This window comes from Zea mays, chromosome 1, assembly GCF_902167145.1.
Source record: "Zea mays cultivar B73 chromosome 1, Zm-B73-REFERENCE-NAM-5.0, whole genome shotgun sequence".
Lineage (NCBI taxonomy): Eukaryota > Viridiplantae > Streptophyta > Magnoliopsida > Poales > Poaceae > Zea > Zea mays.
Genome location: NC_050096.1, coordinates 184,119,952 through 184,264,130, shown reverse-complemented (window position 1 = coordinate 184,264,130; position 144,179 = coordinate 184,119,952). Strand labels below are relative to the sequence as shown.

At 45.0% G+C, this 144,179-nt stretch overlaps 2 long non-coding RNA genes across 2 annotated transcripts; both read right to left on the bottom strand.

Annotated features, from left to right (window-relative positions):
- Positions 1-44,612: 44,612 nt before the first annotated feature.
- LOC103640969 (uncharacterized) lies at positions 44,613-45,212 on the bottom strand. Its single transcript, XR_559968.4, has 3 exons — positions 45,094-45,212; positions 44,949-44,988; positions 44,613-44,872 (listed from the first exon to the last, which is right to left on the bottom strand). It is a non-coding gene; the product is annotated as an uncharacterized lncRNA (long non-coding RNA).
- Positions 45,213-45,439: 227 nt separating this feature from the next.
- On the bottom strand, positions 45,440-45,640 carry LOC103640961 (uncharacterized). The gene is made up of 2 exons (XR_002266782.1): positions 45,558-45,640; positions 45,440-45,475 (listed from the first exon to the last, which is right to left on the bottom strand). It is a non-coding gene; the product is annotated as an uncharacterized lncRNA (long non-coding RNA).
- Positions 45,641-144,179: the final 98,539 nt, after the last annotated feature.

Here is a 144,179-nt window from a genome sequence, read left to right as displayed (position 1 = left end):
TTGCTAAGTAATTCCATACTCAGGGTTTATTCCCCCGTTGTTTTTAGGTGAGGAAGCAGCAAATTTTTGTTGCTTTTGTACCAAGGTGGTTCCACATGAAGAAAAACAAGAGTGAAGCTGTGGGAGGACATGGTCCTCCATAAAAACTTTTATGTAAGAACTTATCGGGAGGAGTTTCTGCCTCCCTTGGTATTGTAATAATACTACTCAGCACTCGTGTTATAGCTTTGGTCTGTAATAAGTAACTTGATCTTACTTTCTAAATAAATGTAAGTTTATGTAATCGCTTCCGCATTTCTATATCTCCGATGTTCTATAATGTCTGCAAGACGGGTGAAACGTTCCTGGAAAGGTAAGAAAGAAGATACCGAACTTATCAAGTGATTCAGGAACATCTACAGGGTTGTCTGATGTCTGTTGGACAAGGACAACTGTAGGTGGGCCTAATGACTTGGGAGGTTCCGTCACACGCGCAAGAGCCGAGGGGTTGTGTGGTTTTACAAAACTCACTCAACTAAATTGGGTTCACCTAGAGCAAGCGCTAAAGCGGTCTAACTAACCTAAGCACTTCGCAAAGCACCTACGCTAATCATCGAGTGATTCTATTAAGCACTTGGGTGTTTGAGCTCTTGGAAATGTGCACTATATGCCTTGGTATGTTGCTTGGGCTCCCACACCACCAAATGGCCGGTTGGGTGAAGTATGTATAGGCCTCAACTCAAATATAGCCGTTGGAAAGTAGTTCTGCAGCTTTCTGCAGCGCACCGGACAGGTGCACCGGACTGTCCGGTGGTGCACCGGACATGCCACGTGTACTAGCCGTTAAAAGTAGCTATTGGTGCTTCTGAAGATGGCGCACCGGACATGGCGCACTAGACGGTCCGGTGAGCATCAGACAACCCATGCCCGCTTGTCGTATTTTGACCATAACTTTTAGCTCCAAACTCCGATTTTGATGATCTTGTACTTTTTGGAAATCTTATGAAATTATCTACATCCTAGAGTTGAAGCCATATCAGTTTGAGAAAATTTGGCACACCGTACAGTCCGGTGTGCACTGGACATCCCATATATTGCTGCAGTTTTTTCAGCATTCTGACTTCGTATTGTGGGCATAACTTTTAGCTCCAAACTCCAATTTTGATGATCTTGGACTTTTTGGAAAGCTTATAAAATTGTCTACATCTCAGAGTTGAAGCTATGTCACTTTGAGTAGATTTGATTTTGTGAAACACTTCCAATTCAGTCATCCCTTCCTCTCAATTTTGTCAACTTCACTTTTGCTTTGTAGCTTTGTATCTCACTTCTACTTCTCGATGTGTTGGACTCTTCGCATGTACAAAGTGTCTTCAATATGACTTTGTAATGTCTTATATGGGTCTTATAATGTCTTCTTTGAGGTGTTGCATCCTCAGAGCCTCAGTCTAATCCACTTCGCATCCTGTAAACTACAACACACAAACACTTGGGAAATACATTAGTCCACAGGTTATGTTGATCATCAAACACCAAAACCTATTGAGCTAAATGGCACGAGGTCCATTTTCCTTACAATGAGCTTCGACGATATTATGTGTAATTGATGTAACCTTTTTAATTTTTCCTATGGCACCCTTTTCCTTTCAGGAGGGGAGAAAGGTTTTTAATGGGGCCATAGTTTGTAATTTTCATTCTTGTTTATCCCTATGCAATACAAGGGCCAAATTCCCCCAAAAATGTAACATGTAATATCAGAATCGGCACCATCGAGTGCAAAGAGAACAGAAAAAAGCTCAAAAGACGTCTCTAAGGGGATGCAGAGTTGTAATCATTCCGAAGGTGACGAAGCTACGAAAGTCGTTCCTAAGGAATCGTAGAGTAAGTTCCGAAGCTACAAAAGTCATTCCTAAGGGATCATAGAGTAAGTCCCGAATCTCAAAAGTCATTCCTATGGGAATGCAGAGCTAAATACTACCAAAATAGAAGGTGAAGAAGCTCCAAAGTCATTCCTAAGGGGATGCAGAGCTTAAATGCCACCGAAATAGAAGGTGAAGAAGCTCCAAAGTCGTTCCTAAGGGAATGCAGAGCTTAAATGCCACCGAAATAGAAGGTGAAGAGACTCCAAAGTCGTTCCTAAGGGGATGTAGAGTCTGGGTATGGCTTCGTGTGCGTTTGGGTCATACATTCGCATATTACATCACATCATTCTTTGCATCCATACAAACATTCATTAGACATTCATAGGATCATCATTATCATGACATGAAGCACGAACGATAATATGAACAGAAATGGTCTGGCTTCGGCGACAAAGTGCTTCGCTGAATATGAAGAAGCTTTGTTTCAAACATGAACACAGGCATTTTATGCAAGGAAATGCTTCGATGTGTACGAAAAGAAGGGAAGGTATTTTTTGCCTTCGGCTCAAAAGTTACACATGGGTTTCGTCCACAACAAAGCAATTCGCACATGGATGGAAAGGTAAAATTATATTACAAGGTATGGACCAATATATACAGTATTGAGTTCAACTCTCGATTACAATTTTTTGCAAAAATAACGCAAATAGATCCTAAGCTCTATACAGGAAGTCATAAAGGAAAGCTTCAGCCTAGCAACCTTCGGAATGCGCTTTGGATTACTTACCTTCGGCGCCACCATCCTGCAGACAAACAATGGTATAAGGTAAAAGCGAAGGTAATAAAGAAAGATCAAGGAAAACAGCAGGTACAAGTTTCATAGCGATTTAAGCAAATTCCGAGCTTCGTCTCCAGCCAACTCTTGTCCACCTTTAGCCCAAATTTGAGTAATAAATCTATTTCCGATACTTCGGGCCTCGCCAGGAATATTAACCAAGTCTGATGGCAACAGGCTGAAGTTTGGCTTGTTTACTGTTTTAGTATGCATGCATCCAGCCTTCAAAAATGCTGCAGCCATGCCACGAGAAGCTAACAGAGTACAGAAGTCACCGTGCCCAGTTATTACTTCGTCGAGTGCAGCAACTTCATTCTCGATATGCTCGAAGGTTTTTGGTATATCTTCAGCTGAAGGGACAATTTCTTCAGAGCTAGCCCCAACAGAGCTGAAGATTCCTTTTAACCGTTGCACACAACAAGTAGCAAACTCCGAACATTTGTTCCGAAGGTCCCTTAGCGATTCCTGCAGCTTCGTGTTCTTATCAGCTTCAGCTTTATATTTCGCTTGCAGTTCCTTTTTCTCTTGTTCGAAGCACTCTGATTTTTCCTTTAAGGTTGTTTGAGCTTTAAAAAGCTCCTCATTTAATCTAGCATTTTCAGCTTGAAATTCCGCTAGGGAACCTTCGGTTGCTTGAAGCAAGAAGTCTTTCTTTTCAAGAGAAGCTTCGCAATCTTTGATGTTACTTTCCAAGCCTTCAATTGTTATCTCATTTTTCTTATCTTCAAGATCTTGTTGCATTCTTAACGCTTTGCTTAGCAGCATGCTTTGCGAAGATAAGTTGAATTTAGAATATTTTAATCCATCACAAAGATAACAAGAATCTAGGCAAAAGATTTTACCTTGAAATTGGAGTAAAATAGACTGTCGACGATATGTTGCCATCGGTAACCACTAATATCGGACTCTAGCTTCGGGAAACCAACACTCTTTGACAGAGTGCCGATTATTTTTGCCCTGGCATGGTCGCGGATACATCCCAGGATTTCCTCATCAACTCCGCCGAAGAGCATGGATCCCGGCTGGTAGCCACATGATTTTCCATATTCTTCCAACTCCTCTTTTTCTGCCTCAGACAATTCTTGACCTCACAGGTGCTGAAGGTCGAATTCGTTTTCTTTTGATGAAGTATCAGCAACTTCTTTCCCCTTACCAGGCACCGCGGCCACATTTTCCTCTGCAGTCGCAATTGTCTCCTCTGCGACCATATCTAATATGAACTTGTCAATTTCTGACATTGTGCTCACAAGATTCACAGCATCGGCAGCAGCTACAGCTTCGATAGTACCTTCAGCTTTGGTAGCGGCTTCAGCCTCGACACTTGCAACAGGCACCATTCTGGACGCGGAGGCTGGAGGTGGTGTCCACTCAATAGCTTGCATAACATTGACAATTCTTCATCTCTTCTGCCCTTCAGTCTTCTCCTGTATGGCCGAAGGTTGATCTTTCTTCTATAAAAGTGTCATCAGTTCTGGTCCCAAAGGACTGAGCAACTTGAGGGGCAAGGATTCAGTCATTACCTTTAGAATTTCTGCTATTTCAGCAGCAGGGACATTGAAGGAGCTTCTTCTCGTGCCTCAGCTACCTTCGGCTCAGCTACTTCAGGCTTCCTCTTTTTGGAGACTGTTGCCTTCAGCTCAGGAGCAGTTTTTGCCTTCTTCGAAATCTCCTCATCCTCCTTTACCAGTCTGGCAGCCTGTCTATTTAAAATACTAACAATCCTTTTCCTTTTCAAACCTTCGGCACCCTTGTCAAATCTTTCATAGTCCGGATATTCAAAATTTAGCGCGTCCATCACACGATTCAACCTTCGTTTTGGCCGGGTGCCAAAGGTAGCAGTCATTAGCTGGTCCTCCTTCTTGGTGTAGTTGCCAAGGATTTCATTGCACATAGTTTCATTCATTTCCAGCCACTCTTGGCATGGCTTCTTGAACTCTTTCTCAAACTTGAACCGGTATGGGAGCCGAATAAGTTCGTGCTTTTTGCTCCCATCCTATTTCTTGGGCATTCCCCAGCCACCGGAGGTCGGAAATACCATATTTGCCAAGAATTCTTGCACTAGATCTCTAGTGCTGACTTAGGCCGCTACCACTCTAAACTCCACTTTGGCTAGTTGGCATGGGGAGCCAAGCTGCATATGGCACAAGGGCCTTGTCATTCTGAAGCTCAAAGTCAGTGGACTCATAACCATAGTCATTAGCTTCTCTCTCTTTTTCTCATCTGCTTTCATATAAAACCATTCACTCTTCCAACTAGTTGGCCACTTGGTACGGTAGCTAAGAACTAGTGCCTTCGTATCCTTTCGTACACAAAATTGTAGCAACCAAAATTCTCATGAAGGCCATCTACCCTGGCCTTCGTCTGGTAACGCAGCTCATGCACCCGGCAGAAAGCTTCGGCATTAGGACTCATTCCCTGGCTTTAAAGGGCCCAGATGTAGACACTATGTCTAATAATTTCATTGGGTGTCAATTGATGAATGTATATTTCAAAGTTCTTTAAAACCTCTCCTATTATATCATAAAGAGGGAATCGAAGCCCCGCTCTGAAGAAGCTTTTAAACACACAATTTCATCATCCTTCGGCTCAGGAACCACTTCCTCGCCAGCAAAACGAACAAGTTTACTCTCAGCTTCACCAAAGTAACCCAATTTTTCATTATAACCATATGATCTGCCATCACACTGGACCTACCAAAGTCAAGGTGGCTAGGTTTTTCTGGATTCAGGATGGTGTAATCCTCTTCATCTTCTTACCACTTCCCTCTCCAACTGTGACTTGCTTAGCTTTAGCAGTCAAAGTACCTTCGGCAACAGGCTTTTCTGGCACAACAAGACCCGATTGTCTCATCACCTCTGATATTGGTGTCGTCTCAGTTACTTCGGCCTCGTCTCCCTCACAAGACACTCTAGCAGTTGATCGCACTCTGGCCATTTCAATGTTTTCACTTTTTGACGAAGCTAATCTCAAGTGTTGAAGCGTTCGCTCGAAAGCGCAATGCAGAAAGCTTCGGCTATGATTAATTTTTTTAACAGCACAACAGTGCAATGGCAATGAATGTTGTGGTAACTCCTCACCATCCTGTCTATTTATATCGTGCTGCAGGGGGGAAGGCGAACCGCCAGGCCGCTCGCACTCGCTGAACGGTGGACCGTCCGACGCCTAGAATATTATAATCGTTTCTCGACAACGAGCTCAGGGAAGGTGTTTTTCGGACCTTTGGCATTCCAAAACCTTAGTGTTTTTTCGCGGATCGAGCTCGTTATAAAAAACGATCTAGCACCATGAAGGGGCTACTGTTGGGGGACTTCTTCTCCGCCGAAGGTCCTCTAAGCAAAAACACCTTCGGCAAGACAGCACAAAAGCAGTCGTGACATGAAGATATAAGCTGAAGCTATGTTTGATAGAGCTTCGGCTTGGTGTCATGCTAAAGACGAAGGACGACACCGATTTAACGAGGAGAAGACTGTAATGTCCCTAATAGTCTGTATTATGATTATAATTAGTTATCAGGGACACAGATGTAATTTTGTTCAGGCTATGTCCCGTGCCTATAAATAGATGAACAATACCCCTGTATTGTCCACGCTGAATTGTAATCGCTGTCGCGTCACTCTCGCTTTTCTACCTTCTATCAAGTCGAAGGTATAAATGTAATATAAATATCATCGATGTTTATTTATGTTTATAAAATAAGAATATAAATAATCTGATGATCTGTGATGATTGTTTATATTCTTTTGTGTTTCATATATCTCTATTTACATTTTATTCACTGAAATGATGAAGGTACGCCCTTCATGACCTTCGTCTAAAGATCATTATATCCCAGGGGAGACAATGCTTCGAAGGATGAAGGTCTTTAATTGTTAACAATTGTGTTGCTTTGTTCTTAATGTATAGCATCCAAAAACAAGGACCAACAAGTGTAGTCTTCAAAACCAAAAGGTTGCTTCATACAAATGCCTTCATCAAGAAATCCATGAAGAGAAGTATTTTGAATTTCAATCTATCAAAATGACCACCCCCGAGAAACTGCTAAGGATAATAAAAGGAAGATGTTGGTCGACTTCACAACTAGACTAAAGATGGCGTCATAATCAATCCCATATTGTTGCTTGAAACCTTTGGTGACAAAACAAGCCTTATAGCGATCTATGGATCCATCTAACTTGTATTTGAGTTTGAAAATTCACTTAGAGTCAATGATATTTAGATCGACATGAGGTGGGTCAATATGCCAACTCTTGTTTTAGTGAGGGCATCAAATTCTTCTTGCATTGCATGGTGCCACAATGGATGCTTTATAACAGTGACATGTGATGATGGCTCTTCAATGGAATTTTGAGTAATAGAATATATCATCGTACATTTGTTTCGGTTGATGAATATTATATTTTAGACGCCTATCATTTGGATGTCCTATGACATAAGTAGGACCAATGATTGGATTAGTGGGTCCATCAATATCAGGGAGTACTGTTGTGAATCATCTAGGCCCCTTAGTGATGTTTTGGTAATTAATGATAGCTATTTGTGGACTAACGGTTCTTGGAGAAATAAGAATGCAGGTTGGACCACATAGAACAGAAAATCTTGGAGACTTATAAGCATTGGTTGTGGATCAAGTGAAGGCAAAGGTATAACATAGGTTTTTGTTTTTGCTGGTCTGCAGGAGTTTAGAGAAGATATTTGACCGGATTAGTAGGCTAGATGGTTGTACTATTAAGAGGGGTCAATGACTTTGGTCTGTGTAAAACTTAGTGCCTCATAGAGCATCTAGTGGCTGCATTTCCATGAGGACTAACAGTGTTTCCAGTTTCGAGAGTTAAAAATCTTTTCAAAAGCGTGTTTGAAAAATTGCTAAGTCATGGGGTTGGCGGACCGTCCGGGCCAAGTGGGCGGACTATCTGCGATCCATCCAGTGGGGTCTGAAGAATGTTCACTTCGGACTGGTCCTGTACATTTGTACTGCGGACCGTCTGGGCCTTGGGGCCGAACCGTCCGCCGTCCTGACCAGAGAGGGTTGCTCTATGCACAGTCCCTGTATTATTGTGCGGATTGTCCGGCCAGGGTTGGCGGACCTGACAGCACCTAGAGGGGGGGTGAATAGGTGATCCTGTGAAACTTGAAACTTAAGCCACAAAAACTTGGTTAATCGTTAGTACAATAATGCCAAGTGGCTAGAGAGGAGTCTCAACAAAACACAATAACCACAAGAGATCAATCACAGAGATGGCACAGTGGTTTATCCCGTGGTTCGGCCAAGACCAACGCTTGCCTACTCCATGTTGTGGCGTCCCAACGGACGAGGGTTGCAATCAACCCCTCTCAAGCGGTCCAAAGACCAACTTGAATACCATGGTGTTTTGCCTTGCTTTTCTATATCTCGTTCGTGAGGAATCTCCACAACTTGGAGTCTCTCGCCCTTACACTTGAAGTTCACAAAGAAGCACGGAGTAAGGGAGGGATGAGCAACGCACACAAGACACAAAATCACAGTGACAACACGCACACAAGTCGCAACAAGAGCTCGCAACACAACCCGACGAGTTCACAACTCAAATAGAGCTCTAGATGCTATCACGAAGAAACAAATGCGTGGAATCGAAGTCTTGGTGCTTAGAAATGCTTTGAGTATGCTTGATGTACTCCTCCATGCGCCTAGGGGTCCCTTTTTATAGCCCCAAGGCAGCTAGGAGCTGTTGAGAGCATTCCAGGAAGGCTGATCTTGCCTTCTGTCGCCTGGCGCATCGGAAAGTCCGGTGCACCACCGGACACTGTCCGGTGCGGATTTCTTTCCTTCTATGGCGCAGTCGACCGTTGCTGATTGAGAGCCGTTGGCGCACCGGACACTGTCTGGTGCACACCGGACAGCCCGGTGCCGCAATGTGACCATTGGCTCTACCACGCGTCACGCGCGGAATCCTCGGCAGACCGTTGCCCTGACTGACCGTTGGCTCACCGGACAGTCCGGTGCACACCGGACAGTCTGGTGAATTTTAGCCGTACGCCGTTAATCATCTCCCGAGAGCGACGAGTTCGCCTGTGAACGGCTCACCGGACAGTCCGGTGCACCACCGGACAGTCCGGTGATTTATAGCCATACACCGCCGTCGAACTCCCGAGAGCAGCAAGTTCGCCAGAGCCAGTCTAGCGCACTGGACACTGTCCGGTGCTCCCAGACTGAGCAGACTTTGGCTGAACAAAGCCATCTCTTCTCTAACTTGATTTTTCCTGTTTCCAGCACTTAGACACAATACATTAGTCCATAAAACAATGTACTAAGTCTAGAAACATACCTTTTGACATGATTTGCACTTTGTCCACCACTTTGCATAGATTAATACAAAAGCACTTGTGTTGGCACTCAATCACCAAAATACTTAGAAATGGCCCAAGGGCACATTTCCCTTTCAATCTCCCCCTTTTTGGTGATTTATGCCAACACAACATAAAGCAACTAGAACAAGTGCAATATCAATGCAAATGAAAACTCAATATAGTTTTGATTCATATTTGGCATATATGGATCACTCTTTGCCACCACTTGGTTTGTTTTTGCAAATCAAACTCAATTTCCTATCTCTAAGTCAAATTCACTTGTAGAGACATAAAGAGAGGTATTCCAAAAGAAATTGATCAAGGATTTCAAAAACTCCCCCTTTTTCCCATAATCAACACTTCTCCCCACAAGAGGCCAACTTTTGATAAAAGAGACAATAAAAGAGTTTTGACAAACCAAAAGCTCTATTCTACTATTTTCAAAATTTCTCAAGTGGTAGCTGATCCATTTATTGCTTTGGCCTTTATTTTCTCCCCCTTTGGCATCAAGCACCAAAACGGGATCAATCTTGGCCCTTTAACCCCATTGCCTCACCAAAATCTTCAAATAAGAATACAAAGGCAATAGGAATACATGAGATGAACTTGGAATAAGTTACCCTCTCATCGGAGTGCAGTGGAAGTCTTTCATGGTCCAAGTCCACCTTTTCCCTTTCAACTTTCCTTTGAGACTAAATCAAGCAAACTCAAGCACACGGTTAGTCTCAAAGGGTCAAGTTGTAGCACATATCCCCCTAAATATGTGCATCACTCACACATGGACTTTTGAGGTCCGCGGAGTGCTTGTACAACTTGAGCACCACAAGTAAGCAACAAAATGCATAAGGAACATGATCAAGGCATAAACACATGTATGCTATAAATCAATCCAAGTTCCGCGAATCTAAGACATTTAGCTCACTACACAGCCTGTAAAAGGTCTTCTCATCTAAAGGCTTGGTGAAGATATCGGCTAGCTGGTTCTTGGTGCTAACATAAAACACTTCGATATCTCCCTTTTGCTGGTGGTCTCTCAAAAAGTGATGCCGGATGTCAATGTGCTTTGTGCGGCTGTGCTCAACAGGATTTTTCGCTATTCGGATAGCACTCTCATTGTCACATAGGAGTGGGACTTTGCTCAGATTGTAGCCAAAGTCCCGGAGGGTTTGCCTCATCCAAAGTAGTTGCGCGCAACACTGTCCTGCGGCAACGTACTCAGCCTCAGCGGTGGATAGGGCAACGAAAGTTTGTTTCTTAGAATTCCATGACACCAGGGACCTTCCTAAGAATTGGCACGTCCCTGATGTACTCTTCCTATCGACCTTACATCCAGCATAGTCGGAATCTAAATATCCAATCAAGTCAAAGTTAGACCCCTTTGGATATCAGATCCCGAAGCAAGGCGTAGCGACTAAGTATCTAAGAATTCACTTCACGGCCACCAAGTGACACTCCCTTGGATCGGATTGAAATCTAGCACACATGCATACGCTAAGCATAATATCCGGTCTACTAGCACATAAATAAAGCAAAGAACCTATCATTGACCGGTATGCCTTTTGATCAACGGACTTACCTCCTTTGTTGAGGTCGGTGTGTCCGGTAGTTCCCATCGGCGTCTTTGCGGGCTTGGCATCCTTCATCCCAAACCGCTTTAGCAAGTCTTGCATGTACTTCGTTTGGGAGATGAAGGTGCCATCCTTGAGTTGCTTCACTTGAAACCCAAGGAAGTAGTTCAACTCGCCCATCATCGACATCTCGAATTTCTGCGTCATCACCCTGCTAAACTCTTCACAAGACTTTTGATTAGTAGAACCAAATATTATGTCATCGACATAAATTTGGCACACAAAAAGATCACCATCGCAAGTCTTAGTGAAAAGAGTTGGATCGGCTTTCCCAACCTTGAAAGCATTAGCAATTAAAAAGTCTCTAAGGCATTCATACCATGCTCTTGGGGCTTGCTTAAGTCCATAGAGCGCCTTAGAGAGCTTACACACGTGGTCGGGGTACCGTTCATCCTCGAAGCCAGGGGGTTGCTCCACGTACACCTCCTCCTTGATTGGCTCGTTGAGGAAAGCGCTCTTCACATCCATTTGGAACAACCTAAAAGAATGGTGAGCGGCATATGCTAGCAATATACGAATAGATTCTAGCCTAGCCACAGGACCAAAAGTCTCCTCAAAGTCCAAACCTGCGACTTGGGCATAACCTTTTGCCACAAGTCGAGCCTTGTTCCTCGTCACCACCCCGTGCTCATCCTGTTTGTTGCGGAACACCCACTTGGTTCCCACAACATTTTGCTTGGGACGAGGCACCAGTGTCCAAACTTCATTACGCTTGAAGTTGTTGAGCTCCTCCTGCATGGCCAACACCCAGTCCGGATCTAGCAAGGCCTCTTCTACCCTGAAAGGCTCAATAGAAGAGACAAAGGAGTAATGCTCACAAAAATTAACTAATCTAGAACGAGTAGTTACTCCCTTGCTAATATCACCCAATATTTGGTCGACGGGATGATTCCTTTGAATCGTCGCTCGAACTTGGGTTGGAGGTGCCTGAGGTGCTTCTTCCTCTTCAACTTGAACATCCTGTGCTCCCTCTTGATCATGCGCCTCCACTTGAGGTACCTGTTCATCATCTTGGGTTGGGGGATACACCATTGTTGAGGAAGACGGTTGATCTTGCTCCAATTGTTCCTGAGGCCGCACATCTCCAATCGCCATGGTGCGTATCGCGACCGTTGGAACGTCTTCTTCATCTACATCATCAAGATCAACAACTTACTCTCTTGGAGAGCCATTAGTCTCATAAAATACAACGTCGCTAGAGACTTCAACCAAACCCGATGATTTGTTGAAGACCCTATACGCCTTTGTATTTGAATCATAACCTAATAAAAACCCTTCTACAGCTTTGGGAGCAAATTTTGAAGTTCTACCTTTCTTCACAAGAATATAACACTTGCTCCCAAATACACGAAAGTAAGATACATTGGGTTTGTTACCGGTTAGAAGCTCATACGAAGTCTTCTTGAGGAGGCGGTGAAGGTAGACCCGGTTGATGGCGTGGCAAGCCGTGTTCACGGCTTCCGACCAAAAGCGCTCGGGGGTCTTGAACTCTCCAAGCATAGTCCTTGCCATATCGATGAGCGTCCTGTTCTTCCTCTCTACCACACCATTTTGTTGTGGTGTGTAGGGAGCGGAGAACTCGTGCTTGATTCCTTCCTCCTCAAGATACTCCTCCACTTGAAGGTTCTTGAATTCGGACCCGTTGTCGCTCCTTATCTTCTTCACCTTGAGCTCAAACTCATTTTGAGCTCTCCTGAGGAAGCGCTTGAGGGTCCCTTGGGTTTCAGATTTATCCTGCAAAAAGAATACCCAAGTGAAGCGGGAAAAATCATCAACTATAACAAGACCATACTTACTTCCTCCTATGCTTAGATAGGCGACAGGTCCGAAGAGGTCCATATGAAGCATCTCCAAGGGTCTTGATGTGGTCATCACATTTTTGGTGTGATGAGAGCTTCCCACCTGTTTCCCTGCTTGACAAGCTGCACAAGGTCTATCTTTTTCGAAATGCACATTAGTTAGACCTACCACGTGTTCTCCCTTTAGAAGCTTGTGGAGGTTCTTCGTCCCCACATGTGCTAAGGGCGATGCCACAGCCAGCCCATGCAAGTCTTAACAATTAAGCATGCATCTAGACCGGCCTCTTCTTTTGCAAAACCAACCAAATAAAGTTTGTCGTCTAGTACACCCTTAAAAGCTAGTGAACCATCACACCTTCTAAAGACAGACACATCTACATTTGTGAATAGACAATTATATCCCATATTGCATAATTGACTAACAGATAACAAATTATATCCAAGAGACTCAACTAAAAACACATTAGATATAGAGTGCTCGGATGAAATAGCAATTTTACCTAACCCTTTTACCTTGCCTTGGTTCCCATCACTGAATATTATTGAATCTTGGGAATCCTTGTTCTTGACGTAGGAAGAGAACATCCTCTTCTCCCCCGTCATGTGGTTTGTGCATCCGCTGTCGATAATCCAGCTTGAGCCCCCAGATGCATAAACCTGCAAGGCAAATTTAGGCTTGGGTCTTAGGTACCCAACTCTTGTTGGGTCCTACAAGGTTAGTTACAATAGTCTTAGGGACCCAAATGCAAGTTTTGTCTCCCTTACATTTGGCCCCTAACTTCCTAGCAATAACCTTCTTATTCTTTCTACAAATGGCAAATGAAGCATTGCAAGCATGATATATTGTAGAAGGTTCATTAATTTTCCTAGGAACATTAACAACATTTCTCCTAGGCATATGATGAACAACATTTTTCCTAGCAACATTTCTATCTTGCACAACACGGGAACTAGAAGCAGTCATAGCATGAGAATCAAAAGCATCATAACTTCTAAAGGCATTCCTAGAATGTCTCCTATCATGATACATGAAAGCATGGTTCTTTTGCACACTACTAGCCATAGGGGCCTTCCCTTTCTCCTTGGCGGAGATGGAAGCCTTATGGCTTGTTAAGTTCTTGACTTCCCTCTTGAAGCCAAGACCATCCTTAATTGAGGGTTGTCTACCAATCGTGTAGGCATCCCATGCAAATTTTAGCTTGTCAAATTCACTCTTGCTAGTCTTAAGTTGGGCATTAAGACTAGCCACTTCATCATTTAATTTAGAAATGCAAGCTAGGTGTTCACTACAAGCATCAATGTCAAAATCTTTACACCTAGTGCAAATCATAACATGTTCTACACAAGTGTTAGATTTATTTGCTACTTCTAGTTTAGCATTTAAATCATTGTTAATTCTCTTTAAGCTAGAGATAGAGTCATGACATGTAGACAATTCACTAGAAAGCATTTCATTCCTTTTAACTTCTAGAGCAAGTGAATTTTGTGCACTAACAAATTTATCATGCTCTTCATATAAAAGGTCCTCTTGTTTCTCTAAAAGTTTATCCTTTTCATTCAAGGCATCAATCAATTCATTAATCTTATCTATTTTAGTTCTATCCAATCCCTTGAACAAACTAGAGTAATCTATTTCTTCATCACTAGACTCATCATCAGTAGAAGAATCATAAGTAGTACTGTCTCGAGTACATACCTTCTTCTCCTTCGCCATGAGGCATGTGTGACGCTCGTTGGGGAAGAGGGATGACTTGTTGAAGGCGGTGGCGGCGAGTCCTTCATTTTCGGAGTCGGATGACGAACAATCTGAGTCCCACTCCTTGCCAAGGTGTGCCTCGCCCTTAGCCTTCTTGTATGCCTTCTTCTTCTCCCTCTTGCTCCCTTGTTCCTGGTCACTTCCATTATTGGGACAGTTAGCGATAAAATGACCAATCTTACCACATTTGAAGCATGATCGCTTCCCCTTTGTCTTGGTCTTGCTTAGCTATCCCTTGCGACCCTTTAGCGCCATCTTGAAGCGCTTGATGATGAGGGCCATCTCTTCATCATTAAGCCCGGCCGCATCTACTTGCGCCACCTTGCTAGGTAGCGCCTCCTTGCTCCTCATTGCCTTGAGAGCAATGGGTTGAGGCTCATGTATTGGACCGTTCAATGCGTCGTCCACGTATCTCGCCTCTTTGATCATCATTCGCCCGCTTATGAACTTCCCAAGGACTTCTTCGGGCGACATCTTGGTGTACCAAGGATTTTCACGAATATTGTTCACCAAATGTGGATCAAGTACAGTAAAGGACCTTAGCATCAGGCGAACGACGTCGTGGTCCGTCCATCGCGTGCTTCCGTAGCTCCTTATTCTGTTGATAAGGGTCTTGAGCCGGTTGTATGTTTGGGTTGGCTCCTCGCCCCTTATCATCGTGAATCTTCCAAGCTCGCCCTCTACCAACTCCATCTTGGTGAGCAAGGTGACATCATTCCCCTCATGAGAGATCTTGAGGGTGTCCCAGATCTGCTTGGCATTGTCCAAGCCGCTCACCTTATGGTACTCGTCCCTGCACAAAGAGGCTAACAACACAGTAGTAGCTTGTGCATTTTTATGAATCTGTTCATTAATAAATATAGGACTATCCGAACTATCAAATTTCATTCCATTCTCAACAATCTCCCATATGCTTGGATGGAGAGAGAACAAGTGACTACGCATTTTGTGACTCCAAAATCCGTAGTCCTCCCCATCAAAGTGTGGAGGTTTGCGAAGAGGGATGGAAAGCAAATGTGCATTTGAACTCTGCGGAATACGAGAGTAATCGAAAGAAAAGTTCGAATTAACCGTCTTTCGTTTCTCGTAGTCGTAGTCGTCCTTTTGGGAAGAAGTAGACTCGTCGTTGTCGTCGTAGTAGACGATCTCCTTGATGCGCCTTGTCTTCTTCTTCTTCCCATCTTTCCGTTTATGGCCCGAGCCTGAGTCGGTAGGCTTGTCATCCTTCGGCTCATTGACGAAGGACTCCTTCTCCTTATCGTTGATCACGATTCCCTTCCCCTTAGGATCCATCTCTTCGGGCGATTAGTCCCTTTGTGAAGAGAACGACTCTGATACCAATTGACAGCACCTAGAGGGGGGGTGAATAGGTGATCCTGTGAAACTTGAAACTTAAGCCACAAAAACTTGGTTAATCGTTAGTACAATAATGCCAAGTGGCCAGAGAGGAGTCTCAACAAAATATAATAACCACAAGAGATCAATCACAGAGATGGCACTGTAACGCCCCGAATTTTGCAGTTGAATTTTTTCTTTTCTTTACTCGCCAAATTCGGGCGTTACCTTTTCTTTTTCTTTTTTCCCTCGCTAAACCTTGATCTTTTCCAAAGCTAGCGGGATTCGGTTTGGAATTCCCGTGTAAAGAAAAACTCTAAACTGTTTTATGTTGTTTGATGCACCATGCCGAACTATGCATTCTTTGATTGTTTGAAAGTGCAAATGCATTCATCTAGAAAGATCGAATTTCGAAAAGGAGATAACTTTTTTCTTTTTCTTTTTCTTTTTCTTTCTTTCTCTCTCCCTTTTCCCTTTCTCTCTCCCGCGCCGTGGGCCCCTGGCTGGCCCAGCCGCCCCCCCTTGCGCGCCCCCCCTCTTGGGCCTTGGTTGGCCCAACCGCCCCCCACCCCCTCCCCTTTTCCCTAATTCCCTCTCTCTCTCCCTCCCATTTTCCCTCTCTCCCATCCTCTCCCTAGCACCGCCCCCTGCCCTAGCGCCGCCCCCTGCCCTAGCGCCGCCCCCTGCTCGGCCGCCGCTCTCGCCGTCGGCCGCCCGCCCCGGTGAGCCCTCCCCCTTCCCCCTCCTCCCTCCCTCTCCCCTCCCCCCCTCCTCTCTCCTCGGCCACCGCCCTGGCCGCGCCCCCAGCCGGCCGCTGGCCGCGCCCAGCCGGCCCTGGCCACGCCCGGCCGCGCCCCCAGCTGGCCCCGGCCGCGCCTGGCTCGACCGCCCGCCTGGCCGCCCTGGCCGCTTGGCCGGCTCGGCCGCCCTGGCCAGCCCGACCCCCCCCCCCTCGCGCGCCCCCGGCTCAGCCGCCCTGGCCGCCGGTTCGGCCGCCCCGGCCGCCCAGCTCGGCCGCCCGCGCCCGCGCCCAGCCCAGCCGCCCTGGCTCCCGGCCGGTTCAACCGCCCTAGGGCCGGTTCAACCGCCCCCCCCTGTTTTTTTATTTTTTTTATTTTATTTTATTTACTTTCTATGATCATAGTTACTTTATTTTAGGTAGGCTAATCATTGTTCATGCCATTGAAATAGGAAGTTTAATTTAGAATTTCGTTGCGCTAGTTGATTCATTTAGTTAATTGTTTATCTCGTGCAATGTTGATCAACTTAAAATGAATAGGTTTCCATTAGTGCATATAACAGAATTCTTTTGTTAAGAACCAATTGTAATTGATCATTAGTGCATAAGCTTTAACCCCCTGCGAGACCCTTTCCCGTTTCTTTCTAACCATAGCAAATGCGACATCGAATGTCATACTTGATGCATACTCACTTTATTTGTTCCCTTGTATGGTGTGCTGTTCTTTTGTATTAAATATGTGGATGTATGTATGTTTGCGCTCGCATAGAGAACGATCCGGTCGAAGAGCCCGAGGAATTCGCAGGAGAAGCCCCTGAGCAGCAGTCGGTTGGTGGAGGCAAGTGTCCTTTGACCTATCTCTGTCCTATTCATTCTTTAATTCACCTCCCGCATTACACATTTATACTTAAGGATTGACTAGCTTTTGTTATCCATGTCCTTGTTTACCTATTTGGGTCGGATTATTACTGCTTAGTCTGATGCTATTACTCAACTCTAATCAATGAACATGATGTGGTTATCTGTGATACGCTGTTTTCCCTTCTTATTTATGATTATATTTGTGACCTTCAAGGGGACTCGAGCGGTTTCTCGAGTGCCTCTCCGTAAGGACCTGTTTAATGGATGACCGCCCGGGAAAACAGTGCAACCATGAGGGTGGAATGGGACGCCCTTAGCTGAATAATTGGAGGAACCGGGGTGTAGATCGCTTAGCCGTCGTGCCGTCAATGGGGCTCGGTGTATGCGGCTCGCTCTGCCAAGGTTGATTTGTCCCTTGGGGAGGAGTGCGATACATTTAGGAAACCTAACGGGTGGCTACAGCCCCGGGGAATCTTTGTAAAGGCTTCGTAGTGAATCCCTAGCCATTCACCTTGGGAGTGAATAAGGGTCTTGCAAGCCCGGGCTAGAGAGGGAATCACGGCTTATGGGTAAAGTGCACAACCTCTGCAGAGTGTTATGAAACTGATATATCAGTCGTGCTCGCGGTTATGAGCGGCCAAGGGAGCTCCAGAGATTAGTGATACTTGATCAGAGATACTTTGGTACAGGTGGCAATGAGATTGATGGTTCTGATTATGATTATGGTATTGGTAAGTGGTATTCTTTCCGTTTGGAAAGGATACATTGGGCTAATAACTTGGGTTAATGTTAAAACCTGGCTCTCTACTAGTAAGTAATAACCTGACCAACTAAAAGCAACTGCTTGACTTATCCCCACATAAAGCTAGTCCACTACAGCCAAACGGGATGCTTGCTGAGTACGTTGATGTGTACTCACCCTTGCTCTACACACCAAATCCCCCCCCAGGTTGTCAGCATTGCAACCACTGCTCAGGAGAAGATGAAGCTGTGGAAGGAGACTTCCAGGAGTTCCAAGACTACGACGAGTTCTAGGTGTGGGTTAGCGACAACCCCCAGTCGGCTGCCTGTGAAGGCCGCGTTATCTACGTTTCGTTTTCGCACTTTGATTTATTGTAAGAACTATATGGACGTCTCAGACGTATGATGTAATCGACTATTATTTCCCCTTTTAATACTATTTTGAGCACTGTGTGATGATGTCCATGTTATGTAACTGCTGTGTACGTGAATAACTGATCCTGGCACGTACATGCTGAAGATTGGCTGCGCACTGTGGAGCGGGAGTTGCATACCGCTCAGTGTGACGACAGGGAGAAAGTCTTGTATGGTCCCCGTCTGTTGAGAGGAGCAGCCCAATCCTGGTGGGAGTCTTACCTCGCCACCCATGCCGACCCCGACACCATCACTTGGGAAGAATTCAGAGGTAGCTTTCGTCAGTACCATGTGCCTGCAGGTCTGATGACAGTGAAGAAGGAGGAGTTCCTGGCCCTTAAGCAAGGGTCATCGTCTGTCAGTGAGTACCGGGACAGGTTTCTGCAGTTGTCTCGCTACGCTCCCGAAGATGTCAACACTGACGCCAAGCGACAGTACCGTTTTCTGAGAGGCTTGGTCGACCCTCTGCAGTACCAACTGATGAATCATACCTTCCCGACATTCCAGCACTTGATTGACAGAGCAATCATGACAGAAAGGAAGCGTAAGGAGATGGAGGATCGTAAGCGCAAGATCAGTGGACCCCAGCCTGGAAGCAGCAGCCGTCCCTGTTTTTCAGGCAATCAACCTCAGCAGTTCAGGCAGAACCAGCGTCCACCTCAGCAGCATCAGCAGCGTCAGCAGTATCAGCAGTTCCAAAGGCAGTATCCTCAGCATCAGTACCAGAATCGTCAGAGCAATCAGTCAGGAGGAGGTCAGTTTCAGAGGCAGAATCAGCAGGCACCTCGTCTTCCTGCCCCCGCAACTCAGTAGAACAGTCAGGCAGCACCAGCTCAGGTTGGAAACAGAGCATGTTTCCACTGTGGAGAGCAAGGCCACTGGGTGATGCAATGTCCGAAGAAGGCAGCCCAGCAGCAGTCAGGCCCCAGTGCCCCAGCAAAGCAGAATGTGTCCCAGTCTGGAGCAGGAAACCGCCCTCAGCAGCGCTATAATCATGGAAGACTGAACCACTTGGAGGCTGAAGCAGTTCAGGAGACCTCCGGCATGATAGTAGGTATGTTCCCAGTCGACTCCCATATTGCAGAAGTGTTATTTGATACTGGAGCAACGCATTCTTTCATTACTGCATCATGGATAGAAGCACATAATCTTCCAATTACTACCATGTCAACCCCCATTCAAATTGACTCAGCTGGTGGTAGAATTCGAGCCGATAGCATTTGTTTGAATATAAGTGTGGAAATAAGGGGGATAGCGTTTCCCGCCAACCTTATAGTAATGGGTACTCAGGGAATAGATGTCATCCTAGGGATTAATTGGCTAGATAAGTATCAGGCAGTTATCAGTTGTGATAAAAGGACAATCAAGTTGGTGTCCCCACTAGGAGAGGAAGTGGTGACCGAGTTAGTCCCGCCTGAGCCGAAGAGAGGAAGTTGTTATCAGATGGCTGTCGATAGCAGTGAAGCAGACCCAATTGAGAGTATCAAGGTTGTGTCTGAATTCCCAGATGTGTTTCCAAAGGATTTACCGGGTATGCCACCAGAGCGGAAAGTTGAGTTTGCCATAGAGCTTCTCCCTGGAACCGCCCCCATCTTTAAGAGAGCTTACAGAATATCCGGACCAGTGTTGGTTGAGCTTAAGAAGCAGATTGATGAGCTGTCAGAGAAAGGTTACATCCGGCCAAGCACCTCGCCTTGGGCCGCCCCTGTCTTGTTCGTGGAAAAGAAAGATGGCACCAAGAGGATGTGTATTGATTATCGAGCTTTAAATGAAGTCACGATCAAGAACAAGTATCCCTTGCCCAGAATAGAAGATCTGTTCGACCAGTTGAGAGGAGCCAGTGTGTTCTCCAAGATTGATCTGAGGTCGGGTTATCATCAGCTCAGGATCCGACCTTCGGACATTCCGAAGACGGCATTTATTACCAAGTATGGGTTATATGAGTTCACAGTGATGTCTTTTGGTTTGACAAATGCAGCAGCGTTCTTTATGAATCTGATGAACAGTGTATTCATGGATTATCTCGATAAGTTTGTGGTGGTATTCATTGATGACATTCTGATTTATTCCCAAAGCGAAGAAGAGCATGCAGATCATTTGAGGATGGTATTGCAGAGATTGCGAGAGCACCAGTTGTATGCAAAGTTGAGCAAGTGTGAGTTCTGGATCAGTGAAGTCCTGTTCTTGGGTCACATAATCAACAAGGAAGGATTGGCTGTGGATCCGAAGAAAGTGGCAGACATTCTGAACTGGAAAGCGCCAACAGATGCTCGAGGAATCAAGAGCTTCATTGGAATGGCCGGATATTATCGGCGATTCATTGAAGGGTTTTCGAAGATTGCAAAACCAATGACAGCGTTGCTAGGCAACAAAGTTGAGTTTAAGTGGACCCAGAAATGTCAAGAGGCCTTCGAAGCGCTGAAAGAGAAGTTGACAACAGCGCCTGTCCTAGTCTTGCCTGATGTGCACAAGCCCTTCTCGGTGTATTGTGATGCTTGTTACACGGGTTTGGGATGTGTGTTGATGCAAGAGGGAAGAGTTGTGGCTTACTCGTCCCGACAGTTAAAGGTTCATGAGAAGAATTACCCAATCCATGACCTAGAGTTGGTAGCAGTGGTTCACGCACTGAAGACATGGAGGCACTATCTGTATGGACAGAAATGCGATGTTTACACAGATCACAAGAGTCTGAAGTACATATTCACTCAGTCAGAATTGAATATGAGACAGCGAAGATGGTTAGAGTTGATTAAAGACTATGAGTTGGAGATTCATTACCATCCAGGCAAAGCGAACGTAGTGGCAGATGCTTTGAGCAGAAAGAGTCAAGTCAATCTGATGGTCGCTCGTCCGATGCCTTATGAGTTGGCCAAGGAGTTCGACAGGTTGAGTCTCGGATTTCTGAACAATTCGTGAGGAGTCACAGTTGAATTGGAACCTACCTTGGAGCGCGAAATCAAAGAAGCGCAGAAGAATGATGAAAAGATCAGTGAGATTCGGCGACTGATTTCGGAAGGCAAAGGCAAAGATTTTCGAGAAGATGCTGAAGGTGTGGTATGGTTCAAAGACCGCTTGTGTGTTCCCAATGTCCAGTCCATTCGGGAGTTGATTCTCAAGGAAGCTCATGAGACAGCTTATTCGATTCACCCTGGCAGTGAGAAGATGTATCAGGATCTGAATAAGAAATTCTGGTGGTATGGAATGAAGAGGGAAATCGCAGAGCATGTGGCTAAGTGCGATAGTTGTCGAAGAATTAAGGCAGAACACCAGAGACCAGCTGGATTGTTGCAACCGTTGCAGATTCCTCAGTGGAAATGGGATGAAATCGGTATGGATTTCATAGTCGGATTGCCTCGCACTCGAGCCGGCTACGATTCTATTTGGGTAGTAGTGGACTGTTTGACCAAGTCGGCCCACTTCATACCTGTCAAGACCAGCTACAACAGTGCAGTATTGGCAGAGTTGTACATGTCTCGGATCGTTTGTCTTCATGGTGTGCCAAAGAAGATAGTGTCAGACAGAGGAACGCAGTTCACCTCTCATTTCTGGCAGCAGTTGCATGAAGCCTTGGGCACACATCTGAATTTCAGTTCAGCTTATCATCCGCAGACAGATGGCCAGACTGAAAGAACCAATCAAATTCTTGAAGACATGTTGAGAGCCTGTGCGTTGCAAGATCAGTCCGGATGGGACAAGCGATTGCCTTATGCAGAGTTTTCCTATAACAACAGTTACCAGGCCAGTTTGAAGATGTCACCATTTCAAGCGCTCTATGGAAGGAGTTGCAGAACTCCGTTGCAATGGGATCAGCCTGGAGAGAAGCAAGTGTTTGGGCCAGATATTTTGCTTGAAGCCGAAGAGAACATCAAGATGGTCCGAGAGAATCTGAAGATAGCGCAATCGAGGCAGCGAAGCTATGCAGACACAAGAAGAAGAGAGCTGAGTTTTGAAGTCGAAGACTTTGTCTATCTGAAAGTGTCACCGATCAGAGGAGTCAGAAGGTTCGGAGTGAAAGGCAAGCTAGCACCCCGCTACATTGGTCCGTATCAAATTCTCTCAAAGCGTGGAGAAGTGGCTTATCAGCTCAGCCTGCCAGAGAATTTGTCTGCTGTGCATGATGTCTTTCATGTGTCTCAGTTGAAGAAGTGTTTGCGTGTGCCAGAAGAGCAGTTGCCAGTGGAAGGTCTGGAAGTCCAGGAGGACTTGACCTATGTTGAGAAGCCAGCTCAGATCCTTGAGGTCGCAGATAGAGTCACCCGAAGGAAGACCATCAGGATGTGCAAAGTCAGATGGAGTCACCACTCTGAGGAAGAAGCAACCTGGGAGCGTGAAGATGATCTAATGGCTAAGTACCCAGAGCTCTTTGCTAGCCAGCCCTGAATCTCGAGGGCGAGATTCTTTTAAGGGGGATAGGTTTGTAACGCCCCGAATTTTGCAGTTGAATTTTTTCTTTTCTTTACTCGCCAAATTCGGGCGTTACCTTTTCTTTTTCTTTTTTCCCTCGCTAAACCTTGATCTTTTCCAAAGCTAGCGGGATTCGGTTTGGAATTCCCGTGTAAAGAAAAACTCTAAACTGTTTTATGTTGTTTGATGCACCATGCCGAACTATGCATTCTTTGATTGTTTGAAAGTGCAAATGCATTCATCTAGAAAGATCGAATTTCGAAAAGGAGATAACTTTTTTCTTTTTCTTTTTCTTTTTCTTTTTCTTTTTCTTTCTTTCTCTCTCCCTTTTCCCTTTCTCTCTCCCGCGCCGTGGGCCCCTGGCTGGCCCAGCCGCCCCCCCCCTTGCGCCCCCCCCCTCTTGGGCCTTGGTTGGCCCAACCGCCCCCCACCCCCTCCCCTTTTCCCTAATTCCCTCTCTCTCTCCCTCCCATTTTCCCTCTCTCCCATCCTCTCCCTAGCGCCACCCCCTGCCCTAGCGCCGCCCCCTGCTCGGCCGCCGCTCTCGCCGTCGGCCGCCCGCCCCGGTGAGCCCTCCCCCTTCCCCCTCCTCCCTCCCTCTCCCCTCCCCCCCCTCCTCTCTCCTCGGCCACCGCCCTAGCCGCGCCCCCAGCCGGCCGCTGGCCGCGCCCAGCCGGCCCTGGCCACGCCCCATCCGGCCGTTGGCCGCGCCCGGCCGCGCCCCCAGCTGGCCCCGGCCGCTCGCCTGGCCGCCCTGGCCGCGCGCCCCCTGGCCGCTTGGCCGGCTCGGCCGCCCTGGCCAGCCCGACCCCCCCCCCCCCCCCCGCGCGCCCCCGGCTCAGCCGCCCTGGCCGCCGGTTCGGCCGCCCCGACCGCCCAACTCGGCCGCCCGCGCCCGCGCCCGCGCCCAGCCCAGCCGCCCTGGCTCCCGACCGGTTCAACCGCCCTAGGGCCGGTTCAACCGCCCCCCCTGTTTTTTTTATTTTTTTTATTTTATTTTATTTACTTTCTGTGATCATAGTTACTTTATTTTAGGTAGGCTAATCATTGTTCATGCCATTGAAATAGGAAGTTTAATTTAGAATTTCGTTGCGCTAGTTGATTCATTTAGTTAATTGTTTATCTCGTGCAATGTTGATCAACTTAAAATGAATAGGTTTCCATTAGTGCATATAACAGAATTCTTTTGTTAAGAACCAATTGTAATTGATCATTAGTGCATAAGCTTTAACCCCCTGCGAGACCCTTTCCCGTTTCTTTCTAACCATAGCAAATGCGACATCGAATGTCATACTTGATGCATACTCACTTTATTTGTTCCCTTTTATGGTGTGCTGTTCTTTTGTATTAAATATGTGGATGTATGTATGTTTGCGCTCGCATAGAGAACGATCCGGTCGAAGAGCCCGAGGAATTCGCAGGAGAAGCCCCTGAGCAGCAGTCGGTTGGTGGAGGCAAGTGTCCTTTGACCTATATCTGTCCTATTCATTCTTTAATTCACCTCCCGCATTACACATTTATACTTAAGGATTGACTAGCTTTTGTTATCCATGTCCTTGTTTACCTATTTGGGTCGGATTATTACTGCTTAGTCTGATGCTATTACTCAACTCTAATCAACGAACATGATGTGGTTATCTGTGATACGCTGTTTTCCCTTCTTATTTATGATTATATTTGTGACCTTCAAGGGGACTCGAGCGGTTTCTCGAGTGCCTCTCCGTAAGGACCTGTTCAATGGATGACCGCCCGGGAAAACAGTGCAACCATGAGGGTGGAATGGGACGCCCTTAGCTGAATAATTGGAGGAACCGGGGTGTAGATCGCTTAGCCATCGTGCCGTCAATGGGGCTCGGTGTATGCGGCTCGCTCTGCCAAGGTTGATTTGTCCCTTGGGGAGGAGTGCGGTACATTTAGGAAACCTAACGGGTGGCTACAGCCCCGGGGAATCTTTGTAAAGGCTTCGTAGTGAATCCCTAGCCATTCACCTTGGGAGTGAATAAGGGTCTTGCAAGCCCGGGCTAGAGAGGGAATCACGGCTTATGGGTAAAGTGCACAACCTCTGCAGAGTGTTATGAAACTGATATATCAGCCGTGCTCGTGGTTATGAGCGGCCAAGGGAGCTCCAGAGATTAGTGATACTTGATCAGAGATACTTTGGTATAGGTGGCAATGAGATTGATGGTTCTGATTATGATTATGGTATTGGTAAGTGGTATTCTTTCCGTTTGGAAAGGATACATTGGGCTAATAACTTGGGTTAATGTTAAAACCTGGCTCTCTACTAGTAAGTAATAACCTGACCAACTAAAAGCAACTGCTTGACTTATCCCCACATAAAGCTAGTCCACTACAGCCAAATGGGATGCTTGCTGAGTACGTTGATGTGTACTCACCCTTGCTCTACACACCAAATCCCCCCCAGGTTGTCAGCATTGCAACCACTGCTCAGGAGAAGATGAAGCTGTGGAAGGAGACTTCCAGGAGTTCCAAGACTACGACGAGTTCTAGGTGTGGGTTAGCGGCAACCCCCAGTCGGCTGCCTGTGAAGGCCGCGTTATCTACGTTTCGTTTTCGCACTTTGATTTATTGTAAGAACTATATGGACGTCTCAGACGTATGATGTAATCGACTACTATTTCCCCTTTTAATACTATTTTGAGCACTGTGTGATGATGTCCATGTTATGTAACTGCTGTGTACGTGAATAACTGATCCTGGCACGTACATGGTTCGCATTCGGTTTACCTTCTAAAAACCGGGTGTGACAGCACAGTGGTTTATCCCGTGGTTCGGCCAAGACCAACGCTTGCCTACTCCACATTGTGGCGTCCCAACGGACGAGGGTTGCAATCAACCCCTCTCAAGCGGTCCAAAGACCAACTTGAATACCACGGTGTTTTGCCTTGCTTTTCTATATCCCGTTCACGAGGAATCTCCACAACTTGGAGTCTCTCGCCCTTACACTTGAAGTTCACAAAGAAGCACGGAGTAAGAGAGGGATGAGCAACGCACACAAGACACAAAATCACAGTGACAACACGCACACAAGTCGCAACAAGAGCTCGCAACACAACCCGAGGAGTTCACAACTCAAATAGAGCTCTAGATGCTATCACGAAGAAACAAATGCGTGGAATCGAAGTCTTGGTGCTTAGGAATGCTTTGAGTATGCTTGATGTACTCCTCCATGCGCCTAGGGGTCCCTTTTTATAGCCCCAAGGCAGCTAGGAGCCATTGAGAGCATTCCAGGAAGGCTGATCTTGCCTTCTGTCGCCTGGCGCACCGGAAAGTCTGGTGCACCACCGGACACTGTCCGGTGTGAATTTCTTTCCTTCTATGGCGCAGTCGACCGTTGCTGATTGAGAGCCGTTGGCGCACCGGACACTGTCTGGTGCACACCGGATAGTCCGGTGCCCCAATGTGACCGTTGGCTCTGCCACGCGTCACGCGCGGAATCCTCGGCCGACCGTTGCCCCGGTTGACCGTTGGCTCACCAGACAGTCCGGTGCAAACCGGACAGTCCGGTGAATTTTAGTCGTACGCTGTTAATCATCTCCCAAGAGCGACGAGTTCGCCTGTGAACGGCTCACCGGACAGTCCGGTGCACCACCGGACAGTCCGGTGATTTATAGCCGTACACCACCGTCGAACTCCCGAGAGCAGCAAGTTCGCCAGAGCCAGTCTGGCGCACCGGATACTGTCCGGTGCACCACCAGACAGTCCGGTGCACCCAGACTGAGCAGACTTTGGCTGAACAAAGCCATCTCTTCTCTAACTTGATTTTTCCTGTTTCCAGCACTTAGACACAATACATTAGTCCATAAAACAATGTACTAAGTCTAGAAACATACCTTTTGACATGATTTGCACTTTGTCCACCACTTTGCATAGATTAATACAAAAGCACTTGTGTTGGCAGTCAATCACCAAAATACTTAGAAATGGCCCAAGGGCACATTTCCCTTTCAGGACCGTCTGCAGGTGCCAAATTGGTTTGGGCAGGGACTGTTGTTTTTGGGCACTTGTACTATAGACTGTCCGGGGCCTAAGCCTGGACAGTACTGACTCCTAGGTCGTGGACCGTCCGGCCTTGTAGGGCGGACAGTTCGCATGTGTTAACTCTTCATGGTCGGAGCTTTGGTGCTCCAAGTTGCCAGGTCTTAGACGGTCCGGCCAAGGTTGGCGGACTGTCCGGACCCCGCTTTTCTGACAGCTCTAACAAATTTCAAACGGTAAAACTAGCTGTTACTTGTACGATGGACCGTCTGGCCTAAGGGCGCAAACCGTCCGCGTGTGCGCAGAAAGTGTGCTAGTTGCACATAACAGTTGGAATTGAGAGGTGGGCTATAAATAGAAGGGGAGCTCGTGTGTGAGAGCTCTCTTGGCCATTCCTTGCACACATTGAGCTCATTTGTGATCCTCGCACTCATTCTCTCACACTCCTTGCTTGAGATTGCATTCTAGTGAGAGATGGAGAGTTCCTAGTGCATTTGCATCCATTGGTGATTCTTGAGGCACTAGGTGGTACACCGGGCAAGCGTCATCGGCTTGTTACTCTTGGAGGTTGCCGCCTCCTAGACGGCTCAGGTGTTTTCTTCGTCGAGCTCTCCAAGAAGATTGTGGAGGAGCCACTGTGTCGATTGTGAGGGGTTCGCGCCTACCTCGCCGGAGCGGCAAAGGTGACATTAGTGGAAACGAGGTATTGAGTGATTTCTTATCCACTTGGCTCAAAGATCAAGCTGTGTCTTGATAGAGGAGCAAGTGAGAGCTTGAAGTCCACCTCAACATGGATTAGGGGTGATCGGCGAATCACGGATACCACAGGATAAAATCCGGTGTCTTTCTTCTCTTGCATTACTTATTACCGTGCAAGTAATTAGTATTTCGCATATTGTTCTTCTAGTATACAATTACCATAGTTGATTCTTATAGATTGCTTACTTGTTGTCACTAGAGAATTTATACCTCTTGTCATATAGATTAAATTTCTCTAGTGTTTTTGATTTTAGTCAAAACCGTCTATTCACCCCCCCCTCTAGCCGGTGTCCTAGATCCTACAAGTGGTATCAGAGCCAAGGACTCCATTGTTTGTGGACCTAATCATCCCAGAGTTGGACAAAATGGCTAGTAACAACAATGTGCACATTGGGAAGCCACCACATTTTGATGGGAATAACTATGACTATTGGAAAATAAGAATGTCAATGCATCTTAAAGCAATGGGTGGAAAAATTTGGCCAATTGTCAAGGATGGGTTTGTTGTGTTGAAACAAGATGAACCATCGGCTAGTGACAACGAAAATATTCTTACAAATGATCAAGCTATGAATGTATTCTATGATGCTCTTGACATAAATGAGTTGAACTGTATCAAGAATCTCACAACTGCTCAAGAGATTTGGATTAAGCTAATGAAAATTCATGAAGGAACTACAATTGTGAAGAGTGCAAAGCTATATGTGTGCAAAGGAAAATTTGAGCAATTCATTATGAAAGAAGATGAAAGTGTATCTGATATGTTCAACCGGTTAAATGAGATAGTGAATGAGCTCAAGGGACTTGGTTTTGATGTACCGGATGTGGATTTCACTCATAAGTTTCTTATATCTCTTCCAAAGAAGTATGAGACTATTGTGACCATGTTAGTAAGAAGTGATCTATCTACAACTTCTCCAACCAAAGTATTGGGAGAAATTCTTACTCAAGATATATTCAAGAAATCTCAAGCCGATGTTATAAGTTTGGCAAATAAAGTGAAGAATGAATCAATCGCTCTCAAAGCTAAAGCTTCTAAGGCAATTGAAAAAGAAGATAGTGATGATGAAGGAAATGAAAGTGAGAGTGATGGAGATATGGCTCTATTTGTAAAGAAATTCAACAAATTCATGAATAAGAAGAGGGGTCAACCTAGAAGAGGCCAAACATCAAGAAGAAATGCCTTTAATGATAGAAAGTGTTTTGAGTGTGGGGAACCCGATCACATCGCCATGAATTGCCCTAACAAGAAGAAGAAGGGAAAAGATGGAGATGATAAGAAGAAGAAAAAATTCTACAACAAGAAGAAAGATGGCAAAGCCTACCTAGTTGAATGGGATTCAGATGATAGCTCGGATGATGATGATGATGACACCTCATCCGAGTTTAATGTCGGAATTGCCATCAAGGAAGCCCCTTCAGTTTTCTCATCCCCTCATTGCCTCATGGCAAAGGGAGATGCTAAGGTAAAAATCATCACCGATTTAAATGATATAGATGATGATGATGATGTTGATGATGTTGAGGATGATGGCTATTCATATGATGATCTTGTTAGAATGTTAGGTGAGGCCGATGACTACATGCACAAAGAAAAAGAAAAGTTTAAGATCTTGAAGGAATTGTATAAAAACCTCCAAGTGTCTTTTGAGGAGCTCAAGACCTCTCACAACAATCTAAAAGAGTATTGTGAGAAGCTTGTGGAAGCTCAAAACTCATCTATTGTGCATGAAGTTATGGTGGTCACCGAGGATGTTGGGGTCACTTGTGACTTACTTGATAGTCCTACAAGTGAACCACAACCTACTAACTCTATTTGTGATAAATGCAAAATTTCTCTTATGAATGATAATATTGCTCATGATGAATCACAAATCATTGTTGAGAATGAAGTATTAGTAGATAGAGTAAATGCTCTAACCCATGATCTAGAAAAGGCATATGGTGGAAAGGCTAAATTGGATTTCATATTGGGAAGTCAACGGTGCTCACTTAATCGTGAGGGTCTTGGATATGTTCCCAAGAAAGGAAAGACTGCTTTTGTAAAGCAAAAGACATTGTTTGTCAAAGAATGTGACAAAGTGTGTCACAAGTGTCACAAGAAGGGACATATTAAGAAGAATTGTCCTAAGCTCAAGAATGTATCCTCCACTTGTTTTGAGCATTGTTATGTTCTTTCTCATAATGCAAAAGGTGTTCATGCTAAATTTGTTGGTACTTCAATTGTTGGCAATAAGGAGAAAGCTATTTGGGTGCCAAAGACCTTGGTCACTAACATCCAAAGACCCAAGCAAGTTTGGGTACATAAAAGAGATTGATTTCCTTTTGTAGGTGAATTACAAGGCGGGAGGGAATCATTAGGTGTTGGATAGTGGATGCACTCAACACATGACCAGAGATATGAAAATGTTCACCCAAATGAGTGAGGAAGATTGCTCAAGTTATGATAGTATCACATTTGGAGATAATCGCGAAGGAAAGGTTAAAGGCTTGGGTAAAATTGCTATTTCGAATTATCATTCCATATCAAATGTGCTCTTGGTTGAGTCTTTGAATTTTAATTTACTATCTGTAGCTCAATTATGTGATTTAGGATTTAGTTGCAATTTCACCGTTGATGATGTTATTATCTCTAGTGTTGATGGTAGCAATCTTAAGTTTAAAGGTTTTAGATATGAAAATCTTTATCTTGTTGATTTCTCATCTAGTGAGGCAAAGCTCTCAACTTGCTTATTCTCAAAGACTTCACTAGGTTGGTTATGGCATAGAAGACTTGGTCATGTTGGAATGAAGCAACTCAATCGTTTAACCAAACATGACTTAGTCCGTGGCTTGAAAGATGTGAAATTTGAAAAAAGAACAAATTGTGTAGCTCTTGTCAAGCCGGGAAGCAAGTGGCGAATACTCATCCAAATAAGAGTCAAATGTCTACTCATCGTCCTTTGGAATTACTCCACATGGACTTATTTGGACCAACATCCTTTGTGAGTATTGGCGGTAATTCCTATTGCCTTGTGATTGTGGATGATTATTCTAGATTCACTTGGGTTTACTTTCTTCAGGATAAATCTAATGTGTTTGAAACATTCAAGTCATTTGCTATATTGGCTCAAAACCAATTTGATTTTAATATCAAGAATGTTAGAAGTGATAATGGGTCAGAATTCAAAAATGCTAGAATTGATGAATGTTGTGATGACAAGGGTATTATACATGATTTTTCTTCCAAATATACTCCGGAAATGGTATTGTTGAAAGGAAGAATAGGACTCTCATTGATATGGCTAGGTCTATGTTAGCGGAATATAATGTGTCGGATTCTTATTGGGCCGAGGCCATAAACACCGCTTGTCACTCATCAAATAGGCTATATTGTCACAAGCTCTTGAAGAAAACTCCCTATGAATTACTCATTGGTAGAAAGCCAAATATCTCATATTTTAGAGTATTCGGTTGCAAATGTTATATTTTGAGAAAGGGAAGCCGGCTCTCTAAATTTGAGAAAAAATGTGATGAGGGTTTTCTACTTGGATATTCATCAAATAGCAAGGCTTATAGAGTTTTCAACAAGACTCATGGTATTATTGAGGAAGCATATGATGTTGAGTTTGATGAAACTAATGGGTCTCAAGATGAAAGCAATAATCTTGATGATGTTGGAGGAACTCAATTGAGAAATGCTATGAAAACAATGGCTATTGGTGAAATAAAGCCAAAGGAAGATGATGATGATAATAGTGTGGTTGTCATTCCATCCTCTTCAACACTAAATGAAGAAAATCACCAAAGCCAACAAAATGATGAAATTATGGATGCTCATAATCAAGATACTACAAGTCATTCGGTTCCTCATCATGCTTCAACTAGCAATTCTCAAATGGTATCAAGAATCCATCATTCTATTGTGAAGGATCACCCAGTTGATCAAATTGTGGGCGATATTAGTAAGGGTGTTCAAACTCACTCTCGCATAGCTTCATTTTGTGAACATTTCTCTTTTGTATCTTGTATGGAACCTAACCGTGTAGATGAAGCTCTACTTGATGTTGATTGGGTGAATGCAATACATGAAGAATTAAATAACTTCACTCGAAATGAAGTTTGGGAGCTTGTTGAGAGAACAAAGAACCACAATGTTATTGGTACCAAATGGGTGTTTCACAACAAGCACAATGAAGATGGATTAGTAGTAAGAAACAAGGCAAGATTAGTGGCACAAGGGTATACTCAAATAGAGGGATTGGATTTCGGTGAGACATTTGCTCCCATGGCAAGATTGGAAGCAATCCGGATCCTTCTTGCTTATGCTTGTGCTCATAATATCAAGCTCTACCAAATGGATGTAAAGAGTGCCTTTCTAAATGGTAAGATTAGTGAACAAGTGTATGTTGAACAACCTCCCGATTTTGAGGACCCCAAAAGAACTAACCACGTGTACAAGCTTTCTAAAGCTCTCTATGGGCTTAAGCAAGCCCCACGCACTTGGTATGAAAGGCTTAGAGATTTCTTGCTTTCCAAAGACTTTAAAATTGGGAAGGTTGACACTACTCTATTCACTAAAAGAATTGGCAAAGATTTGTTTGTTTGTCAAATTTATGTTGATGATATTATTTTTGGATCTACTATTGAGTTATTTTGTGAGGAGTTTGGAAAAATGATGTCAAAGGAATTTGAAATGTCTATGATAGGAGAATTGAGTTTCTTTCTCGGTCTTCAAATCAAACAATTGAAAGATGTAATCTTTATAAGTTAATCAAAATATTTGAAGGATATGCTCAAGAAGTTTGGTTTAGAAAATGCAAAGCCTATCAAGACTCCTATGGCAACAATTGGTCATCTAGACTTAGATGAGGGAGGTACTGTGGTTGATCAAAAAAATTCGCTTAATAATTGGTAGTTTGCTTTACATTACCGCATCTAGGCCCGATGTTATGTTTAGTGTTTGCATGTGTGCTCGATTTCAAGCTTCACATAGAGAGATTCACTTGAAGACCGCAAAAAGAATTCTAAGATATTTGAAGTATACCCCCAATATTGGTCTATGGTATCCCAAAGGTGCTCAATTTGAATTAATTGGATATTCGGATTCGGATTATGCGGGTTGCAAAGTTGATAGGAAGAGCACCTCCGATTGTTGTCAATTTCTTGGGAGGTCTCTTGTTTCATGGTCTTCTAAAAAGCAAATTTTCGTTGCTCTCTCTACCGTCGAGGCGGAATATATATCGGCCGGTAATTGTTGTGCTCAATTATTATGGATGAAACAAACTCTATTAGATTATGGGATCATTTTTAAGAATGTGCCTCTCATGTGTGATAATGAGAGTGCGATAAAATTGGCTACAAATCTGGTCCAACACTCAAGAACGAAGCATATTGATATACGACATCATTTCTTGAGAGATCATGTTGGAAAGGGAGATATCACTATATATTCGATTGGCACGGATGATCAATTGGCCGATATATTCACAAAGCCACTAGATGAAATGAGGTTTTGCACATTAAGAAGTGAAATGAATGTGATAGATCTCTCAAACATTGCTTGAGATTGAATACACATGTGAAGTATTGCATTTCGCTTCTAAATATGCTCTATAGGCTATTTATTAGGTATTTTTGATGAATTTTTTATTCTTGTTTGATCTAAATAGTTTTATATGAAAATTTGTATTCCTCAAATACATAATGTGTATATGCATGCATACTAACCCTTGGATTGGTCAAAATGTCCATATATGAGCGACAAATCAAATTTGAAATTCAAAATCAGAAAGTGGACAAAGTTTGAAGATTTGAGTATTAGGGTGCGGACCGTCCGGGTAAGGACCGCGGACCGTCTGCCGTATTAGGATCTAGACAGTCCGAGTCAGCAGAGCAGACCATCTGAATTGACAGGGCACGAACCGTCCACAGTCCCTGTGCGGACCGTCCGCGACAGGCAGATAAGTCGGGCAGAGGCAGTCAGAATGTCACTTTCAACGGTTGTCTCTCTCTCACACACCGCACGCTAAAAAGGTGACTCGTGTCGATTGTGAGCGGACGGTGAAGCGAACTTGCACACGGACTGTCCGGGAGATTGCTAGGAGTTCCTCAACCATGTCTTCATTTCGGTATTTCAAAATCTCATGGACTTTGTCTGATTTATTCAAATTTGGGGATTCTTCAGATTTTCTCTCTGATCTAGAATTGGGCAGTGGATTTACAAATATGATTGGTGGAATTGCTAGTGTTACTCATTGAGAATGCTGTGCAAAAATTTGAACGGGTTTGGATGGTTATTGTCTGTCGAATCGTTGATTGGAAGGATGGGGCAGCTAGGGTTCTAGAAAATCGCCCCTGGACGGTCGCGGACCGTCTGCCAGGATAGCGCGGACAGTCCGGCCCCCTGGTACGGACAGTCCGGCTCCCTAGCATGGACAGTCCAGTCCCTGACAGAAAGTTACACTTTCCTTCTCTATGTTGTGGCGTCTTCAACTATTAACTAGTGGATATTCCTCATATATATTGCGGTGGTTTGGGTGGTCTTAAGAAGAAGCTTGTAGGTCATTTCAAGTCAAAGCGCCCTCGTGCAGATGATGCAGATTACAACCCAGCTACAGATTCTAAAGCCCAATCCTCAGCTGGGGGAAGCATCTCATGGACACAGAGGATGTTCCACATGCTCATCCAGACTATCCAATTGACATCACAGGATGGACTTATCCAAAGAGAAGGTTCTCTATGACTGAGTACTGCTCCAGGAGGACAGTTAATCAGTATGCTCTGCCCTCAGACACCAACATTCAGTTTTTTCATACTCAGCTTCTATTTGATGTCTTTTGGGGAACCCTAATGGACACAAATTTTCACAAGCATCAAGTCATTGATTGGAACTTCATGTTGGGTCAGTTAGTCATGGAGGGATTGATTCCAAAGTTCGAGGCATGTGGTCTCTATGACTTTATGGGCCAGAAGACAGACTTTAGTGAGATGGCTGTGAAACAATTCCTGGCAACTGCTGAGATTGACATTGATGAGCAGTCAATCACTTGGATGACTGGCGTTAAGAGGTATTCTGCAACCTTTGCTAAGTTTGCTACTGCAAACAGTTTGGACTATGGAACAATTTCAGCTGGGATTGATTTGTATACTGAGGACAACTTTGAAGAATTTGTACAGTTCTATGAGCCCGCGAGGCTGGGCATTCCCAGGAGGTTTGGTGAGACTGCAGGACTGAGGCATCATCCTGCTGTGATTAACAAGATTGCCAGAGTTACAATTCTTCCAAAGAGTAGGGATAAGAGCAAGATCATAGATAAGTTCTGGAACATTATCCACCATATCATGAATGGTGAAGTAATGAATGTGGTGCTCTTTATGATGAGGCAATTAAATGATCTCAAGATGGACAAGAACCAGAACTTGGCTTATGCTCCATACATTATGGCTCTCATCAAGGCTAAGACCAGATTTGAGGGGCACTGTGAGATAGCTCACACTCCATTTAGGCCCTTCAAGAATGAGATTGGCTTCCTCACCAGGCCTCTTACTCCTTTCCTAGATGATGAGGAAGAAGCTAGAGATGATGAAGGAGTTGCTCCTGAACCTGATGCAGCTGAGCAGATGCCTCGTCCTCCACCTCCTCCTCAGCCTCAGCAGTTCTGGCAGCCCGGTCCAGGCTATTTTGATCCTTATTTCCAGCAAATGCAGCAAGGGCTCTAGACACACATGGATGGCCGCTTTTAGGGCATGATGACCCATATGGACCAGCGCATGGATGCCATGCAGACTCGCTTTGATGATAACCTTGATGCGCTGAACTCTGAGCTTTCTGAATTTCGCTCTCACATCCAAGAAACTATTCATGATCCACTTATGACAAGAATGAACAATATGCAGTAGAGTTTTTAGGATAATATGGGGCCTTGTCCAGTCAATTTGACAACCTGTCCACCAATGAAGGCATCCAGGATATATGTCAGAGGCAACAGCAGCTCCAGAATGACTTCGGGCAGTTCTCCTCTCTCTTCGACACTTTTAGCACCCATTACTACAGCATGTATCCTCCACCTGGTGATCAGTGAAACCCCTCCTTTGTGGCAATTGATGCCAAAGTGGGAGAGAAGAGGAGAGAAGTTGTGGGATGTCATATTCAGGGGGAGCAGCTCATGTGGACATTGAGACTTTGCATATGCATGTTTACTACTATTTGAACTTTATGCCTTATGCATTTGGTGAACTATGTCTTATGTTTGTGCACAAATGTTTGTAATATTCTGTGGATTGAACTATGTTTGCTAAATCTTATGTTTATGTTTTCTAAATCTTATGTTTCTATTAGTTCGAATTATTTAGTGAATGGTTGATCGAGGAGTGATTAAATTTGCTGCGCTTATTTTTTTACATATTACTTCCTGTATGCCTCGATAACCATGACTGTAGGAAGATCTCCATCAAAACTCCGATCGATTATGTGTGTCATATCTTCAACTAGAAATATCATGCACACATATAGGGGGAGCTATTCCTACACTCTGAGTTTTGTTGAGACTTATCTATCTCTCGGACGGAACTTCAAATCAAGATAAGTCTTATGAAACTCATCTCTAAAATCCTTCTTATGCCTAAGGTATGAGGAAGATTTGAAAATCAAAACTTCTCTTGGATAAAATGTGTAGTGTTGTCATCAATTACCAAAAAGGGGGAGATTGTGAATCATCTAGGCCCCTTAGTGATGTTTTGGTAATTAATGATAGCTATTTGTGGACTAACGGTTCCTAGAGAAATAAGAATACAGGTTGGACCACATAGAACAAAAAATCTTGGAGACTTATAAGCATTGGTTATGGATCAAGTGAAGGTAAAGGTATAACATAGGTTTTTGTTTTTGCCGGTCTCCAGGAGTTTAGAGAAGATATTTGACCGGATTAGTAGGCTAGATGGCCGTACTATTAAGAGGGGTCAATGACTTTGGTCTGTGTAAAACTTAGTGCCTCATAGAGCCTCTAGTGGTTGCATTTGCATGAGGACTAATAGTGTTTCCAGTTTCGAGAGTTAAAAATCTTTTCAAAAGCGTGTTTGAAAAATTACTAAGTCATGGGGTTGGTGGACCGTCCGGGCCAAGTGGGCGGACTATCTGCGATCCATCCAGTGGGGTCCGAAGAATGTTCACTTCGGACTGGTCCTGTACATTTGTACTACGGACCGTCCAGGCCTTGGGGCCGGACCGTCCTCTATCCTGACTAGAGAGGGTTGCTCTCTGCACAGTCCCTGTATTATTGTGCGGACTATCCGGTCAGGGTTGGCGGACCGTCCACAGGTGCCAAATTGGTTTGGGCAGGGACTGTGTGTTTTTGGGCACTTGTACTACGGACTGTCCGGGGCCTAAGCCCGGACAGTACTGACTCCCAGGTCGCGGACCGTCCGGCCTTGTAGGGCGGACAGTCCGCATGTGTTAACCCTTCATGGTCAGAGCTTTGGTGCTCCAAGTTGCCAGGTCTCGGATGGTTCGGCCAAGGTTGGCGGACTGTCTGGACCCCGCTTTTCTGACAGCTCTGACAGATTTCAAATGAGAAAACTAGCCATTACTTGTATGGTGGACCATCCGGCCTAAGGGTGCGGACCGTCCGCGTGTGCGCGGAAAGTGTGCTAGTTGCACATAACGGTTGGAATTGAGAGGTGGGCTATAAATAGAAGGGGAGCTCGTGTGTGAGAGCTCTCTTGGTCATTTCTTGCACACATTGAGCTTATTTGTGATCCTCCCACTCATTCTCTCACACTCCTTGCTTGAGATTGCATTCTAGTGAGAGATTGAGAGTTCCTAGTGCATTTGCATCCATTGGTGATTCTTGAGGCACTAGGTGGTACACCGGGCAAGCGTCATCGGCTTGTTACTCTTGGAGGTTGCCGCCTCCTAGATGGCTCGGGTGTTTTCTCCGTCGAGCTCTCCAAGAAGATTGTGGAGGAGCCACGGTGTCGATTGTGAGCGTTCGCGCCTACCTCACCGGAGCGGCAAAGGTGACATTAGTGGAAACGAGGTATTGAGTGTTTTCTTGTCCACTTGGCTCAAAGATCAAGCCGCATCTTGATAGAGGAGCAAGTGAGAGCTTGAAGTCCATCTCAACGTGGATTAGGGGTGATCGGCAAATCACTGATACCATGAGATAAAATTCGGTGTCTTTCTTCTCTTGCATTACTTATTACCGTGCAAGTAATTAGTATTTCGCATATTATTCTTCTTGTATACAATTACCATAGTTGATTCTCATAGATTGCTTACTTGTTGTCACTAGAGAATTTATACCTCTTGTCATATTGATTAAATTTCTCTAATGTTTTTTATTTTAGTCAAAACCGTCTATTCACCCCCCTCTAGCCGGTGTCTTAGATCCTACAACTGTCTGATTGGGTGTCTCCAATACACCCGATTCTATGGGTCCAATGTCGTTCCCTAATGGGGAGACAACAACGGATGAGGCAGTTGCTTGAGTGTTGCGCTTGGAAGATCATAGCTAGCAGACAGATCTACTAAGGTAGCACATACATGTAATGTTTTGGGCTTGGGAACATGCACGAGATTTTGTTCTTTATGGTGCTTGCAAGGCATCAAGTGCAAATACCAGAGTGGATCCTAGCACCGCAGCAAGCACAATCATCATGTACGAGGAACCATAATCATATCCTAGAGTTGCTGCATGTGGATAGTTTATGTCGACTAAAAATTGCTAATGTGAGGGCCCAGAGGAAGATTCGCGAACAAGATTTTTTTGCATTTATTAGTGCTATAGGCATTGGATTAGGAAAAAAATCAAACAATTGGTTATTATTTCAATCAATACTGTTGTTTCCATAGGAGGGTGAATTATTGTGGATGAAGGGTTTTTGAATGGAAAGATATGCTCATCAAAGATGACATACCTAGATATATAGACATGCTAAGTATCCACGTCAAGGTATTTACCCCACACATGTTTCCTAGACATAAACCACATTATTTGGTTTTTGGTGGAGATCATTTATCCTTAAAAATCCATAGCTATTAGTGAAAGGGGAAATGTGCCACAGTGCCATTTCTACCCATTTTGGTGATTAATTGTTCAACGCACCTCATTGGACTAACTATTTTGATATGAGCATGAGCACAGGTTCAAGTAAAGGCAAGTTGAAGGAATCAAGACCAAAAGAACTCAAATATGGGCCCAAATATGCAACTTGGAGTAAAATGGTATAATTGTGAGGTTTGCCCTTTTAGATATGTTGCATGGGTCCATTACATTGTTTTCTAGTACTTATGTTTGGGCTCTAACTTATTTTGTAGAGAAAAACACTTTTTGGGCCTAAGTTAAACCATATTTCAAACATGAGAGAAACTATGGCAAAGAGGTATGTTTCCCACACTTAGTAAAATAATTATGTTTGTCTGTAGGGAAGCTACCAAGAACAACCAAAAAGAGTTGGAGGAGATAGGCTCAAAAGAGCTAAATGTACAATGGTCTGGGTGGCACCGGACCAGTCTGGTGGTGCACCAACCATCCGGTGGCGCACCAGATCACCAGTACAGACAAAGTCGTCGGTCTCGGGAATTAATTTTATAATTCACTGGACCGTGAACAGTACTCGGTCTGGTGTGTTGTCACACCCGGGTTTTGGGGGCACCAAGACCCGAGCGCGGACATAAACACCATGTGTACTGGGACCAAGTCTCACACATATGATGAATAGTGGTACAGAAACGAATGTCACATCGTTACTATATAATAGGAGTTCTGTACAAAATAAATAAATAATTACATCATAAGGAGACAACGATCCAACAACCCAAAGTTGACTGGGAGACGACGGCCTAGACCTCTCACGAACTCGCCACGGCTTCCTCCATGCGCCTCATCCTACGATACCTGTTCTTGACCTGTGGGGGTGTGAGACAGCAAGAGTGAGCTCACATAGGTTCATCGCTCAACAAGTTGTGCGGAATAATGTGCATGAACTCGCCAAAGGTGGGAGCTCACGTGAAGTGTAAGGCTTACCAAAGGGGATGGTTAGAGCTGACATTGCTTTTAAAGTTGGTCAAAATTTTATTAGCAATTACTAAGTATAAGTAAATACCAACCCAATTAAGTAGTAGAACAAAAGTGATAACAACACCTACGATGCAATACATATGACAAATTGAATTTAGTTACATAAATTAATCATGTGAGTGTCCGAGCTGCTCATGACCGTGAGCACAACTGATATACCAGTTTTACACTCTGCAGAGGATGCACATCTTTACCCACAAGTCATGTTACCCATCTGCCAAGAGAAGGCCACTCCCATACACCTCTACCGAGGAGGCAAGGCAGGGTAACACTACGAGGCCTTTACAAAGTTCCACTAGCTTCAGAAAACCCACTACAGTTTCTAGGAAGCTCCAATGTAGGGATCCCTCGCCTGACCGCCATCGTAGCAAAATCAACCCAAGGACCTCCCTACACTGACCACTCCCCTACTGCCCTTGCCCCTTTCAGGTAAGGTAGTCCTCCACTAACTTTCCTAATTAGTCAGCCAAGGGCGTCCCATACCACCCTTATGGTAGCACTGTTTTCCCAGGTGGTTCTCCATGTTCAAATTAACATAATGATCTTATCATGAACAGTAAATAACAACTGATAATAAAAGTATAATCATGAATAATAATGTATATCTCTATACCCAAAACCACATAAAAGCAATAGCAGGTACTACCCAAAAATTCAGTGGTAAACAAGGTATAAAGATAGTCAAACTAGGGTAACCTATTGGATCCCATCAAAATTAACCTGTGCAGATCATTATGATTAATAAGAACATGATTGGGTAAAACGAAGTGATCAAGGGCACAACTTGCCTGGAACTTGAGATTCCAGGTACCAACTTGCTCTTTAGGTGACTCATGACCTCACTGCTAAATGTAGCACTACAAACAAACATGGTCTAGGCAAAATTAACAATACACCAATAACAAACTGCATAATAATAATCTATGCGTCGCTAAGAGATCGTGGGTTCGAGAATAGCTAAAATCAGAGTTACGGTTAAAGAATTGTGATTTATGGTAGATCTATGTAGTTTAAATATTAAATTATATTATAAATTGGTTAGTGTATATCATATGAGGGACTATTCTATAAATAATTAACTCAACCTTTATCTTAATTATAACTTGACTAGAGATCATATTTTAATCACATTATAATTATGGACATGTTAGCTTTGATTAAAAGAGTTAATCTAGTAGACATAGGTTAAATAAATATCTAACTATAAAATTATGCAATATGGTATAATTAATACTGTTACTGCATAATAAATATTCCTGTGAAGCTAGCGCAACTTGAACGGACCAAATCGGAATTCAAACGAAGAAGTTATGGATTTCCGAAGTTTTAAGTGTTGGATACAAAAGAAACTAGGTGCATAATTTTTAATCTATGTTTCATGACAAAATGAGGTTACTAGATGATAAACAATATTAAAATAAATTTAATGCAACTGGAATGGATTAATTTGGAGTTAAAATAAATTTAATATGAATTAAGCAAGTTCCTAGATTTATTTTTGAACTAGAAATCCTTTTTCTATATAAATTCTGAATTTCCCAAGGATTCTGGACTGCAGACACTATTTTAACAAAGCCTAGGGGTCTAAGTTATAAATTCCAGGGACTTAACCGTGTTTCTTTAACTCATGGGTGGACGGCGGGTTCATTATGGGATTCTGTGAGGGTTCTTTTGAAAGAAGTGCATGGCCGAAGGGGTACGCGCCCATCTGCGCCATCCGATCATGAGTGGGCGGCCCAGATTAGATCCTTAATGAATTGAAGCAGTACGCAATTTAGGGCCTTGGATCCAAAGCCAACGACCGACAACAGACCAACGAACCGGTACGTTTATTTAAATTCCAACCGTAAGATCACCGATCCACGGTCGAAAGCCCCCTACCCTTCCTTCTAATCTTACCTAGGGGTGGGCGTTCGGGTTACCCGAAAATTTCGAGTCAGGTAATTCAGGTATTTAAAATTTCGGGTTTTAAGAATCGGTACCCAAAATTACAACGGGTTTTACAATACCCGAAAATTCGGGTACCCGGAATTTCGGGTTCGGGTTCGGGTATTCCCGAACTACCCAAATTGTTGTGTCGGCTTCATAAAAACACATACACCCTATTAAATTAGTATAAAAATACAATTTGAATAATGATATACATGGACATATAAAACACAAGCAATCTACAATCACAAGTTATGCACACTTACATATAATTATAGATGTACAAATTAATAATTAAGCATGGCACATGAAAGTTCGGGTAATTCGGGTATTTCGGGTACCCGATTGTGATACCCGAATTACCCGAAATAAATTCGGGTTTTGCAAGTTGCTACCCGAAATTCCCAAACAAAATTCGGGTTTCGGGTATTTCGGTTTCGGGTTTCGGGTGTAATACCCAACTTTATTCTCGAACAAGTCTGTATCATTCGAGAGAATTTGAGGGTAACTCAAACCAGGCAAAAGAGCTATGCTGATAATAGAAGGAGACCACTGAAATTTGAGGAAGGAGATCATGTGTACCTCAAGGTGTCACCACTTCGTGGAATGAGGAGATTCAAAGTTAAGGGCAAATTGTCCCCTCGCTTCATTGGACCATTCATGATCTTTAGGCGAGTTGGGGAGATGGCATACCAACTCGAGTTACCTGATAGTCTATCCGACGTGCACAATGTATTTCATGTGTCTCAACTTAAGAAGTGTCTCCGTGTCCCTGAGGAATAGTTACCAATGGAAGAGCTCAGTGTTCAGGGTGATTTGACTTACACGGAGTATCCTATCAAGATTCCCGACACATTGACTCGAGTTACAAGAAATAAAGTTATAAAGATGTGCAAAGTGCAATCGAGACACCATGGAGAAGATGAAGCTACTTGGGAGGGAGAAGAAGAGCTTCGCATAGATTTTCCCCATCTTTTCTCTAGTTCTTTCTAAAAGGACAAGATTCTTTTTAAGGGGGTAGGATTTGTAATACCCAATTTGTAATTTGTAAGAAATCACATAAAAGGAGAAAAGATATTTTCCTTTATTTATATGTGGGTGTTGTCGCTATTTATCATCACATATGAACACAATAATTAAAAACAAATAATTAATAAAAGATGTGCCCCTAAATTATGCATCATGCTGGGATTTTACTTTTGTGTGTATTTTGAAAAAATATAAAATAATAATGTGACAAAAAATATACTAAAATCCAAAGTGGAATTTAAAATCTAGGAGAAATTCTAGAATATAGAGAAGAGAAGGTAGAAATATTATAGAACACAAAATAAATCCATGACCAAACTCATTTCACTAAAATGTTCAATTGGAATATTTGAATTTGGTACAAATTTGGAGGTGGAATTGGAATACAAATTCTAGGGTTGAAAGTAAAAAGAAAACAAAAAAATAATTAAAACAAAAAAATAAAAAATAAAAAGGGGAGAGCTTACTTGGGCTTGGATCCCACCTTTTGGCCCAGCGCCGATTTGCGTCCGCACGGCCCATCACAGGGATTCAGCGCCGACAGTAGGGACCCACTGGTCAGCCATGTTTAACCATCACGCGGCCGTACTCAATCGCTGAAGGGCGGGACCCCTGTGTCAGCCCTGCGGTAATCCCTCGCATACTGGTTGTCTCACTGTCACGTGGGTCGGCCTTGTCAGCATCTCCTCCCAACGGCCTGACCGAGCTCGGCGGGTGGCCGCGTGCCATCCTCGCGGGGTGGTTGCGGCGCCACGACCTTCCGCGCGCCTATAAGGTTGAAGCAGTCCTCCCGGCTCTGTCTTTTCCTCACCCTACCTCCCTGCCCTCGCGACACCTTAATTTGGCTGCAGTGGGCTCGGTGCCAGAGGTTTAGCCGAGAAACCACGTCGTCGCACCTTCGCTGGCGATTGCCGCTGGTCTGCACCGTCCGGGTCGCTGCGACTGGCTTCGGGTGTTCACGGGTCACCGGGGGACACGTCGGGTGGATTGCCTCGCCATTGACCGGCCTACGGCTACCCAATTCCTCGTCGGAGTTCCGAAAAGCCTTTCGCCGCCCGTCATGCTCTGCGCCAATTCTGCCTCTGCGCGCGGTGAGATGACTTCCCCTTGCCTTGTCTTGTACTACACTTCTATTACGGTTAGGCAGGGATCACGTAGGGCTCCGTCGCTAACCAAATTGCTCGTCGGAGTTAGAATTTGAGTCCCTGCAACCCACCTCGCCGTGGCCAGGGCGTGTCCCAACATGGGGCCCATGTGGATAACCTTGTCGTGTTCGCCATAGGCTCTGCATCGTCTGAGCAATAGGGATTTGGGTTCGGTGTAGTCTTTCTTGGGTTCGCCTGACGCTGGTGAGTGCGCCGCCGCAAGGACGACCGGCGTGCGGTGTCTGGGTAGCGCAGGAGGAAGACGACCGTGGAGCGTGTGATCTGCATCGGATGGCTCCGGTTAGTCTGCAGGGTGAGAGTGTCCTAGCCGTTTATCTACCGACCGACGGTCTGGATCAACTCGCGCATAACATTTCGCTAGGGCATGATCTAGCCGTAGATTTTGGATCTTACGGTCGGCATCACATACCGGTTCGCTGGGTAATGAATCTAATCTGGCACGCCCGTATCTAATCCAACGGCCAATATTGCCCCGTACCCCTTCGTGGGCGCGGATTTGCATTTTGGCCCCTTTGTTTTTATATAACCAACCCGCCATCCATGTTCAACTATTCACTGTGTCTAGGAATTATTACCCCGGGGCCCCTGGACTCTCACTACACGACGGTTCACTTACAGCGACCTACGGTTGGTTGCTAAAACGACCTTCAGCGACCTACGGTTGGTCGCTAAAAACTTTTAGCGACCCATAAGGATGGTCGCTGTAAGTGCCGTCGCTAAAGGCTTTAGCGACCGACATCTTTTTAGCGACCGACCGTCCGTTGCTAATATTATATATTTAGCGACCAACCGTGGGTAGCTATACTATAGATTTAGCAACCAACCGTAAGTCGCCATACTATACATTTAGCAACCAACAGAAAGTCGCCCTTTTTACAGTTGTTATTAATAATAATATACATTTAATTAAGCACCACAAATCACAGAGTTTTATACACAAATCATAAAGACATACACAGTTAATCAGTATACCACAGTCATAGATCCATCACATAAACACAAAAGAACCACAATTATATATTCACAAAAGCATCACAATTATAATATCATTCATAACTAGATCACTAATGTTTCATATCACTCCAACTATTGTTCAAAAGCCCACAACTATATCACTCTAGCTGCTCCAGAGCCGATCAGTCACAAAAGCACCAAAGCTACACTAATGCTTCAAGCAGTTCAAAAGCCTTCAGACAACCACTCCAGCTTCTTGTATCCTCCTGTTTTAAGGTACAAGCTTTCTTTGTCCAGAACACCCTAGAAAAAAGTACATCAAATTAGTATATTGTTGCTGCATTTACAAATAAAAATACAATTTTGATGCCTTATCTACCTCCACTAGATGGTGTTGCAGCCTTATGCACCAACTTCAGCTGGTGCAATCAAGGTTAATCATCATTAAGTTGCTGGCTCATATAAATCTAAACATAAACAAGATAAGATATAAATAGAAATATACATATGAACTAATAACTCACTGGAAGGAACTTGAATGACTTCTTCATGACAACAAGCTAGCGTACTTCCAAGGCACCCTGAGCGTTGAACACTTGGACCACAAAACAAGAGTCTCATATTAATTATAGTATGAACTATGAGCAAAGTAAATTTCTAACAGCTATAGAAAAAATGAAAAATAAACTGGGCCGATATCCATCTAATAAGCCAATCAATATACATCCAAGAAATTATCAATGATTTTTTTGCATTAGATAATTTCTTTGACATGAGCCTCCTTCTCAGCTTCAACATAAATATAATTTTTAGATGATCCAATGCCACAACTGACTTTATCTGAAGGTTTGACTTATCAATGATTTTTTTGCATTAGACAAATTTGCAGTCTCTCTCATGTTCAATCTGAAGTCAGAATAAGCGCTAGTAGAGCTGAAGTAGGCCAATAAACATCCAAGAAATTTAATAAGATAAATCTTGAGCATACCTCACATTTGACCATCCATATAAATATAATTTTTAGATGATCCAATGCTATGATTGACTTTATCCCTACTCTTTGTTGGTTGAATTGTACCTTTTGTCTTCACTAGTCAAGAAAGAATCCCACTATTCAGAAGCATTTTGGCATGAACGGCATGAACGTGTTGGGCTTGGGAGCAACCTGCATCAGAGATTCAGAGGCCAGGCCGGCAGCCCATTCGATGGGTCAGTCAGTCAGTTCCCCCTTTCCACATGAGAACGTGGCGAATCAGGGGCAGAGAGAGACTCAGACCTCGAATCGGGAAGGGTCGAACTTGTCCGGGCAGGGGAAGTGGTCGGGGTTGTGGTGGCTGTTCCGGAACAGGGGCAACACCTTCCAGCCCTTGGGGATCAGGTACCCTGCAGCCAGCCAGCACAGGCACAGCGATGAGTTAGTCTATTCATTTCGGTTAGGATTAGGAAGTCGTCCCCCCGTCCAGTTCATCCGCAGCGCACGACAGGGACAGGGACAAGGAGCTCCAATCCAACGTGAAACGGTGGCTGTGCGCGGGGCCGTGACGCGACATCTCACCTTGGTACTCCACGTCCTCCACGGCCTCCCGGAAGGTGAAGGACAGGATGGACGCCACCCGCATCGTCTCCTGGATCGCACGGCTCGTCACCGATCTCCTCTAGTGTGGAGAAGTTGCGGCGGCCGGTGGGCTTTCCCTTGAACTTTCCCCTCCCCATGGCGGCGGCGAGCGAAGGGCGGGCGAGGCTGGTGCAGGTAGAGAGCGAGCTGGAAGGAGCGGAGGGCGGAGGGGTTCTGCGTGGGCGGTGATTGAACCGCAGAATGGGGCGGCTGCTGCTCAGCCTGCGGAGAATGAGGAGAGTTGAGGGGAGAGAGAAGAGGGAAGGGAGGCGGCGACGGCTGTGGCTGGGAGAGAAACCAGAGAGCGGCGGCTGCTAGGTTAGGTAGATGGGCTCCTAGTGGGCCTTAGGGTTAGGGAGGGTTTTATTTTTTTATTTATTTCGAAATGCATTTTTAAATTACTCAAAAATTCATAAAAATTTTATCAAATAAATAATAAACATTTGAATAAATTATTACGAATGCAAATAAATAATAAATATTTGAATAAAAATTTATTATCCTATTTATCGTAATAACTAAATTTATTATTTTTAGTTGATGTCTTTTATAGCGTTACAAGATTTGATAGTGATCCTTGCTCTATAGCGACCCACCGCTAGTCCTTGACGACATCTATAGCGACCAACCATAAGTTGTTAAATTTCTAGACTTTTAGCGACCAACCGATCGTTGCTACAAAAGGATTTAGCGACTGACTGTTGGTCCCTAACCTTTAGCAACCAACAGTTGGTACCTAATAAGGGTCGCTAAAGATCAACCGTCGTATAGTGTCTCTGGAAATTGATGCGAGGTCCAGACAGTGAATAATATTCATAAAATCAATTAGAAAACGAATTTTAGTATTGAATTAATTGCAGAAACTTGCTAATTTCATAGAAAATTCATATGAACTCCAAATTAACCCATACCAGTTTCTAAAATTTTGTAATATTATTGTCTATCACTTAGAGTCTCTGTTTTGTCATGAAAACAGTAAGAAAAATAATTTCTCACTTAATCCTATTTTAAGCACATAAAACCTTTGGAAATTCATATCTTAAAATCTATAACTCCAAAAATTATGATTCCTATACCTAGGATTTTATTTTAATGTGTAGATTATTATTATGTTTTTTGTTTATATGTTTGGTGTGATGTTAATTTTCTCTATACACTGTGCTTGTTCGTATTGTGGCGAGTAGAAGAACCTGTGACTGAGGATCCTGGTGCCCAGCAGATAGAAGTTGCTGAGCAGGAGCTCATTGAAGGCAAGTTGTGCCCTTGACCAATTTTATACCCAATAATGTTCTTCAATGTCATTTATTCATACATAGGTTTAATTTTGATGAGACCCAATAGGTCACCCTAGTCTGTTTATCCATTTTACCTTGTTTACCCCTGAATCACTTGGGTAGTTATGTTATTGCTTTACATGGTTTTGGGTTAATATTTCTTTATATCCATGTTCCAATTATTTTGGTTTTTTATTTATGTTCATGTCAAGATCATTAATGTTAATTGGAACATGGAGCTTAACTTGAGAAACACGTGCCACCATAAGGGAGGAATGGGACCCCTTGGCTAACTAATTAGGAAAAAGATAGTGGAAGACTACCTTACCTGAAAGGGGCAAGGACGGTAGGGGAGTTGCATGCAAGGAGGTTCTCGGGTTGATTTTGCTGCGATGGCAGTTAGACGAGGGATTCTTGCAAGTGCTCTTCCCATAAACTGTAGCGGGTTTTCGGAAGCTAGTGGAACTTTGTAAAGGCCTCGTAGTGGATCCCTAGCCATTCACCTCGGTAGTGTCTAAGGGTCTAGCTAACACTGGTAACATGGGAAACATGACTTGTGGGTAAAGGGTACAACCTCTGTAGAGTGTAAAACTGGTATACTAGCCGAGCTCACGGTCATGAGCAGCTCAGGACTCTCGCATGATTAATTTATGGAACTTAAATTCAATTTGTCATTTGCATTGTATGGGATTATTTATTAATTTTGTACTATTACTTTTATTAAGGTTTTGTATTTACTTACATCTAGTAACTGCTAATAAAATTTTGACCAACTAATTAAAAGCAATGCTCAGCTTTAACCCCTGTTGTTGATTAGCCTTACACATAACATGAACTCCCACCTTTGGTGAGTTCATGCCCACTGGTTTCCCCACAACTTGTTGAGCTATGATCATGTGTGAGCTCACCCTTGCTGTCTCACCCCCCACAGGAGAAGAACAGGTGGTTCAGGAGGAGCCACACATCGAGGAGTTTGATCTGATCTAGGTGTCGTTCCCCAGTTGACTTTATGGCGCCAAGGATGATCCTTAGTTCGTTTTATATTTATCTTTTATTTTGTAAGACTTCCGCATTGTAACAAGTACTCTGATGTTATTGTGACATTTATCTCTATACACTCTGTTATTATATATGTTGTCTTCTTTGGCGCATGTATGAGATGCATCCGGCTTTGTCCATTAAATCCGAGTGTGACATCGGGTTACGGGATTTTTCGCCTAGCCCTAATCTTACCCATACATGCCTGATCCAACGGCACGAACCCATCTCCCTCCCCATGCCCACCAGCAATGGCGCAGAGCATGTCCCCCGGTGGCGCTCCCGCCAGAGATCACCCTCCCAGCACGACGGCACCCAAATCTTGCTGTTCATTTGAGGGGATTTTCCCTTTATTTTCCTTAAAAAGAAATGAACAAAACATGTGGTCAGCCAACTGGGCCACTACAAGTCCTGGTGGCCGAGCGGCCCAGCTGGCAGAGAGGCATTGCCTGGGCATTTCGATGCCTTCACGTGAGACCGTAGGAGGGGGCGGGCAGAAGGCCGAGCAAACGGCTGGGCGGCGGCGGCAACCGCTGCTCCGTTCTCTCTGGCTTCCTCGTTCCACGACTGCAGATCGCTCCCCTCTTCTCGGTAACAGTCTCTCGTTCGGCTCCTTAAGTGGATCCCCTTCCCCTGTACTCTCTCTAAGGGAAACGCAGAAACAGAGGGCTCTACGGTTCCATCCTATCCACTGTTCCATCGAGAAATCCTTCGATCTACTCGATTCCGGGTGTCCTGGTCTCGTCTGTATCGTCGGCTGTCTGTTGTTCTCGGTGGTGGTGGTGTGGTGCTGTTGATGCCGTGCCTTGGTGCTGCTCGTTGATTCTCTGGTCTCTGTCCACCGTGGCCTGGTGCTTGGGCTTCCTGCTGCGCGGTGTTCCTCTTCTCAGGCTGGTGCCGTGGACGTCTCCCTCGGCTCCGGCAGCGGCTCTAGTATCTCCGTCAACCTCCCGCCGTGTAGGCCCGGACGTGGGCGGCGGAATTGGTTTTCTGGGACAGAACCTTGTGTTCGCTGAGCTGGTCTTCCCACGTAGACAATCTACGTGCTGTGAGTTATTCGTTGTCTCACTTTATTTACTATTTAATTTTGTGCAATCTGCTAGTATTAAATACTTGGGTGTGATTGCACTGTTATGGGCGGATTTGTGTGCTCGATGATGATAGCGGTGTAGTGAGACAACGTGACAGTCTGGGTTTTAGTGTATTATCATTTTCAGCATTGATATTATTTGTGCCTAATTAAATCTCTTTGTTGAGGCTGTTTACCTATGTTAAATTCTGTTAATTTATTTAGTACACAACTCCTTTCTATCATTATTTATATTTGATTATTAGGCTTATTATATCTGATCTAAAACCCTGATTTGGTAAGATTAGACTGTCACGTTAGTCAAGGATCTCTGATCACCTATTAGCGTTGGAGGGCTGTTTATTACAGCAACCCGCTATTTTGAGAGCAATATTTTAAGATAAACAATCATGTTTATTAGTTTAATCTGCCTTCTTCATCTGCAAGCCATGTTTAATTATGAAATGGATCTGAGTAGCTATTTTACATGTTTACATGTTCTAGAATTGCTACTGTTCATTGCTGCATTAATTACATATGTCATTTGTCAGAGTTATATGCTTGTTTTATTCGGAATTAGATTATTTAATTTATTTAAATATATTGGAAGCATGTCACTTATTTCTATAATATTACAACAATCCAGAAAATCAATCCCTATTATGGCCTCCAGTTCTGATGTCATTAAGCCTGAACCGTTCGACGGCGCAAGCTTTAAACGCTGGCAGATTAAGACTCGCATGTGGCTCACTGACCTAAAATTATTTTGGGTAGTGACGTCGGCTGTTCCCCAGGCTGCATCAGATGATTCTGATGATGCAGCGAAAGCCGCCGCACTAGCGGAGAAGGCCAAGTGGGATGAAGCCAATGAGGCATGCTTGTCTCGTCTGCTGAACGTCTTGTCGAACCGCTTATTTGACGTGTACTCTGGTTTTACCTCCGCTAAGGGTCTATGGACTGAACTTGAGAACGAGTTCTCTGAAGTTGACAATGGCAATGAGTCATTCACAACGGAAAACTACCTCAACTATAAAATGGTTGAGGGAAGGTCTGTTATGGAGCAGCTACAGGAGATTCAACTCCTTGTTAGGGACTTGGTCCAATATGGCTGCGTCCTACCAGACAGCTTTCAGGTGAATGCAATACTGGCAAAGCTCCCGCCTTCTTGGCGAGACTTTGTGACTTCACGCCGCCACATGAAGAAGCAAATGACTCTCACTGAGTTGTCAGCTGCGATTAATGTGGAAGAGCGTGCAAGGTCCAGTAACAAGCCATCTCAGCAACTCCAGGCTCACGTTGTTGAGAAGGGTGGAGATAGAAAATTCCAGAAGAAGAAGAAGAACTCCCCACAGAAGAATATGAACCAACCTAAGTCCAAAAAGATGAAGAAGAAAAAGGAGGACTTTATCTGCTATGTTTGTGGTGTCTCCGGGCATACAGCTCGGAGGTGCAAACTTAGGAAGGGAAAAGGTCCTCCACCTCAGCACAAAGAAGGGAACGTGGTGGTTAACTCCACCCCAGGGTATGCACCTCAGGCCTTTATGGCAAGTCCATCAGATGATTGGTGGATGGATTCCAGTGCTACTGTTCATATTTGTGCTGATCGATCCATGTTCTCTTCATTCCAGGGATACAGCAGCGCACCAGTCTTGATGGGAAATGGTGTTCCGGCAGCAGTTCGAGGTACTGGACAGGTCTACCTGAAGTTAACTTCAGGAAAGACGCTCATGCTGAAGGACGTACTCTATGTGCCATCGATGAGCCGAAACCTCATTTCAGTGTCGCTGCTATGTCGACAGGGTCTCAAATTAGTGTTTGAGTCTAATAAAGTGGTCCTGTCTAAGTTTGGTACTTTTGTTGGAAAGTCATATGAGTCAGGCAGTTTGTTCCGTCTTTCTGTTTTGAATAATCATTCTTCTTACCATGTTAATGTGGTCTGTAATAACGATTCCATTAATAATATATGGCATTCCCGTTTGTGTCATGTGAATTTTGAGGCCATTAAGAGATTAAGTGACATGTCTTTAATTCCTGAATATAAACATGTTAAAGGTGTAAAATGTGGTATTTGTGTGCAAGCTAAGCAGCCTAGAAAACCGTTTCATATGGTTGAAGGCAGAAGTACCACTCCTTTAGAATTAATTCACTCAGATATCTGTGAGATGAATGGTATAATCACAAAAGGCGGTAAAAGATAATTTCTTACCTTGATAGATGATGCTACCAGGTTCTGTTATATTTACTTACTCAGAACTAAAGATGAGGCACTAGAACACTTTAAGATCTATATGACTGAAGTTGAAAACCAGTTAGACAAGAAAATTAAAAGGCTCCGGTCTGATAGAGGAGGTGAATACCTTTCCAACCTTTTTGATGAGTACTGCAAAGAGTGTGGAATCATTCATGAAACCACTGCTCCATATTCACCTCAGTCAAATGGGGTAGCTGAAAGGAAGAACCGAATGGTGTGTGACTTAGCTAATGCTTTGTTGCAAAGTTCGGGGATGCCTGACATCTGGTGGGGCGAGGCAGTACTCACGGTGTGCTATGTCCTGAACAGGGTGCCGCCTCGCAACCGTGAGGCCACGCCCTATGAAGGATTTAAAGGAAGGAAGTCAGATCTTTCGCATCTTCGGACTTGGGGTTGCCTTGCAAAGGTGAATGTCCCATTGCCGAAGAAGAGAAAGCTAGGCCCTAAGACCGTAGACTGTGTCTTCCTGGGTTATGCACATAACAGTGCAGCTTATAGATTTCTAGTGGTCCATTCCGAGACAAGCGAAATCGCTGTAAATGTAATAATGGAGTCTCGGGATGTGACATTCTTTGAGAGCATCTTCCCTATGCGGGATAAGGAAGTAGTAGCCCCAGATGGTCCATCTCGGACATATTCTCTGCCCTCGAGTGTCAATGACCAGACTCCAGATTTGGAGTTAAGGAGGAGTAAGAGACAAAGGACTGAAAAGTCTCTGGGTGATGATTATATTATTTATCTAGTGGATGAAGAACCATGCTCCCTCACAGAGGCATATACATCTCCGGATGCAGAGTACTGGAGGGAGGCTGTCCGTAGCGAGATGGATTCAATCATCTCGAACGGAACTTGGGAGATAACTGATCTCCCAGCTGGTTGCAAGCCTGTGGGCTGCAAATGGATCTTTAGGAGGAAGAGGAGACCCGATGGTACTATTGAAAAGTACAAGGCCCGTCTTGTGGCTAAGGGTTTTACTCAAAAGAAAGAGGAGGATTATTTTGATACTTATTCTCCGGTGGCTCGATTGCCCACAATCCGTGTGCTTTTAGCACTGGCAGCTGCTTATAAACTTCTTGTCCATCAAATGGACGTAAAGACAGCATTCCTAAATGGAGAGCTGGAAGAGGAAATTTATATGCAGCAACCAGAAGGATTTGTGGTTAAAGGTCAAGAGAGCAAAGTGTGTCGCTTGATTAAATCCTTATACGGTCTTAAGCAAGCTCCACGACAATGGCATGAGAAGTTTAATAATACTCTGATCACTGTCGGGTTTTGTGTAAACGAAGCCGACAAGTGTGTGTATTATCGCTTCTCTGGGGGCAAAGGTGTCATCATGTGTTTATACGTTGATGACATATTGATATTTGGGACCGATTTGGAGGCTATCATGGAGACAAAAATATTCCTCTCCAAGACCTTTGATATGAAGGACTTGGGTGAAGCTGATGTAATATTGAACATCAAGCTGATAAAGGGTGAGGATGGGATTACTTTGTCACAATCCCATTATGTGGAAAAGGTCCTGACTTGCTTTGGACATATGGACTGTAAACCAGTCACCATGCCCTATGATCCATCCTACACGCTCAGTAAACATGAAGGCGAGCCTGTGAACCAGCTACTATATTCGCAGATCATCGGATCTCTCATGTACCTGAGCAGTGCAACTAGACCAGATATCTCATATGCAGTATGCAGACTGGCTCGTTATTCGGCCAGTCCAGGAGATAGACACTGGGTAGCCTTGTACAGAGTGCTTCGGTATTTGAAGGGAGCGATGAATCTTGGTATTAAATATACCGGATTTCCGTCAGTACTTGAAGGATTCAGTGATGCAAACTGGATCTCTGACTCGGATCAAATGAAGTCTACAAGTGGCTATGTGTTCACTTTAGCTGGTGGGGCCGTGTCATGGAGATCGTCTAAACAATCAGTGTCGACACGTTCCACCAAGGAGGCTGAATTAGTTGCACTTGATTCAGCAGCATTGGAGGCTGAATGGTTGAGAGACCTGTTGTCAGACCTTCCAATGTTAGCAAAGCCGATACCGGCTGTCCTAGTATACTGTGACAACACTTCTGTGTTGCTGAAAGTGAACAGTAGAAAGGACAACCAAAAATCCTCTAGGCATATCAGAAGACGACTTGATTCATGTCGGCATGCTAGAGAGACGGGTGTAATAACAGTAGATTACATCAAGTCTGAAAGGAACCTTGCTGATCCTTTCACCAAAGGGCTGGCTCAAAAGCCAATCCAAGCAGCGTGCATGGGAATGGGACTCGTACCCTGTTAGCGGTTTCAACTGCGGATAACTGTCCTGTGTGATCGGAGATCCCGAGATCCAGGCTCCAGGAAACGAAGCACTGTGAAACCAAGAGCACAAACGATAAAGAGTCTCATGAGCTGCTGTGCTCTGTCTGTATGGCAGGTTGAGCGATATGCTCTTAATGAAGTCAATGCTATAAGCAGGGAAATTGTCCTATAGAATTTCCTTAACGATTTCACCTATATGAGCTGACTGTGGGGTCGCAGTCCAGGAGAGAATGGGGTTTTCTCTCTAGTGAGCTCATGAATAGATATTAAAGGGCATGACCGCAACGCCCTACCCCGTAAGAGAAGCAGATAATCTGCCTAGTACTATGTGCCTTTTGTGCGAAGATTCTCATACTAGGGTTTGTGGATCAAGGCGTAGTCCTCCGCTTACTCGTGCAGGGTTGGAGTACACTGGGATAGGCTTTGGTTCAAACCTAACAAGTACCTCTGTTGAAAAGTAGTATATAAATAGTACGGGAGCTCAATGACATTGATCAGAAAATAAGAGTGAAAATGGTGGGGATTGTTGTTCATTTGAGGGGATTTTCCCTTTATTTTCCTTAAAAAGAAATGAACAAAACATGTGGTCAGCCAACTGGGCCACTACAAGGCCTGGTGGCCGAGCGGCCCAGCCGGCAGAGAGGCATTGCCTGGGCATTTCGATGCCTTCACGTGAGACCGTAGGAGGGGGCGGGCAGAAGGCCGAGCAAACGGCTGGGCGGCGGCGGCAACCGCTGCTCCGTTCTCTCCGGCTTCCTCGTTCCACGACTGCAGATCGCTCCCCTCTTCTCGGTAACAGTCTCTCGTTCGGCTCCTTAAGTGGATCCCCTTCCCTTGTACTCTCTCTAAGGGAAACACAGAAACAGAGGGCTCTACGGTTCCATCCTATCCACTGTTCCGTCGAGAAATCCTTCGATCTACTCGATTCCGGGTGTCCTGGTCTCGTCCGTATCGTCGGCTGTCTGTTGTTCTCGGTGGTGGTGGTGTGGTGCTGTTGATGCCGTGCCTTGGTGCTGCTCGTTGATTCTCTGGTCTCTGTCCACCGTGGCCTGGTGCTTGGGCTTCCTGCTGCGCGGTGTTCCTCTTCTCGGGCTGGTGCCGTGGACGTCTCCCTCGGCTCCGGCAGCGGCTCTAGTATCTCCGTCAACCTCCCGCCGTGTAGGCCCGGACGTGGGCGGCGGAATTGGTTTTCTGGGACAGAACCTTGTGTTCGCTGAGCTGGTCTTCCCACGTAGATAATCTACGTGCTGTGAGTTATTCGTTGTCTCACTTTATTTACTGTTTAATTTTGTGCAATCTGCTAGTATTAAATACTTGGGTGTGATTGCACTGTTATGGGCGGATTTGTGTGCTCGATGATGATAGCGGTGTAGTGAGACAACGTGACAGTCTGGGTTTTAGTGTATTATCATTTTCAGCATTGATATTATTTGTGCCTAATTAAATCTCTTTGTTGAGGCTGTTTACCTATGTTAAATTCTGTTAATTTATTTAGTACACAACTCCTTTCTATCATTATTTATATTTGATTATTAGGCTTATTATATCTGATCTAAAACCCTGATTTGGTAAGATTAGATTGTCACATTAGTCAAGGATCTCTGATCACCTATTAGCGTTGGAGGGTTGTTTATTACAGCAACCCGCTATTTTGAGAGCAATATTTTAAGATAAACAATCATGTTTATTAGTTTAATCTGCCTTCTTCATCTGCAAGCCATGTTTAATTATGAAATGGATCTGAGTAGCTATTTTACAAGTTTACATGTTCTATAATTGCTACTGTTCATTGCTGCATTAATTACATATGTCATTTATCTGAGTTATATGCTTGTTTTATTCGGAATTAGAATATTTAATTTATTTAAATATATTGGAAGCATGTCACTTATTTCTATAATATTACAACAAATCTCACCGAGACTACAAATACGTGAGGCGGGTGGTCAATAGAGCAAGTCCCAAGCGACTTACCGGTGGTTGGTGGTGGCAGCGTGGCTGGTCAGCATGGCGAGGTGGGTTCACCGTGAACTGTGCACACCGGGGACAAATTAAGGTCATCCTGAGGCTTAGCCCAGCCCCCCGATGCCACCATTAGCATCTACATGCCCCAACGACCATTTGCATAGCTTTTCAAGGCCCAGTCAGTGGCACATCGTGATTCTAAACCCCAGCGGTGATTTCCCCTCCCCACCGCTGCACTTCGATATCCTCACGAGGTGGCGCTCCTTCCTAATGAGGCTTGACGGAGTTGGTCGAGGGTAGGCTTAGATTTATACCCGGGGACCGCAACAACCCCGCGAGAAACCAGCACGTCGCGCGGCAGTCGCGGGACGTCGCGCGGCATGTTTGGTTTGTGGCTAAATGTGCCACACTTTGTCTAAGACTAGTCATTCGAATTGAATAACTAAACTTAGGCACAAAAGATAGGCAAAGTGTGGCAATTGAGTTAACGAACCAAACATGCCTTTAGCTTGGTCGCGAAGTGGGGCGCTGAGGACTCGGGCCCACGGTCAGCGACGAAGAAGCAGGCACAGGCGCGCGCGGGCATGTCACTGGTCGGACGGGCCCGCGTGTCGGCGCCAATGTGTGTATGCGGAGTGCGAACTGGCCTAGCACGGTGCTCATGAGTCGAGTGGGAGGAATCCTGGGCTGAGGGGTAAACCGGCCCAAGCACATGTAACCTTCTTTTTTATTTAGATTTCAGATTTTTAATTCAAATTTGAATCCCAATTCGAATCAGGTCTTTGAATTTCAAATTTTATTTAAAATGAACAAACAAAGAGATTTACCATCATGCAATGCAAGGTTCATTTTATTCTTTTAATTCATAGTTTAATTTTGAATGCATAGTTCATGCTTCCGAAAATTCAAACAACTTTTCTATTTTATTTGAAACCACCTTATCTCCCATACAATTCCTAAAAACAAATAATGTAACTACTTCATCCTATAACTTATATTTAATATGATTTAAACATATAGTTAATATTTTATTTTATTTTATTTTTCATTTAGTTAGTTTCAGGAAAATAGTTTCAAGGACAAACCATCTTTAATCCAAATATGTCATAGGAATTATCTAATTTCCACAATAAGACTTTTGAGGTGTTACAAATTCTACCTTTCAAACTTAACTTGTCTCAAAATTTGAGTTCACATGAAATCATACAAGAACTCCACCATGGAATGCACATTCAGGTATTTATTTATTTGCCATTTGACTACTTTAATTCCTTCAGTTGAATATGCACAAAGGAAAGAAGATCAAGAAATCCTCAAAATCCTAGCATAGAAGTATATTTATTTATTTATCCTATTATCTTTCTCTTATACTAATTTTGGGCATTACATGTGCCACCGGGCCGCTTCTAACGACTCTTTTCAACGGCGCAGACAACCTACGACTAGCTAACGTCATCGGACGGTCTGGTGCCCATCAGTTATGGAAGGTGGCCAATCAGAATCCTGGGCGTGGGGGCTACAGAACCCGGTCTGGTGTGTACCTGACCAGTCTGGTGCGCCCGTAGATAGGAAGGTTTGGCAGCTTCCTAATGGAGGAGGCAACGACTCCTAGGCCCTCTTGGCTTATAAAAGGGACCCTTAGGCGTCTCCATTGAGCACCCAAGTACTCCAAGAGCTATACAACACTCCAACACGCTGCAACAACACATACTAGTTGTTTTAGTGAGATCTGAGTGCTGATTTCGAGCTGTTCTTGTTGATTTGTGATCTTGCGTGTGTTGCTGCTCATTGCTCTTGTGTGTATTTTCTTTCCCTCCCTTACTCTAAGTTGAGACTAATTTTTTGTAAGGTGGCAAGAGACTCCAACTTGTAGAGATTCCTCGCAAATGGGATTGATATTGATAGTGAGAACCGTAATACTCAAGTTTGATCTTTATGATCACTTGAGAGGGGTTGGTCGCAACCCTTGTCCAAAGGAGGACGCCACAACGTAGTGCAAACAAGCATATTACACTTGAAAGAACCACATGATAAAAATTGTTGTGTCACTTGTCTTTTACATTTCTGTGATTTTCTCTTTTCCTAAATTCTAAATCTCACTTGTGATTTTGCTCTTAATATAATTCATATCTTGGAAGAGAAATCAAGTGAAGGGAACTTTTCTCTCTTCTTGTCTACTCAAACTTGGTTTTAGTTTACAGTAACTTCATTATTAGACCAAGTTTGTGTTGTTTTAAGTTATTTTTGCAGGATTATCTATTCACCCCTCTAGATGCTCTAAGTTAGCCTTCGGTATTAATCAAAACCCACACTTTGCTCGTTTTCGGCCAAAAATGCTGGCCATATGCCCATTGGTCCTGAGAGAGAGAGAGAGAAAGAGTCTCCTATATGATAATGAGAGTGCAATCCGCTTGGCGGATAATCCCATTGAACACAGTCGTGCTAAACACATAGACATCTGGCATCACTTTTTGAGAGATCACCAGCAAAAAGGAGGTATCGATGTTTGCCATACTAGCACCGATCACCAGCTAGCCGGTATCTTCACCAAGCCTTTAGATGAGAAAAGGTTTTGTAAGCTGTGTAGTGAGCTAAATGTCTTAGATTCACAGAACTTGAATTGATCTATACATATATGTCTTTGTATGTTTTTACCATGTTATTTTAGCTTAAGTGTCTTTATTTCTTATTTTGGTGCTCAAGTTGTAAAACACCATCCCTAGACCTCTCAAGTTCTTAATATCAAAGGGTCAAAAATAAAGGCCAAAGCAACTGGATCAACCGCAACTTGAGAATTTCGAAGTTTTGAACTTGTTGTTAGATCAAAACCCTCTTAACAGCAAGAGGATCCCTCTGTTTGCAAAACTACATTCTTGTGGGGGAGAAATATTTATTATGGGAACAAGGGGGAGCTCTTGGCTTTTGAACAAAACTAGTCTTGAAAAAAGTATTGTTTTGCAAAACTAAAGTGTTTTTGACTTAGGAGTAAGAAAATGAATTTGTTTTGCGAAAATATACCAAATGGTTGAAAAAGGATCCAAATATGCCAAATCCTATACTTATAGTATTGATGTTTGATTTGACTTTAATTTGCAAATTTGGCTCATATTTGGTTGTTTTAATATATTGTAAGTTGCTTTTGGTGTGTTGGCATAAATCACCAAAAGGGGAGATTGACAGGGAAACGTGCCCTTGGGCCATTTCTATTTGTTTTGGTGATTAAATACCCAACACATTACTATGAACTAACAACTCCTCATATGAGCATGAGCACAGATGTTTGTAAAGCAAATTGAAGAATATAAGAAAAAGCAACCTTAGGCTTGAAAGTGGGCGTACTACAAACTTCTATGGTTCAAAATGAAGGTATGTTTCTGGCACTTAGTAAATTGTTTTAGGTGATAGACATGCTTGTCTAAGTGGTAGGGATCATATGAAGTCGAGCTTGAAGAAGCAAAAGGATGCTAACACAAAAAGGAAGAAGATGGGCTGGTTTGGTAGCACCAGATAGTCCGGTGTCGGTACGGTAAAACATGCCACTCTCGGACTCGGCTAGGCCTCGCTGGCTAAAATTCACCAGACGGTCCCCATAGAGCACTGGACAGCCCGATGTGGAGACAACCAATAGCTATCAGCCACGTCAGCAAGCAGCCAATGGCTAGATGAAGCACCGGACAGTTCGGTGCCCCCCACCGGACAATCCAGTGTGAAGGGAAATGACCTTAACCATTTTCTATAATCGATTTTAGTACTTGACGACCATCACAAATCTTGTGGACAAACTAGTTTGCTTAATTGATTATTTCTCGGGTACATAAGTTCATCTATATCAATTCTATGTCGACTGTCCGTAATACCATAGATTATTCCGGACAGGAGAAGCTTTTGGAAATTACACCTGTGCGCGGACCGTCCGGGCCCTTCCGATGGACTATCCGCGACACCAAGGTGTGCCTTAGACAAGAATTATGCAAAACACATATTTACACTGCAGACTGTCCGAAGGAGAAGAGAACACCGTCTGGGACCAAGTTCGGACCATCAGGCCTTAGGCGCGGACCGTCCGCTCGTTGAAAAGACATTAAAACCCGAATGTGACGGGTTCGTTAAACACATTTTTAGTGTCCTCGCGGACTATCCGGGTGCACGGCAGGACCATCCGCAACCGCTTTAACTGACATCTGGCAACACATTTAATGCACTTTTAGTCGTTGATATAGCCGTTACTACTGACCGTTGCGATTTCAACCATTGATGTGCAAGGGCGGACCGTCCGGACCAAGGCGCGGACCGTTTGCAGTCGGCAGATAGGAGGCAACGGCTAGGAAGTGGTTGGTGGCTACAAATACAACCCCAACCAACTCCATTCAATCTATGCAAGCCTTCCATTCACTCCCATTCAATACAAGAGCAAGCACTTTATCTCAAGACACATTCAAGCTTCCAAATCTCTCCAAGTGCCATAATTGTGACTAGTGATTAGTGACTTGAGAGAGTGTGATCCGGTGTTTTCATTTGTTGCTCTTGTTGCTTGGTTTTCTTAATCGTGCTTTCTTCATCTCCTTCTAAACTCTCATGTGACTTGTAAAGCTAGCAAGAGATACCTAAGTGTGTGGTGATCCTTGTAGGGTTTAAGTGACCCTCGAGATTAAGGAAAAGCGCTTAACCAGTCTAATTGATTGTTATAGAGAAGAAAAGGGTTGAAAGAGTCCCGGCCTATGTGGCCTCCTTAATGGGGAGTAGGTTCATTGAAACCGAACCTTGGGTGAGCAACTCATAGCAAGAAGAACTCTCTTCCGCACTCCGAATTTGTTATTACTTATTTCTAATCCTAACCCCGGGTGAAGTTCGTGTTCAAAGTTTATAATTTTATGGTTTTGCCTATTCACCGCCCCTCTAGATGACTTTCATAGTGCCCGTATGAAATAGAAAGTGACCAATCAGGGATCTTTTGACCATTGCATTATGCAGTGTCTAGTGTGCACAGACAGTCTGATGCACACACAGACATGGAAGGTTGATTGCTTGCCTAATGAAAGTTCAATGGCTTCTAGGTCCCTTTCGGCTATAAAAGGACCCCTAGATGCCATGGAGCGGTACCTAAGCATATTTTGAGCACACTACAACTTCAAAACTCCCCGACCACACTTTTGAATTGTTAGAGAGAGATTTGAGCGTGTTCTTGAACTATGACTCTGTCGTTTTGATTCATGCGCTCTCTTATTTGCTTGTGTGCGTGGTGTAGCTACGATTGTTCTCTTGTGTGCGTTTCTACTCCTCTCCTCTCCTTACTCCGATTTTGATTGAGATCATTTGTGTAAGGCGTGAGAGACTCCAATTTGTGGAGATTCCTCCCAATAGGACATCGATATATGGAAGACAATTGTGGCACTCAAGTTTGAACTTTGGATCACTTAAGAGGGGTTGAGTGCAACCCTTAACCAAAGGAGGCCACCACAACATGGAGTAGGCATTGGCCAAACCATGGTAACAATCGTTGTCAAACTATCTTCTTGGTTCTCATACTCACTTGCAATATTGCTCTTAAGTTTAATACTCATCTTAAAGGAGCAATCAAGTGAAGGGTTCCTTTTTATTCTCTCTTCTCATCCTAACTTGGTTTTAGTTCTCACTAACACATTTTATAAACCAAGTTTGTAGTTGTTTAGAGCTAATTTCGTAGGATCACCTATTCAGCCCCTCTAGGTGCTCTCACATATACCCATTGATCCATTGTGAGAGGCTCCTATGACTTATTTCAGCCATATTTATTTGACATAAATTGCATTATTTTATTTTTTGTGGAAACCATTTATACGTAACAAATCCATATGTGTTAGCCTACGATATTAACGAGAACTTTCATTTTGGTCGTTTTTTACCAAAAGATGTTGGCTATATGCCTATTGATCTTGATTGCAAGGCTCTTATTCTTACCCAACACATGTTTCCTTGACATAAATCATATTATTTTATTTTTGTGGAGAACAATTATCGGTCCAAAATCTATAGGTGTTAGCCTACGCTGTTAATGAAAACTCACGCTTTGCTCGTTTTTGGCCAAAAATGCTGGCCATATGCCCATTGATACAGAGTGAGTATCCTAATACTCACCCCACACATATTTCCATTACATAAACCATATTATTTGGTTTTTGGTGGAGATCATTTATCGGTCAAAAATCCATAGGTGTTAGCCTTCGATATTAACGAAAACTCACCCTTTCGTCTTTTTCGGCCAAAAAATGTTGGGCATATGCCCATTGATCATGAGTAAGAGTCTCCTATTACTTACCCTACACATGTTTCTTGACATAAACCACATTATTTGTTTTTTTGTGGAGACCGGTTATTTGTCAAAAAATCCATATGTGTTTGCCTTCGATATTAACCAAAACTCACGCTTTGGCCTTTTTGGCCAAAAATGCTGGCCATATGCCCATTGATCCTTAGTGAGAGTCTCCTATTACTTACCCCACACATGTTTTCTTGGCATAAACCACATTATTTGGTTATTGGTGCAGAGCATTTATCAGTCAAAAATACATAGGTGTTAGCCTTTGATATTAACAAAAACTACACTTTGGCCATTTTCGGCCAAAAATGTTGGCGATATGTCCATTGATCCTTAGTGAGTCTCCTATTACTTACCCCACACATGTTTCCTTAGCATAAAACACATTATGTGGTTTTTGTTCGAGACCATTATCAGTAAAAAAAACTATAGGTGTTAGTCTTCGACACTGACAAAAACTCATGATTTGGCAGTTTTTGGCCAAACATGTTGGTCATATGCCCATTGATCAAGTGAAGGGTCTCCTATTACTTACCCCACACATATTTCCTTGACATAAACCACATAATTTGGTTTTTGGTGGAGAGCATTTGTCTGTAAAAAATCCATAGGTGTTAGCCTCGATATTAACGAAAATTCTCATTTGGCCATTTTTGGCCAAATGTGCTGGCCATATACCCACTGATCCTTTGTGAGAGGCTCCTATGACTTATTCCAGGCATGTTTTTTTACATAAACCACATTATTTAGTTTTTAGTGGAGACCACTTATATGTAACAAATTCTTATGTGTTAGCCTTCAATATTAACGAAAACTCTCGTTTTGGCTGTTTTCGACCAAAAATGCTAGCCATATGCCCATAATTTAGAGATGGCAATGGGTAAATACCCACCGGGTATTACTACCCCATACCCATACCCACGACACAAAAATAACCCCATCGGGTCACCCATATACACTGGCGGGTAAGGATTTATCCCCATACCCATGTGGATATGGGTCACCCATCGGGTCACCCGTACCCACAAAAGCTAAACATCTACCAAAATATTATATGATACAAATGTCAAGTATATCCATCTAAATACCATTACAAAATTTCTAGCATCATTTAACCATCCATTCAACACACCAAAGATAATTGGATAAAGTAGTAACACTAGGATAGTACTACATAGCACATTACATATTTCATTACATTGTCATTAAATTGTCGTTAAGTCTTCTATGACATTATGGCTTAAAAGGTTGTTAAATAGTAAAAAATATGGATGACTAAAGTCAAAGTTCATGCTTGGGCTAAGTTTATATTGGGTATTTTATACCCACAGGTTAACGGGTATGGGTGAAGGCGGAACGTTCTAATACCCGTTTACCCCTTGGGTGAAGATTTTTGCCCAATAACAGACCCACGGGTAGAATATTTAGCCCACATATATACCCTAATGGAGTAAATACCCATCGGGTATCGGGTCGCGGGTACTCATTGCCATCTCTATGCCCATTGATCTTGAGTGAGAGGCTCCTATTATTACCCCACACATGTTTCCTTGCAATAAACCACATTATTTCTTTTTGCAGAGACCACTTATCGGTAAAAAATCCATAGGTGTTCCTTCAATATTAACAAAAACTCATGCTTTGCTCGTTTTCGGCTAAAAATGATGGCCATATGCCCATTGATCCTGCATGAGAGTCTCCTAATACTTACCCCACACATATTTCCATTACATAAACCATATTATTTGGTTTTAGGTGGAGATCATTTATCGATCAAAAATCTATAGGTGTTAGGCTTCAATATTAACAAAAAACTCACGCTTAGGTCATTTTCGGCAAAAATGTTGACCATATGCCCCTTGATGCTGAGTGAGAGTCTCCTAATACTTACCCCACACATGTTTCCATGACATAAATTCTATTATATTGTTGGTGGTGGAGATCATTTTTCAGTTAAAGACTATAGGTGTTAGCCTTGGATATTAATAAAAACTCACACTTTGGTCGTTTTCGACCAAAAATGCTAGCCATATCCCCATTGATCATGTGTAAGAGTCTCCTATTACTTATCCCACACATGTTTACTTTACATAAATCACATTATTTGGTTTTTGGTGGAGACCATTTATTCGTAACAAATCCATAGGTGTTAGCCTTCGATATTAATGAAAACTCTCATTTTGGCCGTTTTTGACCAAAAATATTGGTCATGTGACCATATTCTGAGTGGGAGGCTCCTATTTATTACCCAACACATGTTTTTACATAAATTACACTATTTGTTTTTAAGGAAAATGTTCCATAGGGCCATTTCAACCTATTTTGGTGATTAAGTGTCCATCACACCATCTAGAACTAACTTGGTGGATATGAGTACGGGCACAGATCCAATGAAGGCAATTTGAAGGCTACTAGTCCAAATTAACTTGAGTAGGAGCTACAAAGTGCAACTACGTGTAAAATGGTAAAAACATCAGGTTTGAATGTTTAAATAAGTTGCATATGTTCAATGTTAAGCATTTAGCACTTTTGTTTGGCTAATACCTCAATTTTGTGGAGAAAGTGCATTTCAGACTTGGTTTGGTCCAATTCAGGAATCCCAATGAAAATCTATGAATGAGGTAAGTTTTCCACACTTAGTGTATTAGATTATGTACTAACTATGTTTGTCTAAGTTGTAGGGAAGCCCTTAAGAATAGCTAAAAAGACTTAGAGAAGTTAGGTTCAAAAGAGTTTAAGTTCAGCTGGTCTAGGCCTCAACGCACCAATCCGGTGGTGCACCGGACCGGGTCCATCGAAGGCCAGGACTTGGCTATTGGGCGGTCTGGCACACCGAACCAGATCCATGTGCACTAGACCACCTGTACAATTGAACTCGATGGTCTCGGGAATTTATTTTTATAATTTACTGGACCACACTGTTCATGATCCGGTGGCTAACTACAGCGTCTCTAGCGGCTAGTCTTCGGCCCGCACGAGTGAGCCAAGGACTAGTTGACGTGGCACCCGATTCATTTGTGCACGGGACTGGTCCGGTGCCCATCAACTATGTAAAGAGCCAATCAGAATCCTAGACTCAGACACATAGACCCGGTCCGGTGCCCTCGGATAGAGCAGAAATTCAACAAGTTTTTTTGCAAGAAAGGAACAACGGCTATGGGGTCTTTTGGGGCTATAAAAGCACCCCGTGGATACCTCCTTAAGCACCCAAGCACTCCAAGTGGAACACATAACTCCAACACCAAGCTACAACGCATTCTAGTGGTTTAGTGAGATCGAGGCGCTGTTTCTGAGATGTTCTTGTGTCTTCGTAACTTTGCGCACTTATGATCTTCTCTCCTGTGGTGTTGTTGCATTTGCTCTTGAGCGTGTACTTTCTCCCTCTCTAGTGCTATAAGTTGTAACTTCGATCTTGTGTACGACTGCAAGAGACTTGAAGATTCTTTGTGAGAGGGATTCATATTGATAAGAAGACCGTGACACTCAAGTTTGATTTCTGGATCATTTGAGAGGGGTTGAAAGCAACCCTTGTCCTAAGTGGACACCACCACATGGATGTAGACAAGCATTTTTAAGCTTGGTCCAACCACGAGATAAAATCAACTGTGCCTTTTTTTGCATTTAGTTTCATGTGATTTTATCTCTTCGTTAATTATGCATAATTCATTTGGAATATTGCTCTTAGTATAATTTATATCTTGAAAGAGCGATTTGAAGAGAACTTGCTCTCTTCTTCTCTCTCAAACTAGGTTTACTTTACGCTAGCTCATAATTTTTAGATCAAGTTTTCTTTTAAATGTTAAAAAAGAGAACGCATAGTTTCAATTTTAACAGGGTACATGTCTTTTTTTGTCACATCACCATTTTATTGGAAACTAACGCTTTCTGCAATCGCATCATCCACGAATTCTGCATATGTCATGGTCGAAACATATTCCGCATGATTGGTTCCCGGCTCGCGTCCATCCACGCTATCCGCATGCGTTGACCGAGCGACGAACAGCATTTGGTTTCCTGTATATACAAGGCCAGAGACTGCACCCGCAGCTACATGATAGACTAAAAATAGCACATCTAACTGCATGCACAGATACGCATAAAAATCCCGTTTCCGGCGAACCAAGCGCACGTCAGCCATGCTACGCTCATCCAGCTATCCAATCAGGTAAATTGAGAATTTGTAGGCAGATGTTGAATATATAGAGCACATGCCAGTGGACACATATCAAGATCAAGTGGAACGGGCATCACATCGAAAAATAATTGTGAGGAAAAGATTCTGCCTCCCTTACCATGCAATTGGGCCGTCATTATGATGTTGACTCTGGCCTATTTCTATGTCAACGTTTTGCACTGTTCTTGGAGATCTTTTGGAGTGAAAGGACCCTTAATTCCATTGCAGTGTGATATAAAAGTTTAGATCATCTTTAACAATGTCTTAAACTTGTACCATATTTTTGAAATATATGGTTTAACTCAAAAATTAGTTCCAATTGTGTTCTATATTATATTTTTTTATCAAAAAAATATATAATATACCATCAAATGACCTAAATATATCACACCCCGTATTAATGATCTATCCTTGTTTTCTATATCATCATTAACCTTTTTCCCTAATAATGAAATTTATTTTCTAAAATACATGATCTATGACTTAAGGATCTCAATTTATTTTTAGTGCCCTAAACATTTAATGATATAGTATTTTAATTTTTTATGACACTGTTTTAAGGCACTTTATTGGAGATGCTAAGAGTTTGTTCCTTCTTTTTGTTTCAGCACGAAGAAAAAAAGAGAGATAAAAACTTTAGCTTGTTGCACAGTTATTAATACGATAGCTTCACAAAATAGTAGCATCAGCTCTATTTAGACCCGGTTCGTTTTGTCTTAAATTTATAGAAATTGATGCGCATTAAATCCCCACGGGTCAAAATTCTTCCTAACCTTATTCAAACCTTATGATTTATGCTATCTCCAATAGATCCTCTATCATGTTCTTTACCTTATTTTTTATTTTAAACTTTACTCTATAAATATTGTCATCTACAGTTTCACATCCCTATTTTATAGTATTAGTTAAAGACAATCTTAGGTATGAAACGAAAAGGACTTAGAAGCATGAATTGTAAGAGTATATTTAAGGGCGATATATCCCCGAGCCTAAGGTAATATTCCAAGATTAAGAAATATAATATCTGAGAATAACCATCCTGGATGTTAGCAAAACAATCTGCACTTTACCACGTTGATTCACCTTCAGGGCTGGGGGTGCCGGGGGTGCCATCGCACCGGGCCCCCATAGCTAGTGCCCCCCATATTTCTATTCCAGATAGCAATTGCAGATGAAATGGGTCTAGAGGTATCGTTTCCAGTAAAACGTCGTGCTTTAGGAAGAAACAATTTGATGAAAGTAATGATCAATAAGAAATTCTAGAGGTCAAAAGGGTTTTTAAAGTGAAATATTTTTTGTTGTAGTCAATATGACAATCACTTCTTTGAAAACCAGATTTGAAGAACTCATGGTGTTCAAAGATATATTTGGTTTTTTATTGAGATCAACTATCCTGAAGTTATTGAATGATACTGAACTAAAAGAGTCTTACACCAAACTTGTAGACACTTTCTCAAATAATGGTTCATCTGATGTTGAGGTACATGATCTTATTTCTAAATTGAAGATTTTGAAATTTACTCTACCAGATGGCATATTGTCTGCTATGGAGATATTCGAGCATGTCAGATATTTAGATTGCTATCCTAGTGTCTCAATCGCTTTCGAATATTATTTACTATGCCTGTGGTGATTGCATCAGCTGAGAGAAGCTTTTCAAAATTGAAATTATTGAAGAACTATTTGAGATCAACAATGACTTAAGATAGATTAAATGGTTTGGTAATTCTGTGCATTGAGAAGAAACTGTTGGATTAGATTGATCTTAATGATATAATCGATGACTTTGTATCACAAAATGTTAGAAGAAATTTTTAGCATGATATCATGTGACATGTGACAAGTACGTGTTATGACTCTAATTTATATTTGTCATCTTATAAACTTTAAGGCATGGTATAGAAGATTTTTCCATTGAATGTTCAATAATTTGTGTTTATAATTATATATATAGTGTATATACATGGTAGATGGGACCTCCATATTGGATTTCGCCCTATGCCCCCCAAAAGTCAGGAATGGCCCTGTTCACCTTGCGTGCCAGAAATTATAGTAAATAAATTCTTCACAATTCATAATTTGAAACTTTTACTCATCCCAATTCATACAGGGAAATAACAACGCTTTTCGTATGATATAAAGGATTTTTATATATACGGCATGTATACTCCATAGTGTATATGTTCCTAGGTAGAAAAGTAGGAACCTCTGTTCCCAAACAACTGCACATATGAAGTTCGAGGAGTCAATTTTTTTAATCTAACTAAATACTCCCTTCATCTATAGGTGTACATGATTTTTAAAAAGCTTATGTTTTAAAACTTTTGACTGATAATTTAGTAAAAAACATACTTACTCTGTTCTTTTTTATTTATCTTGGTTCAGTTCAAAAATAAACTAACGGACGACAAATATTTGAGATAGAGTTAATATTTTTAGAGATATATATATATATATTTAAAAAAATTAATATAATGCTTATTTTGTATATATTGATGACAATTTTAAAGTGAATATATGGTCAAAGTTCGGCTCTAAAAACCATGCTTGAAATTATTTTATAGAATGAAGAGAGTGTATAGGATAATAATATTTCTACAAAGGTTTAAATTTTTTGATTTTTTCGTTAAATAAGGTTTGTATTTATTTCTGAATTGAGTGAATATGTAATCTTATATAGGGGGAGTAATTTTATATAGGAGTACGGTGAAAACCCCAAACGGGGCTATAGGCTAGATTCTTCTTCTTTTTTTGACTAGGTCAGTACCCGTGCTTTTCAATGGAAATATATAATATCACGATAACTTATGAGCAAATATATATTATAATGTTATGAGATAGAGCTAGGATGGCCTCCTCGAGCTGTCCGGATGATGTCGAAGTGAAACTCGGGCCACGGTCGAGCGCTAAGCCTGCGGTGCGAGGTCGTCCGTCTGCGAGGCACGCGAGGTGGAGGGTGGCAGTCTCGGGGAGAGGGCAATCTCTGAGGGACAGTGGTGGAGTAGCGGCGCGCGGTCGAGAAGGTGTACGTGGGAGCCGGCGGAGGGACAGCGCAGCGAGCGGTATAGCAGCGTCGGGGTCGGTGTCCGACGGAGCTTCGCGCTGCGATGACGGGAAGGAGAGGCAGGTATATGCACGTGCGTTGCTACGAAATCAATATGATAAAATACATTGATATGCAAAAACTCTAATTGTTATTCTATACTTTTGTTAGCATCACTAAAGTGAATGATTATATACCTTAAAAGATATAGTAAGGTGCACGTACGTTGCTACAAAATCAATATGATAAAAGAATCTTGCTAGCAAAGATCCAAATTCAAAAAGAACAATTAGTGCAAGTGAAAAGTCAAGCTTTTTTAGCACATTGGAACATCAGAATGGCAGAGGTAACAATAGTAAACACAACATTTATAAATCATAAAAGAATGGCAGGGGTGAATTTCAACACAAACAATACATAATTGTTGTTGTAGAGGATCTTCTATACAGAATCCAACATATAGTTGTCCAAAGCACTTAAGGAAAAAGTGAGATAAGTAGATGTTTCCAAAAACATGATTATCAACAACACCCATGTGACAACTCATAAATAATTGGCCAAAGATGATGAATTAATCAAGTAGCACGGTAGGAGTAGGTTATTTGATATACAGAAAAAACAATATAACATCTAGCTCTCTGTGGTTTGAGGTTCCATGAAAAGTACTTCCTCCAATTTTTTTATTTGACATTTGTTAGTATACACTTGAACAATTGAGTGCCAAGTAAAAAAATAGAGATAGTACCTATGCTTCTTGAAGATCGAGCAACAAAAGCTGCTAAAAATATGTGTCCAACAAAGACGCTCCCGTGTTATCCCATCACAGAAATATGGTCATGTAATGGGCTCATATATCTATAAACAAACAAGAGAAAATGCTTGTTCAGAAGGCATGAACCAAAGGCTGGTCAATAGCCCTAAATTTTTAGAAGTACGAACCTTAGATTTCTCTTCCTATTCTTAAGGAGTATTTCCTAGATTTCTGTTGTAGGATTTGACAGTGATGTATCTTTTTGTTTTCCCCTGTTTTATCAGTCCCAGCGCTGCAATGCCTTCTTTTTATCTAAATAATATCTACTTAAGGACTAATATCTGAATAAGCAGACAATGGTAGCCAAGTTCACATGAAAGTTGTGTTGCACTCTCGCTCTAATGTGGAGAGTCCATAAATTGAATCAGCAACCAAAAGCACATAATACCTACCTTCTCAGATAGCTTCTGAATCTGTTCTATGTAATGCTCTTTACAAAAAGTGTTACCTACTTTTCCAACTCTAGGAACTGCATAATTGGATCAGCATCAGTTCCCTATAATAGTTACATCATTTCAGAGCAATAACAATTACATTGTGCAGTAGCACTACCTATGTCCTTCTCTACGCATAACTCCCACAAGTGATTCACAACATAAGAGCTTTGCCCAAACTGGGAGCTTTTGTCTTCATCTGTTAACAAATAGAAACACAATCAGTACATTCTTTGATGAAAGAAAAATAAAAACACATAACCTCACTAAGTTCATAAGAAAAGAGCCCTCAACATACATCTTTATGTCAGGTAAAGGAACTCCCCAAATGCATCATAGGACATACTTACCAAATCAGCCTAAACAAAATAGGTGCATCATCTATAAGCATCACAAGGACGCTAACATGCAACTTCTTTGTCCAAACTGGATAAGGCCAACATGTATAAGCACAATAAGTCTTACTGCAGAAACTCAGTGCCTGTACAAAAGCAGAACCCTCAGCTATATGCATCACAAGGAAGTCTGCACAAAATTAGTGCATGAACCAAATAGTGCTAGCATGTATAAGCATTACATGTGTTACTGCACAAACTTAATGTCTATAAAAAAGTAGGGCCCTCAGCTCCATGCATCACAGGACAGACCGCACAAAATAAGTGAGTTCACATAACAGGTTCATCATCTCCAAGCATCACAAGGCCATCATAGGGTAGACTGCATACATGAGGATAGGATTTGTGCAGTTATAAAATCACAAACTCAATGGCTATGCAAAGCAAGGCCCTTGGCTCTATGCATCACAGTGCAAACTGCACTAAATGAGTGAGTTTACAAAAAACTGGCCATCGTCTATAAGATTCACAGGATTCACAGGGCCATCAAGCTCACCAGCATGGTCAAAGGAGTCACAGGGCCAGCATACTCAACAACATTGTCACAGCATTCATAGGGCCACCATCCGGCAGACTACATATATGAGGATATGATTTATGCAGTTATAAAAGTATAGTTTCACAGTATGAGTAAATTAGAGAACATAACTGAGTTTATGCATACATCACTTAAAAACATCATATATGACCCAAAACAATGAGCAAACAAATTTCTTCAAGATACGTACTTGAGGACTATTTGACAAAACTAATCATGACAAGATATTATACCACTGGTGTTTTTTATTCAATTTAGGATAGTAGTCTATTAAGTTGCTCATGTTACTTAATGTAGTTTGTTAAGGCACGATCGTGCGGGCACATGGAGCGCGGTGTCGTTGCCTGTGGCGATGCTCCTGTTGCCACGCCCATGCCACCGAGGTGGAGGCTAGCGTGGGACCTATCGCATAGGGCGAGGAGACTGGATGAGTAGACCGGAAGGCGAGGGAGGCCACTAACCTCGCACTTGTTGTGCTCGTCGACTGCATGGTTATTTTTGAGTGATGGGTTTCCTTGCATTATTCTTTCAGTAAATTACAATGATGGTTCTCCACTATCAACTTTCCTTTCAAAATTTTAGCCAGCAATTGATTCTAGGATATTGCATGACCCATAGTAAGACTGAAGCTCCAAAAGACTCAAGATGCTTACAAATGAATGGGACTGACAGGTATGGTAACCTAGCCACACTTAAGACCACGAAGAAGACCAACATTGTCACCAGCCAGCACATATGAAGTTGCATGTAAGATAACATGGAACAATACAAAACCTAGCACAGACTACTTACAGAATCATTACCTCTCCATGGCCCAGTATTTTTTGAACATCTCGACACCAGTAACTGTAGTCTTCAAGGGACCACTCTGCAACCAAGAATACATTTCATCACAACATAGGTACAATGGGTAGTAAATAGCAAGGAACACACAAAAATAGAATAACCTTATGCTCCTGTGATTAGTTATTCACTTACGACATTTACAAACAAATCACCCAAAAGTTACATCCAAGGAAAAAGTGGGTTGTATGCTGAGTTAGAGCTCCATATCTTGCACCATGAGGCCCATGCATTAACCAAAATAATGACCCAGGCAAGTCTAAAATTTAGGACATATTGGTCCTTGTTAACTACTCCCTCATTTCAAATTATAAAAAACATTTTCCATTCTCTAGATACATACATAGTCTTTGCTATGCACTTAGATATACACTATGTGTAAATACATAATAAAAGCAATATATCCTAAAAAGCAAAAACATGTTATAGTTTAGAACAGAGGCAACACTAACATATTACATTTGATAAACGAATAGTCCATTCAATTCATACTTCAAACAATAAAAGTGAAATAACATGCAGTAATTTAGTTGTATCACATATTCGACCACATGCAATAAAAAATCTAACATGTGTCAAACCAAGTAATAACAGTTCCAGCAATGAACGACTGAAGACCAGGTATTACAATGGCAAGCCCAAGGCCACCCAAGGCCATTTACTGCTCTCCTGAATGCAACCTGCCCAAAATACTGGCTAACACTAACAGCCAAAACAGTCCCTATTGCAAGCACCATTGGTCGATCATAGTGTAGAGCTAGGATACCTACTAAGGGAGATGTTATTGACTTCAGAAAGTTCATTACAAAGGTGAGTATCCCAGATCAGTAGGACCAGCATTGAAGGCTGCACTGGCTTCCTTATAAACTGTTGGAAGGAGATTCTCATCAGCACGCTCCATAATTGAAGCCAGATTGACGAGGATGAGAGATACAGAGAAACCAAGTATCTTGTTTGTTCTGCAGGAAAAGGAAAAAATATCAGGAAATCCTACTTCTAGTCAAAGTAAGATATAACAGAAACAATTCAATAATGTTGTGGATGGAAGAGAACATAGAAGTATATAATGTTGGATGCTGAAATATCGCTAAAAACATTTCCTTCTTGTTTTTTTGGCATTTTGCCTTCTCATTTGGCTATAACAGTAGAGGAAATGGGATCAATACCATTCAGTGAGCCACTAACACACATCATAATAGCATTCAAATGTGTATACAAATCTTTAGTAACCTATCCAAACTAACTGAATGCTTGTCTTAGTTTCACGTCAAGACCTAACCAAAGAACACTAATAAACATAAATGAAGACCGTTGGTATATTAGAGGAAACAAGACAACAAAAACTCACCACCAATGAATAGCCTAGTGGACATGAGGAGCATTGAACACTGAGCTACCAGTGGCCCTAAAATTAACTCAGAAGACCACCAAGCCTGCCTAAGGCCGCCATTTTGAACACTAAACCTGCACATACAGGAAGATAACAAAAAATCACCTAGGCATACACGAACACTTAACAACAATTAGAGCCTTACACAAGACACTGTAATAAAAGTGTGACGCAAAATTCTACTAAAATGCAAATTGCTCATGTGGAAACAAATAGTGAGGGTGAGTTTTTAAAAAATAGCAGCTCACCTTGGTCTCATGTCTATTTAAGATTATAAAATTGCCACATTTTCACTCTTATTGTTGGGATAAGTTGCAGTGTAGACAACATATCAAACTGGTAAGAGGCACAATCAATAATTAGAAACAAAGACGAAACGTGCAAAAACAATTACAACCTTTACCACTAAATTATATTCCTTAGTTCTTCATATTAAGCATAATCTTGTACAGAACTGCGACACAAAAGAAAGCAAAGCGAGCATACAGTTAGTATCAACCTCACTAAATTGTTGTACAAGTGTAGACAATTGAACCTGTGCACGCAACAACAACACCCGAACCTAAGAGAGGGGGCAAGATCAGTCAATGAATTTACCAATCCTCACCTAATAATATACAAGAATCGTTCAATAAACAAAGGGGAGGCCAGTCAGGGGGAGCATCGCGAGCGAGGGAGCACGATTAGTGGCTAGCGGGCACCGCGACATCGACGGAGGCGGCGTAGATGTGGTACACCGGGAAGGAGGCGCTGTGGACCATGAATGCGCCATCGTGGAAGAACACAATGATGGGGAGCTGCTTCCTGGGATCCACTCCCACGGGTAGGTAGAGGCGGGAGGACATGCCTGTAGCGAAGTCTTTGGACGCGGCGCCGTTGGTGGAATTGCCATTGGGGGGCGACGGGACGGTCTCGGTGCCGTCAAAGCGCTTGACATAGTCGATCTTGTACACACGCAAGACATCGGGCATATCGAACTCGAGCTCAGAGTCGGGGTCAATGGCGGCGTGGGGATTGAGGAGCCTGTAGAAGGGGTGCCGACAAAGTCAGTTGTCCTTGAGGAGGGGAGGTTGTGGACGATGATGAACTCATGATGAGATCTCTGCCCCTCTTCCCTTCCCCTGGGCTGTAGATCGAGCATCGATCTCAGGGATGGAGGAGAGGGAGCTCGGGCATTGGCTGGCGAGATCTCCACGAGCGACGATCTCAGGGATGGAGGAGATGAAGCCCGAGAGTTGGCTGGCGAGATCTCCAGCTGGCCGTGGCGCACGCGCTAGTCGCCGCGGCAGCGCCGGCCCAGGCCATCCCTCGCACCTCCGACCTCCACGCCGGGGAGTGGTGGATGGTGTTGAGTGGGGTTTGGTGCATCGCAGGTGGGGGTGGGGAAGGGGGCTGGGTTGCACGATGTGCGCGTGACGCCTCACGAACGCGAGCATCGCGGCGGAGGTAACGTGGTGGGGGCGCCAGGGCAGGGGCAGGGACCATCGCTCGCACCTCCAACCTCTGGGGCAGGGGTCGTGCGGCGAGATCGGACGGCTGGCAGTGGTGAAATCGAGGAAGGAAGAAAGGGAGGGTCGTGATGAATTTGGGGTCCGGGCGGCAGGATCAGGGGTGGGATTAGGCGGCTGGTCGGCGAGATCGAACAGTTGAAATTGCAGAACAATGGAATGGACGGTTGAGGTTGCAGGATGGCAGAACAGCAGAATGGCAGAACCATAGGAGGCAGACTACTCTTACACTCTTAATAAGTAGTATAGATATAGATATATTTCTATTTTTGAGACCGCAACAAAATTGTTTCCTATTTGCAAAAATCAAACACACATTTTTCTATATCTCTTAGTGTCTGGTGCCACATAACTTGGTTCATAGTTGTAACACCCCGAATTTGGGGGTATAAAATTTCTTTCTAATTATCACCCAAATTCATGTGTTACTCTTCTCTCTCTCACTCTAGGTTTTATCTCTCTTGATTCTCTCTCCTTTTCCCCTTTTTGAGTAGAGATAGCTTAAAGTTAGGGGGATTTAATTATTTATTTTTGCCAAAACATTATGAGTCATGACATGTTACATCATGCTGAGCTTAAAATATTCTTTGAAGTGTTGCACAAGTTTGAATTTATTTGAATTTGAAACCTAGTTTGAATTTGGATTTGAAAACCCTAGAGAAAAGGAATTATAAAATTCAGAGAAAAAGAAAAAGAGAAAGCAGCCCAGTCGGCCCACTAAGCCCAGCTTCGCCCGTGCGCCTTCGGTCTCTAACAGGTGGGCCCCGCCTATCGGCGCCGACCCGCGCCCCTCTTCCCTTTCTCCATCTCGCTGTTCAGTGGGGTCGCCATGTCGGTGCTTTGGCCCATTATGCGCTCGCACGTCTGTGCCGCTATCCCGTGGGCCCCGCTCGCCAGTCCCTCCCCCTCCTTCAACCGCTTGCCTGGGCGGATCGCTCGCACGCACGCCGAGATCGCCACGCCCACGTCGCCGCCCAGCTCCAAACCGGCACCCTGACCCACTCTACAAGTCCCCGCACACCCCACTTTCCCCCTACCTCGCTCATTTCACCTCTTCCCACTCACCCGAGCTGCGCGCGCCAGCTCTTCAAGCCCGCCGGACCTTCCCCGTCGCCAGGCCCCCTGCGCCCGAATTCATCGCTGGTAGAGCTCAGCCGCCGTCCGCGATCGTTTTCCACCACCTTTACGCCCAGCCTCGTCCTCATCCCTGCTCCACCCGAGGTGAATTTCCCCGCCGGACTTTCTCTTCTCTCTCCCCCATTTCCTCTGTTCCGTCAATTAGTCACCAGTGATCGTCGGTTCCAGTCCTGTGCCGTCGAACCGAGTCAGCCCGGCCAACCGCAGCCGCCCCATGCCCTGTTCGCCTGTGCGGAGTCACCAGCTCCGGCCATGGTGCTCGCACCGTGTGCACTGCCGAGGTAGACGGTGGTCCTGACAAGGAGGACCCGCCCATCAGCCTCCCCTTTTCTTTCCCCACTCTTGGTCACTGCCTGGAGGGCCCCGTCTGTCAGCACGCGCCCGCAATATCGCGCCTGTGCGTGCCCTCCACCGCTGACTAGCGGGCCCGACCTCCCCGCTGCCCCGTTTGTCAGGCTCCCACCGTTTCCCCCCTGTTGGTCTGAGTCGCCGACCCGTGGGCCCCGCCCGCTAGGGAGCGCCCACGCTCGCATCCCGCACCGGGGATACCCAGGCCGCTGACGCGTGGGACCCGCCGGTCAGTCCTCGCGTCCGATCCCGCGCGCCCGTTTCTAATCTCGGGCGTTCGTTCCCGATCGGATGGCCGAGAAGCCAGGATACCCTTTCGTTGTGGTTGTTTTGCTTAAGACCCCCTCGGCTTTCTGCGAACAGAACCCGCCATCCTTAGACTTGACGCGCAGGTCCCTGAGTTATTAAAAACAGACCCTATCCTTTTAAATAATTACAGAATGGGGCTTAATTTTGTAGTTTCAACTCCTAAACTTGTTTATTTCATATCTTTTACATATGAACTCCAAATTTAGTGATTCAAATTGCAAAATATTCATAGAATTATTCTCTTTTAAATAAATTAGTTCCATTTACATTCTGTGTTTTCTAATTTTATAGTTAACTATGAACTAGAATATGTTTAGATTTGTTTATTTAATAAAAAGGAAAAACCATAGAGATTAAAGCATGTTTAATCTTGTAAGATTAATAATGTGTATTAAATGAATTCATCTCTGTTCTAATTTTTAGGTCATAATAAAATAAATTGAACTATGCTATGTATTTGTGAGTAACACTTAGAGAAGTAATAATCTATTTCCAAATGAAGTTGGTTTATGTTATAGTTTATGTTATGCTTTGAACCCATTATCCCTTATGTAGTATTGTGCCTTTTAAGATGTGTTCCAATGTTTGTACATGTTTGGTGTGATGTTCATTTGTACTTTCCAAATGTATTGAATGCATGCTCGCTTTATTTAGACAACGAGCAGTCCAAGGTTCCTGAGTGTGTTGTTGGAGACCTCCCTAAGCAACAACCTGGTGAAGGCAAGTGTCCTCTGACCTATTATGTCCTACATACTTTATGATTCACTGTCCCGCATTACTTTATGAAACCTAAGGACTGACTAGTCTATATTTACTTATCCTTGTTTACATTTTGGGTTATCATGGTTAGCATTTTGCTATTGCCTTAACTTTAATCAATGAACATGGTGTGAACATTTATGATATGATAATGTTATCCTGATTATGTTGTTGATCTTATGATACTCTAGGGGGCTCAGGCCTTTTCCTGAGTACCTCTCCGTAAGGACCTGTTTGTGGAGTGACCACCCGGGATAACAGTGCAACCATGAGGGTGGAATGGGACGCCCTTAGCTGATTAATTAGATAAACCTGAGGGTATAGTTGGCTTTGCCGGAGGGCCGTCAATGGGGGGTCGAGGCGTAGTGCTCGCTCTGCCAAGGTTGGGGTGCAGAGGTTCATTCGATTTGGTTTTGTTAGTCACCCACCTTGGGGAGGTGTACTGCGTTTGTACGACTGGCGAAACCTAACAAGTAGCTATGCACCAGAGGAGTCTTTGTAAAGGCTACATAGTGAAAACTTGCCGACTCACCTTGGTAGTGTTTGAGGGTTTGGTCGACCCGAGGCATAAAGGGATCACGACTTGTGAGTAAAGTGTACAACCTCTACAGAGTGTTAGAAATTGGTATATCAGCCGAGCTCACAGTTAAGAGCAGCCTTGGGATCCTCTTTGATTAGAAGAACTTTAGATACTTTTTATGATGATGGTTAATAACGATGTTATAAAATCTGATCTCTAGTATTTCCTCTTTTGAGGGAGTACTTTTGGGTAATAACTGGGTTTATTACTAAAACTTGGCTCTACTAATAATAATAAATACTTGACCAACTAAAAGCAACTGCTTAACTTCAACCCCACATACAGCTAGTCCACTTTAGCCAAACGGGACATTTGCTGAGTGCCTGAGTACGTTGATGTGTACTCACCCTTGCTTTACAAACCACCCCACCCCAGGTTGTCCCCACTGCACTCAGTGCTTAGGAGGTGATGCTGGCAACATGGATGACTTCGAGGAGTTCTAGGAATATGACGAGTTTTAGTTTACTTAGTGGCAACCCCAGTCAGCTGCATGTGTAGGCTTAGCTTCTACGTTTTGTATTTCCGCACTTTGATAGTTATGTTAAAGACAATGGTTATGTAATAGACTCTGTGGATGTCTTGGACATCTTGATGTAATCAAGTACCTTTCCACTATTTATTTCGAGCATTGTGTGATGATGTCCAATTATGTAATCGTTGTGTACGTGAGTTTTTGATCCTGGCACGTACATGGTTCGCATTCGGTTTGCCTTCCAAAACCGGGTGTGACATAAGTGGTATCAAAGCCTTGCTGACTGTAGGACCGCTAACCTAGACTAGAATGGTCGCCCTAAGGACTATAGACCCCTACTCTTACCTTGACCTTAGAGTCTTTTCAAAAGTTGGTCATCTTGACCAACTCTATGTTATCTACTTATCTCAAAAAGTTTTGTCTTACTTTTCTTTTTGTTTACTTTCTGGTCTCATAGTTCTACTCTTACTCTTGTGTTTGCGATGTCTTCTGTGGATGGCTCGTATCAGGTGCACTGCACGTAAGTCTGTGATCCTCTTTTTGCCTTCTCGCCTAGTGGAGCATCCACTGCGTCGCACGGTGCCAGGTCAGCCCAGTCACCTAGAGAGACTATATCGTCGCCTGCACGAGGAGCAGGAGCGCCGACGCCAGGAGCAGGACTAGGAGCAGCAGGACTCTTCCCCCTCGCCTCAATAGGAGGTGGAGTCTTAGAGGCCACCTTCCCCTGCACCTCAGCCAGAGATGCCCCCTGCACCACCACAGGGCATCCCGGCTGCTGGAGGAGACCCTGATAGAGACGGAGACGACGACAACGCCGGTGGCAGTTCGAGCCACGGCACGAAGCTCTTGGAGGAGCCGGAGCCGGAGGGATGGATCGCTAGACCCATCACTCGTGACGCCTCCCGAGGGTGTCACTTCCACGACGCTCTCGATATCCTGCTGTGTCGGGCCTTCGACCGACACACTTGGTCCATCGAGTACCGTTGTGTAGTCTACCAGCATCATCACGGGCTATACCCGGACCAGTGGGAGGCTACTTGCTTGGTGCACCGTCCGGACGATGATCTCCGGGGTGCAGAGGCCTTCTTAGAGCACTATTCTATTACTAAGAGGGATACTGTCGAGGAAGCCATGCAAGATGCAGCATTATGGGCACTTTCCCAGTATTACTCGTTATTCAGCATGGTAGCTGATGGCCTTGACCTAAAGTACTACCCTCGCCGTTCGACCGACAGTGCTGGAGGTGTGATTGCCTCGCCAATTGGTGAGGGCAATCCCAGGCTGAACAACATGGTCAACTTGGCTGTCGTGCTCAACACAGAGTTGGACCACGCCCTTGACAAGTTGGGCAAGGTTCGGGCTGTAACACCCGGTTTTAAAGGACAAAGCCGGGTGCATCTCATACATGCGCCAAGAAGACAACATATATAATAACAGAGTGTATAGAGATAAATGTCATAAATCATCAGAGTAATTATTACATAGCGGAAGTCTTATTACAAAATAAAGATAAATATAAAACGAACTAAGGATCGATGGCGCCAATGTCGACTGAGAAACGCCACCTAGATCAGATCGAACTCCTCGGTGTTAGGCAGCTCCTCTTCAACAACCTGTTCTTCTCCTGTGGGGGGGGGGTGTGAGACAGCAAGAGTGAGCTCACATACGATCATAGCTCAACAAGTCGTGGGGAATAATGTGGCATGAACTCACCAAAGGTGGGAGTCCATGAAGTGTAAGGCTGATCAATAAAATAAAGGCTGAGGCTGAGCATTGCTTTTATATGTTGGGTAAAATTTTATTAGCAATTACTAAGTGTAAGTAAATACCAAACCTTAATAATAATAAAGAACAGTAATAATAAAATAATCCCAAATGCGATGCAAATGTCAAATTGAATTTAAGTTCCATAATTAATCATGTGAGGGTCCGAGCCGCTCTTGACCGTGAGCACGGCTAGTATACTAGTTTTACACTCTGCAGAGGTTGCGCATCTTTACCCACAAGTCGTGTATCCCATGTCGCCTGGGTTTGCAAGGCCCTTAGACACTACCGAGGTGAATGGCTAGGGATCCACTACGAGGCCTTTACAAAGTTCCACTAGCTTCCGAAAACCCGCTACAGTTTATGGGAAGATCCAGTAAAGGGTTCCTGGCTGATAGCCATCGCAGCAAAATCAACCAGGGACCTCCCCGCACTGACCTCTCCCCTACTGCCCTTGCCCCTTTCGGGTAAGGTAGTCTTCCACTAGCTTTCCTAATTAGTCAGCCAAGGGCGTCCCATTAAACCCTTGTGGTAGCACTGTTTTCCCGGGTGGTCGCTCCATGTTCCCATCAATTTAATGATCTTAACATGAACAACAATAATGACAAGATAATAACAGAATAATCATGAATAATGAATCTCCATACCCAATCCACATAAAGCATTAGCATGTACTACCCAAAAATATTCCAGGGGTGAACAAGGTATAGAGGTAATCAAACTGGGGTACATAAAGGATCCCATCAAAATTAACCTATGCAGATCATTAAAATTAATAAGAACATGGCTGGGAAAAGTAAGTGATCAAGGGCACAACTTGCCTGTAATGAGCTCCTGCTCAGCTATCTCTACTTGCTGAACCTCAGTTTCCGCAGTGGCTTGCTCGTCTACTCGCATCAACACATTGCATACATAGTATAGCCAAAATCAACATCACACCAAACAGATGAATAAAATATACAGTAAAAATCTACACATTAAAATAAGACCATAGGAACTGGATTCACTGAATTTGGAGTTATAGAATTTAAGTTATGAATTTTCTAAGATTTAAGGTGATTATAATATGATTAAATGATAAATTTATTTTCTAACAGAGTTCATGTCAAAACAGTGATTCTAAATGATAGAGAATAATATTACAAAATTTTAGAAATTGGAATGACTCAATTTGGATCAAAAATGGAATTTCTATGCATTTTACAAGTTTCTAGATTTGTTTTTGTATTAAAAATGAATTTCTAATATTATTTCTCTGTTTTTAATTGTCTCTGGACTGGGCGTCAAATTCCAGAAAACACAGGGGGTCTGGCGAATAAAATCCGAGACTCAGTGAATAGTGATGGGTGGACGGCGGGTTCTATTTTACGGAAATCCGAGGGCTCTTTAACAAAACGACCCGCGAAGGGGTACGGTGCAATCTGGGCCGTCGGATCAACGATCTGGGGTCGAGATCCAAACACGCGCGCCAACCCTGCTGGACCGTCCGATATGATCCAACGGTTCACGGTCCAACGCGGCGAAGGGGGGGTACGCTAGTTCTAATCCCGGCCGTTCATCCAGGGATCAACGGTCGACGCTACTTTCCCCAACCCCGCTCACGCTGGCAGCGGCGGCGCTCACCAGAGCCGCGCGGCGGAGAGCCTCCGGCGAGTGATTTCCGGCGCATAGATGCCCCAATCCCCGATCCTAAGGGTGCTACGTGAATCGCAAAGCACAGACAACAGGGAGGTGTGATTCTCACCGACGGCAGAGACTCGGTCGAAGCAGTCCACGGCAGAGGGCGAGCCCGCGGCGGCGCAGGAACTCCGGTGAGAAATTGCGTGCGCCCCAGCCCTCAATCGCGCCAGCCGAGCAAACCCCGAGCACCAGCGAGCCTCAACGAAGGCCCCAGAAGCCTAGTCGAGGCCAAAGAGACGGCCAGAGCGCGGGTCCGCTTTGGTGTGGTCCGCGCCAAGCTAATCACGGCGTCAATGGCGTTAGTAATGGATGGCTCGGTTTATTGGTGGTTGAGAGGGGGCGGAGGGGTTTAGCTTCGTTGTTAAAGGGCGTCCGCGAGGTGGTTCCACGGAATCCGAGTCCTCCGGCGAGAATCGCGCGCACGGCGAGTTCGCGCCTGTTGCGGAGGGCGATTGACCAGGCGCGCGGGTGGATAACTTACGCACCACGCGGGCGAGTCGAGAGGAGGACCGCGGACTCGAGCGTGATCTAGGCGCGAACTCGGCCACTACGGCCGATTCCTACGGCGAGGACGGCGGAAATCGTTGAATCGCGCGGTGTCCGCGCGGAGCTGGGTGATGACAACACGGGCCCGCGCGACAGCGAGCCAATCACGCGCGCGCGCGGCTGACGGGTCGGCCCCACAGCGCAGTGAAGGGAGGAGAAGCGGTGTGCGCTGGCGCGACTGACCTGTGGGTCCACCATGTCGGCGCCGAGGGTGAGTGTGGGCTGCGCGGGTCAAAAGGGGTGGTGGGCCGAAATGCGAATTCAGGGCCCAGGTAAGGTTTTCTCTTTTTTCTTTTTATTTTTCTGTTTTCTTTCTTCATTTTCAAACCAAATTTGACTTAGTTCAAACTTTTGTGGATCCTCTTTTATAAACTCTATTATTTGCATCTAAAAATAGTAAGCCTGAAGATATTTATGTATACATTTTATTTATATTTCCTTCTCTCTTTTCTTTTCCTTATTTTCAAAACCCAAATTTCAAATTTAGGGTTAAATCAAGTTTCAAATAATTAATACCTCATTATTTTTATCCTCATGGTTTTATTTAATGCACAACACATAAAACTCCAACAAATGCACTTTTTCTTTATTTTAGCATAATTGTTTTATTTAGTCACTCTCAATTACATAGGTGCTCTTTTTATGATGCATATGAAACACACAAAATGAGGTGCTCTCTTTATTACTCTTGGTATACAACTTGAGTATTACAAATCCTACCCCCCTTAAAAATAATCTCGTCCTCGAGATTTAAGAAGAACTAGAGAAAAGGTGGGGAAAATCTATACGAAGCTCTTCTTCTCTTTCCCAAGTTGCTTCATCTTCACCGTGGTGGCTCCATTGAACTTTGCACATCTTTATAACCTTATTCCTCGTAACTCGAGTCAAAGTATCCAAAATCTTGATGGGGTATTCAGCATAAGTCAAGTCCTCTTGAACACTAAGGTCTTCCATTGGTAACTGTTCTTCAGGCACCCTGAGGCATTTCTTCAGCTGGGATACATGAAAGACATCATGAACATCCGCGAGATGATCCGGTAACTCCAATTGATATGCAACCTCTCCCACTCGCTTTAAGATTAAAAAGGGTCCAATAAAGCGAGGGGACAACTTTCCTTTGACTTTGAACCTTCTCATGCCCCGGAGTGGTGACACCTTCAAATAGACATAATCTCCCTCTTTAAACTCAAGCAGTCTTCTCCGGGTATCAGCATAACTTTTCTGCCTGGATTGTGCAGTTCTCAAATTCTCCCTGATCTGTTGGACTTGTTCCTCTGCTTCTTGTATAATCTCAGGTCCAAACAACTGCCTTTCACCAGTTTGATTCCAATACAAGGGAGTCCTGCACTTTCTGCCATACAAAGCCTCAAACGGTGACATCTTCAAACTGGCCTGATAACTATTATTGTAAGAGAACTCTGCATAAGGCAAACTCTTATCCCAACTTCCACCATGCTTAAGAGCACAAGCCCTTAACATATCTTCCAGTACCTGGTTAGTCCTCTCAGTTTGCCCATCAGTCTGGGGATGGTAAGCCGAACTAAAATTCAATCTCGTATCCAATGACTCGTGCAACTTCCTCCAATATCGAGAGGTAAACTGTGATCCCCGATCTGACACAATCTTCTTTGGCACACCATGCAGGCAAACAATCCGTGCCATGTACAACTCTGCCAACTTAGCTCCTGAATAAGTGGTCTTCACTGGAATAAAGTGGGCTACCTTGGTTAGCCTGTCCACAATCACCCATATAGAATCATATCCAGCAGACGTGCGGGGTAATCCAACAATGAAGTCCATGCCAATCTCTTCCCATTTCCACTCAGGTATCTTCAGTGGATGCAATAGTCCGGCTGGCCTCTGGTGTTCAGCTTTAACTCTTTGGCATACATCGCACATAGCCACATGTGCAGCCACATCTCTCTTTAGTCCATACCACCAATACTTTTGCTTCAAGTCTTGATACATCTTAGTGCTTCCAGGGTGGATAGAATAAACTGAATCATGTGCCTCCTTCAATATGGTTTCCCGAAGACTATCAATATCGGGAACACAGATCCGATTCTTGAACCATATCGTGCCTTGCTCATCCTCTGTGAACTCTGGGCCTCTTCCTTCAGTAATGAGATCCTTAATCTCCTGAATCTTAGCATCACCAATCTGACCTTTACGAATTTCTTGCTCCAAGGTAGGTTCCAATTCAATAGTCACTCCTTCCGTATGTGTAACAATTCCCAGGTTAAGCCTCTCAAAGTCTTTTGCCAATTCATCAGGTAGCTGGACAACGAAAGCGGAGTGAACATGCTCCTTCCGACTCAAGGCATCTGCAACCAAATTCGCCTTGCCTGGGTGATAGTGAATCTCCAAGTCATAATCCTTAATTAGCTCCAACCAACGGCGTTGCCTAAGGTTGAGATCCTTCTGCGTGAATATATACTTCAAACTCTTATGATCCGTGTATACTTGGCACTTAGTTCCCATAATGTAGTGTCTCCAAATCTTCAGTGCATGGACTACGGCAGCCAATTCCAAATCATGAGTGGGGTAGTTCAATTCATGTTTCCTCAACTGACGAGATGCATAGGCAATCACATGACCATCTTGCATAAGCACGCATCCAAGTCCTTGGCCACATGCATCACAGTAAATGTCAAATCCCTTCTGCAGATCTGGCATAATCAATACTGGAGGTGACATCAATCTCTCCTTCAATTGATCAAAACTCTCTTGGCATTTCTCATCCCACTTGAATTCTCTTCCTTTCTCCAAAAGCGATGTCATGGGCTTAGCAATCTTAGAAAATCCTTCAATAAATCTCCGATAATATCCTGCGAGTCCCAAGAAACTCCGAATCTCAGTAACTGTAGTGGGTACTCTCCACTCCATAATCTCCTTGACCTTAGCAGGATCCACTGCTATTCCTCCATTAGAAATAATATGACCAAGGAATGGAACCTTGTCAATCCAAAACTCGCACTTGCTAAACTTAGCGTAGAGCTCATTATCTCGTAACTTCTGTAGCACCAACCTTAGATGTTCTTCATGGTCACTCTCATTCTTAGAATAGATAAGAATATCGTCGATGAATACCACGACGAATCTGTCCAAATACTCCATAAACACCTTATTCATCAAATTCATGAAATAAGCTGGTGCATTGGTTAGTCCAAATGACATAACAGTAAACTCATATAATCCATATCGAGTCGAGAAAGCCGTCTTGGGAATATCCGATGGTCTAATCTTCATCTGATGGTAACCGGATCGGAGATCAATCTTCGAAAACACCCTGGCTCCTCTCATCTGATCAAATAAATCCTCAATGCGGGGCAACGGATACTTGTTCTTCACAGTAACATCATTAAGTGATCTATAATCCACACACATCCGTTGCGATCCATCCTTCTTCTGCACGAATAACATCGGTGCTCCCCAAGGTGAGGAACTTGGACGAATGTAACCAGCCTCTTGTAACTCCGTTAACTGCTTCTTCAGTTCCTTCAACTCCTCTACGGACATTCTATATGGCCGTTTAGAAATAGGGGCGGTCCCAGGTAAGAGATCAATCACAAACTCAACTTCTCTATCAGGTGGCATCCCTGGTAACTCCTCTGGAAAGACATCCGGAAAATCTCTAACCACCCGGATGTTGTCACCAACAAACTCCTCAGGCATAAAGAACATTGCACGCATGGATGAGGAGGTTACTGCAATATTAACTTGAAATCTTTCTCCTTTAGTGGTAGTGAGCTCTATAGTACCTCTACCACAAGCTATAACGGCCTTTGCCTTCCTTAGCCATGACATACCAAGTATCAAATCTATACTGCTTGACTCCAATATTATAGCAGTAGCTCCAAATTCTCTACCCATAATGGTTAATGTCAATCTTCGTGTCATTTGATTCGCCTCAACAGGCCCTTTAGGTGTAATTACTATCAGGGGTTTTCTCATATTTAGCAGTGGTATTTCATTTGTGTTGGCATAACGAGCAGACATGAATGAATGTGTAGCACCAGAATCAAATAATATTGTTGCAGGAATCGCATTAACATAAAACATACCAATTACGAGGTCCCCGCCATCCGGAGTATCATCAACGCTGACTTGATTCACCCTGGCTATAGAATATCCCTTGCCAGGGGTCTGTTGCTTGTTCTGAACTGGAGTAGTGGCAATTCTCTGTGGGCAGACATTTGCATAATGACCAATCTTCCCACACTTGAAGCATTGAGTGCCTGGACTCTGTCCTGCAAACTTTGTCGGGGTGCCAGTGGGTGTAGCCTGTCGAGTAGGTGTCCTCAATGGTGATTGCTGAACTGGGCGTGGTCCTCCTGGTCGAGGCGGTGTACTCTGTGGTGAACTATAGCGAGGACGAACACTGCTGCTGCCCTGTCCCTGTGAGATAGCCTTCCTCTTCAAATCGCCCAGTTGAACACGCTTGTGTTCAATAGCCAGTGCCTTATCCAACAGTCTCTGAAATGATGGAAAAGTGTGGGCAACCAGAGCATACTGCAGTGGTCCATTAAGTCCTTCAATGAAATGCTCCTGCTTCCTCTCGTCTTCAGCAACTTCTTCAGGGGCATATCTGGATAGCTGAATAAACTTGTCGCGGTACTCGCTGACTGACATACTTCCTTGCTTCAGCGACAGAAATTCCTTCTTCTTGATCTTTATCATCCCAGCTGGTATGTGGTAGTTCCTGAACTGCGTACTGAACTCTGCCCAAGTAATAGTATCCGCAGCATCATGGGCAGCAGTATAAGAATCCCACCAGTCAGCAGCAGGACCAGTCAGTCGTCCAGAAGCATATAAGACCTTCTCCCGATCAGTGCACTGTGCAATATTCAGCATCTTCTCAATTGACTTCAACCAATCGTCTGCATCAAGTGGATCTGGCGAGCTGGCGAAGGTCGGCGGCTTGTGACTCATAAACTCCCGGTGCTTATCACGAGGTGGGACTGGTGGTGGTGGTGGAGGTAGTGGCACTTGTTGCTGCTGTTGCTGTTGAAGCTGTTGTTGCGCCCTCCTTTCTTGGCGTATCTCATCTCGCTCCTGGCGCAACTCCTGGCGTATATTCTCTCTTTCTTGACGCATCTCCTGGCGTTCTTGCTGCATCTGGGCACGCATATCAGCCATAGTATCTGCCATCTGCTGCATCACCGCCATCTGAGCAGCAACCAGTGGGTCAACTCCGCCTGGTGGAGGATTAGGAGGATTCATCCCTGCAGGCTGTGGCTGAGGTTGTCTTCGAGTGTGTTGGTTAGGAGGCAAGTCAATTCCACCACCCCTCCTGGTATTGACCATCTGAGTTAGATACATATGGTAAGAGAGAGCAGTAGACAAGGCAGTAATTACAATCATGTTACTTTGGGGAATTTATTAGCTAAACAGATTAATATTTCACCTATTATAGCTAATTCGATACCTTATAGTGGTACATGCTAAGATGTCCATCTATAGTAATTCAATCAATCGAAGAAGCAAATCAGGCATTTAGCATCAGCACAATCAAACAACATTTTTAATAGAGAAAATAGTTTTAATTTTGTCTTAGATTCCCTATCTCTTAAAATGTCATAGGGGTAGGGATTCCAAGGTTTGAAATCCATCTTGTCTCAGAGTAGAAAAGGTAAGAATGATCAGAGTAGAACAGTAGAAGGTGAGACAGGATCAAGATAAGTGTAGAAAGAATCAGAGTAAGGTGAGTGTAGAATGAATCAGAATGAGATAAGTAGGTAAGGGTTTGTCCATTTCTATCTAGGTTTCGTCCTACAGTCAACATTTCCTCTGATACCACTTCTGTAACACCCGGTTTTAAAGGACAAAGCCGGGTGCATCTCATACATGCGCCAAGAAGACAACATATATAATAACAGAGTGTATAGAGATAAATGTCATAAATCATCAGAGTAATTATTACATAGCGGAAGTCTTATTACAAAATAAAGATAAATATAAAACGAACTAAGGATCGATGGCGCCAATGTCGACTGAGAAACGCCACCTAGATCAGATCGAACTCCTCGGTGTTAGGCAGCTCCTCTTCAACAACCTGTTCTTCTCCTGTGGGGGGGGTGTGAGACAGCAAGAGTGAGCTCACATACGATCATAGCTCAACAAGTCGTGGGGAATAATGTGGCATGAACTCACCAAAGGTGGGAGTCCATGAAGTGTAAGGCTGATCAATAAAATAAAGGCTGAGGCTGAGCATTGCTTTTATATGTTGGGTAAAATTTTATTAGCAATTACTAAGTGTAAGTAAATACCAAACCTTAATAATAATAAAGAACAGTAATAATAAAATAATCCCAAATGCGATGCAAATGTCAAATTGAATTTAAGTTCCATAATTAATCATGTGAGGGTCCGAGCCGCTCTTGACAGTGAGCACGGCTAGTATACTAGTTTTACACTCTGCAGAGGTTGCGCATCTTTACCCACAAGTCGTGTATCCCATGTCGCCTGGGTTTGCAAGGCCCTTAGACACTACCGAGGTGAATGGCTAGGGATCCACTACGAGGCCTTTACAAAGTTCCACTAGCTTCCGAAAACCCGCTACAGTTTATGGGAAGATCCAGTAAAGGGTTCCTGGCTGATAGCCATCGCAGCAAAATCAACCAGGGACCTCCCCGCACTGACCTCTCCCCTACTGCCCTTGCCCCTTTCGGGTAAGGTAGTCTTCCACTAGCTTTCCTAATTAGTCAGCCAAGGGCGTCCCATTAAACCCTTGTGGTAGCACTGTTTTCCCGGGTGGTCGCTCCATGTTCCCATCAATTTAATGATCTTAACATGAACAACAATAATGACAAGATAATAACAGAATAATCATGAATAATGAATCTCCATACCCAATCCACATAAAGCATTAGCATGTACTACCCAAAAATATTCCAGGGGTGAACAAGGTATAGAGGTAATCAAACTGGGGTACATAAAGGATCCCATCAAAATTAACCTATGCAGATCATTAAAATTAATAAGAACATGGCTGGGAAAAGTAAGTGATCAAGGGCACAACTTGCCTGTAATGAGCTCCTGCTCAGCTATCTCTACTTGCTGAACCTCAGTTTCCACAGTGGCTTGCTCGTCTACTCGCATCAACACATTGCATACATAGTATAGCCAAAATCAACATCACACCAAACAGATGAATAAAATATACAGTAAAAATCTACACATTAAAATAAGACCATAGGAACTGGATTCACTGAATTTGGAGTTATAGAATTTAAGTTATGAATTTTCTAAGATTTAAGGTGATTATAATATGATTAAATGATAAATTTATTTTCTAACAGAGTTCATGTCAAAACAGTGATTCTAAATGATAGAGAATAATATTACAAAATTTTAGAAATTGGAATGACTCAATTTGGATCAAAAATGGAATTTCTATGCATTTTACAAGTTTCTAGATTTGTTTTTGTATTAAAAATGAATTTCTAATATTATTTCTCTGTTTTTAATTGTCTCTGGACTGGGCGTCAAATTCCAGAAAACACAGGGGGTCTGGCGAATAAAATCCGAGACTCAGTGAATAGTGATGGGTGGACGGCGGGTTCTATTTTACGGAAATCCGAGGGCTCTTTAACAAAACGACCCGCGAAGGGGTACGGTGCAATCTGGGCCGTCGGATCAACGATCTGGGGTCGAGATCCAAACACGCGCGCCAACCCTGCTGGACCGTCCGATATGATCCAACGGTTCACGGTCCAACGCGGCGAAGGGGGGGTACGCTAGTTCTAATCCCGGCCGTTCATCCAGGGATCAACGGTCGACGCTACTTTCCCCAACCCCGCTCACGCTGGCAGCGGCGGCGCTCACCAGAGCCGCGCGGCGGAGAGCCTCCGGCGAGTGATTTCCGGCGCATAGATGCCCCAATCCCCGATCCTAAGGGTGCTACGTGAATCGCAAAGCACAGACAACAGGGAGGTGTGATTCTCACCGACGGCAGAGACTCGGTCGAAGCAGTCCACGGCAGAGGGCGAGCCCGCGGCGGCGCAGGAACTCCGGTGAGAAATTGCGTGCGCCCCAGCCCTCAATCGCGCCAGCCGAGCAAACCCCGAGCACCAGCGAGCCTCAACGAAGGCCCCAGAAGCCTAGTCGAGGCCAAAGAGACGGCCAGAGCGCGGGTCCGCTTTGGTGTGGTCCGCGCCAAGCTAATCACGGCGTCAATGGCGTTAGTAATGGATGGCTCGGTTTATTGGTGGTTGAGAGGGGGCGGAGGGGTTTAGCTTCGTTGTTAAAGGGCGTCCGCGAGGTGGTTCCACGGAATCCGAGTCCTCCGGCGAGAATCGCGCGCACGGCGAGTTCGCGCCTGTTGCGGAGGGCGATTGACCAGGCGCGCGGGTGGATAACTTACGCACCACGCGGGCGAGTCGAGAGGAGGACCGCGGACTCGAGCGTGATCTAGGCGCGAACTCGGCCACTACGGCCGATTCCTACGGCGAGGACGGCGGAAATCGTTGAATCGCGCGGTGTCCGCGCGGAGCTGGGTGATGACAACACGGGCCCGCGCGACAGCGAGCCAATCACGCGCGCGCGGCTGACGGGTCGGCCCCACAGCGCAGTGAAGGGAGGAGAAGCGGTGTGCGCTGGCGCGACTGACCTGTGGGTCCACCATGTCGGCGCCGAGGGTGAGTGTGGGCTGCGCGGGTCAAAAGGGGTGGTGGGCCGAAATGCGAATTCAGGGCCCAGGTAAGGTTTTCTCTTTTTTTCTTTTTATTTTTCTGTTTTCTTTCTTCATTTTCAAACCAAATTTGACTTAGTTCAAACTTTTGTGGATCCTCTTTTATAAACTCTATTATTTGCATCTAAAAATAGTAAGCCTGAAGATATTTATGTATACATTTTATTTATATTTCCTTCTCTCTTTTCTTTTCCTTATTTTCAAAACCCAAATTTCAAATTTAGGGTTAAATCAAGTTTCAAATAATTAATACCTCATTATTTTTATCCTCATGGTTTTATTTAATGCACAACACATAAAACTCCAACAAATGCACTTTTTCTTTATTTTAGCATAATTGTTTTATTTAGTCACTCTCAATTACATAGGTGCTCTTTTTATGATGCATATGAAACACACAAAATGAGGTGCTCTCTTTATTACTCTTGGTATACAACTTGAGTATTACACGGGCAGAGGTTGCGGAATTGCGTGCTGAGTGCGCAGCACACCACTATCTTGATGGTGGTTCTCCCACCCCTGTCGGGATTTAGCACCCTTACCATTCACTGCCCCGTGGTCGCTTCGACTATGGTACCCTAGACTGTAGGACCCGGATAGATTTGGATCCTTAGATCGACAGAGTCGGAGTCTATAATAATGCTTAGTTTAGTGCCTTAGTCTAGTCAGTCTCAGTTAGAGTTAGTTTGCTTATTTTATGTTGGATGCTTGTTATGATGAACATCTACTGAAGTTGGACCTTTGTAATGATTGTCACCAAGGTGTGGGTATCCCCTGCAACTTGGTGTAGTTATTAATAAAGTTAGTTATTTAGTTGGGTAATCCATGTGTTTCCACTTTCTTCTTTATCTGAGAAGATGTCAGTGAAGATGGTCATTTAATCAGTGCTATGAAGAGTTTCTATACATCTTTTCTTATGCTAAAAGACCGCAGAGTCAGATTTGATATATGTGTGTGATTTCTACAGATGTCTGAGAACAGGCACAGAGGTGCGAGGCGTGCTCAGCCTGAACAGCAGGCACCCTAAGAGGAGGCAGCCCCGCAACAGCATCTGCCATTGCCACCCCCAATGAGCATTGAGCAAATGTTCCTAATGCAAACTCAAGCAGTTCAGGCAATCGGATAGACCTTAGCAGCAATGCAGCAAGTGCAACAACAGCCACCACCGCCTCAGCCTCAGGTGCAAGTTCAGATGCCTCAAGTGCCCAGAGACAAGCGGGCAAAATTCTTGAGGGGCCATCCCCTGTTTTTGCCCACTCTGCTGATCCCATGGACGCGGAAGATTGGCTGTGTACCATGGAGCGTGAGTTCAGGGCCGTTCCTGACTTTTTAGGGGCCTGGTGCGAAATCCGAAATAGAGGCCCATCCACACACAATATATATAATATTCAACGTTTATAAGATGACAAATATAAAATATAGCAAAAACATATACTTGTTATCTGATGTCATTAAAAATATCTTCTAACATTTTGTGATACAAATCATCGCTTATACCATTAAGATCAATCTCATCCAACAACTTCTTTTAGATACATATAATCGCCAAACCATTTAACCTCTCTTAAGTCATTGTTGACCTTAAATAGTTCAAAAAATATTTTAATTTTAAAAATCTTCTCTCCGTCGATGCAACCATCATGTGTATAGTAAATAATACTCTCTGTATCAAAATAGAATTTATTTTTCTTCTCTAGTCGATTCCTTATCATCTAGTTGAATATAGACATAAAAATCAAGAGTTAAAACAAATACTATTTTAGAACGCAAGTGAATATTAGACAAGTAATTGAGACATTAGTTTAACAATCTAAACGAAACTGATCGATAGTGCATCGCTCTTGCGTATTTATGTCTAGGGTAGATATACTTAGCGAGAAAAAAGTGCTAACGTCAAGTGGCCAGAGGGGCCCTCTGTTTTTGGGGGCCCGGTGCGGTCGCACCCCCTCAGGGCTAGCCGTGCGTGAGTTGCACACTGACCAGTGCAACGATCGTGAGAAGGTGTTGTACGGTCCCCGACAGCTGAGGGGAGCAGCCGAGTCTTGGTGGGAGTCTTACCTCGCCACCCATGCTAACCCTGAAGCTATCACTTGGGAAGAATTCAGAGACAATTTCCGTCGCTACCATGTGCCCGAGGGACTAATGATAGTGAGGAAGGAGGAGTTTCTCGCCTTGAATCAAGGTCCCTTGTCCATCAGCGAGTATAGGGATAAGTTTTTGCAGCTATCGTGTTATGCCCTAGAAGACGTCAACATGGATGCTAAGAGGCAGTACCGCTTTCTGAGAGGATTGGTTGATCCCCTCTGTCGGAGGGGAAAATCTCTCCAGCCGGGTGGCGGATTGCACCCGCCCTAAATTCTAAGAAGAGGAGGGGCCTAAGCGTTTTGCCTGTTATGCAAGATGGATGGACAAACACAAGAACACGCAGGGGTTTAGAGTGGTTCGGGCCGCCGGAGCGTAATACCCTACTCCACTGTGTGATGTATTGCTTTGGAAGCTTGTATGAACTTGTGAGTGTCTGCCTAAGATTGGGTGTGTGTGAACCTCTCTTGTAACGTCGCATGCCTCCCCTTCTATAGCCGAAGGGGGCATGCACAGAGGTACTGAGCCCCGACATGTGGGCCCAGGGGCTTAATGAATATTGTACTTGGATCCACGATCGTGTGCTGCTGAGGCGATCTTCTAGCGCTCTGACACATGAGATCTTCATATCCTCGGCATGCAGGGAAGCTTCTTGTAGAAGGGATGAGGCACCGCTCGGCACGGGCACACTGTTTGCCAGCTGACTGATCAGACGTGCTGCCTGCTGGGTGACCCTGATGCCGCCTGCCATTGGATTGGACAGGATGCATTAAATGCTGGGAGGGCGCGTCGCCCGCTGGCATGGTGGCAGGCGGCGCGTCCTTTCAGCAATAAATGCATAGGCCGCTCGGCTGAGTGGGCTTTATGGCAGGCTTGGCCCGCTGGTTTAAGTGTCGGGCCACAAGCCATGCGACAGCAGTGGGCAGTGCAGGACAAGGTCTGGACACGTGCCAGCACCGGACCCTTACCTTTGCCGGGGTCCTCCTCGTCCCGGGACCCTACCAATGCTGAGGCCTTCTAGGGGATCCGGCATACCTTCTTGGGGTCCCGGACTAGTATGTGTAGGGGTCCGGTGTCTTCCTGTGGGGGTCCAGTCCTAGCGACGAACACCGGGATGTACTTCCTTTCCTTGCCACGCGGCGCTCCTGGACCTGCCCATTGGGCGCCATTCTCCACGTGGTTCTGAGGCGTTGCACAGGTGCGGCGCCTTTATGCAGTAGCAGAAGGTACCCTGATTGAGGGTACTGACAGTGGCCCCCCGGGCCCGCCTCAGGGGAGGAGGCGAGCCTGCAGGTGGGGCTAGAGCCTGATTGGCAATCTGCCTGCTGCTCCTACGGGCCTGCTGGCGCAATTACTGTCGACCCACCTATGGCCATACCGACTGTCACGTCCGTTCCCATGACTGACCTGCCCGTGACCTTCGTCACCGATGGGCCATGCACGGGGTGCCTCGAGTCGCTGCATCGGCCCTGAAAGCTTATCTTTTTCAGTCTTCTACGACAGCCCTAAGGGGGCGCGTCATTGGCGTAAGCGGTGGTGCGGTTCTTCCGCACCTAGTAGCCGATCATGCCGGCTGCATGACGTGTGGGCCTAGATCCGCATGTTGGACCATTGATTGTGGCGAAGCCGAGGGGGCGCACAACCGTGGGGCGGCTGCTCTCCTCCCGTGCGACGGTTCGCCTTCTTGTCCGCCGGTTTTGGCGAAAAATGAGGGGGTGCCTAACCGCGGGACGGTTGCATGCCTCTTGTGCGGCGGTTCGCCTTCCCGACCACTGGTTGCTTCGAAAGTGAAGGGGTGCATAACCCCGGGGCGGTTGCAGCCCCCCTGTGTGGTGGTTTGCCTTCTTCGCTCTTCGGGCCGGCTTCCACGACGCGTGGGGCCTGCCCCCCGTGTCATAGGGCAGACCTTTTGGTGCACACCAGGAGACTTTGCCCGTGGCGCTCCGGGCGCAAGAGGGGGACATCTTCCTTTAAAAAGGGGTCGACCCCCGGGTAGAAGTCATGTCTTGCTCCTCTTGCATCCTTCGTGCCCTCCTGCCTTCTGGGCCTCTGGATGGGGTGTGCCAATGTTCACTGGAGGGGGACGCGTCAGAGCCATCCCCTCCGGTGGTCCTATCGTCGGAGAGCTTGCGACCGCAGTTGGGTTGCTGATCTTGTCTTCATTTTGCTGTCGTTAGAGGAGTGCAACCCCATGAGGGTCGGTGCTCTTCCGTCATCACTCGGCTTCAAGGATTTTCATCATGCAGCCCGGCTGCAGTCCCCCGCCAGTGGCAATCCAGAAGGATGACCACCAGCCTCGCGGTGGGGAGAAGCAAGCCGGGCTGTGGCTTCCCCCCAGCCTCAGCTTCAAGGATGTTCATCATCCTCGCCGGGGCGAGGGGCGAGCCAAGTCGGGGCCCTGCCCTCCGCGTGGGCTGGCGACCCGCTTCTTCCTCCAACATTCGGAGGAGAATGGTGTTTGCCAGCCTTGCGGAGGAGGCGAACCATGGCTACATGGGGCTGGCTAGTGAGAGCACCTAGAGGGGGGGGTGAATAGGTGATCCTGTAAAAACTTAAACTTATAGCCACAAAACTTGATTAGGTGTTAGCACAGTTTATGCCAAGTGGCTAGAGAGGAGTCAAAACACAATAACCACAAGAATCCAATCACAGAGATGACACAGTGGTTATCCCGTGGTTCGGCCAAGTACAAAACTTGCCTACTCCACGTTGTGGCGTCCCAACGGACGAGAGTTGCACTCAACTCCTCTCAAGTGATCCAATGATCAACTTGAATACCACGGTGTTCTTGCTTTTCTTTTCTCAATCCCGTTTGCGAGGAATCTCCACAACTTGGAGCCTCTCGCCCTTACAAAAGATGTTCACAGAGAATCACAGAGCAAAGGAGGGATTAGCAACTCACACACGACACAAAGATCACAGCGAATACGCACACACAAGACCCAGACTTGAGCTCAAAAGACTAGCACACTAGAACGGAGCTCAAATCACTAGAATGTCGAACAAGTGCGCGAGATTGATGTGTGAGTGATCAAGAGTGCTCAAGGAATGCTTGGTGTGCTCCTCCATGCGCCAAGGGGTCCCTTTTATAGCCCCAAGGCAGCTAGGAGCCGTTGGGAACAAATCTGGAAGGCCATCTTTGCCTTCTGTCTCGTGGCGCACCGGACAGTCCGGTGCACACCGGACACTGTCCGGTGCCCGATTTGTTTCCATAGAAAGCGAAGCCGACCGTTGCCGACCGTTGCAGATCTGGCGCACCGGACAGTCCGGTGCACACCGGACAGTCCGGTGCTCCCTTCCGACCGTTGGCTCGGCCACGTGTCGCGCGCCGATCGCGCGGCCGACCGTTGGCCCGGCCGACCGTTGGCTCACCGGACAGTCCGGTGCACACCGGACAGTCCGGTGAATTTTAGCCGGAGTCGCCGGAGAAAAACCCGAGAGCGGCCTCTTCGGCCGAGGCAGCCTGGCGCACCGGACACTGTCCGGTGCACCACCGGACACTGTCCGGTGCACCACCGGACAGTCCGGTGCCCCAGACCGAAGCAGCCCCTTGGCTGTACACAGCCAAGTCTTCTCTTCTCTTCTTCTATCTGTTTCTAACACTTAGACAAATATATTAGTACACAAAACCAATGTACTAAGGCTTAGAAACATACCTTAACTTGTGATTTGCACTTTGATCATCCTTGGGCATATTTTCACATTTAAGCACTTGTGTTTGCACTCAATCACCAAAATACTTAGAAATGGCCCAAAGGCACATTTCCCTTTCAATCTCCCCCTTTTTGGTGATTTATGCCAACACAATATAAAGCAACTAGAACAAGTGCAAAATCACTTTAAATAAAAACTCAAATTGGTTTTATTCAATTTTGGCATATATGGATCATCCTTTGCCACCACTTGGTTTGTTTTTGCAAATCAAACTCAAATCTCTATCTCTAAGTCAAACACACATGTTGAAGTATAAAGAGAGTCATTCCAAAAGAGATTGATCAAAGATTTCAAAAACTCCCCCTATTTCCCATAATCAATACTTCTCCCCACAAGAAGCCAACTTTTGACAAGAGAGACAATAAAAGCTTTTGACACAACAAAAACTCTATTCTACTATTTTCAAAATCTCTCAAGTGGTAGCTGATCCATTTATCGCTTTGGCCTTTATTTTCTCCCCCTTTGGCATCAAGCACCAAAACGGGATCAATCTTGGCCTTTTAACCTCATTGCCTCACCAAAGTCTTCAATTAAGAGCAAATGGCAATAAGATTTCATGAGATGAACTTGGAATTAGTTACCCTCTCATCGGAGTGCAGTGGAAGTCTTTCATGGTCCAAGTCCACCTTTTCCCTTTCAATCCTCCTTCGAGACTAAATTATCAAACTCAAGCACATGGTTAGTCTCAAAGGGTCAAGTTGTAACACATCTCCCCCTACACATGTGCATCACTTTGCAACGGACTTGTGAGGTCCAGGGAGTGTTTGTACAACTTGAGCACCATAATAAGCAACATAATGCAAAAAGGAACATGATCAAAAGCATAACTACATGTATGCTACAATTCAATCCAGGTTCCGCGAATCTAAGACATTTAGCTCACTACGCAACCTGCAAAAGGTCTTCTCATCTAGAGGCTTAGTGAAGATATCGGCTAGCTGGTTCTCGGTGCTAACATGAAACACTTCGATATCTCCCTTTTGCTGGTGGTCTCTCAAAAAGTGATGCCGGATGTCTATGTGCTTTGTGCGGCTGTGTTCAACAGGATTTTCCGCCATGCGGATAGCACTCTCATTATCACATAGGAGTGGGACTTTGCTCAGATTGTAGCCAAAGTCCCTGAGGGTTTGCCTCATCCAAAGTAGTTGCGCGCAACACTGTCCTGCGGCAACATACTCGGCCTCAGCGGTGGATAGGGCAACGGAAGTTTGTTTCTTAGAGTTCCATGACACCAGGGACCTTCCTAAGAATTGGCACGTCCCCGATGTACTCTTCCTATCGACCTTACATCCAGCATAGTCGGAGTCTGAGTATCCAACTAAGTCAAAGGTAGACCCCTTTGGATACCAGAGCCCGAAGCAAGGCGTAGCAACCAAATATCTAAGAATTCGCTTCACCGCCACTAAGTGACACTCCTTAGGATCGGATTGAAATCTAGCACACATGCATACGCTAAGCATAATATCCGGTCTACTAGCACATAAGTAAAGCAAAGAACCTATCATTGACCGGTATGCTTTTTGATCAACGGACTTACCTCCTTTGTTGAGGTCGGTGTGTCCGTCGGTCCCCATTGGCGTCTTTGCGGGCTTGGCGTCCTTCATCCCAAACCGCTTTAGCAGATCTTGTGTGTACTTCGTTTGGGAGATGAAGGTGCCTTCCTTGAGTTGCTTCACTTGGAACCCAAGGAAGTAGTTCAACTCGCCCATCATCGACATCTCGAATTTCTGCGTCATCACCCTGCTAAACTCTTCACAAGACTTTTGGTTAGTAGAACCAAATATTATGTCATCGACATAAATTTGGCACACAAACAAATCACCATCACATGTCTTTGTAAAAAGAGTTGGATCGGCCTTCCCAACCTTGAAAGCATTAGCAAGTAAAAAGTCTCTAAGGCATTCATACCATGCTCTTGGGGCTTGCTTAAGTCCATAGAGCGCCTTAGAGAGCTTACACACGTGGTCGGGGTACCGTTCATCCTCGAAGCCAGGGGGTTGCTCCACGTACACCTCCTCCTTTATTGGCCCATTAAGGAACGCGCTCTTCACATCCATTTGGAACAACCTGAAAGAATGGTGAGCGGCATATGCTAGCAAGATACGAATTGATTCTAGCCTAGCCACAGGAGCAAAAGTCTCCTCAAAGTCCAAACCTGCGACTTGGGCATAACCTTTTGCCACAAGTCGAGCCTTGTTCCTTGTCACCACCCCGTGCTCGTCCTGTTTGTTGCGGAACACCCACTTGGTTCCCACAACATTTTGCTTCGGACGAGGCACCAGTGTCCAAACTTCATTGCGCTTGAAGTTGTTTAACTCCTCTTGCATGGCCAACACCCAGTCCGGATCTAGCAAGGCCTCTTCTACCCTGAAAGGCTCAATAGAAGAGACAAAGGAGTAATGCTCACAAAAATTAACTAATCGAGATCGAGTAGTTACTCCCTTGCTAATGTCACCCAGAATTTGGTCGACGGGATGATCCCTTTGAATCATCGCTCGAACTTGAGTTGGAGGTGCCGGTTGCGCTTCTTCCTCTATCACTTGATCATCTTGTGCTCCCCCTTGATCAAGCGCCTCCACTTGAGGTACCTGTTCGTCATCTTCGGTTGGGGGTTGCACCATAGTTGAGGAAGAAGGTTGATCTCGTTCATCTTGTTCCTGTGGCCGTACTTCTCCAATCGCCATGGTCCGTATAGCGGCCGTCGGAACATCTTCTTCATCTACATCATCACAATCAACAACTTGCTCTCTTGGAGAGCCATTAGTCTCATCAAATACAACGTCGCTAGAGACTTCAACCAAACCCGATGATTTGTTGAAGACTCTATACGCCTTTGTATTTGAGTCATAACCTAATAAAAACCCTTCTACAGCTTTGGGAGCAAACTTAGAATTTCTACCCTTCTTTACTAGAATGTAGCATTTACTCCCAAATACACGAAAGTACGATACATTGGGTTTGTTACCGGTTAGTAGCTCATACGACGTCTTCTTGAGGAGGCGATGAAGGTAGACCCTGTTGATGGCGTGGCACGCCGTGTTCACGGCTTCCGTCCAAAAGCACTCGGGGGTCTTGAACTCTCCTAGCATCGTCCTCGCCATGTCGATGAGCGTCCTGTTCTTCCTCTCTACCACACCATTTTGCTGTGGTGTGTAGGGAGCGGAGAACTCGTGCTTGATCCCTTCCTCTTCAAGGAACTCCTCCACTTGAAGGTTCTTGAACTCGGACCCGTTGTCGCTTCTTATCTTTTTCACTTTGAGCTCAAACTCATTTTGAGCTCTCCTGAGGAAGCGTTTGAGGGTCCCTTGGGTTTCAGACTTATCCTGCAAAAAGAACACCCAAGTGAAGCGGGAAAAATCATCAACAATAACTAAACCATACTTACTTCCCCCTATGCTTAGATAGGCGACGGGTCCGAAGAGGTCCATATGCAGCAGCTCCAGGGGTCTTGAAGTGGTCATCACATTCTTGCTGTGATGCGCTCCTCCCACCTGTTTCCCTGCTTGACAAGCTGCACAAGGTCTATCTTTTTCGAATTGAACATTGGTTAGACCTATCACGTGTTCTCCCTTTAGAAGCTTGTGAAGGTTCTTCATCCCCACATGTGCTAAGCGGCGATGCCACAGCCAGCCCATGCAAGTCTTAGCCATTAAGCATGCATCTAGACCGGCCTCTTCTTTTGCAAAATCAACTAAATAAAGTTTGCCGTCTAATACACCCTTAAAAGCTAGTGAACCATCACTTCTTCTAAAGACAGACACATCTATATTTGTAAACAGACAGTTATATCCCATATTGCACAATTGACTAACAGATAGTAAATTATATCCTAGTGACTCTACTAAAAACACATTAGAGATAGAGTGCTCATTAGAAATTGCAATTTTACCTAACCCTTTTACCTTGCCTTGATTCCCATCACCGAATATGATTGAATCTTGGGAATCCTTATTCTTGACGTAGGAGGTGAACATCTTCTTCTCCCCCGTCATATGGTTTGTGCATCCGCTATCAATAATCCAGCTTGAACCCCCGGATGCATAAACCTGCAAGGCAAATTTAGGCTTGGGTCTTAGGTACCCAACTCATGTTGGGTCCTACAAGGTTAGTGCAAATATCCTTAGGGACCCAAATGCAAGTTTTGTCTCCCTTGCATTTTGCCCCTAACTTCCTAGCAACAATTTTCTTATCCTTTCTACAAATAGCAAAGGAAGCATTTAAAGCATAATACATTGTGGAAGGTTCATTTGCTATTTTCCTAGGAGCATGAATAACATTCCTTCTAGGCACATGATGAATAGCATTTCTTTTAGGAACAACATTTCTCCTAGTAACATTTCTATCATACACATAAGAGGAACTAGGAGCAAACATGGTATGAGAATCATAAACATATGAATCATAAGCATCATGACTTACATTTCTAGTTTGTCTTCTATCATGATACAAAAATGCATGGTTCCTTTTAGCACTAGTAGCCATAGGGGCCTTCCCTTTCTCCTTGGCGGGAATGGGAGCCTTATGGCTTGTTAAGTTCTTAGCTTCTCTCTTGAAGCCAAGTCCATCCTTAATTGAGGGGTGTCTACCAATTGTGTAGGCATCCCTTGCAAATTTTAGCTTATCGAAATCATTCTTGCTAGTCTTAAGTTGAGCATTAAGACTAGCCAGTTCATCATTAAGCTTGGAAATTGAAACTAGGTGTTCACTACAAGCATTAATGTCAAAGTCTTTACACCTAGTACAAATTTCAACATGTTCTACACAAGAATTGGATTTGTTTGCTACTTCTAATTTAGCATTTAAATCATTGTTGACACCTTTCAAAGTAGAAATGGTTTCATGACAAGTAGATAGTTCAAAAGAAAGCATTTCATTTCTCTTAACTTCTAAAGCATAGGATTTTTGTGCCTCAACAAATTTATCATGCTCTTCATACAACAAATCCTCTTGCTTTTCTAAAAGTATATTCTTTTCATTCAAGGCATCAATTAATTCATTAATTTTGTCTATCTTAGATCTATCTAAGCCCTTGAACAAACATGAATAATCTACTTCATCCTCATCACTAGATTCGTCCTCACTTGAAGAAGCATAGGTAGAGTTGCGAGTACATACCTTCTTCTCTCTTGCCATAAGGCATGTGTGACGCTCGTTGGGGAAGAGGGTTGATTTGTTGAAGGCGGTGGCGGCGAGTCCTTCATTGTCGGAGTCGGACGAGGAGCAATCCGAGTCCCACTCCTTGCCTAGATGCGCCTCGCCCTTTGCCTTCTTGTAATGCTTCTTCTTTTCCCTCTTGTTCCCCTTTTCCTGGTCACTATCATTATCAGGACAGTTAGCAATAAAATGACCAAGCTTACCGCATTTGAAGCATGATCGCTTCCCCTTGGTCTTAGTCTTGCTCGGCTGTCCATTGCGACCCTTTAGCACCGTCTTGAATCTCTTGATAATGAGGGCCATTTCTTCTTCATTAAGACCGGCCGCCTCAATTTGCGCCACCTTGCTGGGTAGCGCCTCCTTGTTCCCTGTGGCTTTGAGAGCAAAAGGTTGCGGCTCGTTGATCGGTCCATTCAAGGCGTCGTCCACATACCTTGCCTCCTTGATCATCATTCGCCCGCTGACGAATTTTCCTAGTACTTCTTCGGGCGACATTTTGGTGTACCTGGGATTCTCACGAATATTATTCACCAAATGAGGATCAAGAACGGTAAAGGACCTGAGCATTAGTCGGACGACGTCGTGGTCCGTCCATCGCGTGCTTCCGTAGCTCCTTATTTTGTTGACAAGGGTCTTGAGCCGGTTGTATGTTTGAGTTGGCTCCTCGCCCCTTATCATCGTGAACCGTCCAAGCTCGCCCTCCACCAACTCCATTTTGGTGAGCAAGGTAGCGTCATTTCCCTCATGAGAGATCTTGAGGGTATCCCAGATTTGCTTGGCGTTATCCAAGCCACTCACTTTATTATATTCATCCCTGCACAATGAGGCTAGAAGAACAGTAGTAGCTTGTGCATTCTTATGGATTTGCTCATTAATGAATATAGGACTATCCGAACTATTAAAGTGCATTCCACTATCTACAATCTCCCATATGCTAGGATGGAGAGAGAATAGGTGACTACGCATTTTGTGGCTCCAAAATCCGTAGTCCTCCCCATCAAAGTGTGGGGGCTTGCCGAGTGGAATGGAAAGCAAATGTGAATTTGAACTATGCGGAATACGAGAGTAGTCAAAAGAAAAGTTAGAATTAACCGGTTTCCTTTGTTTGTCGTAGTCGTCGTCCTTTTGGGAAGAAGAGGACTCATCGCTGTCGTAGTAGACGATCTCCTTGATGCGTCTTGTCTTCTTCTTCTTCCCATCTCTTCGCTTGTGGCCCGAGCCCGAGTCATTGGACTTGTCATCCCTTGGCTCGTTGACGAAGGACTCCTTCTCCTTGTCGTTGATCACAATTCCCTTCCCCTTAGGATCCATCTCTTCGGGCGGTTAGTCCCTTTCTTGAAGAGAACGGCTCTGATACCAATTGAGAGCACCTAGAGGGGGGGTGAATAGGTGATCCTGTAAAAACTTAAACTTATAGCCACAAAACTTGATTAGGTGTTAGCACAGTTTATGCCAAGTGGCTAGAGAGGAGTCAAAACACAATAACCACAAGAATCCAATCACAGAGATGACACAGTGGTTATCCCGTGGTTCGGCCAAGTACAAAACTTGCCTACTCCACGTTGTGGCGTCCCAACGGACGAGAGTTGCACTCAACTCCTCTCAAGTGATCCAATGATCAACTTGAATACCACGGTGTTCTTGCTTTTCTTTTCTCAATCCCGTTTGCGAGGAATCTCCACAACTTGGAGCCTCTCGCCCTTACAAAAGATGTTCACAGAGAATCACAGAGCAAAGGAGGGATTAGCAACTCACACACGACACAAAGATCACAGCGAATACGCACACACAAGACCCAGACTTGAGCTCAAAAGACTAGCACACTAGAACGGAGCTCAAATCACTAGAATGTCGAACAAGTGCGCGAGATTGATGTGTGAGTGATCAAGAGTGCTCAAGGAATGCTTGGTGTGCTCCTCCATGCGCCAAGGGGTCCCTTTTATAGCCCCAAGGCAGCTAGGAGCCGTTGGGAACAAATCTGGAAGGCCATCTTTGCCTTCTGTCTCGTGGCGCACCGGACAGTCCGGTGCACACCGGACACTGTCCGGTGCCCGATTTGTTTCCATAGAAAGCGAAGCCGACCGTTGCAGATCTGGCGCACCGGACAGTCCGGTGCACACCGGACAGTCCGGTGCTCCCTTCCGACCGTTGGCTCGGCCACGTGTCGCGCGCCGATCGCGCGGCCGACCGTTGGCCCGGCCGACCGTTGGCTCACCGGACAGTCCGGTGCACACCGGACAGTCCGGTGAATTTTAGCCGGAGTCGCCGGAGAAAAACCCGAGAGCGGCCTCTTCGGCCGAGGCAGCCTGGCGCACCGGACACTGTCCGGTGCACCACCGGACACTGTCCGGTGCACCACCGGACAGTCCGGTGCCCCAGACCGAAGCAGCCCCTTGGCTGTACACAGCCAAGTCTTCTCTTCTCTTCTTCTATCTGTTTCTAACACTTAGACAAATATATTAGTACACAAAACCAATGTACTAAGGCTTAGAAACATACCTTAACTTGTGATTTGCACTTTGATCATCCTTGGGCATATTTTCACATTTAAGCACTTGTGTTTGCACTCAATCACCAAAATACTTAGAAATGGCCCAAAGGCACATTTCCCTTTCAGCTAGCCACAGGCTATCAGCTACAGCGTGCCCAGCCCTTTAGGCTGGACGGCTTTGGCGCCGCCTCCGACGCTGCCTCCTGCCGCTCTGGCCAGGGCGTGGTTGTCCATCCACCGCACGGCCGACGGTTGCGCCGTGTGCGGGTCCGGCACATCCACCCCTTCTCTTGCCCATCGGCCACACTGGGGGGATCGTACAAGACGTCGTACGCCGCAGTGGTAGCGGCGGCGTTCTTGGATGGTCTTGTCCTCACTTCCGTTGGTCAGACGGGAGCGAGGACCCCTTCGTGCGCGCTGAGGCAGCCGCCGCCGATTGGTACAGAGGTGGCCACTATCATCGGTGCTGAGGTGGTCGCAACCGCTAGTGAGGCTGCCCCTTGCAGAGGTGGTTGCCTCCACTGGTGAGGGCATCAGAGCCATCTGCTGCTGAGTCCCCGACTCTTTGCTTTAATGTCCTCATTGTCGCCCACCGTAGGAGGACGGGGGCAAGGACCTTTTTACGGTAGCGCTCGCCCTGAGGCGATCGCTGCTGCTGTTTAGCCGCCTGGAGCGGAGGTCGTTGTCGCTGCTGTGCAGAGGTGGTCGCTGCTGCCGGCGATCCGTCGATGCAGAGGTGGTCGCCACCGTTGGTGGGGCTATCCGGAGCCAGCTTCCAGCGCGACTCCCGCTGGTGCAGTGTAGTTCATTCCTAAAAAAATGGCGCTAGGGCCCCGCTTGTAAGGAAATGCAATAACATATGCTTGCTCGGAAGCAAAATGTAATAACATATGTATACAGAATCTTAGTCTGGGAAGCCAAGTTGTGTGTCTGGATGTCCTGGATGGTGGTTCTAGGTACTAGGACACCTGCCGCAGGGTGGTGGAGTGTGCAGGCCCACGGTACAGGACCAGGCTGAGCGGCTACACGGCTCCGGACTACCTCAGGAGAAAAGCATCGCTTCTCTAGTTCTGGACCCTAGGCTGCCGGACGCACAGGACTTATAGTTCAAATACTAGGGCACCCGTCACGGAGTGATGGAGTGTGCAGGATTTCGGGTACGGAACCAGGCTAACAAGCCACACAGGCTTCGGACCACCCCATGGAACGGGCATCTATTCTTTAGAACTGGCCCCCAAGCTTTTTCCTGTTATTGTAAGGTGCTTTTAAGTATTATTTATAAAGCAGTGTTTAACACTTATCTGTGCATCGCTCGCTCCTATTGTTGACTTCCCTTAGTACCTGGCCCCCGCCTGGGGTGCAGGCTCGATGTGTCGAGGTTGAGCTCCAGCGCGTCTGAAAGGGTTGTCAATGGCCTTCGAGAGGCAGCCTCACTGAGACCTGGATCTGTATACAGCTTTAGCTAAGTTGCATTAGTGGTACACCCGCAGGACCCGCCATCTGACACTAGCCATCCTTTGATACATGCTCGGGACTTGTAGGGTTTAGCCTAAGGGAGCCAAGTTGTGTTTCCGGACCCCCTGGATGGTGGCTCTAGGTACTAGGATACCTACCGCAGGGCGATGGAGTGTGTAGGCCCACGGTACGGGACCAGGCTGAGCGGCTACACGGCTCCGGACCACCCCAGGAGGCAAGTATCTTTTCTCCTAGTTCCGGACCCCAAGCTGTCGGTCGCACAGGACTTGTAGCTCTAAGTACTAGAGTTCCCGTCATGGAGTGGTGGAGTGCGCAGGGTTTTGGGTATGAAACCAGGCTAACCGGCCACACAGGCTCTGAACCACCCCATGGAACGGGCCCCCGTTCTTCAAAGCCGGCCCTAGGCTGTCGGGCCCTCCTACTTTCGCACAGAGGTCCTAAGCCGCAAGCCTGGCTGTTCAATTCAGATGTCATCATGCCTGATAGGATGGGAACTGGTCGGGTGGGTTAGCTAAAATATAATCTGGAAACTGTAGGAGAAGATCTTGGGGCAGTTAATATTATCATAGAGGTACATCTGACAGGGTAGTTTTCTTTTATAACTTATCATGCATTGGTACAGACCAACAGGCTGGGTTTATGGGGACAGACCTCACCGGGTTGGCATACGTATGCGTTACCTAGTTACAAAAAAGGAAAAACTTCGACCCCTCAGACTTGCTCTATAGATAAAACTTACAGAGATATTCCGGCACTTGGGGTGACACTCCTTCAGTCATAGCTAGATAGTTGCCCTTGGGTCGGGGGATTCCCATTACCATGAAGGGTCCTTCCCGGCTGGGGGAGTGTTACAGAGCCCTAATTTGGCCTGGTACCTCCGTAAGATTAGGTCCGACCTGAGTCCCCGTCTGCGTTCGACGAAGGAGGCCCTACCTTTGGCTGTGGTCATTCCTGGATGAGCCTGTCAGAAACCTAGACCCGTGGGGAGTCCGGATGGGTTTTTGGAGGAAGGCAGGCTTCAGCTCCATAGGCTAGGGGACATGGGGCCCCGCCGGTGGTCCGTTTAGTCATCGCCGTCGGAGTGGGAGTCTTTTGCGAAGACGTCCTTTAGGTCTCCCTCGGGCGACTGGTACCCAAGGTCTCTCTCAGCCGTGGCTACCTCGTCGTCGTCGACCTTTTCCTTGCCAGGACGGCGACGAGACGGGGAGCCGTCCTTGGAAGACTGCTCACGCCGCTTGTTGATGCGCTCGCTAACGCGCTTTGCGAGATCAATGATCTTGCGACACTCTGCAGCACTGTGGCGACCGTTGGGGTGTACAGGGCATGAGCCGCTGCTACCCCTTTGTGGCCGTGGGCGCTTGTTGCGGTCACCCCGACCCCCGGTCGCAGCTGCAACGAATAGTGCGGTTGACTGTGGCCTTTCGTAGCCGCGGCCCTTCTTTTTCTTTTTGCCATCCCGGGGGGTGGCGCCCGAGCCACCTGTCTGGGTGACTCTGATCTGTGGGGTCGAGTGCCATGCATGGCCCTCGGTGGCTCTGGCGCACTTGTCAGCTAGAGCGAAGAGCGTGGGGACAGTCTCCACATCATGTGTGGCCAGCTTCTCCAACATTTTCTTATCACGTACCCCCTGTCGAAAGGCCGTGATGATGGAGGCATCGGAAATACGAGGTATAGTACCTCGTACCTTGGTGAAGTGGGAGATAAACGTCCGGAGGGTCTCTCCGGGCTCCTGTCTCACTGCGTGTAGGTGGGCCTCCACGCCATGCTGCTGGTAAGCACTGGCGAAGTTCGCAACGAACCGTGCGCAGAGCTCTTCCCAGGTGTAGATTGACCCTGGGGCGAGGTTCATGAGCCAAGTCCGGGCAGGCCCAGACAGGGTGACATGAAAATACATTGCCATCATAGCGGTGTTTCCACCTGCTGTCGTGATGGCGGTGACGTACACCTACAGGAACTCCGACGGGTTTGATGTCCCATCGTATTTTTCCGGCAGGTGCGGCCGGAACTTGGGCGGCCATGACGTCGCACGTAGATGGTCTGCGAGGGCGACGCAGCCCACGCCGGCCAAGGGGACACCCGTTTGGGACCGGGCGCCCATTGGTGTCTGCGGTGCTTCCGCAGCGAAATCTCGGTCGAGATTGCGACCCTCGATGTTTTGTAGGCGCTCACGCGCCCTTTCCAAAGAGATCCAGACGTCCTCTCCCGTATGCCTATGGTTGAGCTCTGCCCGGAGGTCGTCGGTCTGTGCTCCCCTTACGGAGGGCGAGCGCACAGACGTCGTCGCCTCGCGTTGGCATCAGGATGACCGAGGCCTAGACCTGGTTGAAGTGGAATGCGCCATGCCGAGTAGCCAGTCGACGTCGTCACACCACTACTTCATGGCCCCCGGCGAGGCCGTGGAGCTAGGGGGTGGCATAGCAACTCCCTGGACGCAGACAACGCCGTAGGCGCTGCCCTTGACGGAGTCCGAGAAGCTTGTGCTGGCGTGCGCTGCTGCACGGCGTGTACAGCAGCAGTCCTAGACTCAGGGTGGTAGGGTACTCGTGGCGCGGAGGATGCAACTTCTTGCTCCATCACCAAATCTTCCGAAGTTTAGGTGTGGTGCTCGATGATCCGTACCATCATGCTGAGTGAGGAAACAAGCAAAAACTTTAAGCCTACCCCCTACCTGGTGCGCCAAATGTCAGAGGGGAAAATCTCTCCGGCCGGGTGGCAGATTGCACCCGCCCTAAATCCTAAGAAGAGGAGGGGCCTAAGCGTTTTGCCTGTTATGTGAGATGGATGGGCGAACACAAGAACACGCAGGGGTTTAGAGTGGTTCAGGCCGCCGGAGCGTAATACCCTACTCCACTGTGTGATGTATTGCTTTGGAAGCTTGTATGAACTTGTGAGTGTCTGCCTAAGATTGGGTGTGTGTGAACCTCTCTTGTAACGTCGCATGCCTCCCCTTCTATAGCCGAAGGGGGGCATGCACAGAGGTACTGAGCCTCGACATGTGGGCCCAAGGGCTTAACGAATATTGTACTTGGAGCCACGATCCTGTGCTGCTGAGGCGATCTTCTAGCGCTCTGACACATGAGATCTTCATATCCTCGGTGTGCAGGGGAGGCTTCTTGTAGAAGGGATGAGGCACCGCTCGGCACGGGCGCACTGTTTGCCAGCTGACTAATCAGACGGGCTGCCTGCTGGGTGACCCTGACGTCGCCTGCCATTGGATTGGACAGGACACATTAAATGCTGGGAGGGCGTGTCACCAGCTGGCGTGGTGGCAGGCGGCGCATCCTTTCAGTAATAAATGCAGAGGCCGCTCGACTGAGTGGGCTTTATGCCAGGCTTGGCCCGCTGGTTTAAGTGTCGGGCCACAGGCCATGCGACAGCAGTGGGCAGTGCAGGACAAGGTCTGGACACGTGCTAGCACCGGACCCTTACCTTCGCCGGGGTCCTCCCTGTCCTGGGACCCTACCAATGCTGAGGCCTTCCAGGGGATTCGGCATACCTTCTTGGGGTCCCGGACTAGTATGTATAGGGGTTCGGTGTCTTCCTGCGGGGGTCCGGTCCTAGCGACGAACACCGGGATGTACTTCCTTTCCTTGCCACGCGGCGCTCCTGGACCTGCCCATTGGGCGCCATTCTCCACGTGGTTCTGAGGCATTGCACGGGTGCGGTGCCTTTATGCAGTAGTAGAAGGTACCCCTGATTGAGGGTACTGACACCCTCCATTATTAGCTGATGAACCACACCTTCCCTACCTTCTAGCATATGATCGACAGAGAAATTATGATAGAAATGAAGCATCGGGAAATGGAGGATAGGAAACGCAAGATTGGTGGACCTCAGGTTGGGAGTAGCAGCCGTCCTCGCTACTTAGGCAACCCACATTAGCCATTCATGCAAGGTTACCAACATCAACATCAGCGTCAGAACTAGCAGCAGCAGTACCAGAGGCAATTTCCTCAACAGCAGCAACATTACCTTCAGAATAGCCAGCAAGGAGGAAATCAATACCAATGTCAGAGCAACTAGGCAGCCCGTCTTTCTACCCCAGCAACCAACCAGAACAACCAAGCAGCGCCAGCGCAAGGAGGAAGTCATGCATGTTTCCACTGTGGGGAACAAGGCCATTGGGTGAATCATTGCCCAAAGAAAGCAACCCAGCAACAGCCAGCTTGAAAGGGAAATGTGCCCATGGGCCATTTCTAAGTGTTTTGGTGATTTAGTGTCAAACACAAGTGCTTAAGTGCTAAATGGTGGACAAAGTACAAATCAAGTATCAAGGTATGTTTCTCAGACTTAGTACATTGTTTTAGGGACTAATGTTTTGTGTCTAAGTGCTGGAAACAGGAAAAGAACAATTGGAGATGTCTTGGCTCAAGCAGCCAAGACTCTGCTCAGTCTGGGAGCACCGGACTGTCCGGTGGTGCACCGGACAGTGTCCGGTGCGCCAGGGTGGCTCGAGCGAAGTGGCCGCTCTCGGGAATTCACCGGCGACGTACGGCTAAAATTCACCGGACTGTCCGGTGTGCACCGGACTGTCCGGTGAGCCAACGGTCGGCCGCGCAATCTGCGTGGGACACGTGGCCGAGCCAACGGCTAGAAGACGGCACCGAACTGTCCGGTGTGCACCGGACATGTCCGGTGCACCAACGGCTCCAGGTCTGCCAACGGTCGGCTTCGCTATTTAAGGAAGGAAATCGGGCACCGAACAGTGTCCGGTGTGCACCGGACTGTCCGGTGCGCCCGATGACAGAAGGCAAGGATGGCCTTCCAGATTTGCTCTCAACGGCTCCTAGCTGCCTTGGGGCTATATAAGGGACCCCTTGGCGCATGGAGAAGATAACGAAGCAACCTTAGAGCATTCTTGATCATCCACACTCATTCTCTGCGCATTTGATTGTCATTCTAAGTGATTCGAGCTCCATTCTAGTGAGAACTTTGAGATAGTCATTTGAGCTCGATTCTTGGTCGTGTGTGTGTGCATTTCGCTGTGGATTTGTGTGTGTTGCTTCCCTCCCTTACTCTGTGCTTCTTTGTGATCATATACTTGTAAGGGCAAGAGACTCCAATTTGTGGAGATTCCTTGCAAACGGGATAAAGAAAAGAAAGCAAAACACCGTGGTATTCAAGTGGGTCTTTGGACCGCTTGAGAGGGGTTGATTGCAACCCTCGTCCGTTGGGACGCCACAACGTGGAGTAGGCAAGCGTTGGTCTTGGCCGAACCACGGGATAAACCACTGTGCCATCTCTGTGATTGATCTTCTGTGGTTATTGTATTTTGTTGAGACTCCTCTCTAGCCACTTGGCATTATTTGTGCTAACACTTAACCAAGTTTTGTGGCTTAAGTTTAAAGTTTTACAGGATCACCTATTCACCCCCCCCCCTCTAGGTGCTCTCAATTGGTATCGGAGCCGTTCTCTTCACAAAGGGACTAACCGCCCGAAGAGATGGATCCTAAGGGGAAGGGAATCGTGATCAACGACAAAGAGAAGGAATCCTTCGTCAACGAGCCGAAGGACGACAAGCCTACCGACTCCGGCTCGAGCCATAGACGGAAGGAAGGGAAGAAGAAGAAGACGAGGCGCATCAAGGAGATTGTCTATTACGACGACAGCGATGAGTCCACTTCTTCCCAAAAGGACGACGACCACAACGACTACGAGAGAAGGAAACCGGTTAATTCGAACTTTTCTTTTGACTACTCTCGTATTCCGCAAAGTTCAAATTCACATTTGCTCTCCATTCCACTCGGCAAGCCCCCACACTTTGATGGGGAGGACTACGGATTTTGGAGCCACAAAATGCGTAGTCACCTATTCTCTCTCCATCCTAGTATATGGGAGATTGTGGAGAGTGGAATGCATTTTGATAGTTCGGATAGTCCCATGTTCATTAATGAACAAATTCATAAGAATGCACAAGCTACTACTGTTCTTCTAGCTTCCTTGTGCAGGGATAAATACCATAAAGTGAGCGGCTTGGATAACGCCAAGCAGATCTGGGACACCCTCAAGATTTCTCATGAGGGGAACGACGTCACCTTGCTCACCAAGATGGAGTTGGTGGAGGGCGAGCTTGGACGGTTCGCGATGATAAGGGGCGAGGAGCCGACACAAACATACAACCGGCTCAAGACCCTTATCAACAAAATAAGGAGCTACGGAAGCACGCGATGGACGGACCACGACGTCGTCCGACTGATGCTAAGGTCCTTTACCGTTCTTGATCCTCATTTGGTAAATAATATTCGTGAGAATCCTAGGTACACCAAAATGTCGCCCGAAGAAGTCCTTGGAAAATTCGTTAGCGGGCAGATGATGATCAAGGAGGCGAGGTACGTGGACGACGCCTTGAATGGTCCGATCAACGAGCCGCAACCCCTTGCTCTCAAGGCAACAAGAAGCAAGGAGGCGCTACCTAGTAAGGTGGCACAAATTGAGGCAGCCGGACTTAATGATGAAGAGATGGCCCTCATCATCAAAAGATTCAAGACGGCGCTTAAAGGTCGCAAGGGACAGCCAAGCAAGACCAAAGCCAAGGGGAAGCGCTCATGCTTCAAATGCGGTAAGCTTGGTCATTTTATTGCTAACTGTCCCGACAATGATAGTGAACAGGACCAAGGGAGCAAGAGGGAGAAGAAGAAGGCATACAAGAAGGCAAAGGGCGAGGCACATCTAGGCAAGGAGTGGGATTCGGATTGCTCCTCCTCAGACTCCGACAATTAAGGACTCGCCGCCACCGCCTTCAACAAGTCATCCCTCTTCCCAAACGAGCGTCACACTTGCCTTATGGCAAGAGAGAAGAAAGTAAGCACTCATGATACTAGTACTTATGCTTCTTCAAGTGAGGATGAGTCTAGTGATGATGATGAGATAGATTACTCATGCTTATTCAAGGGATTAGATAGATCTAAAATTAATAAGATTAATGAGTTGATTGATGCTTTGAATGACAAGAATAGATTACTAGAAAAACAAGAGGATCTTTTATATGAGGAGCATGATAAATTTGTTAGTGCACAAAAATCTCTTGCTCTTGAAATTAAAAGGAATGAAATGCTCTCTAGTGAATTATCTTCTTGTCATGAAACCATTGCTACTTTAAAAAGTGTTAATGTTGATTTAAATGCTAAACTAGAAGTAGCTAGTAAATCTAATTCTTGTGTAGAATTTGTTGAAACTTGTAATAGGAGTTATAATGCTTATGATGATTTTGATTCTCATGCCATGTTTGCTTCTAGTTCTTCCTATATGCACGGTAGAGATATGTCTAGGAAAATGCTATTCATCATGTGCCTAGAAAGAATATTATTCATGCTCCTAGGAAAGTAATGAATGAACCTTCTACAATTTATCGTGCTTTAAATGCGTCCTTTGCTATTTGTAGAAAGGATAGGAAAATAGTTGCTAGGAAGTTGGGGGCAAAATGCAAGGGAGACAAAACTTGCATTTGGGTCCCTAAGGATATTTGCACTAACCTTGTAGGACCCAACATGAGTTGGGTACCTAAGACCCAAGCCTAAATATTCCTTGCAGGTTTATGCATCCGGGGGTTCAAGCTGGATTATCGACAGCGGATGCACAAACCATATGACGGGGGAGAAGAAGATGTTCACCTCCTACGTCAAAAACAAAGATTCCCAAGATTCAATAATATTCGGTGATGGGAATCAAGGCAAGGTAAAAGGGTTAGGTAAAATTGCAATCTCAAATGAGCACTCTATCTCTAATGTGTTTTTAGTAGAGTCTCTTGGATATAATTTGCTATCTGTTAGTCAATTATGCAATATGGGATATAACTGTTTATTTACAAATGTAGATGTGTCTGTCTTTAGAAGATGTGATGGTTCACTAGCTTTTAAGGGTGTACTAGACGGCAAACTTTACTTAGTTGGTTTTGCAAAAGAAGAGGCCGGTCTAGATGCATGCTTAATGGCTAAGACTTGCATGGGCTGGCTGTGGCATCGCCGCTTAGCACATGTGGGGATGAAGAACCTCCACAAGCTTCTAAAGGGAGAACACGTAATAGGTCTAACCAATGTTCATTTCGAAAAAGATAGACCTTGTGCAGCTTGTCAAGCAGGGAAACAAGTGGGAGGCTCTCATCACACCAAAAATGTGATGACAACATCAAGACCCCTGGAGCTGCTACATATGGACCTCTTCGGACCCGTCGCCTATCTGAGCATAGGAGGAAGTATGGTCTAGTTATCGTTGATGACTTTTCCCGCTTCACTTGGGTGTTCTTTTTGCAGGATAAGTCTGAAACCCAAGGGACCCTCAAGCGCTTCCTAAGGAGAGCTCAAAATGAGTTTGAGCTCAAGGTGAAGAAGATAAGGAGCGACAACGGGTCCGAATTCAAGAATCTTCAAGTGGAGGATTTCCTTGAGGAGGAGGGGATCAAGCACGAGTTCTCCGCTCCCTACACACCTCAGCAAAATGGTGTGGTAGAGAGGAAGAACAGGACACTAATCGATATGGCGAGGACGATGCTTGGAGAGTTCAAGACCCCCGAGTGCTTTTGGTCGGAAGCCGTGAACACGGCTTGCCACGCCATCAACAGGGTCTACCTTCATCGCCTCCTCAAGAAGACGTCGTATGAGCTGCTAACCGGTAACAAACCCAATGTATCTTACTTTCGTGTATTTGGGAGCAAATGCTACATTCTAGTGAAGAAGGGTAGAAATTCTAAGTTTGCTCCCAAAGCTGTAGAAGGGTTTTTGTTAGGTTATGATTCAAATACAAAGGCGTATAGGGTCTTCAACAAATCATCGGGTTTAGTTGAAGTCTCTAGCGACGTTGTATTTGATGAGACTAATGGCTCTCCAAAAGAGCAAGTTGTTGATCTTGATGATGTAGATGAAGAAGACGTTCCAACGGCCGCGATACGCACCATGGCGATTGGAGATGTACGGCCTCAGGAACATTTGGAGCAAGATCAACCGTCTTCCTCAACTATGGTGCATCCCCCAACCCAAGATGACGAACAGGTACCTCAAGTGGAGGCACATGATCAAGGGGGAGCACAGGATGTTCAAGAGGAAGAAGCACCTCAGGCACCTCCAACCCAAGTTCGAGCGACGATTCAAAGGGATCATCCCGTCGACCAGATATTGGGTGATATTAGCAAGGGAGTAACTACTCGCTCAAGATTAGTTAATTTTTGTGAGCATTACTCTTTTGTCTCTTCTATTGAGCCTTTCAGGGTAGAAGAGGCCTTGCTAGATCCGGACTGGGTGTTGGCCATGCAGGAGGAACTCAACAACTTCAAGCGCAACAAAGTTTGGACACTGGTGCCTCGTCCCAAGCAAAATGTTGTGGGAACCAAGTGGGTGTTCCGCAACAAACAGGACGAGCACGGGGTGGCGACGAGGAACAAGGCTCGACTTGTGGCAAAAGGTTATGCCCAAGTCGCAGGTTTGGACTTTGAGGAGACTTTTGCTCCTGTGGCTAGGCTAGAATCAATTCGTATCTTGCTAGCATATGCCGCTCACCATTCTTTCAGGTTGTACCAAATGGATGTGAAGAGCGCTTTCCTCAACGGGCCGATCAAGGAGGAGGTGTACGTGGAGCAGCCCCCTGGCTTCGAGGATGAACGGTACCCCGACCACGTGTGTAAGCTCTCTAAGGCGCTCTATGGACTTAAGCAAGCCCCAAGAGCATGGTATGAATGCCTTAGAGACTTTTTAATTGCTAATGCTTTCAAGGTTGGGAAAGCCGATCCAACTCTTTTTACTAAGACTTGCGATGGTGATCTTTTTGTGTGCCAAATTTATGTCGACGACATAATATTTGGTTCTACTAACCAAAAGTCTTGTGAAGAGTTTAGCAGGGTAATGACGCAGAAATTCGAGATGTCGATGATGGGCGAGTTGACCTACTTCCTTGGGTTCCAAGTGAAGCAACTCAAGGATGGCACCTTCATCTCCCAAACGAAGTACACACAAGATTTGCTAAAGAGGTTTGGGATGAAGGACGCCAAGCCCGCAAAGACGCCGATGGGAACCGACGGACACACCGACCTCAACAAAGGAGGTAAGTCCGTTGATCAAAAAGCATACCGGTCCATGATAGGTTCTTTGCTTTATTTATGTGCTAGTAGACCAGATATTATGCTTAGCGTATGCATGTGTGCTAGATTTCAATCCGATCCTAAGGAGTGTCACTTAGTGGCTGTGAAGCGAATTCTTCGATATTTAGTCGCTACGCCTTGCTTCGGGATCTGGTATCCAAAGGGGTCTAACTTTGACTTGATTGGGTACTCAGATTCCGACTATGCTGGATGTAAGGTCGATAGGAAGAGTACATCGGGGACGTGCCAATTCTTAGGAAGGTCCCTGGTGTCATGGAACTCTAAGAAACAAACCTCCGTTGCCCTATCCACCGCTGAGGCCGAGTACGTTGCCGCAGGACAGTGTTGTGCGCAACTACTTTGGATGAGGCAAACCCTCCGGGACTTTGGCTACAATCTGAGCAAAGTCCCACTCCTATGTGATAATGAGAGTGCTATCCGAATAGCGGAAAATCCTGTTGAGCACAGCCGCACAAAGCACATTGACATCCGGCATCACTTTTTGAGAGACCACCAGCAAAAGGGAGATATCGAAGTGTTTCATGTTAGCACCGAGAACCAGCTAGCCGATATCTTTACCAAGCCTCTAGATGAGAAGACCTTTTGCAGGCTGCATAGTGAGCTAAATGTCTTAGATTCGCGGAACCTGGATTGAGTTATAGCATACGTGTGGTTATGCCTTTGATCATGCTCCTTATGCATTTTGTTTAAGTTGTACAAGCACTCCCAGGACCTCACAAGTCTTTGTGCAAGTGATGCACATATTTAGGGGGAGATGTGTTACAACTTGACCCTTTGAGACTAACCGTGTGTTTGAGTTTGCTTGATTTAGTCTCAAAGGAGAATTGAAAGGGAAAAGGTGGACTTGGACCATGAAAGACTTCCACTACACTCCGATGAGAGGGTAACTTATTCCAAGTTCATCTCATGTACTCTTATTGCCTTTGTATTCTTATTGAAGATTTTGGTGAGGCAATGGGGTTCAAGGGCCAAGATTAATCCTGTTTTGGTGCTTGATGCCAAAGGGGGAGAAAATAAAGGCCAAAGCGATAAATGGATCAGCTACCACTTGAGAGATTTTGAAAATAGTAGAATAGAGCTTTTGGTTTGTCAAAACTCTTTTGTTGTCTCTCTTGTCAAAAGTTGGCTTCTTGTGGGGAGAAGTGTTAATTATAAAAAAAAGGGGGAGTTTTTGAAATCTTGAATCAATTTCTCTTGGAATGACTCTCTTTATGTCTTAACAAGTGTGTTTGACTTAGAGATAGAGATTTGAGTTTGATTTGCAAAAACAAACCAAGTGGTGGCAAAGAGTGATCCATATATGTCAAAATATGAATCAAAACAATTTGAGTTCTTATTTGAAGTGTTTTTGTGTTTGTTCCACTTGCTTAATATTGTGTTGGCATAAATCACCAAAAAGGGGGAGATTGAAAGGGAAATGTGCCCATGGGCCATTTCTAAGTGTTTTGGTGATTTAGTGTCAAACACAAGTGCTTAAGTGCTAAATGGTGGACAAAGTACAAATCAAGTATCAAGGTATGTTTCTCAGACTTAGTACATTGTTTTAGAGACTAATGTTTTGTGTCTAAGTGCTGGAAACAGGAAAAGAACAATTGGAGATGTCTTAGCTCAAGCAGCCAAGACTCTGCTCAGTCTGGGAGCACCGGACTGTCCGGTGGTGCACCGGACAGTGTCTGGTGCGCCAGGCTGGCTCGAGCGAAGTGGCCGCTCTCGGGAATTCACCGGCGACGTACGACTAAAATTCACCGGACTGTCCGGTGTGCACCGGACTGTCCGGTGAGCCAACGGTCGACCGGGCCAACGGTCGGCCGCGCAATCTGCGTGGGACACGTGGCCGAGCCAACGGCTAGAAGACGGCACCGGACTGTCCGGTGTGCACCGGACATGTCCGGTGCGCCAACGGCTCCAGGTCTGCCAACGGTCGGCTTCGCTATTTAAGGAAGGAAATCGGGCACCGGACAGTGTCCGGTGTGCACCGGACTGTCCGGTGCGCCCGATGACAGAAGGCAAGGATGGCCTTCCAGATTTGCTCTCAACGGCTCCTAGCTGCCTTGGGGCTATATAAGGGACCCCTTGGCGCATGGAGAAGATAACGAAGCAACCTTAGAGCATTCTTGATCATCCACACTCATTCTCTGCGCATTTGATTGTCATTCTAAGTGATTCGAGCTCCGTTCTAGTGAGAACTTTGAGATAGTCATTTGAGCTCGATTCTTGGTCGTGTGTGTGTGCATTTCGCTGTGGATTTGTGTGTGTTGCTTCCCTCCCTTACTCTGTGCTTCTTTGTGATCATATACTTGTAAGGGCAAGAGACTCCAATTTGTGGAGATTCCTTGCAAACGGGATAAAGAAAAGAAAGCAAAACACCGTGGCATTCAAGTGGGTCTTTGGACCGCTTGAGAGGGGTTGATTGCAACCCTCGTCCGTTGGGACGCCACAACGTGGAGTAGGCAAGCGTTGGTCTTGGCCGAACCACGGGATAAACCACTGTGCCATCTCTGTGATTGATCTTCTGTGGTTATTGTATTTTGTTGAGACTCCTCTCTAGCCACTTGGCATTATTGGTGCTAACACTTAACCAAGTTTTGTGGCTTAAGTTTAAAGTTTTACAGGATCACCTATTCACCCCCCCCCTCTAGGTGCTCTCACAGCTCCCAATGCCCCAGTCAGACAGAATGCAATGCAGCAAAGAGGTAACAACTGTGGGCAACCTCGTGCCTAGTATGGAAAGGTGAACCACTTGGAGGCTGACATAGTCTAGGAGACTCCAGGAGTGGCACTAGGTACGTTCTCAGTCGAGTACCATTCTGCAAATTTCTTATTTGATACTGGAGCAACGCATTCTTTTGTGACTGCATCATGGGTAGAATTATATAATATACCAGTAGCACCCGTGTACCCACCTATGAGAGTTAGTTCAGTTGGTGGAAGGACCCAAACGGATAGATTTGCCCTAGTGCAAGAGTTCAAATAAGGGGGATAGAGTTCCCCGCTGATCTAATAGTTATGGGTAACCAAGATACAACTATAGATGTCATCCTAGGGATGAATTGGCTAACCAAGTATCAAGCCAGTCTTAGCTATGACAAGAGAACAGTGAAGTTAGTGTCCTTATCAGGAGAAGAAGTATTAGTGGAGTTGGTCTTATCTGGACCAAGGAAAGGGAGTTGTCACCAAGTCACCGCCCATGTTGGGGAGATTAAACCATCAGAGGCTATCAATGTAGTATTAGATTTCCCAGATGTGTTTCCCCGGGAGTTACCAGGTATGCCACCTAAAAGGAAGGTTGAATTTGCCATAGAGCTTATACCAGGCACCGCCCCTATTTCCAAGAGAGCCTATCGAGTGTCCGACCCAGAGTTGGTGGAACTCAAGAAGCAGATTGATGAGTTGTTAGAGAAAGGCTACATCAGACCGAGTACCTTGCCTTGGGCAGCCCCAGTGCTATTTGTGGAGAAGAAGGATGGCACAAAGAGGATGTGCATTGACTACAGATCCTTGAATGAAGTTACTATCAAGAACAAGTACCCCCTGCCCAGAATTGAAGACTTATTCGATCAGTTGAGAGGAGCCAGCGTGTTCTCAAAGATAGATCTGAGGTCAGGCTACCATCAGCTTAGAATCCGACCTTCGGATATACCGAAGACAGCATTCATCACCAAGTATGGACTATATGAGTTCACGGTCATGTCATTCGCTTTGAGGAATGCGCCAGCTTACTTCATGTACTTGATGAACAGCATGTTCATGGACTACCTCGACAAGTTCATAGTAGTGTTCATTGATGACATTCTTATATATTCCCAGAATGAGCAAGAGCATGAGGAGAAATTGAGGAAGGTACTTCAGAGGCTACGAGATTGTCAGTGGTATACCAAGCTTAGCAAGTGTGAGTTCTGGATCAGTGAAGTCCTATTCTTGGGTCACATTATAAACCGAGAGGGATTGGTTGTAGATCCAAAGAAGGTAACAGCTATCTTGGACTGGAAAGCACCAAAAGATGTTCGAGGAATCAAGAGCTTCATCGGAATGGCCAGTTATTATCGGCGTTTCATTGAAGGTTTCTCCAAGATTGCCAGGCCAATGACAGCCTTATTGGCAAAGAAGGTTGAGTTCAAGTGGACCCCAGCATGCTAGAAGTCTTTTGAGACATTGAAGGAGAAGTTGACAATGGCACCAGTACTGATTCTGCTAGATGTTCACAAGCCATTCTTAGTATATTGTGATGCTTCGTACACCGGACAGGGATGTGTGTTAATGCAGGAAGGGAGAGTAGTGGCATACTCATCCCGACAATTGAAGATTCATGAGAAGAATTATCCTACTCATGATCTGGAATTAGCAGTCGTGGTTCATGCATTGAAGACCTGGAGGCACTATCTTTATGGGCAGAAGTGTGATATCTACACGGATCACAAGAGTCTCAAATATATATTCACTCAGTCAGAGCTAAACATGAGACACCGAAGATGGTTAGAGTTGATCAAAGATTACGAGCTAGAGATTCATTATCACCCAGGCAAGGCAAACGTGGTTGCAGATGCTCTGAGTAGAAAGAGTCAAGTCAATATGTTGGCCACTCACCCGATGCCGTATGAGCTAGCGAAGGAGTTCGACAGATTGAGTCTCAGATTTCTGAACAACACTCAAGGAGTGATAATCGAGTTGGAACCCACTCTAGAGCAAGACATCAGGAAAGGTTAGAAGGGTGATGAGAAGATCAACAAGATCCGGCAGCTAATCATAGATGGGAAAGGCAAGGATTTCTGTGAAGATGCAGAAGGAGTGGTATGGTTCAAGGACAGACTGTGTGTTCCCTATATCAAATTGGTCCGGGAACTAATTCTTAAGGAAGCTCATGAGACAGCATACTCTATACACCTTGGTAGTGAGAAGATGTACCAAGACCTGAAGAAAAGATTCTGGTGGTACGGTATGAAAAGGGAGATAGCAGAGTATGTGGTTGTATGTGGCAGTTGTCAGAGGATTAAAGCAGAACATCAGAGACCTACAGGTTTGTTGCAACCGTTGTAGATTCCTCAGTGGAAATGGGATGAGATCAGAATGGATTTCATAGTCGGTTTGCCTCGCACTGGTTATGACTCCATCTAGGTAGTAGTGGATCATCTGACATAGGCGGCCCATTTCATACCAGTCAAGACCACTTAAAACAGTGCAGTGTTGGCCAAATTATACATGGCTCGGATTGTGTACTTGCATGGCATTCCGAAGAAGATAGTATAAGATAGAGTCACCCAGTTCACCTCCCATTTTTGGCAGCAGTTGCATGAAGCTTTGGGCACGCACTTGAAGTTCAGTTCAGCTTACCACCCACAGACAGATGGTCAAACAGAGAGAACCAATCAGATTCTGGAGGATATGTTGAAGGCTTGTGCTTTGCAAGATAAGATAGGTTGGGACAAGAGATTACCATATGCAGAATTTGAAAGGGAAATGTGCCCTTGGGCCATTTCTAAGTATTTTGGTGATTTAGTGCCCAACACAAGTGCCTAAGTGTAAAAAGGTGGACAAGGTACAAACCAAGAATTAAGGTATGTTTCTCCGACTTAGTACATTGTTTTGTGTACTAATATACTTGTCTAAGTGTTAGAAACAGAAAGAAGAAGAAAAGAAAAGAGGTGAAAAAGACTTGGCTGTGTGCAGCCAAGACTCAGCTCAGTCTGGAGCACCGGACTGTCCGGTGGTGCACCGGACAGTGTCCGGTGCGCCAGACTGACTCGGGCGAACTGGCCGCTCTCGGGAATTCGTCGACGGCGTACGGCTAAAATTCACCGGACTGTCCGGTGTGCACCGGACTGTCCGGTGAGCCAACGGTCGGCCGGGCCAACGGTCGGCCGCGCAATCTGCGCGGGACACGTGGCCGAGCCAACGGCTAGAAGACGGCACCAGACTGTCCGGTGTGCACCGGACATGTCTGGTGCGCCAACGGCTCTCAGGCTGCCAACGGTCGGCTTCGCCATTTAAGGAAGGAAATCGGGCACCGGACAGTGTCCGGTGTGCACCGGACTGTCCGGTGCCCCCGACGACAGAAGGCAAGATTGGCCTTCCAGATTTGCTCTCAACGGCTCCTAGCTGCCTTGGGGCTATAAAAGGGACCCCTAGGCGCATGGAGGAGGCAACTAAGCAACCTTAGAGCATTCTTGATCATCCACACTCAGTCTTTGCGCATTCGTTTGTCATTCTCAGTGATTCGAGCTCCGTTCTAGTGAGAACTTTGAGATAGTCTTTTGAGCTCGATTCTTGGCCGTGTGTGTGCGCATTTTGCTGTGGATTTGTGTGTGTTGCTTTCCTTCCTTACTCTGAATTTCTTGTGAATCTCAAGTGTAAGGGCGAGAGGCTCCAAGTTGTGGAGATTCCTCGCAAACGGGATATTGAAAGGCAAAACAAAACACTGTGGTATTCAAGTTGGTCTTTGGACCACTTGAGAGGGGTTGATTGCAACCCTCGTCCGTTGGGACGCCACAACGTGGAGTAGGCAAGCGTTGGTCTTGGCCGAACCACGGGATAAACCACTGTGTCATATCTGTGTCTGATCTCTTGTGGTATTGTGTTTTGTTGAGACTCCTCTCTAGCCACTTGGAAATTATTGTACTAACACTTAACCAAGTTTCGTGGCTTAAGTTTGAAGTTTCACAGGATCACCTATTCACCCCCCCCCCCTCTAGGTGTTCTCAATTGGTATCAAAGCCGTTCTCTTCAAGAGGGGACTAATCGCCCGAAGAGATGGATCCTAAGGGAAAGGGGATGGTGGTCAACAACGAAAAAGAGTCTTTCGTCAATGAGCCAAAGGATGACAAGCCCACTGACTCCGGCTCGGGCTACAAGCGGAAGGAAGGGAAGAAGAAGAAGACAAAGCGCATCAAGGAGATCATATACTACGACGATAGTGATGAGTCTACTTCTTCCCAAAAGGACGACGACAACGACTACAAAAAGACGGTCAATTCGAACTTTTCATTTGATTATTCTCGTATTCAACATAGTTCGAATTTGCATTTGCTTTCCATTCCTCTTGGCAAACCTCCACACTTTGATGGGGAGGACTACGGATTTTGGAGTCACAAAATGCGTAGTCACTTATTCTCTCTCCATCCAAGCATTTGGGAGATTGTAGAGAATGGAATGAAGTTTGATAGCTCGGATAACTCTATGCTCATAAATGAACAAATCCATAGAAATGCACAAGCTACTACTGTTCTCTTAGCATCCTTGTGCAGGGAAGAGTACAACAAGGTGAGCGGCTTGGACAATGCCAAGCAAATATGAGACACCCTCAAGATCTCTCACGAGGGAAATGACATCACCATGCTCACCAAAATGGAGTTGGTGGAGGGCGAGCTTGGACGATTCGCCATGATAAGGGGAGAGGAGCCAACCCAAACGTACAACCGGCTCAAGACTCTCATCAACAAAATAAGGAGCTACGGAAGCACGCGATGGACGGACCACGACGTCGTCCGCCTAATGCTAAGATCCTTTACCGTTCTTGATCCTCATCTCGTGAACAATATTCGTGAGAATCCCAGGTACACGATGATGACGCCCGAGGAGGTACTCGGAAAATTCGTAAGCGGGCGGATGATGATCAAGGAGGCGAGATACGCCGATGACGCGTTGAACGGTCCAATCCACGAGCCTCAACCCATTGCTCTCAAGGCAACAAGGAGCAAGGAGTCGCTTCCCAGCAAGGTGGCGCAAGTTGAGGCGGCCGGACTCAATGATGAAGAGATGGCTCTCATCATCAAGAGATTCAAGACGGCGCTAAATGGTCGCAAGGGGCAACCAAGGAAGACTAAGACAAAGGGGAAGCGCTCATGCTTCAAATGTGGTAAGGTTGGTCATTTTATTGCTAACTGTCCCGAAAATGATAGTGACCAGGAGCAAGGGAAGAATGGGAAGAGAGAGAACAAGAAGGTTTACAAGAAGGCCAAAGGCGAAGCACACCTTGGAAAGGAGTGGGATTCGGATTGCTCTTCGTCCGACTCCGACGACGAAGGACTCGCCGCCACTGCCTTCAACAAATCGGCCCTCTTCCCAAACGAGCATCACACTTGCCTCATGGCAAGGGAGAAGAAGGTAATCACTCGTAATGCTAATACTTATGATTCTTCTAGTGATGATGAGTCTAGTGAGGATGAAGTAGATTACTCTAGTTTATTCAAGGGATTGGATAGAACTAAGATAGCTAAGATTAATGAATTGATTGATGCCTTGAATGAAAAGGATAGAATCTTAGAGAAACAAGAAGATCTTTTATATGAAGAGCATGATAAATTTGTTAGTGCACAAAATTCACTTGCTCTAGAAGTTAAAAGAAATGGAATGCTTTCTTGTGAACTCTCTACTTGTAATGAAACCATTTCTTCTTTAAAAGGTGAAATTAATGATTTAAATGCTAAACTAGAAGTAGTAAGTAAATCTAACTCTTGTGTTGAACATGTTGAAATTTGCACTAAGTGTAAGGATGTTGATATTAATGCTTGTTGTGAACACTTAGTTTCAATTTCAAAACTAAATGATGAAGTGGCTAGTCTTAATGCCCAACTTAAGACTAGCAAGAATGAATTTGATAAGCTGAAATTTGCAAGGGATGCCTACACGATTGGTAGACACCCCTCAATTAAGGATGGACTTGGCTACAAGAGAGAAGCCAAGGACTTGACAAGCCATAATGCTCCTATCTCCGCCAAGGAGAAAGGGAAGGCTCCTATGGCTAGTAGTACTAAAAGGAACCATGCTTTTATGTATCATGATAGGAGACAAACTAGAAATGCTTATAGGAGTTATAATTCTTATGATGATTTTGACTCTCATGCCATGTTTGCTTCTAGTTCTTCCTATATGCATGGTAGAAATATGTCTAGGAAAAATGTTGTTCATCATGTGCCTAGAAAGAATATTATTCATGCTCCTAGGAAAGTAGTGAATGAACCTTCTACAATTTATTGTGCTTTAAATGCTTCCTTTGCTATTTGTAGAAAGGATAGGAAAATAGTTGCTAGAAAGTTAGGGGCAAAATGCAAGGGAGACAAAACTTGCATTTGGGTCCCTAAGGATATTTGCGCTAACCTTGTAGGACCCAACATGAGTTGGGTACCTAAGACCCAAGCCTAAATTTGCCTTGCAGGTTTATGCATCCGGGGGTTCAAGCTGGATTATCGACAGCGGATGCACAAACCATATGACGGGGGAGAAGAAGATGTTCACCTCCTACGTCAAAAATAAGGATTCCCAAGATTCAATTATATTCGGTGATGGGAATCAAGGCAAGGTAAAAGGGTTAGGTAAAATTGCAATTTCTAATGAGCACTCAATCTCCAATGTGTTTTTAGTTGAGTCTCTTGGTTACAATTTGCTATCTGTTAGTCAACTATGCAATATGGGATATAATTGTCTTTTTACAAATGTAGATGTGTCTGTCATTAGAAGAAGTGATGGTTCACTAGCCTTTAAGGGTGTACTAGACGGCAAGCTTTACTTAGTTGATTTTGCAAAAGAAGAGGCCGGTCTAGATGCATGCTTAATGGCTAAGACTTGCATGGGTTGGCTGTGGCATCACCGCTTAGCACATGTGGGGATGAAGAACCTCCACAAGCTTCTAAAGAGAGAACACGTGATAGGTCTAACCAATGTTTATTTCGAAAAAGATAGACCTTGTGCAGCTTGTCAAGCAGGTAAACAAGTGGGAGGAGCACATCACAGCAAGAATGTGATGACCACGTCAAGACCTCTGGAGCTGTTGCATATGGACCTTTTCGGACCCGTCGCCTATCTAAGCATAGGAGGAAGTAAGTATGGTTTAGTTATTGTTGATGACTTTTCCCGCTTCACTTGGGTGTTCTTTTTGCAGGATAAGTCTGAAACCCAAGGGACCCTCAAGCGCTTCCTCAGGAGAGCTCAAAATGAGTTTGAGCTCAAGGTGAAGAAGATAAGGAGCGACAACGGGTCCGAATTCAAGAACCTTCAAGTGGAGGAGTTCCTTGAGGAGGAAGGGATCAAGCACGAGTTCTCCGCTCCCTACACACCACAGCAAAATGGTGTGGTAGAAAGGAAGAACAGGACGCTAATCGATATGGCGAGAACGATGCTTGGAGAGTTCAAGACCCCCGAGTGTTTTTGGTCGGAAGCTGTGAACACGGCTTGCCACGCCATCAACAAGGTCTACCTTCATCGCCTCCTCAAGAAAACTTTGTATGAGCTACTAACCGGTAACAAACCCAATGTATCGTACTTTCGTGTATTTGCGAGCAAATGCTACATTCTAGTGAAGAAGGGTAGAAATTCTAAGTTTGCTCCCAAAGCTGTAGAAGGGTTTTTATTAGGTTATGATTCAAATACAAAGGCGTATAGGGTCTTCAACAAATCGTCGGGTTTGGTTGAAGTCTCTAGCGACGTTGTATTTGATGAGACTAATGGCTCTCCAAAAGAGCAAGTTGTTGATCGTGATGATGTAGATGAAGAAGATGTTCCGACGGCCGCTATACGAACCATGGCGATTGGAGAAGTGCGGCCACAGGAACAAGATGAACGAGATCAACCTTCTTCCTCAACAACGGTGCATCCCCCAACTCAAGACGATGAACAGGTTCATCAAAAGGAGGCGTGTGATCAAGGGAGAGAACAAGATGATCACGTGATGGAGGAAGAAGCGCAACCGGCACCTCCAACCCAAGTTCGAGCGGTGATTCAAAGGGATCATCCCGTCGATCAAATTTTGGGTGATATTAGCAAAGGAGTAACTACTCGCTCAAGATTAGTTAATTTTTGTGAGCATTACTCTTTTGTCTCTTCTATTGAGCCTTTCAGGGTAGAAGAGGCCTTGCTAGATCCGAACTGGGTGTTGGCCATGCAGGAGGAACTCAACAACTTCAAGCGCAACGAAGTTTGGACACTGGTGCCTCGTCCCAAGCAAAATGTTGTGGGAACCAAGTGGGTGTTCCGCAACAAACAGGACGAGCACGGGGTGGTGACGAGGAACAAGGCTCGACTTGTGGCAAAAGGTTATGCCCAAGTCGCAGGTTTGGACTTTGAGGAGACTTTTGCTCCTGTGGCTAGGCTAGAATCAATTCGTATCTTGCTAGCATATGCCGCTCACCATTCTTTCAGGTTGTTCCAAATGGATGTGAAGAGCGCTTTCCTCAACGGGCCAATCAAGGAGGAGGTGTACGTGGAGCAACCCCCTGGCTTCGAGGATGAACGGTACCCCGACCACGTGTGTAAGCTCTCTAAGGCGCTCTATGGACTTAAGCAAGCCCCAAGAGCATGGTATGAATGCCTTAGAGACTTTTTAATTGCTAATGCTTTCAAGGTTGGGAAAGCCGATCCAACTCTTTTTACAAAGACATGTGATGGTGATTTGTTTGTGTGCCAAATTTATGTCGATGACATAATATTTGGTTCTACTAACCAAAAGTCTTGTGAAGAGTTTAGCAGGGTAATGACGCAGAAATTCGAGATGTCGATGATGGGCGAGTTGAACTACTTCCTTGGGTTCCAAGTGAAGCAACTCAAGGACGGCACCTTCATCTCCCAAATGAAGTACACGCAAGATCTGCTAAAGCGGTTTGGGATGAAGGACGCCAAGCCCGCAAAAACTCCGATGGGAACCGACGGGCACACCGACCTCAACAAAGGAGGTAAGTCCGTTGATCAAAAAGCATACCGGTCCATGATAGGTTCTTTGCTTTATTTATGTGCTAGTAGACCGGATATTATGCTTAGCGTATGCATGTGTGCTAGATTTCAATCCGATCCTAAGGAGTGTCACTTAGTGGCTGTGAAGCGAATTCTTCGATATTTAGTCGCTACGCCTTGCTTCGGGATCTGGTATCCAAAGGGGTCTAACTTTGACTTGATTGGGTACTCAGATTCCGACTATGCTGGATGTAAGGTCGATAGAAAGAGTACATCGGGGACGTGCCAATTCTTAGGAAGGTCCCTGGTGTCATGGAACTCTAAGAAACAAACCTCCGTTGCCCTATCCACCGCTGAGGCCGAGTACGTTGCCGCAGGACAGTGTTGTGCGCAACTACTTTGGATGAGGCAAACCCTCAGGGACTTTGGCTACAATCTGAGCAAAGTCCCACTCCTATGTGACAATGAGAGTGCTATCCGAATAGCGGAAAATCCTGTTGAGCACAGCCGCACAAAGCACATTGACATCCGGCATCACTTTTTGAGAGACCACCAGCAAAAGGGAGATATCGAAGTGTTTCATGTTAGCACCGAGAACCAGCTAGCCGATATCTTTACCAAGCCTCTAGATGAGAAGACCTTTTGCAGGCTGCGCAGTGAGCTCAATATCTTAGATTCGCGGAACTTGGATTGAAATGTAGCATACATGTGTTTATGCCCTTGATCATGTTCATTCTGCATTTTGTTGCTTATTGTGGTGCTCAAGTTGTACAAACACTCCCTGGACCTCACAAGTCCGTTGCAAAGTGATGCACAGTTTTAGGGGGAGATGTGTTACAACTTGACCCTTTGAGACTAACCATATGCTTGAGTTTGCTTGTTTTCGTCTCAACGGAGAATTGAAAGGGAAAAGGTGGACTTGGACCATGAAAGACTTCCACTGCACTCCGATGAGAGGGTAACTTATTCCAAGTTCATCTAATGAACTCTTATTGCCATTTGCTCTTAATTGAAGATTTTGGTGAGGCAATGGGGTTATTGGGCCAAGATTGATCCCGTTTTGGTGCTTGATGCCAAAGGGGGAGAAAATAAAGGCCAAAGCGATAAATGGATCAGCTACCACTTGAGAGATTTTGAAAATAGTAGAATAGAGCTTTTGGTGTGTCAAGACTCTTTTGTTGTCTCTCTTGTCAAAAGTTGGCTTCTTGTGGGGAGAAGTATTGATTATGGGAAAAAGGGGGAGTTTTTGAAATCTTAAATCAATTTCTCTTAGAATGACTCTCTTTATGTCTTAACATGTGTGTTTGACTTAGAGATAGAAATTTGAGTTTGATTTGCAAAAACAAACCAAGTGGTGGCATAGAGTGATCCATATATGTCAAAATTGAATCAAAACAATTTTGAGTTCTTATTTGATTTGATTTTGTACTTGTTCTACTTGCTTTATGTTGTGTTGGCATAAATCACCAAAAAGGGGGAGATTGAAAGGGAAATGTGCCCTTGGGCCATTTCTAAGTATTTTGGTGATTTAGTGCCCAACACAAGTGCCTAAGTGTAAAAAGGTGGACAAGGTACAAACCAAGAATTAAGGTATGTTTCTCCGACTTAGTACATTGTTTTGTGTACTAATATACTTGTCTAAGTGTTAGAAACAGAAAGAAGAAGAAAAGAAAAGAGGTGAAAAAGACTTGGCTGTGTGCAGCCAAGACTCAGCTCAGTCTGGAGCACCGGACTGTCCGGTGGTGCACCGGACAGTGTCCGGTGCGCCAGACTGACTCGGGCGAACTGGCCGCTCTCGGGAATTCGCCGACGGCGTACGGCTAAAATTCACCGGACTGTCCGGTGTGCACCGGACTGTCCGGTGAGCCAACGGTCGGCCGAGCCAACGGTCGGCCGCGCAATCTGCGCGGGACACGTGGCCGAGCCAACGGCTAGAAGACGGCACCGGACTGTCCGGTGTGCACCGGACATGTCCGGTGCGCCAACGGCTCTCAGGCTGCCAATGGTCGGCTTCGCCATTTAAGGAAGGAAATCGGGCACCGGACAGTGTCCGGTGTGCACCGGACAGTGTCCGGTGTGCACCGGACTGTCCGGTGCCCCCGACGACAGAAGGCAAGATTGGCCTTCCAGATTTGCTCTCAACGGCTCCTAGCTGCCTTGGGGCTATAAAAGGGACCCCTAGGCGCATGGAGGAGGCAACTAAGCAACCTTAGAGCATTCTTGATCATCCACACTCAGTCTTTGCGCATTCGTTTGTCATTCTCAGTGATTCGAGCTCCGTTCTAGTGAGAACTTTGAGATAGTCTTTTGAGCTCGATTCTTGGCCGTGTGTGTGCGCATTTTGCTGTGGATTTGTGTGTGTTGCTTTCCTTCCTTACTCTGAATTTCTTGTGAATCTCAAGTGTAAGGGCGAGAGGCTCCAAGTTGTGGAGATTCCTCGCAAACGGGATATTGAAAGGCAAAACAAAACACCGTGGTATTCAAGTTGGTCTTTGGACCACTTGAGAGGGGTTGATTGCAACCCTCGTCTGTTGGGATGCCACAACATGGAGTAGGCAAGCGTTGGTCTTGGCCGAACCACGGGATAAACCACTGTGTCATATCTGTGTCTGATCTCTTGTGGTATTGTGTTTTGTTGAGACTCCTCTCTAACCACTTGGAAATTATTGTACTAACACTTAACCAAGTTTCGTGGCTTAAGTTTGAAGTTTCACAGGATCACCTATTCACCCCCCCCCCTCTAGGTGTGCTCAGAATTCTCTTACAACAACAGCTATCAGGTCAGTCTGAAGATGTCACCATTCGAAGCGCTCTATGGGAGGAATTGCAGAACTCCGTTGCATTGGGACCAACCTGGTGAAAGACAGGTGTTTGGACCAGATATTTTGCTTGAAGCCGAAGAGAACATCAGAATGGTCCGAGAGAATTTGAAGGTAGCACAGTCCAGATAGCGAAGCTATGCTGACACCAGAAGAAGGGAACTCAGTTTTGAAGTGGGAGACTATGTCTACTTGAAGGTGTCGCCCATCAGAGGAACCAAAAGGTTTGGAGTCAAAGGCAAGCTAGCACCCTGATATATTGGGTCGTATCAAATTCAAGCAAGACGTGGAGAAGTGGCTTATCAACTCAGTTTACCAGAGAATCTGTCAGCTGTGCACGATGTGTTCCATGTATCTCAGTTGAAGAAATGCTTGAGAGTGCCAGGAGAGCAGTTACCAGTAGAGGATCTTGAAGTTCAAGAAGATCTGTCATATATTGAGAAGCCAACTCAAATTCTGGAGACAGTAGATCGAGTCACCCGGAGAAGTATCATCAGGATGTGCAAAGTCAAATGGGGTCACCACTCAAAAGAAGAAGCAACCTAGAAAAGAGAAGATGATTTGAAAGCCAAGTACCCTGAGCTCTTTTCTAGCCAGCCTTGAATCTCGAGGGCGAGATTCCTTTAAGGGGGATAGGTCTGTAACACCCTGAATTTAGGGGTATAAAATTTCTTTCTAATTATCACCCAAATTCATGTGTTACTCTTCTCTCTCTCTCACTCTAGGTTTTATCTCTCTAGATTCTCTCTCCCTTTTTCCCTTTTTGAGTAGAAATAGCTTAAAGTTAGAGGGATTTAATTATTTATTTTTACCAAAACATTATGAGTCATGACATGTTGCATCATGCTGAGCTTAAAATATTCTTTGAAGTGTTGCACGAGTTTGAATTTATTTGAATTTGAAACCTAGTTTGAATTTGGATTTGAAAACCCTAGAGAAAAGAAATAGAAAAGGAATTAGAAAATTCAGAGAAAAAAAAGAGAAACAACCCAGTCCGCCCACTAAGCCCAGCTTCGCCCGCGCGCCTTCGGTCTCTGATAGGTGGGGCCCCGCCTGTCGGCGCCGACCCGTGCCCCTCTTCCCTTTCTCCCTCTCGCTGTTCAGTGGGGTCGCCCTGTCAGCGCTTCGGCCCGTTATGCGCTCGCGCGTCTGTGCCACTGTCCCGCGGGCCCGCTCGACAGTCCCTCCCCCTCCTCCTTCAACCGCTCACCTGCGCGGACCGCGCGCACGCACGTCGAGATCATCGTGCCCACGTCGCCACCCAGCTCCAAACTGGCACCCTGACCCCCTCTACAAGTCCCCGCACACCCTACTTTCCCCCTTGCCTCGCTCATTTCACCTCTGCCCACTCACCCGAGCTGCGCGCGCCAGTTCTTCAAGCCCGCCGGAGCTTCCCCGTCGCTAGGCCCCCTATGCCCGAATTCGTCGCCGGTAGAGCTCGGCCGCCGTCCGCGATCGTGCTCCGCCACCATTACGCCTAGCCTCGTCCTCATCCCTGCTCCACCCGAAGTGAATTTCCCCGCCGGACTTTCTCTTCTCTCTCCCCCATTTCCTCTGTTCCATCAATTAGTCGCCGGTGATCGTCGGTTCCGGACCTGCGCCGTCGAACCGAGTCCGCCCGGCCAACCGCAGCCGCCCCGTGCCCTGTTCGCCCATGCGGAGTCGCCAGCTCCGGCCAGGGCGCTCGCGTCGTGCGCACTACCGAGGTAGACGGCGGTCCTGACAAGGAGGACCCGCCCGTCAGCCTCCCCTTTTCTTTCCCCACTCTTGGTCACTGCCTGGAGGGCCCTGTCTATCAGCACGCGCCCGCGATATCGTGCCTGCGCGTGCCCTCCACCGCTGACTAGCGGGCCCGACCTCCTCGCGGCCCCGTTTGTCAGGCTCCCATCGTTTCCCCCCTGTTGGTCCGAGTCGCCAACCCGTGTCCCCGCCCGCCAGGGAGCGCCCGCGCTCGCATCCCGCACCGGGGATACCCGAGCCGCTGACGTGTGGGACCCGCCGGTCAGTCCTCGCGTCCGATCTCGCATGCCCGCTTCTAATCTGGGCATCCGTTCCAGATCGGATGGCCGAGAAGCCAGGATACCCTTTCGCTGTGGTTGTTTTGCTTAAGACCCCCTCGGCTTTCTACGAATAGAACCGGCCGTCCTTAGACTTTACGAGCAGGTCCCTGAGTTATTACAAACAGACCCTATCCTTTTAAATAATTACAGAATAGGGCTTAATTTTGTATTTTTAACTCCTAAACTTGTTTATTTCATATCTTTTACATATGAACTCCAAATTTAGTGATTCAAATTGCAAAATGTTCATAGATTTATTCTCTGTTTAAATAAATTAGTTCCATTTACATTTTGTGTTTTCTAATTTTATAGTTAACTATGAACTAGAATATGTTTAGATTTGTTTATTTAATAAAAAGGGAAAACCATAGAGATTAAAGCATGTTTAATCTTGTAAGATTAATAATGTGTATTACATGAATTCATCTCTGTTCTAATTTTTAGGTCACAATAAAATAAATTGAACTATGCTATTTATTTGTGAGTAACACTTAGAGAAGTAACAATCTATTTCCAAATGAAGTTGGTTTATGTTATAGTTTATGTTATGCTTTGAACCCATTATCCCTTATGTAGTATTGTGCCTTTTAAGATGTGTTCCAATGTTTGTACATGTTTGGTGTGATGTTCATTTGTACTTTCCAAATATATTGAATGCATGCTCGCTTTATTTAGACAACGAGCAGTCCGAGGTTCCTGAGTGTGTTGTTGGAGAACTCCCTGAGCAACAACCTGGTGAAGGCAAGTGTCCTCTGACCTATTATGTCCTACATACTTTATGATTCACTGTCTCGCATTACTTTATGAAACCTAAGGATTGACTAGTCTGTATTTACTTATCCTTGTTTACCTTTTGGGTTATCATGGTTAGCATTTTGCTATTGCCTTAACTTTAATCAATGAACATGATGTGAACATTTATGATACGATACTGTTATCCTGATTATGTTGTTGATCTTATGATACTCTAGGGGGCTCAGGCATTTTTCCTAAGTACCTCTCCGTAAGGACCTGTTCGTGGAGTGACCACCCGGGATAACAGTGCAACCATGAGGGTGGAATGAGACGCCCTTAGCTGATTAATTAGATGAACCTGGGGGTGTAGTTGGCTTTGCTGGAGGGCCGTCAATGGGGGCCGGGGCGTAGTGCTCGTTCTGCCAAGGTTTGTGAATGCTCTCTTGTGGGTTTTGGTGGTTTGGATGACAACCCAATTAAAAGACTAACAAGTGTGCTAAGTGTTGAACAGGTGCTTAATGCAAAGCTAACAGGGTTCAACATAAGTGAACAAGTGTGATGGTCCAAAGACTGGATTATCTATAGATAATGGACATCACAAGTAAGATGGACATTGCTTAAGTGAGACTCGGTGTGCATAACTCAGAGACAACCGATCAAGCCAAGGATGGAGGCAAGAAGAGCTTCGAGGTACCGAGTACACGGGAGAAGGTCAAGGAGACCAGGAACCCAAAGCCAGGGGTGAAGAAGAAGACTTGCAAAGTCAAGGTTGATCGAGTTAAGAAAAGTTATGGTGCATCAAGGATCACTACATAAGGACATGACTTACAACCAATGAGGTAACATCTACAATTATGTGGTGTAAGTCATAAGGCTCAAGATCAAGCTCGAGAATTGAACAGGGGTTGGGGCTCAGATATGTCAATCTAGATCAAGTCAAGTTGACTTGATGGTTTAGAGTCCAACATCGACCTCAAACAAGCCAAATTGGGTAAAACGATGAAAAAGGTTAAGTATGTAAGGTTTGAGTGTTCAACCATTTTGCATACACCTCTTACTACAAGTTTGGTGCTTTGGTTTGCTCTCTAACTCTTTCTATAGAGAAAGTACCATTCTGAGCTCTGCTGGAGGAGAAACAGAAAAAGCTAGGAGAAGAACAAGAAAGATGTAAGTTTCTAGGACTAAATCAATTGGATTATACTCTAAATGTGTTTGTTTAAGTCTCAGGAAAATCCTCCCAAAAGTTGAAGTCAAACGGAGAAAGAACGGAGGAAAAAGCACTTAGTGTGCTGTTGGCCGGTGCACAGGACAGTGAATAGTAACTCTATCCGGTGCACAGGACAGTGAATAGTGACCTGTCCGGTGCACAGAACAGTGAATAGTAACTCTGTCTGGTACATAGGACAGTGAATAGTAGCTGTGTCCGGTGCACAGGTCAGTGAATAGTGACTTGTCCGGTGCACAGGACAGTGAATAGTAACCTGTCCTGTGCACCAACGGCTAGCTGTTCTAGAGAAGGAAACTGTCAATCAGATCCATTATTGTTCACTGTCCGGTGCGCCACCGGACAGTCCGGTGCACCCACAACCAGGGAAGGCTGGGAGCTTCCAAATGAAGCTCCAACGGCTCCTAGGCTCTTTTGGGCTATAAAAGGAACCCCTAGGCGCCTCAAACAAGTACACAAGTGTAGCCAACAATTGTATACATCACTCGAATCGATTCTCTCTCTCACTCTTGTGTATATCTCTCTAGTTTGTGTGAAGGCAAAGTTATAAGCCTTTAGAGAGTGGAGAGGTGCTGCAAAGAGCTAGAGCAAAGTCTTGAGCGCATTGTTACTCTGCCGGAGTGCTGTCAAGAAGATTGTAAGAAGCCACGGCTTTGTTGTAACCCAACTCAACATAGTGGAAGGCTCTATCTGTCATACTGATAGATCTGAGCAAATGGAGGAAGGAGTTGAAATAGACTCCAAGCCCAAGTGTGGCTAACTCCAACGAGGACTAGGCAAGCATTTCAGGCTTGGCCGAACCTCGGGATAAATTCTTGCGTCTGTGTGCTTCGCTCTGTATTGTGTGTTGACTCTCTGTCTTACTCACTTTTTATATCTGCACTTCAACACTTATCTATGGTACAAGTTATATTTGAAGTGCAGGGCATTTTGAGACAGGATCTTCTATTCCGCTGCAACCTACTCGAAGGATCTTTCATTCCACTACGATCTGGTCTTTGAGTAGAGTAAGAACTAAAGTTTTAAAGTGATAATTTTTATTCGCCTATTCACCCCCCTCTAGGCGACATCCAGATCCTGTTCTCAGGCAAAGGGAACTTTCAATTGGTATCAGAGCTAGGCCTCTCCAGTGTGGGCTTAGCCGTCCGGAGATGACGATGTCGTCACAAGAGGTAACTGTAGAACTTCTACTAGGCGATGGTTCTAATTATAAATCTTGGTCTGTCTCTATTTATAATGATTTCATGCATGTTGATCCTAATTTGATACAGATCTTTAGCAGAAGTATTTTTCCCTCTAATATTAGTCAAAATCCTTCTAATGATGAACTAAGATGTCTATCTCTCAATCACCATGCTTGCAACATCTTAGTTGACTCTCTTTCTAGAGGTGCTTATTTTGCCATCATGAGTAGTGATAGTGATTTATTTGTTGATGCTCATGATCTATGGAATAGAATTAGAATTAAATATTCTGAGTCAAATTGTACTGCTTCAACTCCCTATATTGCTTGTGATACTAACCTTTCAAAGGGAGAAGAAAAACGATGGCTACCAAACGATGAATCCACCTCACCGGCAGGTTTGTCTTCTACTGGTAATAAATGTCTTATCGCTAACAATGATGGTGGAGACGAAAGCGATGAGGAGGAGGAATATGAGGAGGATAGCGAGGATGAGTCCTCATCACCACAAGGTACATTTTTCCTGTTTTGCGTCCACAGATAATAATGACAGGGAAAATGAGACCGATGATGTGAAAGAAGAAGAGATTCGCCGGCTCTACACCCATCTCAACAAAGAAAACAATGTGCTCTTGGTTAAGCTGTTGAGAAGGAACAAGGAACAAGGCGAAACGCTTCTCAGGCTAGAGGAGACTCTCATCAAAACCAACGACAGCCTGGAGAAGATGACCAAAGAACATGAGGAGCTAAAGTGCTCTCATGGGAATTTGGTCCAACGGTATGAATCTGTTTTAATTGAGCAAAGAAATAATCATGATGTATTATCTAATGTTGCTCAACTTAAAACTGAAAATTCTATGCTTAGGAGTCAAGTAGAAATGATAAATTTAGAAAAACTTGCTCTAGGTGAAAAGTATGATATGTTGTCGTATTCTCATAGTAAACTAGTTGATGACCATATCATGCTTGATGTTGCTCATGAGGTTGTAATTACAAACTTAAATTCATGTGAACCTCATTCTTGCACAAGTGCACATTTGGATAATATATCACCATGTGCTAACCCCTGTCGCTCAAAAGGAAGCGAATGTTTGAATGAGCAACAAGTTGTAGGGTCAAAAAGAAAATTGCTTGGAAACAAGAAACACAGACAATTAAGGAGAAGACGCCTTGCTCAACTTCCTCAAGATATCTACGAACACGTGGTGAAGAAGCTTGAGGAAGGAGAAACCGCAGCAAGGGTCAAACTCCTTGAGAAAGATGTTCCTAAAGCAATAAGTGAAGCAATCAACAAGAGACAAGAAAAAGGTAATGATTCAATTAGTCATGTTATTTGCACTAATAATCTCTCTATGTCATCCAAAAGCAAAAAGAGAAGAGGAAAAAAGGAGGTGCTTCAAGTGCAAAAGATTAGGTCACCTCATTGCTTCTTGTCCATACAAAGACAAGGACGAAGGGATAAGGAGATGTTTTGGACGCAATGAAAAGGACCACATGATCACCTCATGTCCGGTCATAAAGAATCAAGGACGTGCACCCTCCAAGATGACCCTCACCAAGGAATATGATAAACAGCAAGCGTCATGTCGGGTTGAGCGACGTTTCTGCTACATGTGTGGTGAGCATGGTCATCCACCTGAGGTATGTAATAAAGGTAAGGTTCCTAAGCAAGTAAATTTGTCTCAATCTTATTCGCTTAGGAGACCCAAACCATACACTTGTGCTAGATCAGTAATGAGATCACCTAGAACTAGCACAATTGCTATTTGGGTACCAAAGGCTCTTTTGGATGATTGTTATGGACCCATCCCGAGATGGGTACCAAACTGTGCCAACTAGACCATGCAGGTGCCTCGAGATGGACTGGAGACCATGGGAGAGCTTAAGATGGTTAATTCAAACTCTATGTTTAAGCTGTTGATTTTTATTGTCTATTCATTGACCCAAGGTTGAATGATTGTGCAGTTCTAATCCCATGTTCATCTCAAGTTAAATAAGTTGTAGAGGTCTTGAATCATTATTGGTGAATCAAGCAAAGTACCTTGATGAGAATATGCAACTTGCTCTCCAAAGGACGGTACCTGGGTATCTTAAGTACATTATTGCAAATCAGTATTGCTCTTAAGTTGGTTTGTTGTGCTACCTATCCTTGGAGTAGTTATGCTTTTGAGATTGCCTATGTTATCAATGGTTCATAATGATGCTTGCTTAATCATGATTGTGTGTTCTATATGTTATCTTTTGAATCATTCAATGGGTAGCTTTTCAATCGATATATTCACTATGATTAACTCTTTTTGTGTTAATGGATAAACTTGTATCCTTTTGTAAGACATGCTATTGTCTTTAATGATTAACCTATGTGCAAGCATGACATCTTGTTTAGTCCATGTTCACATAATTACCCAATTTTGATACTGTGTGTATACCAAATCCATGTTGTGCCACTAATGCACCTTCTTGAGTTATGAGGTGCATGAGCAAAAGGAGCCCTAAATTGGTGACAACAGGTGCTCTCACTCTACACTACCTAAAAGAATGGATCTCATGGTATTCAGGTAAAAGGCAAAGGTATGGAGAATGGAACTATGCAATCTCATATCTTGAAGTTCCATTGATTGTGATCACAGCTATGTTCTTGCCTCTGAATTGTAGTATCTTGGCTTAGATGCTCCTTACTTTAAAATATTGTTTCTTTTGGTGTACCTAAGGAACCTTCTTAATCATGGTGTACTTAGACATTGCGCTTTATATGCATGATCTTGTCGTTTTCAATTGGTATATGTGGTGCAATGATTATCATGTATGAAGCATGCCTAGGTTGCTTGTAAAATGTTATACTCCTTGAGGCATGCATTGTTGTATTAAATCAACTATTCAATTGGTATCTCTTTGATGAGGACATCACTTCTATATATAGAATGAATGGACCGATAACACGATCTCGTGCACGATAGCTAAATCTCCAGGTACGTTCTACCCTAGTCAATTGTGTTTTAGAGCTTACGCTTGGGGCCATGGATGTTTTGATGATTAGGTACCTTGGAGAGGACCAGCAAGGACTTGGGAAAGGCCAAGGTGTTGAGGAGGAGCAGCAAGGGCGTCCACAACAGGAAGGAGATCAAGTCCGAGTCGGCTGCGACTCTATCTCGGGTTCCAGGACCAGTCTGCACTAAAATGGACGCCCAAGATGCATCCGGACTCCGATTGCGACGGACTGGATATGGTTGGAAAGATAACAAGATTATCTAACCAACCCAACTGGTTCCACTCTAAAATTCATCTGGAGTCAACGGGAATCGTCGAAACAAGCCAGCGTTCAGATTCTGTTTTGGTGCTGCGACACCGTCTGTTGGGCCGTTGGGCCGTGTATCGCGTCAGAGCCCATTAGGGGCGAGTCCAGGGCTACGCACGCCCTAATCTCTATTTATTCAGCAGCCGCCACCACATTTAGGTTTGGGTTTTGCTTAGATCATATCTGTCATCGAACAGTATCGTCGTTCATCGGTTTGTGAGACCCCACCTCGTGATCAATGCAGTTTTGATTGCGTTCTTCCTGTTCTTGCTTGTGTTCTTAATTGCGCTTGCAGGGATAAGCCTTCGTGGCGAGGTCACTCGTGTGTCACGGGTGATAACCAACGGAGCAGTGGTGTAGTGATTGTGAGGAGCCGTTCGCTCGGAGCCTTGGATCATCAACGTCGAGATCTCCACCCAATCAAGTTATCGTACCTCACGGAAGATCGGACCTCGTCCTCTATCAAGTGGTATCAAGATTCCAGGTTGCCTGTGAGGTACAATCCTACCATTAGATTTATTTTGTTCGTCCTATAACCCACAAAAAAGCCAAAAAATTACGATCTGTTTATCCTGACCTAAAACCATCGCCTTAGCCTTTGCACAATTCAGTTTTGGAGTCCGCAGTTCTGAGTTTGTGTCCTAGGTTGAGTTTGGTTGCTGGTTTAGATTTGTTTTGGTTCAGTTTGATCCTTTCCATCCTACAAAATCGACCTCCAAAACAGATCCCATCTACAAAACCGATCCTAACCGATCCTATTTTATCTCATCATCACGTCCTTATCAGATTAGTTTCTATCTAGTTCGGTATTTTGATCATAACTCTCGCATATGAACTCGGAATTTAGTGTTCTTGTACTTTCTGGAAAGCTTAGAAAATTATATACAACTTTTATATTTACGAGATTTCCAGAAAATATCATTATCGAGGAGTTATCTATCCTAGAAGTAAATCTATTTGTGATCCTGAAATTTCGGACCAGTCTGTATTTCGGGGTCAATATCTCTCACTTATTTTATCCAAAATAGGCGATCCATATATCCAAAAGAAAGAGAAAAAGAAGACCTACAACTTTTGTGTTTTGAGTTTTTGAGTGTCGGGTCTCTAAATTTGTCAAACAGTCTGTTGAAGTTAGAGCAGAAAATCTGTGATAGACAGACGAGAATTTTTTTGATAGTCTTGTGTTATATCTTGTTTTTGCGGCACTCTTGTAAAGAAAGGGGAATATAAAAAGGCAAGTGCAAAACAAAAAAGCCGCACAAAACAAAGAAAAAAAAATGAAGAAGAAAAAAAATCAGAGAAAAAAGAGAAAAAGAGTGCGCATAAGCAGGAACACCATTGATCTGTGCACCTCTGTGATTGTTTTTCATTCCAACTTGTTACCTTGCTGTTCCTAGATCCTTGTCACCTCCTTTGTGTCTTCCTCCAACTGTGCTAATACATTCTCTAGGCCAGCAACTAGGACGAGTACTTTGGACACTTATTCAGCATTGCTATCTGTTACTGACTTGTGTGCCACATATATATATTTAGTCAGCCTTCCCAAAGCTCCACCTTTCTCTCGAGCAGAACAGGTACTCCTTTGCAATTACACCCACGCTCGTTGGACAGTCACACCGGTCACCGTTTGCCACCTGCAGTGCTAGTAAGAACCTTGTAAGAGCGGGGTAAGACGCTTCATAACTTGTGTTCCACCTCCACCACCACCCTGAGAGATAGTTGTAGGGTTCACATTGTTTGTTGCATTTTTGTCTCTGTTTTGTGCTAACAATGACAGGACCAAAGAATCAAATGGACAAGGACAAGGGGCCTAAACTTAACGACGATGACTGTGTCTCTCAAATGGAATTGAAGGAGATGATGCGCGCGATGACTGAAGCTTTTAAAAAATACCAGGACTCTGCCTCGACATCCTATGAGCAGCTTGATCGACGAGTTGCTGAACTTGTTACACGCATGGACGTACTGGAGGCTCGTCCACCACCACCAACTCCAGCCCCAGCTCACTCTCCTGTGGACGACGACGATGTTTATGCACCGCTGCGACAACGCCTCGCACGTAATCGACAAGGTATGGGAGGTAATGGTAGACATCGTCATCATAATCCTGAACCAGACCATGATCCATTTGCTAAGATTAAGTTTTCTATTCCACCGTTCATGGGTTCTTATGATGTTGAAGCTTACTTAGACTGGGAGATGACGGTAGAACAAAAATTTAATTCCCATCTTGTTCCTGAGCAGCATAGGGTTAGACAAGCCACTAGTGAATTTAGAGATTTTGCTATCATTTGGTGGAATGAACTTGTTAACACACGTGCTGCACCACAAACATGGAATGCGTTAAAAGAGGAGATGCGAGCTCGCTTTGTTCCCCCTTCTTATAGACATGATCTTCGAAAAAAATTGCAACGCTTAGATCAGGGAGACATGTCGGTACAGGAATACTACCAAGAACTTCAGAAAGGTATGCTACGATGTGGGGTAGTTGAGGATCCGAAGGATCAAATGGTTAGGTTTTATGGGGGATTGAGGCGGGAGATTCAGGATATTGTTGATTATAAAGAATATCATTCTATACAACGCTTGTTCCATCTTTCTATGTTGGCAGAAAAAGAATTGCAGGGTCGTCAACAACGGAGGAGCAGCACTTTCGCTCCACGCCAGCCGCCGGCGCCAGCCAAGGCGTCATCATCTTCGGGCGTACGGACGTCCACATCATCCACTGTACCTTCGGGTGTTGCAGCAAAACCTGTTACAACCACCTCTTCCACAGGCCGCTCCTCCGACATCAAGTGCCACCGCTGCCAGGGACTTGGTCATATTCAGCGAGATTGCCCCAGCAAACGGGCATACATTGCTACTGGTGATGGTGGGTATGTTAGTGCTTCTGATGTTGAAGATGAAGATACTGTTGGAGCTAACATTGCAGAGACTTATGATGGTTATGAAGAGGTTCTTGGTACAACAGCGACCGAGACCTATAAGGCCTTGATTGTGCAACGAGCTTTGAGTACCACGGCTAGTGACGACGACAACAGACAGCGCCACAACCTTTTCAACATGTTCCTCATCGTCAAGGACTGCCGTGTACATACCATCATTGACGGTGGTAGCTGCAACAACTTGGTGAACGTTGAGGTGGTCAAGAAGCTTGGCTTGACCACACGAGAGCATCCCCACCCTTATCACATTCAATGGTTTAACAACAGCGGTAAGTTCAAGGTAACAAAAACAGCAAGGGTGCATTTTTCTATTGGCTCTTACCATGACTTTGCTGATTTCGATGTGGTGACTATGGATGCTTGCTCTCTTTTACTGGGACGTCCTTGGGAGTTTGATACTGATGCTATTCACCATGGTAGATCTAATAAATATACTTTTAAGCACAAGGGAAAGAAAATTGTGTTGCTTCCTATGACTCCCACTGAGATTGTCCACTTTGAACATGAGAAAAAGACTAATGCTAAGCAAAAAGGTGTTTTGAACTCTGAAAATCAGCAACCTATTAAGTTAAAAACTCCTACTTTGCTAGCCACTAAATCTGATCTTGATGAGTTACATGCCTCTCTTGGACTTTGCTATGCCTTAGTGTGCAAAAATGCTTTCTATTCCATTGATGATACATCTATTGTCTTGCCACCTGCTATTGCTAACCTTTTGCAAGAGTATATGGATGTGTTTCCCTCCGAGATACCCCCTAGATTGCCACCTGTGCGAGGCATTGAGCACAAGATTGATTTAATTCCAGGGGCGAGCTTGCCCAACCGTGCTGCCTACAGGACCAACCCCGAGGAGACTAAGGAGATTCAGCGCCAGGTCCAAGACCTTCTGGACCGCGGGTACATTCGTGAGAGCCTTAGTCCTTGTTCTGTTCCTGTTCTTTTGGTTCCTAAAAAAGATGGCACTTGGCGCATGTGTGTTGATTGTAGAGCCATTAATAACATCACAATTCGGTATAGATATCCTATTCCTAGATTGGATGACATGCTTGATGAATTAAATGGTTCTATTGTTTTCTCTAAAATTGACTTGCGTAGTGGATACCACCAGATTCGTATGTCTTTAGGTGATGAATGGAAAACTGCATTTAAAACTAAGTTCGGTCTTTATGAGTGGTTAGTCATGCCTTTTGGGTTAACTAATGCGCCTAGCACTTTCATGAGATTGATGAACGAGGTTTTACGTGCTTTCATTGGTAAATTTGTGGTGGTATATTTTGATGATATTCTTATCTATAGTAAGTCTCATGATGATCATATTGAACATTTGCGTGTTGTTTTTGATGTTTTGCGTGATGCACGTTTATTTGGTAACCTTGAGAAGTGCACCTTCAGCACCGATCGTGTGTCTTTTCTTGGATATGTTGTGACATCGCAGGGCATTGAGAT